We start from the raw sequence: 144,179 nt of genomic DNA, 5'->3' as shown, positions 1-144,179 counted from the left end.
TTCATTAAATGCTTTCTAATATTTGGACACTTAATAAAGAATATATATTTTTACCTAAGCAACACCTTTTTCTGCTTTTGCTAAAATCTTCCTTGGAGTAAGCTATTGAATAGGTGATGAGCCTATTTTCAGTCTTAATGGCTGAATTAATATTCTGATAAAATGCACCCATTGGATTTGTGTTGTCTAATTACTGTGTTTTGGAAGTCTCAGACACTCCCACTGCTGTGCTAGGTATGCTCCATATATGTGTAGGGGGAACATAGTAACATAGTAAGATAGTTATTTAGATTGTGAGCCCCATCGGGGACAGCGATGATAATGTGTGCAAACTGTAAAGCGCTGCGGAATATGTTAGTGCTATATAAAAATAAAGATTATTATTATTATTATTATTATTAAGGTTGAAGGAAGACTTTAAGTCCTTCTAGTTCAACCCATAGCCTAACCTAACATGCCCTAACATGTTGATCCAAAACCCATGTGGCAAAGGGTAAACTCCACACTGGGGAAAAAAAATTCCTTCTCGACTCCACATACGGCAATCAGACTAGTTCCCTGGATCAACGCCCTATCAAGGAATCTACTATATATTAGGCTACTTTCACACTAGCGTTTTTGGCTGCACGTCGCAATGCGTAGTTTAGGAGAAAAAACGCATCCTGCAAAGTTGTCTGCAGGATGCGTTTTTTCCCCATAGACTAACATTACCGACGCATTGCAACTAGTGTTGAGCATTCCGATATCGCAAGTATCGGGTATCGGCCGATACTTGCGGTATCGGAATTCCGATACCGAGTTCCGATATTTTTGTGGTTTCGGAAATTGGAATCGGAAGTTCCCAGTGTATGATTCCCAGGGTCTGAAGTAGAGGAAACTCTCCTTCAGGCCCTGGGATCCATATTCATGTAAAAAATAAAGAATTAAAATAAAAAATATGGATATACTCACCCGTCCGGCGGCCCCTGGACCTTACCGATTGTAACCGGCAGCCTCCGTTCCTAAGAATGAGGAGTTTAGGACCCTCGATGATGTCGCGGCTTGTGATTGGTCGCGTGCCGCTCATGTGACCGCTCACATGACCAATCACAAGCCGCGACATCATCGCAGGTCCTAAACTCCTCATTGAGGAGTTTAGGACCTGCGATGACGTCGCGGCTTGTGATAGGTCGCATGAGCGGTCACATGAGCGGCACGCGACCAATCACAAGCCTGCGTCGTCATCGAGGGTCCTTAACTCCTCATTCTTAGGAACGGAGGCTGCCGGTTACCATCGGTAAGGTCCAGGGGCCGCCGGAGGGGTGAGTATATCCATATTTTTTATTTTAATTCTTTATTTTTTACATGAATATGAATCCCATGGCCTGAAGGAGAGTTTCCTCTCCTTCAGACCCTGGGAACCATCCAGGATAGCTTCCAATACTTGTGTCCCATTGACTTGTATTGGTATCGGGTATCGGTATCGGCGATATCCGATATTTTTCGGGTATCGGCCGATAGTATCCGATACCGATACTTTCAAGTATCGGAAGGTATCGCTCAACACTAATTGCGACATATTGCCACACGTTGCAACCGTCGTGCGACGGTTGCATCGTGTTTTGGCGGACCGACACCACAAAAAAAGTTACATGTAACGTTTTTTTGTGCGTCGAGTCCGCTATTTTCGACCGCGCATGCATGGCCGAAACTCCACCCCCCTCCTCCCCGGACCTTGCAATGGGGCAGCGGAAGCGTCGTAAGACTGCTTCCGCTGCCCACGTCGGGCATTTTTTTCACAGTATGCATCGGTACGTCGGGCCGACGCAGCGCGACGGCCCCGTACCGACACTAGTGTGAAAGCAGCCTAACCTGTAACATTATACTTTTCAAGAAAGGCATCCAGTCCCCTCTTAAATTTAAGTAATGAATCACTCATTACAACATCATACGGCTGAGCGTTCCATAGTCTCACTGCTCTTACAGTAAAGAACCCGTGTCTGTTATTATGCTTAAACCTTCTTTCCTCCAGACGTAGAGGGTGCCCCCTTGTCCCTGTCTCAGGTCTATGATTAAAAAGATCATCAGAAAGGTCTTTGTACTGTCTCCTCATATTTATACATTAAAATAAGATCACCCCTTAGCCTTCGTTTTTCCAAACTAAATAGCCCCAAGTGTAATAACCTATCTTGGTATTGCAGACCCCCCAATCCTCTAATAACCTTGGTTGCTCTTCTCTGCACCCACCCTAGTTCAGCTATGTCTTTCTTATACACCGGAGACCAGAACTGTACACAGTATTCTAAGTGTGGTCGCACTAGTGACTTTTATAGAGGTACAATTATGTTCTCCTCATGAGCATCTATGCTTCTTTTAATTGCCTTTGTAGCAGCTGCCTGACACTGGCCACTAAATGTGAGTTTGTCATCCACCCATACACCCAGGTCTTTTTCATTGATGGTTTGCCCAGTCTTAGAATTAAGCACATAGTTATACATCTTATTTCTTCTACCCAAGTGCATGACCTTACATTTATCCCCATTAAAGCTTGTTTGCCATATATCAACCCAAGCTTCTAGTTTACATAAATCATCCTGTAATATAAAATTGTCCTCCTCTGTATTGATTACCCTGCAGAGTTTTAGTGTCATCTGCAAATATTGAAATTCTGCTCTGTATGCCCCCTACAAGGTCATTAATAAATATGTTAAAAAGAAGAGGGCCCAATACTGACCCTTGTGGTACCCAATGTGCACCATGACCGCTGGGTCCTCACCAGCCCCTCCCAGTAATCTGTCAACCCGATCAGCGATGTGTCGGACTCGAGCACCTGGTAGGCAGCACACCGTTCGACGATTCCTGTCTTTGTGACAGATTGCCCTATCTGTTCCCCTAATAATTGAATCCTCCACTACCAGCACTTGTCTGTCCTATTTCCCTCCTTACTGTAGCAGTCACTCCTCCGGCTTTCAGAGGACATGCCTGGCTGCAGCAGTGCTACCCCTGTACTGGCATCCCCCTCATCTGCCAACTTAGCAAACTTCTTGGGGTGTGCTACATCAGGACTAGCCTCCCTGGCACTCTTCCCTCTACCGGCCTTCTAACTGTCACCCAGCTTTCTGCTCCACTATCCTGCAGCTCCATCCTACCATCCCCCCTCATCTATCCCATTGAGCATCTGCTCAGTGAGCTGAAGAGTCCTTTCCATATTGTCAATGGATCTCAGTGTTGCCAGCTGCACATTTAGATCCAGAATCTAGACTTACAAATGCACAACGTGCTCACATCTCGCACAGCAGTATGCACCCTCGACTGGCTGATCAAGGATTGCATTCATGTGGCAAGATGTACACTGGATGGCATTAACAATAGTGCAGCACATTTCCCAATGGGGATTGCACCAGACAGATAAGTTAAATAAAAAAATGCAAATTATTAATAAAATCCAGACAGCAATTCAGTAATTCCTCCCTTGGAAACTCCCTGAATCCAAAGTCACTGAATAACAAGTGACACTTACCGCCGTTCACACTCGCTAAAGGTACATTGAACAACTTAACAACGATAACGATAGTGATCCGTGATGTTGCAGCGTCCTGGATAGCGATATCGTTGTGTTTGACACGCAGCAGCGATCAGGATTCTGCTGTGATATCGTTGGTCGGAGCTAGAAGGCCAGCACCTTATTTCGTCGCTGGATCACCCGCTGACATTCGCTGAGTTGGCGTGTGTGATGCTGATTCAGCGATGTCTTCACTGATAACCAGGGTAAACATCGGGTACTAAGCGCAGGGCCGCGCTTAGTAACCCGATATTTACCCTGGTTACCATTGTAAATGTAAAAAAACCCAAACACTACATACTCACATTCCGGTGTCTGTCGCGTCCCCCGGCGTCCGCTTCCCTGCACTGTGTCAGCCGGGGACTTCGGCATCGTTGGTCGCTGGAGAGCTGTCTGTGTGACAGCTCTCCAGCGACCACACAACGACGAAACAGCGACGCTGCAGCGATCGGCATCGTTGTCTATATCGCTGCAGCGTTGCTTAATGTGATGGTACCTTAAGCTGAAGATTTAAAGAGATTTTTTTTCCTTTTTCCCCTCGGCAATCCACCGAGGTTCAATGCACTTCCAAAAGTACTTGAGCCCCAACCAGCTGCCCCTTATAAACCCTTAATTATGAGCCTCCACCCTAAATTAACCCCTTGTGAATATAGCTATTCCCAATTCAGAAACTCACACCAATTCACACAGGTATTTGTTAAAGGTTTTCCAAATACCTCTTCACTGAATCACAAGTCACACACCGCCGTTTGCACCTTTGCTCAGATCACACTCGCTAAGCTGAAGATTTAGAGTTTTTTTCTTTTTCCCCTCAGCAGCTATTGACCGTGCTGTTCAATGCACTTCCAAAAGGACTGGAGCCCCAACCAGCTGCCCCTTATAAACCCTCAATTATGAGCCTCCACCCTATATTAACCCCGTGTGAATATAGCTATTTCCAGTTCAGCAACTCACACTAATTCACACAGGTATTTGTTAAAGGTTTTCCAAATACCTCTTCACTGAATCACAAGTCACACTTACCGACGTTCGCACTCAGGTCACACTCAGCTCGTTCACACTCGCTAAGCTGAAGATTTATAGAGATTTTTTTTTTCCCCTCAGCAGCTATCCACCTTGCTGTTCAATGCACTTCCAAAAACATCTCCAACTACTAAAGAGTGTTGTGCATAGGCTAGCCTCAGACACACTCCTCTGCTGTTTAGTAGACTGAGCATACCCCTTAAGGAACCGGAACAACTTCAACAGGGAGGAGAATTACAGGTCATAAACATATCGGATAGAGACATTTCCCCCGTAGAGATGTCGGTACTTAGCAAGGGTCTGCTATTTATACCAATGACAGACTTTGCTATGTTTGACATGATAAAGGATGTCAATCTGTTAGGAAGCTGAGGTGGCACAAGTTTTTTAAAAATAAGGACAGAAGGACTTGTGCCAATCTTGATATTCCTTCGGATATGTTGCAGGATATACAATTACTAGCATGCTTTGGGGAGACCCCGAGAAACAAGTGTGGGATGTGGCCCTTTTACTACACTAAAAAACACAAGCACAAAGATGCCACCAACAGAGGGAGATGTATCGGCCATAGATGTATTTTTAAATGTGGTAACAGAGTATATAAAACAATGTACACAGGAATGACATGGACACAATCTCACCAGGGAACAGATGGTGGCCCTATGCAACCTTAGAAAAGGATACCTCTGTAGTTTTGAAACCCTCTGATAAAGGGGGAAACATAGTGATGATGAGTAATGAACAATACGCAGGATGTGTCTCTCCCTATTGAATGATAAGAACACATATAGGAAGGTTGCACACAACCCTACAGCGGAGTGTATAAAGGGACTACAGAGGAAATTGGAAAAGGCAAAGATGGATCATCTGATCAGTGAAGATGAATACCTGTTCCTTCTCCCTCAATACCCAGTAACGGCCACTTTTCATGCACTTCCTAAAGTGCACAAGGGCCTGGACTCTCTTAAAAGGGAGGCCCATCGTGTCCGGGATTGGAAGTGTAGGCCAAAATGTGGGTATTTACATAGATAAGATCCTGAGGCCATTCGTTATGTCTCTTTCATCATACATAAGGGACACGATGGACCTCCTGAGAAGGTTAGAGGGGATCTCTATTGAACCAGGGGTTCTCCTAGCAAGCATCGATGTAGAGGCACTTTATTCATCCATTCTGTACCAGTTTGGAAGACAGGGGGTGGAACATTTTCTTGCAACAAGAGGCTGACAATTTATACCCCATAATGAGTTGGTGGTAACCCTCCTTGACTTTGTACTCAGGAATAATTACTTTACATTTGATGGCCAGAACTTCCACCTGTGCACCTAGCTACGCAAACCTGTTCCTGAGCTGGTGGAAGGATACCATCGTCTTTCGGAGGACCACCTTGAATATACATCAAAGACACTGCAAACTCATAAAATTAATTGGGGATCGAACAAACTGCATCTGAAAAAAATTAAATAAAAAGCAGGGCAACAGGTATTACAACTATCCATTATACTTTTCTTGTGAAAATTGCTTTTGTGAGTTGGAGGGTTTCTTTATCTGTTTGTGAGTCCCTTTTTAAATATTCAGTCTTATCTATAAATCCTGCTGTTTTGCATCCATGGGTCTTGTTCAGATATTTGTTTCCCCATGATAAATTGCTATAAGTAACACAGGACTGCAGAATCTGACTAAACACAGACTTTATTTGTAGTCTGTTCTAAAGATGTGCACAGGTCTGCCTAGAAGCTGTATACAATTAATGTTACACTTTCATTAGTCAAAGGAGTCTGGGTGCTTTGAGTTTTTTCTAGAGATAAAGAAAATGAATTTGCTGGAAATTGAATTTGAGTAAAATTTTATACAATTCACAGGTCATGGCAAATTTTAACAATTTGTGATTTGCGCAAATAAGAAAAAAAAGTCCACTGCCTACTTGCTTAGTGCAGAAGATTGCATCAGCCACAGAAGACTGACATGACCTTGGGCGCAAACACATAGATATCAAATCACATGATATAGCACAGACTATCAAGAGGAAAAAGCCTGTATAAAATTCTAGGCAGGGAATCTAGCAGTCATTTAGGATGATTTAGGATAGTGAGAAAATATCTAGCTCAAAGCTAAGTAATTAAAATAAGAATTAGGCTATGTGCACACGTTGCGGATTAGGCTTAGGAATCTCTGGTGCGGATTCTGCATCTCTTGGCAGAAAACGCAGGTGCGGATTTGTTGCGTTTTTTGTGCGGATTTGCTGTGGATTTTTTGCGGATTTACTGCTTTTTTTTTTATCCCTGTGGATTTCTATAATGGAATGGGTACAAAAACGCTGCAGATCCGCAAAAAAGAAGTGACATGCTACTTCTTTTAATCCGCAGCGTTTACGCACGGAATTTTCCGCACCATCAGCACAGCGTTTTTTTTTTCGCATTGATTTACATTGTACTGTAAATCACTTGCGGATCTGCAGCATTTCTGCACCACAAAAAATGCTGCGGATCCGCAGGAAATCTGCAACGTGTGCACGTACCCTTAAACTGCCTAAAACATTGGCAGAGTACTTCAGGCAGTAATTTGTTGTATAACTGTGAAGAAGACGAAAGCTTGCAACCCATGTCAAGGGTCCCCACACTTGCGAGTCCTATTACTAAACTAAAAGCAAAGAAAAAAGATAGCACCGCTTACCTGCCCAGGGCTTTGAACAAATGCACTACAGGATGCAGCCAGCCCATATAACAAGATGTTGGCAACACAGGTGCAAAATACTAAATCGACAGCCACTCACCACATGGGTATTCATGGAGGAGGTGACTGCTTAGTATACATTTGCACAAGAAAGGCCTGTATAGGACGCTGTTCACATAAAGGAAATGCATAGTGTCTGGTTCTCAGCCTGTTGGCTGCATCCTGTAGTGTATTTGTTCAAAGACCTGGGCAGGTAAGCAGTGCTGTCTTTTTTCTGCTGTTTTTTTTTTATTTTTGGAGGATTTTAGTCCTCTTTTGTGGCTTTGCTATTAGTTTTTTTTATTATGTATGCCACTGAGGCACCCCAGGAGTTCGGGTACCACAGTGATACTGCCTTCTTGTCAGTGAGGGTGATGCCATGCCTGGAAACGAGGAGGATCCCTTTGACAGGTAACCTGTACATGCAACATGTTCTGACTCCAGGCCAGAAGGGGGAGCTCTAGACCCGGTTTCAGGGGAGCTCCCCTAGATATATAGATTCTGGCTTGGAGGAGGCATTAGTCAGTTCAGTATGGAGATTGTGAGAGACAGTAAAGGAGGAAGGAGCACAGGAGAAATAAGGAGCTGGAGGGGAGCTGCGACTGGGCTCACTCCACACTGAAGCACAGGGACCGGACACCGGGAGTCCGAGGCTGTGTGGGACTGTATGCCCCACAGCAGGAACCGGAGGGCAGGAGATTGAAAGTAACTTGCCCACACCTACACCCTGAGGTACAGCAACATACAGAGCCTTGAGTCCCCGTGAATAGAGACCACTATAAAACGTCTCACATTGCCTATCATGCAGGTACTGTCTCAGGACAGAGAGTGAGAGAGGACCTTGAAAGAAGCCATAGGCAGCAAGGGACTATTATTGTTATGAACTGGTGGTTTAGGAGCAACATGGGACGTGCTCTGGAGGAGGTGGTACCTTTAGTGACCGCAGACCCTGAACTTAACACAACCCTAGAAGTAGCCGTGGGATGTTCCTGTCACTCCCTAGACACCTCGTCACAGCCGGAGGACTAAATACCCCTAAAGATAGAATCAGGAAAGCTATCTTGCCTCAGAGAAAATCCCCAAAGGATAGACAGCCCCCCACAAATATTGACTGTGAGTGGAGAGGGAAATGACATACACAGAATGAAACCAGGATATAGCAAAGGAGGCCAATCTAACTAGATAGATAGGACAGAATACTGTGCTGTCAGTATTAAAATACTAGAAAAATCCACCACAGAGTTTACAAAAATCTCCACCACCCGACTAAAGGTGTGGAGGATAAATCTGCTTCTCCAGAGCTTCCAGCTTAACTGAATAAATCCATACTGACAAGCTGGACTAGAAAAAACATAGAATGTACTGAACTATTAAGTCCACAACATATGGACTGCAAAGAACCAAGCCAGGACTTATCTTTGATGATCTGGTCAGAATAGCAGAGAAATCCAAGCAGAGATGTGAATCCAACCAGGAACATTGACAACTGGCACTAACTGAAGAATAGAGCCAGGCTAAATAGCCAAGCCCGAATAGACAATCAGTGGAAGCAGCTGCTGACTGCTAAATCCAAGGAGCAGCCGTACCACTTATAACCACCGGAGGGAGCCCAAGAACAGAACTCATAATAGTGCCACTTACAGCCACTGGAGGGAGCCCAAGAGCAGAATTCACAACAGTACCCCCCCTGAGGAGGGGTCACCGAACCCACACCAGAACCCCCAGGCCGATCAGGACGAGCCAAATGAAAGGCACGAACCAAATCGGCAGCATGAACATCGGAGGCAACAACCCAAGAATTATCCTCCTGGCCATAACCCTTCCACTTGACAAGATACTGAAGCCTCCGCCTTGAAAAACGAGAATCCAAAATTTTCTCAACCACATATTCCAACTCCCCCTCAATCAACACCGGGGCAGGAGGATCAACAGAGGGAACAACGGGCACCACATATCTCCGCAACAAAGATCTATGGAAAACATTATGGATGGCAAAAGAGGCTGGAAGGGCCAAACGAAAAGACACCGGATTGATAATCTCAGAAATCTTATAAGGACCAATAAATCGAGGCTTAAACTTAGGGGAAGAAACCTTCATAGGAACATGACGAGAAGATAACCAGACTAAATCCCCAACCCGAAGCTGGGGACCAACACACCGACGGCGGTTAGCAAAACGTTGAGCCTTTTCCTGAGACAACGTCAAATTGTCCACTACATGAGTCCAAATCTGCTGTAACCTGTCCACCACAGAATCCACACCAGGACAATCAGAAGGCTCAACCTGCCCTGAAGAAAAATGAGGATGAAAACCAAAATTACAAAAAAAGGCGAAACCAAAGTAGCCGAACTAACCCAATTATTAAGGGCAAACTCGGCCAAAGGCAAGAAAGCAACCCAATCATCCTGATCAGCAGACACAAAGCATCTCAAATAGGTTTCCAAGGTCTGATTAGTTCGCTCAGTTTGGCCATTTGTCTGAGGATGAAACGCCGAAGAAAAAGACAAATCAATGCCCATCCTAGCACAAAAGGACCGCCAAAACCTAGAAACAAACTGGGAACCTCTGTCAGACACAATATTCTCCGGAATGCCATGCAAACGAACCACATGCTGAAAAAACAACGGAACCAAATCAGAGGAAGAAGGCAATTTAGGCAAAGGTACCAAATGGACCATCTTAGAAAACCGATCACAAACCACCCAGATAACAGACATCTTCTGGGAAACAGGAAGATCCGAAATAAAATCCATGGAAATATGCGTCCAAGGCCACTCAGGGACCGGCAAAGGCAAAAGCAACCCACTGGCGTGGGAACAGCAAGGCTTGGCCCACGCACAAGTCCCACAGGACTGCACAAAAGAACGCACATCCCGCGACAGGGAAGGCCACCAAAAGGACCTAGCAACCAAATCTCTGGTACCAAAAATCCCAGGATGACCAGCCAACACCGAACAATGAACCTCAGAAATTACCTTACTAGTCCATCTATCAGGAACAAACAGTTTCCCCACTGGACAGCGGTCAGGTTTATCAGCCTGAAATTCCTGAAGCACCCGCCGTAAATCAGGGGAGATGGCAGAAAGAATCACCCCCTCCTTGAGAATGCCAACCGGCTCAAGGACTCCCGTAGAATCAGGCAAAAAACTCCTAGAGAGGGCATCAGCCTTAACATTCTTAGATCCCGGAAGATACGAGACCACAAAATCAAAACGGGAGAAAAACAGGGACCATCGAGCCTGTCTAGGATTCAACCGCTTGGCAGACTCGAGGTAAATCAGATTCTTATGATCGGTCAAGACCACAACGCGGTGCTTGGCTCCCTCAAGCCAATGTCGCCACTCCTCAAATGCCCACTCCATAGCCAACAACTCCCGATTGCCGACATCATAATTGCGCTCCGCAGGCGAAAACTTTCTGGAAAGGAAGGCACACGGTTTCATCAAAGGACCATCAGAATTCCTCTGAGACAAAACGGCCCCTGCCCCAATCTCAGAAATGTCAACCTCAACCTGAAAAGGAAGAGAAACATCTGGCTGACGCAACACAGGGGCAGAAGTAAATCGGCGTTTAAGCTCCTGAAAGGCGTCAACCGCCGCAGAGGACCAATTCGTCACATCAGCGCCTTTCTTCGTCAAATCGGTCAGGGGCTTAACCACACTAGAAAAGTTGGCAATGAAACGGCGATAAAAATTAGCAAAGCCCAAAAATTTCTGAAGGCTCTTCACAGATGTGGGTTGAATCCAATCATGAATGGCTTGGACCTTAACAGGATCCATTTCTATAGACGAGGGAGAAAAAATGAAACCCAAAAAAGAAACCTTCTGCACTCCAAATAGGCATTTAGACCCCTTCACAAATAAAGCATTATCACGAAGGATCTGAAATACCATCCTGACCTGCATCACATGAGACTCCCAATCATCGGAACAAATCAAAATATCATCCAAATATACAATCATGAATTTATCAAGATAATTGCGAAAAATATCATGCATGAAGGACTGAAATACAGATGGAGCATTAGAAAGCCCAAAAGGCATCACAAGGTATTCAAAATGGCCTTCGGGCGTATTAAATGCAGTTTTCCATTCGTCACCCTGTTTAATAAGAACAAGATTATACGCCCCTCGAAGGTCAATCTTAGTAAACCAACTAGCCCCCTTAATCCTAGCAAATAAATCAGAAAGCAAAGGTAAAGGGTATTGAAATTTGACCGTGATCTTATTAAGAAGGCGATAATCAATACAGGGTCTCAAGGAGCCATCCTTCTTGGCAACAAAAAAGAATCCCGCTCCCAATGGTGATGAAGATGGACGAATATGCCCTTTCTCCAAAGACTCCTTAACATAACTCCGCATGGGGGCATGTTCTGGCACAGACAGATTGAAAAGTCGGCCCTTAGGGAACTTACAGCCGGGAATCAAGTTAATAGCACAATCACAGTCCCTATGTGGAGGAAGGGAACTGGACTTGGGCTCATCAAATACATCCTGGAAATCCGACAAAAACTCAGGAACTTCTGAAGAGGGGGAAGAGGAAATAGACATCAAAGGAACGTCACTATGAACCCCTTGACAACCCCAACTAGTCACAGACATAGATTTCCAATCGAGCACAGGATTATGTACCTGTAACCATGGAAAACCCAGTACAACAACATCATGCAAATTATGCAACACCAGAAAACGGCAATCTTCTTGATGTGCTGGAGCCATGCACATGGTCAGCTGTGTCCAATACTGAGGTTTATCCTTGGTGTAGCATCAATGCCCCTCAAAGGAATAGGGCTCTGCAAAGGCTGCAAGGAGAAACCACAACGCTTGGCGAATTCTAAGTCCATTAAGTTCAGGGCAGCGCCTGAATCCACAAATGCCATGACAGAAAATGACGATAATGAGCAAATCAAGGTCACAGATAAGAGAAATTTAGGCTGTACAGTACTGATGGTAACAGACCTAGCGACCCTCTTAGTACGCTTAGGGCAATCAGAAATAACATGAGCAGAATCACCACAGTAAAAACACAGCCCATTCTGACGTCTGAATCCCTGCCGTTCTGCTCTGGTCAAAATCCTATCACATTGCATAGGCTCAGGACTCTGCTCAGAGGACAATGCCATTTTGTGCACAACTCTGCGCTCGCGCAGGTGCCGATCAATCTGAATGGCCAGAGACATAGAATCATTCAGACCAGCAGGCGTGGGGAACCCCAACATAACATCTTTAACGGCTTCAGAAAGACCCTTTCTGAAAATTGCTGCCAGAGCATCCTCATTCCATTTAGTGAGCACAGACCATTTTCTAAATTTCTGGCAGTATAATTCTGCCGCTTCCAGACCCTGACACAGGGTTAAGAAAGTGTTTTCTGCATGATCCACTGAATTAGGTTCGTCATACAATAATCCTAGCGCTAGAAAAAATGCGTCTACATTAAACAATGCCTGATTCCCTGATTCAAGGGAGAATGCCCAGTCCTGAGGATCGCCACGCAGCAGAGAGATGACAATTTTAACCTGCTGAATGGGATCACCAGAGGAACGGGGTTTCAAAGCAAAAAACAATTTGCAGTTATTTTTAAAGTTCAAAAACTTGGATCTGTCCCCAAAAAACAGGTCAGGAGTTGGAATTCTAGGCTCTAAAGCCGGAGTCTGGACGACATAATCTTGAATACTCTGTACTCTTGCAGCAAGTTGATCCACATGAGAAAACAAACCCTGAACATCCATGCCAGCGCCAAAATCCTGAACCACCCAGAGATCAAAAGGAAAAAAAGACACAACAAACTGCAGAAAAAAAAATGGCTCAGAACTTTTTTTCCTTCTTTGGAGATGCATTTAACTCATTGTAGGCCAGTTGTACTGTTATGAACTGGTGGTTTAGGAGCAACATGGGACGTGCTCTGGAGGAGGTGGTACCTTTACTGACCGCAGACCCTGAACTTAACACAACCCTAGAAGTAGCCGTGGGATGTTCCTGTCACTCCCTAGACACCTCGTCACAGCCGGAGGACTAAATACCCCTAAAGATAGAATCAGGAAAGCTATCTTGCCTCAGAGAAAATCCCCAAAGGATAGACAGCCCCCCACAAATATTGACTGTGAGTGGAGAGGGAAATGACATACACAGAATGAAACCAGGATATAGCAAAGGAGGCCAATCTAACTAGATAGATAGGACAGGACAGAATACTGTGCTGTCAGTATTAAAATACTAGAAAAATCCACCACAGAGTTTACAAAAATCTCCACCACCCGACTAAAGGTGTGGAGGATAAATCTGCTTCTCCAGAGCTTCCAGCTTAACTGAATAAATCCATACTGACAAGCTGGACTAGAAAAAACATAGAATGTACTGAACTATTAAGTCCACAACATATGGACTGCAATGAACCAAGCCAGGACTTATCTTTGATGATCTGGTCAGAATAGCAGAGAAATCCAAGCAGAGATGTGAATCCAACCAGGAACATTGACAAATGGCACTAACTGAAGAATAGAGCCAGGCTAAATAGCCGAGCCCGAATAGACAATCAGTGGAAGCAGCTGCTGACTGCTAAATCCAAGGAGCAGCCGTACCACTTATAACCACCGGAGGGAGCCCAAGAACAGAACTCATAATAGTGCTACTTACACCCACCGGAGGGAGCCCAAGAGCGGAATTCACAACATATTATACAGTGTGTAGTGGAAGGCTCCCAATCTGACCTGGCAAAGAGAGTTCAACTCGTTTACAGGCTGCCTGGACTCCATCGTCACCTGTTGCTGGTACCCTGGACTGTGGCAGTAAACCACCAGTAAAACAGGTAAAGAGACTACAACCTTGTGTCCTCTGATTATTTCTGGCACCACACTATCATTGCCAAATACACCGGGAGCCCTGGGGACCCAGCTTCACCTGTGGGAAGCCATACCATCCTTGCTGCAGTGCCATCACTCCCCAGAGGACCCCTTTAAGCAGCATCACCCCTGACCGAATACTAGAGGTGGCATCACGAACATTCTTATTGCCAATAAACCCTTTAAAGACCGGGTTGCTGCCACCATGACCACCCCTTTAATGATGACTGGACCCGATATTGAGTACCCCTAGGCCCTGGCGGGCACTCCATTACCATCACTTATTACATAGTGCCCTCTCTTGTTATGTACAGCACTTTCCCAAAAATATCGGACTCTTGTTATTTTTGTTATTTATAGTGCTTTCTCTCTCTTAGATATAAAATGAAATTACTGCTGCTAGAACATGGTAAAGCATTTTTTGTAATGTTGGAGGCTGATGGACTGGTATTCTGGTCAGATGACACTCCATCAGCAGTCATTTTATTTTATATATTACAAGAAAGGACTACGTAATAAAAAAGGACGCTGTGATTAACAATAACGAGAATACGTTGGCATGGCTGTGACTGGTCTGTGTACCACGTGACGTGGTCTGTTTAAAAACCGGATCACGTGTTGTGCCGCCATTCTTACTTAAGAGCCTGGTGCCCGAACAGCCTGGTGGAGTGCCCGAACAGCCTGGTGCACACTGCTCATACAGCCTGGTGCACACTGCATGTACAGCCTAGTGCACACTGCCAGTACAGAGCAGTGCACACTGTCTGTACAGCCTGGTGCAGAAAAAAAGATATATTCAGCTCACCCTTTAGATGAATTTACTTATGAGTCCAGGAAATCTTGAGCATGGATTCACATCTCTGCCAGACGCCTAGAGATGCACATGTAGATAAAAGGGAATCCAGCTCCAAGTGATAATATCACTTATCTTTAATGGTATTCATTTAAAATAGAAATAGGCTATAAGTAGTGTTGAGCATTCCGATACTGCAAGTATCGGGTATCGGCCGATATTTGCTGTATCGGAATTTCCGATACCGAGATCCGATACTTTTGTGGTATCGGGTATCGGGTATCGCAACAACATTAATGTAATAATGTGTAAAAGAGAGAATTAAAATAAAAAATATTGCTATACTCATCTCTCCGACGCAGCCTGGACCTCAGCGAGGGAACCGGCAGCGTTGTTTGTTTAAATTTCGCGCTTTTACTTGGTTACGTGAAGTCCCGGCTTGTGATTGGTCAGGGCGGCCATGTTGCCGGGACGCGGACCAATCACAGCAAGCCGTGACGAAATTACGTCATGGCTTGCTGTGATTGGTCCGCGTCCCGGCAACATGGCCGCCATTAACCAATCACAAGCCGTGACGTCACGGGAGGCTGGACATGCGCGTATTTTAAAAAGCGCGCGTGTCCAGCCTCCAGTGACGTCCCGGCTTATGATTGGTCACGGCGCCATGTTGCCGGGACGCGGACCAATCACAGCAAGCCGTGACGAAATTACGTCACGGCTTGCTGTGATTGGTCCGCGTCCCGGCAACATGGCCGCCATTAACCAATCACAAGCCGTGACGTCACGGGAGGCTGGACATGCGCGTATTTTAAAAAGCGCGTGTGTCCAGCCTCCAGTGACGTCCCGGCTTATGATTGGTCACGGCGCCATGTTGCCGGGACGCGGACCAATCACAGCAAGCCGTGACGAAATTACGTCACGGCTTGCTGTGATTGGTCCGCGTCCCGGCAACATGGCCGCCATTAACCAATCACAAGCCGTGACGTCACGGGAGGCTGGACATGCGCGTATTTTAAAAAGCGCGCGTGTCCAGCCTCCCGTGACGTCACGGCTTGTGATTGGTTAATGGCGGCCATGTTGCCGGGACGCGGACCAATCACAGCAAGCCGTGACGTAATTTCGTCACGGCTTGCTGTGATTGGTCCGCGTCCCGGCAACATGGCCGCCCTGACCAATCACAAGCCGGGACTTCACGTAACCAAGTAAAAGCGCGAATTTTAAACAAACAACGCTGCCGGTTCCCTCGCTGAGGTCCAGGCTGCGTCGGAGAGGTGAGTATAGCAATATTTTTTATTTTAATTCTTTATTTTACACATTTATATGGATCCCAGGGTCTGAAGGAGAGTTTCCTCTCCTTCAGACCCTGGGAACCATCAGGAATACCGTCCGATACTTGAGTCCCATTGACTTGTATTGGTATCGGGTATCGGTATCGGATTGGATCCGATACTTTGCCGGTATCGGCCGATACTTTCCGATACCGATACTTTCAAGTATCGGACGGTATCGCTCAACACTAGCTATAAGACATACAAAAACCGGGTATACCGGAAGGAGAGTGCCTGTCTAAACTGTACGCGTTTCGAACACACAAGTGTTCTTAGTCTCAGAGACTAGGAACACTTGTGTGTTCGAAACTTTCACAGTTTAGACAGGCACTCTCCTTCTGGGATAACCTGTACAGCCTGGTGCAGACTGCCCGCACAGCCGGGTGCATACTGTCTGTACAGCCTGGTGCACTCCATCCACCTAGTGTACACTGCCCTTACAGTCTGATGCATAGGGCCCTGAAATCCTGGTGCACAGTGCCCTAGCAGACTGGTGCACAGTGCCCAGCAGCCTGGTGTAGAGTTCCTTTACAACCTGGTGCAGAGTTCCTTACAACCTGGTTCAGAGTGCCCTTACAGCCTGATGCACAGGGCTCTTACAGCCTCATGCAGAGTGCCCATACAGTCTGGTGTGTAATGTCTATACAGCCTGGTGCAGACTACCCGCACAGCCTGGTGCATACTGTTTGTACAGCCTGCTGCACACTGGCTGTACAGTCTGAAGCATACTGCCCTAATAGCCTGGTGCACACTGCCCGTACACCCTAGTGCACACTGCCCTTACAATCTGATGTAGAGGGCCCTGAAAGCCTGGTGCACAGTACCTTAGCAGCCTGGTGCAGAGTTCCTTTACAGACTGGTGCACAGTGCCCTTAGAGCCTCGTGCAGAGTGACCATACAGTCTGGTGCGTAATATCTATACAGCCTGGTGCACACTGCCCATACAAAATGATGCATACTGCCTGTACAGCCTGCTGCAGAGTGCCCTAAACCAGTCTTTATTCTACTGGGAATGTTTTTAGGGGAAAAAACAAGAGAAGAGCATCAATTTGGGGACGTGGATGTGGTCGTGGTGCTTCTGGTGGTGAAGGTGTAGCTGCTGCAGGGAGAGGACATAGTGCCTGTTACATGCCAAAGTGAAACACCTTCCTCATGTAAACTCAGGCAACAGGTCATTCTATGTCAATTCGTAACATGAGTATTGCTGGCCAGATAGTGGGACCAGAACATGTTGAGGCGGTGTTAGATTGGATGGCTGAGAATGACTCCAGTTTCTTTGCATTATCTTCCACCTTGTCCCCTGCAGAAAGTGCAAAATTAGTACCTGAGGACCATGGGCATTTTTCTTCCACCTGACTCCCTTGCAACTCAGCCAAGTAGTCTGAGCCCCAAGTCATGCAGTAGTCTTTTCTGCTTTTTGATGACTCCGCTGGCTGGAGTTCCATGGCCTATCCACCTGACCCTGCCCTAGAAGTGAAAGAGACTGAGTGCACTGATGTCCAACCCCTCGTTATGTTGAAGGATGAGTACATGGGAGTGCTAGTGCACACAGTTAGTGGATCACCGCAGTACATCTCACAGGATGACGAAACACAGGTGCCAACTAGGGTTGAGCGACTTTCATTTTTTTAAGATCGAGTAGGGTTTTGGGAAACCCGATTTTGTCCAGAGTCGAGTCGAGTGCAGTCGGCCGATTATCGCTAAAAGTCGGGGATCGACCGAAACACGAAACCCAATGCAAGTCAATGGGGAAGCATAGTCGGCAGTGAGTGGAGGCCAGGAAAACACCTACAGTGCCCATTTTAATGCCAAAAACATCCATTCTTGTTTCTGAAGCTTGTCAATCTTAATTAACTTTATAATAATAGTTGGGCATAGGGAATTGGGGGTCATTTGGCAAAAGTTGTGGGGGGAGTAGGGCCGGCTCAAGTTTTTCGTGGGCCCAGGAAATGCGGACTACGTCACGGCGGTGTTGCAGGGAAAGGTAATTATTTAAAAGTTGCAAGTGCTGTGATCCTGAGCAAGCAGGGGGGGGGCCCACTCGTTCGCATTGCCACTGGCACAGGGCCCCTCAAAGTACGGCGGTGTGTTTGCATGGCGGGGGCGCCTCCCACCAGCAGCGACACTTTTGCGTACTCTGAGGGGCCCTGTGCCAGTGACGTCGCCAACGAGTATGCCCCCCCACCTGATGAAGGAACCTGCACTTTCATCTGCACCTTCCTCTTTGTCCCTGTGTAAGGTGGTATAACATGCGGGAAGGGGAACCTTACTTTCAGCAGGGACAGATTCTGGCTGTGTAGAGTACAAGGGGAATGTAGTGGTCTCGGTCAATGTACCAGCAGACTCATTTAGCAGTGGCTGGGCAATGGGCAGGATGAGGAGGAAACAGATATAGGGCCAAAGAATAAAGTAGGCTACATGCAGTTCAAAATTGGTAACAGGACTAAACAGGCGGCATTGCTTTGTTCAGTGGAGTAGCAAACCCAAGAGCAGCAGACACTGTTTCAAGGGCCTAACCACACTAGTAGGCCAAATGCAGTTTAATATCTGATAGTATAGGGCGAAAGCCAGAATGTGGAAGCTCAGCTTTGTTCAGTTGAGGACAACACCAGGGAGGGGCAGACACCTTTAGTAGGCCGGAAAAGCCTATTGCATTTTTTAAAATGGTAATTTGGAGCAGAAGGTTGAAGCTCAGCTTTATTTAGTTGAGGGCAACACCAGGGAGGGGCAGAAGCCGTTAGTAGGCCCTAACCACCATTTTTTTTTTAAAACCACTTAATGAGAGCCGGAAGGTTGAAGCTCAGCTTTATTTAGTTGAGGACAACACCAGGGAGGGGCAGAAGCCGTTAGTAGGCCCTAACCACCATTTTTTTTTTTTAAAACCACATAATGAGAGCCGGAAGGTTGAAGCTCAGCTTTATTTAGTTGAGGACAACACCAGGGAGGGGCAGAAGCCGTTAGTAGGCCCTAACCACCTTTTTTTTTTTAAAACCACATAATGAGAGCCGGAAGGTTGAAGCTCAGCTTTATTTAGTTGAGGACAACACCAGGGAGGGGCAGAAGCCGTTAGTAGGCCCTAACCACCTTTTTTTTTTTTAAAACCACATAATGAGAGCCGGAAGGTTGAAGCTCAGCTTTATTTAGTTGAGGACAACACCAGGGAGGGGCAGAAGCCGTTAGTAGGCCCTAACCACCATTTTTTTTTTTAAAACCACATAATGAGAGCCGGAAGGTTGAAGCTCAGCTTTATTTAGTTGAGGACAACACCAGGGAGGGGCAGAAGCCGTTAGTAGGCCCTAACCACCTTTTTTTTTTTTAAAACCACATAATGAGAGCCGGAAGGTTGAAGCTCAGCTTTATTTAGTTGAGGACAACACCAGGGAGGGGCAGAAGCCGTTAGTAGGCCCTAACCACCTTTTTTTTTTTTAAAACCACATAATGAGAGCCGGAAGGTTGAAGCTCAGCTTTATTTAGTTGAGGACAACACCAGGGAGGGGCAGAAGCCGTTAGTAGGCCCTAACCACCATTTTTTTTTTTAAAACCACATAATGAGAGCCGGAAGGTTGAAGCTCAGCTTTATTTAGTTGAGGACAACACCAGGGAGGGGCAGAAGCCGTTAGTAGGCCCTAACCACCATTTTTTTTTTTAAAACCACATAATGAGAGCCGGAAGGTTGAAGCTCAGCTTTATTTAGTTGAGGACAACACCAGGGAGGGGCAGAAGCCGTTAGTAGGCCCTAACCACCTTTTTTTTTTTTAAAACCACATAATGAGAGCCGGAAGGTTGAAGCTCAGCTTTATTTAGTTGAGGACAACACCAGGGAGGGGCAGAAGCCGTTAGTAGGCCCTAACCACCATTTTTTTTTTTAAAACCACATAATGAGAGCCGGAAGGTTGAAGCTCAGCTTTATTTAGTTGAGGACAACACCAGGGAGGGGCAGAAGCCGTTAGTAGGCCCTAACCACCTTTTTTTTTTTTAAAACCACATAATGAGAGCCGGAAGGTTGAAGCTCAGCTTTATTTAGTTGAGGACAACACCAGGGAGGGGCAGAAGCCGTTAGTAGGCCCTAACCACCTTTTTTTTTTTTAAAACCACATAATGAGAGCCGGAAGGTTGAAGCTCAGCTTTATTTAGTTGAGGACAACACCAGGGAGGGGCAGAAGCCGTTAGTAGGCCCTAACCACCTTTTTTTTTTTTAAAACCACATAATGAGAGCCGGAAGGTTGAAGCTCAGCTTTATTTAGTTGAGGACAACACCAGGGAGGGGCAGAAGCCGTTAGTAGGCCCTAACCACCTTTTTTTTTTTTAAAACCACATAATGAGAGCCGGAAGGTTGAAGCTCAGCTTTATTTAGTTGAGGACAACACCAGGGAGGGGCAGAAGCCGTTAGTAGGCCCTAACCACCTTTTTTTTTTTTAAAACCACATAATGAGAGCCGGAAGGTTGAAGCTCAGCTTTATTTAGTTGAGGACAACACCAGGGAGGGGCAGAAGCCGTTAGTAGGCCCTAACCACCTTTTTTTTTTTTAAAACCACATAATGAGAGCCGGAAGGTTGAAGCTCAGCTTTATTTAGTTGAGGACAACACCAGGGAGGGGCAGAAGCCGTTAGTAGGCCCTAACCACCTTTTTTTTTTTTAAAACCACATAATGAGAGCCGGAAGGTTGAAGCTCAGCTTTATTTAGTTGAGGACAACACCAGGGAGGGGCAGAAGCCGTTAGTAGGCCCTAACCACCTTTTTTTTTTTTAAAACCACATAATGAGAGCCGGAAGGTTGAAGCTCAGCTTTATTTAGTTGAGGACAACACCAGGGAGGGGCAGAAGCCGTTAGTAGGCCCTAACCACCATTTTTTTTTTTAAAACCACATAATGAGAGCCGGAAGGTTGAAGCTCAGCTTTATTTAGTTGAGGACAACACCAGGGAGGGGCAGAAGCCGTTAGTAGGCCCTAACCACCTTTTTTTTTTTTAAAACCACATAATGAGAGCCGGAAGGTTGAAGCTCAGCTTTATTTAGTTGAGGACAACACCAGGGAGGGGCACACAGACAGACTCCTTTAGTAGGCCTGAAAAGCCTATTGCATTTTTCAAAATGGTAATTTGGAGCAGAAGGTTGAAGCTCAGCTTTATTTAGTTGAGGGCAACACCAGGGAGGGGCAGAAGCCGTTAGTAGGCCCTAACCAAAGTTGAAGGCCAAATGCAGTTTAATTTCTGATACTATAGGCCGAAAGCCAGAAGGTGGAAGTTCCGATTTAGACAGTGGAGCACAATTTGAATTAGGGACTGCAGACAGACTTAGTAGGCTGTCCCCTGTGGACCATGCATCCACCACATTAACCCATTGCGCCGTAATGGACACGTAATCTTCCGTGGCCATGCCTACAGGTCCATGCGTCTGTTGTCAGGTGCACCTTTGTACTCACAGATTGCCAGAGTGCATGGACAATGCGGTCTTCTACATGCTGGTGGAGGGTTGGGATGGCTTTTCTCGCAAAAGAAGTGTCGACTGGTTAGCTTGTAGCGTGGTACAGCGTAGTCCATCATGGCCTTATTAATAGTAAATAAAATATATAACTAGGCTCTATGAACTTTTAAATAGGTTCCAGGGGTACACGGGCAGCATTGGTGTGGTCAGTGGAGGAGTATTGCAAGTAGGGGCTGCAGACAGGCTATCAAAGGCCTAAAATAACAAACAGTAGGCAGTCATGGCAGTTTTACATCGGTTACATGGATACACAGGCAGGCACTCCAGGCAGCATTGTGGTCAGTGGAGGAGTATTGCAAGTAGGGGCCGCAGACAGGCTATCAAAGGCCTAAAATAACAAACAATAGGCTCATTGCAGTTTTACAGCGGTTACATGGATAGACGGGCAGGCAGCTTGGTGGTGGTGAGTGGAGGAGTATTTAAAGTAGGGACCGCAGACAGGCTTCAAAGGCCTAACATAAGAAAATGGGCTGGCTGTAGGCACTTTATAATTGGTTCCAGGGGTACACGGGCAGCAGTGGTCTGGTCAGTGGAGGAGTATTTAAAGTAGGGACCGCAGACAGGCTTCAAAGGCCTAACATAAGAAAATGGGCTGGCTGTAGGCACTTTATAATTGGTTCCAGGGGTACACGGGCAGCAGTGGTCTGGTCAGTGGAGGAGTATTTAAAGTAGGGACCGCAGACAGGCTATCAAAGGCCTAACATAACAAACAATAGGCTCATGATGGCAGTTTCACAGCGGTTACATGGATACACGGGCAGGCAGCTTGGTGGTGAGTGGAGGAGTATTTAAAGTAGGGACCGCAGACAGGCTATCAAAGGCCTAAAATAACAAACAATAGGCTCATGGCAGTTTCACAGCGGTTACATGGATACACGGGCAGGCAGCTTGGTGGTGGTGAGTGGAGGAGTATTTAAAGTAGGGACCGCAGACAGGCTTCAAAGGCCTAACATAAGAAAATGGGCTGGCTGTAGGCACTTTATAATTGGTTCCAGGGGTACACGGGCAGCAGTGGTCTGGTCAGTGGAGGAGTATTTAAAGTAGGGACCGCAGACAGGCTATCAAAGGCCTAACATAACAAACAATAGGCTCATGATGGCAGTTTCACAGCGGTTACATGGATACACGGGCAGGCAGCTTGGTGGTGAGTGGAGGAGTATTTAAAGTAGGGACCGCAGACAGGCTATCAAAGGCCTAAAATAACAAACAATAGGCTCATGGCAGTTTCACAGCGGTTACATGGATACACGGGCAGGCAGCTTGGTGGTGGTGAGTGGAGGAGTATTTAAAGTAGGGACCGCAGACAGGCTTCAAAGGCCTAACATAAGAAAATGGGCTGGCTGTAGGCACTTTATAATTGGTTCCAGGGGTACACGGGCAGCAGTGGTCTGGTCAGTGGAGGAGTATTTAAAGTAGGGACCGCAGACAGGCTTCAAAGGCCTAACATAAGAAAATGGGCTGGCTGTAGGCACTTTATAATTGGTTCCAGGGGTACACGGGCAGCAGTGGTCTGGTCAGTGGAGGAGTATTTAAAGTAGGGACCGCAGACAGGCTATCAAAGGCCTAACATAACAAACAATAGGCTCATGGCAGTTTCACAGCGGTTACATGGATACACGGGCAGGCAGCTTGGTGGTGAGTGGAGGAGTATTTAAAGTAGGGACCGCACACAGGCTATCAAAGGCCTAAAATAACAAACAATAGGCTCATGGCAGTTTCACAGCGGTTACATGGATACACGGGCAGGCAGCTTGGTGGTGAGTGGAGGAGTATTTAAAGTAGGGACCGCACACAGGCTATCAAAGGCCTAAAATAACAAACAATAGGCTCATGGCAGTTTCACAGCGGTTACATGGATACACGGGCAGGCAGCTTGGTGGTGGTGAGTGGAGGAGTATTTAAAGTAGGGACCGCAGACAGGCTTCAAAGGCCTAACATAAGAAAATGGGCTGGCTGTAGGCACTTTATAATTGGTTCCAGGGGTACACGGGCAGCAGTGGTCTGGTCAGTGGAGGAGTATTTAAAGTAGGGACCGCAGACAGGCTATCAAAGGCCTAACATAACAAACAATAGGCTCATGGCAGTTTCACAGCGGTTACATGGATACACGGGCAGGCAGCTTGGTGGTCAGTGGAGGAGTATTTAAAGTAGGGACCGCAGACAGGCTATCAAAGGCCTAAAATAACAAACAATAGGCTCATGGCAGTTTTACAGCGGTTACATGGATACACAGGCAGCTTGGTGGTGAGTGGAGGAGTAGTGCAAGGAGTGTCTGTCCCAGTACTCCCAAAATATAAATAGATGTTAATGTCTCGCAAAACAACCAAAACAAAAAAAAAAGGTGGCATACTTAGGTACAGGGGTGGGCTCATCTACTGAGTTTCTGACATTGTAATTTGGCAGTAACTATTTAATGGTGCCAATATAGGACACAGACACAGACTACTTTAAGTTGCATCATAGATGTCTACAAATTTGTATTGTCAGTGCCAGACATTGAATGATGTCAGCGAATAGACTAAAGATTGGTGGAGCTGTGCGACATAATTTTGCACGTGGTAGAGCACATTTTGAGCTGGGGTAGGGGGGAACTCTCTTGAGGCCGGCGGGACCGCCCCAGGGCCCCTCATGTTACAACGGTGTGTCTGACGTTGGGTGCGCACCACCACCGCCAGAGACACTACATTGTACTATGAGGGACCCAGTAGCAATGCCGTCAACCAAAAGCGAGCACACCCACCTCTTCAGACAAACAGCAGTCTCACGGGTGCTTGCGCCAAGTCGCGATACCACGGCCCCGTGTGGGGAGTTTTGCCATTTAGGGAGGTGTAAACATGTCGTATGCTGTACAATCAGCTGCAGCAAATTAGACATTAGAAAAGTAATTCACAGGCAAGAGCTTTTCATAGGAAAGCTAGGTGTCGGCCGGGCAAGGTGGGGCAAAAGATTTCGAAATCCAGTTGTGGTTCATTTTAATGAATGTTAGATCGTCAACATTTTGGGTAGCCAGACGAGTCCTTTTTTCGGTTAATATTGAACCTGCAGCACTGAATACTCTTTCTGATAGGACACTTGCTGCCGGGCAAGCAAGCTCCTGCAATGCATATTCTGCCAATTCTGGCCAGGTGTCTAATTTGGAGGCCCAGTAATCAAATGGGAATGACGGTTGAGGGAGAACATCGATAAGGGATGAAAAATAGTTAGTAACCATACTGGACAAATGTTGTCTCCTGTCACTTTCAATTGATGCAGCAGTACCTGTCCTGTCTGCGGTCATAGCAAAATCACTCCACAACCTGGTCAGAAAACCCCTCTGTCCAACGCCACTTCTGATGTGTGCACCCCTAACACTCCTAGTCTGCTGCCCCCTGGAGCTTGTGTGAGAACGATCACGTGCGCTGTGTGCTGGGAATGCCTGAAGCAAACGGTCAACAAGAGTTGATTGTTTGGTTGCTAATATTAGTTCCAAGTTCTCATGTGGCATAATATTTTGCAATTTGCCTTTATAGCGTGGATCAAGGAGGCAGGCCAACCAGTAATCGTCATCGTTCATCATTTTCGTAATGCGTGTGTCCCTTTTTAGGATACGTAAGGCATAATCCGCCATGTGGGCCAAAGTTCCAGTTGTCAAATCTCCGGTTGTGATTGGTTGAGGGGCAGTTGCAGGCAAATCTACGTCACTTGTGTCCCTCAAAAAACCAGAACCCGGCCGTGACACGCAACCAATTTCCTGTGCCCCCGTGAAAGTTTCCGCATTAAAAATATACTCATCCCCATCATCCTCCTCGTCCTCCACCTCCTCTTCGCCCGCTACCTCGTCCTGTACACTGCCCTGACCAGACAATGGCTGACTGTCATCAAGGCTTCCCTCTTCCTCTGGTGCAGACGCCTGCTCCTTTATGTGCGTCAAACTTTGCATCAGCAGACGCATTAGGGGGATGCTCATGCTTATTACGGCGTTGTCTGCACTAACCAGCCGTGTGCATTCCTCAAAACACTGAAGGACTTGACACATGTCTTGTATCTTCGACCACTGCACACCTGACAACTCCATGTCTGCCATCCTACTGCCTGCCCGTGTATCCTCCCACAAATAAATAACAGCACGCCTCTGTTCGCACAGTCTCTGAAGCATGTGCAGTGTTGAGTTCCACCTTGTTGCAACGTCTATGATTAGGCGATGCTGGGGAAGGTTCAAAGACCGCTGATAGGTCTGCATACGGCTGGCGTGTACAGGCGAACGTCGGATATGTGAGCAAAGTGCACGCACTTTGAGGAGCAGGTCGGAGAACCCAGGATAAGTTTTCAATAAGCACTGCACCACCAGGTTTAAGGTGTGAGCCAGGCAAGGAATGTGTTTCAGTTGGGAAAGGGAGATGGCAGCCATGAAATTCCTTCCGTTATCACTCACTACCTTGCCTGCCTCAAGATCTACTGTGCCCAGCCACGACTGCGTTTCTTGTTGCAAGAACTCGGACAGAACTTCCGCGGTGTGTCTGTTGTCGCCCAAACACTTCATAGCCAATACAGCCTGCTGACGCTTGGCAGTAGCTGGCCCATAATGGGACAACTGGTGTGCAACAGTGTCATCTGCCGATGGAGTGGTTGGCCGACTGCGTTCTGTGGAAGAGCTGTAGCTTCTGCAGGAGGACGAGGAGGAGGAGGAGGGGGTGCGAACGCCTACAGCCAACTGTTTCCTAGACCGTGGGCTAGGCACAACTGTCCCTAAATTGATGTCGCCTGTGGACCCTGCATCCACCACATTCACCCAGTGTGCCGTGATGGACACATAACGTCCCTGGCCATGCCTACTGGTCCATGCATCTGTAGTCAGGTGCACCTTTGTACTCACAGATTGCCTAAGTGCATGGACGATGCGCTGTTTAACATGCTGGTGCAGGGCTGGGATGGCTTTTCTGGAAAAAAAGTGTCGACTAGGTAGCTCGTATCGTGGTTCAGCGTACTCCATCAGGGCTTTAAAAGCTTCGCTTTCAACTAAACGGTAGGGCATCATCTCTAACGAGATTAGTCTAGCTATGTGGGCGTTAAAACCCTGTGTACGCGGATGCGAGGATAAGTACTTCCTTTTTCTAACCAGAGTCTCATGTAGGGTGAGCTGGACTGGAGAGCAGGAGATCGTGGAACTTTCGGGTGTGCCGGTGTACATGGCAGACTGAGAGACGGTTGGAGACGGTATTGTTTCCGCCGGTGCCCTAGATGCAATATTTCCTCCTACTAAACTGGTGATTCCCTGACCCTGACTGCTTTTGGCTGGCAAAGAAACCTGCACAGATACTGCCGGTGGTGCGGAAAATGGTGGCCTTACAGTGACGGAAGGGATGTTGCGTTGCTGACTAGCTTCATTGGCCGAGGGTGCTACAACCTTAAGGGACGTTTGGTAGTTAGTCCAGGCTTGAAAATGCATGGTGGTTAAGTGTCTATGCATGCAACTAGTATTTAGACTTTTCAGATTCTGACCTCTGCTTAAGCTAGTTGAACATTTTTGACAGATGACTTTGCGCTGATCAGTTGGATGTTGTTTAAAAAAATGCCAGACTGCACTCTTCCTAGACTCGGATCCCTTTTCAGGGATTGCAGACTGAGCTTTAACCGGATGGCCACGCTGTCCTCCAACAGGTTTTGGCTTTGACACGCGTTTTGGGCCAGATACGGGCCCGGCAGATGGAACCTGTTGCGATGTTGATGCCTGCTGCGGCCCCTCCTCCACCTCCGCTTCTGAACTACTGCCGCCTGCACCCTGTTCCCCCAATGGCTGCCAATCGGGGTCAATAACTGGGTCATCTATTACCTCCTCTTCGAGCTCGTGTGCAACTTCGTCTGTGTCACTGTGTCGGTCGGTGGTATAGCGTTCGTGGCGGGGCAACATAGTCTCATCAGGGTCTGATTGTGGATCTGTACCCTGAGAGGGCAATGTGGTGGTCTGAGTCAAAGGAGCAGCATAGTACTCTGGCTGTGGCTGTGCATCAGTGCACTCCATGTCAGAATCTACTTGTAATGGGCATGGCCTGTTAAATGTTTCACTTTCTAAGCCAGGGACGGTATGTGTAAAGAGCTCCATGGAGTGACCCGTTGTGTCGCCTGCTGCATCCTTCTCTCTTGTTGTAGTTTTTGCTGAGGAGGACAAGGAAGCGACTTGTCCCTGACCGTGAACATCCACAAGCGACGCGCTGCTTTTACATTTACCAGTTTCGGAAGAGGAGGCAAAAGAGCTAGAGGCTGAGTCTGCAATGTAAGCCAAAACTTGCTGTTGCTGCTCAGCCTTTAAAAGCGGTTTTCCTACTCCCAGAAAAGAGAGCGTTCGAGGCCTTGTGTAGCCTGACGACGAAACTGGCTCCACAGCTCCAGACTTAGGTGGAATATTTTTATCCCCACGACCACCTGATGCTCCACTACCACTACCATCATTACCAGCTGACAATGAACGCCCACGACGACCTCTTGCACCAGACTTCCTCATTGTTTAAAAATCGTAACCAAACTAACTTTATTTGTTGCTGTCAAACAACTTACACGGTGAGCTATAACTTCAGTATGATTTCAATATCCCTTAACAGGTTGGTGAGACCACAAGGAAAATCAGGCACAATGTTACACACTCTGTTTTCTGTGACACCAAATCACAGAGATGACACACACGCAGGACTGTCACTCAAGCACTAATGTCAATATTAATCTCCCACCTAATTTATTTTTTTTTTTTTCTCTGTGAGACTTTAGAAACCAAATAATATTTAAAAAAAAAACAAAAAAACAAGGCTTTCTATGGCCCACTGAATGAGAGATGGCACGCACAGGAGTGGCACACAAGCCCTGACTGAGGCCAATATTTTTCTCCCACTGATTGATGTAGTGTTTTTGTGTTGAGGTTGATTTTAAAACACAAATGAAGGAAAAAAATAAAAAGGCTTTCTATGGCCCACAATTAGAGAGAGAGGTGGCACACCCAGGAGTCAAGACTGGCACACAAGCTGAAATGGCAATATTACTCTCCCACTGTTTTTTTATGTATTTTTTTTTTATTTTCAGGGAGACTTTAGAAACCAAATAATATTTAAAAAAAAAAAAAAAAACAAGGCTTTCTATGGCCCACTGAATGAGAGGGACAGAGGTGGCACACCCAGGAGTCAAGACTGGCACACAAGCTGAAATGGCAATATTACTCTCCCACTGTTTTTTTATGTTTTTTTTTTTTATTTTCAGGGAGACTTTAGAAACCAAATAATATTAAAAAAAAAACAAAAAAACAAGGCTTTCTATGGCCCACTGAATGAGAGGGAGAGAGGTGGCACACCCAGGAGTCAAGACTGGCACACAAGCTGAAATGGCAATATTACTCTCCCACTGTTTTTTTATGTATTTTTTTTTTTTATTTTCAGGGAGACTTTAGAAACCAAATAATATTAAAAAAACCAAAAAATAAATAGGCTTTCTATGGCCCACTGAATGAAAGGGAGAGAGGTGGCACACCCAGGAGTCAAGACTGGCACACAAGCTGAAAGGGCAATATTACTCTCCCACTGTTTTTTTATGTATTTTTTTTTTTTATTTTCAGGGAGACTTTAGAAACCAAATAATATTAAAAAAACCAAAAAATAAATAGGCTTTCTATGGCCCACAATTAGAGAGAGAGGTGGCACACCCAGGAGTCAAGACTGGCACACAAGCTGAAATGGCAATATTACTCTCCCACTGTTTTTTTATGTTTTTTTTTTTTATTTTCAGGGAGACTTTAGAAACCAAATAATATTAAAAAAAAACAAAAAAACAAGGCTTTCTATGGCCCACTGAATGAGAGGGAGAGAGGTGGCACACCCAGGAGTCAAGACTGGCACACAAGCTGAAATGGCAATATTACTCTCCCACTGTTTTTTTATGTATTTTTTTTTTTTATTTTCAGGGAGACTTTAGAAACCAAATAATATTAAAAAAACCAAAAAATAAATAGGCTTTCTATGGCCCACTGAATGAAAGGGAGAGAGGTGGCACACCCAGGAGTCAAGACTGGCACACAAGCTGAAAGGGCAATATTACTCTCCCACTGTTTTTTTATGTATTTTTTTTTTTTATTTTCAGGGAGACTTTAGAAACCAAATAATATTAAAAAAACCAAAAAATAAATAGGCTTTCTATGGCCCACAATTAGAGAGAGAGGTGGCACACCCAGGAGTCAAGACTGGCACACAAGCTGAAATGGCAATATTACTCTCCCACTGTTTTTTTATGTTTTTTTTTTTTATTTTCAGGGAGACTTTAGAAACCAAATAATATTAAAAAAAAAACAAAAAAACAAGGCTTTCTATGGCCCACTGAATGAGAGGGAGAGAGGTGGCACACCCAGGAGTCAAGACTGGCACACAAGCTGAAATGGCAATATTACTCTCCCACTGTTTTTTTATGTATTTTTTTTTTTTATTTTCAGGGAGACTTTAGAAACCAAATAATATTAAAAAAACCAAAAAATAAATAGGCTTTCTATGGCCCACTGAATGAAAGGGAGAGAGGTGGCACACCCAGGAGTCAAGACTGGCACACAAGCTGAAAGGGCAATATTACTCTCCCACTGTTTTTTTATGTTTTTTTTTTTTTTTCAGGGAGACTTTAGAAACCAAATAATATTAAAAAAAAAAAAAAAAAAAAAAATAGGCTTGCTATAGCCCACTGAATGAGAGATAGCACACACAGCAGTGGCACACAAGCCCTGACTGAGGCCAATATTTTTCTCCCACTGATTGATGTAGTGTTTTTGTGTTGAGGTAGATTTTAGAACACAAATCACGGAAAAAATAAATAGGCTTTCTATGGCCCACTGAATGAAAGGGAGAGAGGTGGCACACCCAGGAGTCAAGACTGGCACACAAGCTGAAAGGGCAATATTACTCTCCCACTGTTTTTTTATGTATTTTTTGTTTTTTCAGGGAGACTTTAGAAACCCAATAATATTTAAAAAAAAAAATAAATAGGCTTTCTATGGCCCACTGAATGAGAGGGAGAGAGGTGGCACACCCAGGAGTCAAGACTGGCACACAAGCTGAAAGGGCAATATTACTCTCCCACTGTTTTTTTATGTATTTTTTGTTTTTTCAGGGAGACTTTAGAAACCAAATAATATTAAAAAAAAAAAAAAAAAAAAAATAGGCTTGCTATAGCCCACTGAATGAGAGATAGCACACACAGCAGTGGCACACAAGCCCTGACTGAGGCCAATATTTTTCTCCCACTGATTGATGTAGTGTTTTTGTGTTGAGGTAGATTTTAGAACACAAATCACGGAAAAAATAAATAGGCTTTCTATGGCCCACTGAATGAAAGGGAGAGAGGTGGCACACCCAGGAGTCAAGACTGGCACACAAGCTGAAAGGGCAATATTACTCTCCCACTGTTTTTTTATGTATTTTTTGTTTTTTCAGGGAGACTTTAGAAACCCAATAATATTTAAAAAAAAAAATAAATAGGCTTTCTATGGCCCACTGAATGAGAGGGAGAGAGGTGGCACACCCAGGAGTCAAGACTGGCACACAAGCTGAAAGGGCAATATTATTCTCCCACTGTTTTTTTAGGTTTTTTTTTTTTTTTTCAGGGAGAATTAGAAACCAAATAATATTAAAAAAAAAAAAAAAAAATAGGCTTGCTATAGCCCACTGAATGAGAGATAGCACACACAGCAGTGGCACACAAGCCCTGACTGAGGCCAATATTTTTCTCCCACTGATTGATGTACTGTTTTTGTGTTGAGGTAGATTTTAGAACACAAATCACGGAAAAAATAAATAGGCTTTCTATGGCCCACTCAGTGAGAGATGGCACACACAGGGATGGCACTGTAGCAGAAATGCCAATCTTAATCTCCCACAAAAAAAAAAAACAAAAAAAAAAAAAAAACTGTCCTACAATTACTATCTCCCTGCAGTAATGTAAGCCAGGTATGGCAGGCAGCAATAGGAGTGGACTGATGCACAAATTAAATAAAAAGTGTGGAAAAACAGAAAAGATAGCTGTGCAGAAAGGAAGGAACAAGAGGATATGTGCTTTGAAAAAAGCAGTTGGTTTCCACAGTGGCGTACACACAGCAATACAGCTATCACGGAGCCTTCTAGGGCAGCCCAATGAGCTACAGCGCTGAGGGGAAAAAAAAAAAAAAATAGCTTCCACAGTCCCTGCACACCGAAGGTGGTGTTGGACAGTGGAAATCGCTGCAGCACAAGCGGTTTGGTGGTTAGTGGACCCTGCCTAACGCTCTCCCTGCTTCTGATGAAGCGGCAGCAACCTGTCCCTAAGCTCAGATCAGCAGCAGTAAGATGGCGGTCGGCGGGAACGCCCCTTTATAGCCCCTGTGACGCCGCAGACAGCAAGCCAATCACTGCAATGCCCTTCTCTAAGATGGTGGGGACCAGGATCTATGTCATCACGCTGCCCACACTCTGCGTTCACCTTCATTGGCTGAGAAATGGCGCTTTTCGCGTCATTGAAACGCGACTTTGGCGCGAAAGTCGCGTACCGCATGGCCGACAAGCACAGGGGTCGGATCGGGTTTCATGAGACGCCGACTTAGCCAAAAGTCGGCGACTTTTGAAAATGATCGACCCGTTTCGCTCAACCCTAGTGCCAACTGCTGCATCTATCTGCAGTGTGCAGACTGGCAAGGAGGGCAGGGGTGAGGAGTGGGTGAAAGATGTTGGTGGGGATGATGAGGTCCTAGACCCCACATGGAGCCTAGGCCATCGTAGCGATGTCCACAGTTTGGAAGAAGGGAAGATAGTCATACTGCCCCAAGAGGGAGCAGAGTGCAAAAGCACCGAGGCCGGCCCCTAACCAGTACGTCGGCTGCTACTGCCCAACATGCCAAGGAAAGGAACAAATCAAAGGCAGCTCAGAAAAGCTCCCTGGCGTGGCATTTCTTCAAGCACTGTACTGATGACAGGACACTGGCAGTTTACACGCTTTGCCGTCGGAGCCTGACTCGAGGCATAAATCTTCCAAACCTAAGCACCTCCTGCATCTGAATTCCAAGCACTAGTCAGTGGAGTGCACACCTTAAAAAGCATGACAGATCTGAGGTTCCTCCTGCTCCTTCTTCTGCTACGATCTCGGCCTCTTCCTTCAGCTCGCAAACAACAGGTCCACCTGCCTTACAACAAAGAAAGGATATGATAGCACCACCATGAAAGTATTTAGCTCTTCATCCCTCAAACCCTAGAGAGAAAGAGAAAATACCCCCATATCCACCCACGACCCATAGTCCTCAATGACAGTGCAGCGCCCCAGAGTCCTGGTCGTTGCAGTCCTGTGGCTCCGCCACTAAGGGGAGCTATGGTGCGTCTGATGGCACTGAAGGAGTTCATCTGATCAGGTATCACAGACACCAATACATTTCACAGCTGGGCCTCCGGGGGGAGCTAAGGGTTCTATTCACTAGGCCACTCCCCACCATAGTGGGTAAACTGGGGGTCAGGCAGGAAGTTAGACCAGAAAGCTGACTGGGTTGGAACCAGGCAACACCTTGTGGCAGAGGGTGTTGTGGGGGAAGATACAGTAGGGTCTCTGTCAGGGGTGGGATCCTGACAGAGGCTTGGCAACTTGAGCGAACGTAACGGGACCGTGCCTGCTCAGGATAGCGGCGGTGCCCAAGGAAGGACTAGAAGCGAGATAGATTGTGCTGAGTGAGAAACGAGATCACGCAAAAGGAGAAATACCAGTAGGGGTCGTGCTGTAAGACCGAGGCAACATCCTACTGAGGCGCACTACCGGTGGCCGGAACGCCGAGGGAGTATTATAACATTCAGCTTCAAGCAATACTTCAAACAGCGGCAGGACAGTCAGTTAAAGGCGGGCTGTCTCACCTAAATCACCTATGCAGTCTTGGGGGGCAACCTGTGGAGAGGGGCGACTCTAGGGTCCCGGAAGAGCTCCGAGCCTACCCGTCAAACGGGTGCCGTTCCAACCAGAACATCAGGGAGGGACGGAGAATTAGCAGAACATCATCTAATCGAGTTGTGAGGGAACTTAAGAAACAGACACAACAGTTGTGGGGGACTTTCCGTAAGCACAGCAGGGAAGGACCACAACACATAGCGCTAGAAGGAAGGCACAGATTTCGACCTGTGAAGAGAACTCTGGAGGTGCCATTGGACCGGCCGGACTTGCGCAGCCTGGTGAACCGTGTTCCGGACTGAGGACCCAGAGATCTTCAGTAAAGAGGTAAAGAGACTGCAACCTGGTGTCCTCGTTATTTACCGCGACCTGCACCCCACAACTGCACCATTATCACTACCCGTCACATCCTTCACTGTGCGCCCCTCGGCAGGGTCACGGACTGGGCCTAGCCGCCGTGACAACCCCAGAGCAGAGACTCACAGGCCCGGTACCGGGTACCCCTCGGCCCTGCGGCGGTGGGGGCGCTACAAACTTGGGGTCATGAACAGGATCTACTTAAGCCTGAAGAATCAGGTCATGTGTGCCTTGGAACTGTGATTTACTGTGCTTGGACTGTACTTTATTGAGAGACTGTGTGCCGCGACATTTACCGCCAAAAATCCGCCGCCATTATAGCGCTGAGGAGAGCGCAGGAGAAGAGGAGGGGCGTGGAGTAGGTGTGGGCAAGCTGGAAAGCGCAAACAGCAATGGCCGCCCAGTCTAAATATTTCTGTGTCCTGCGGACGTGTCCGTCAACAGCCGAGGTCCGCCTCCTGATCCTGTTTGGAGGGTGGAGACCATGGAGACGTGGCCGCCCACGAAAGAGACCGCGGGAAGAAGACATTGGAGAGGAGATAAAGATGGCGACGCCGGAATCACCGCATGGGAATGATCAGACTCAGAGAGAGGCTGGACAGCCCGATGTGGCCCAGGGTACGCCGTCACTGCGGGAGCTGACCCTTGCAGAGCCGACGATGGGCCGACCTCCCCGGCCGCCGTCGGAGGAGTGTATGGCCGCGGCCGAGGCCCGACAAATAGCACGCCGCTTAGAGGCTGATGCCCGCGTGCTCGCTCGGCTGGGCCAGCCCACGGAGATCCGTCTGTCTCCAGTGTCCCCGACTCCTCTCAACCCGGCCGCGGCTGAAGATACGCTGCAAACGCAGGGCATGAGGATCCTGCCAGAGGCCGAACACCTGCGGCACCTGATGATGGCGTGGCGGAGCCGGCCCCAGCCTGCGGCTCAGGTTGATCTGACCAGCATCGCGGAGATCCCCTCGTCCCATTGGGGTGTAGTGGTCTCCTTTAACCCCCGATATGGGAGAGGGGTTATCCAGGAGATCGGGGAGCCGCTACAAGTCCACGTGGACCGAGAGGAGGTGGAACCTTGCAGTGGAAGGTTTGATCGCGACCTGGAGCCGGGTGATGCCGTAACTTACACCAGGTGGAGGAGAGCAACCGGCGAAGCAGGCTGGATGGCGCGGGGCGTCCAGCGGTGCGTCGCGCTCCAGGCTGCCGCTGCAACTCCCGAAGATGAACCTCCCGCCGAAAGGACAACGGAACCTGATCCTGTGGAGCAGCGAGGGACCCGGACCCACCATATACCTTGGGGGCGCGCCGGAGCCTCGGTGAAAAGGACATCCCGGCGAGGGATCCTGTCATTGTTGGGGCGGGACCCGATCCTTGAACCAGCAGGACGACCCGTTGGTCTGGTGAGGCCCGGGAGGAAACCCCCTTCCTCCCCGAAGAACGAGTAAGCATGACTGCTTTTAATATGTAAATAGTTAACTGTTTCTCTGTTGATTTCTGATGCTGCTAAGACCCGTCCAGGGTTAACTCCTAAGGGGATCCTTCTGTTGACCCGGGATCCCTATTGTTTTGTTTTTGTTTGATTTTTCCAAGTTTTTGCACAAGTTTCTAGTTGAAAAGAACTGCTGAAATCATGAACAGTGCATGATCCGAACTTCTTGTACATAGTTTGCACCTTATTAAAGGCGCTCCCTACTGGTTTTACTTAAAGAAGGACTCTTTGTGAAGATACCACACTGGAACCTTTGCTGAGTATGGACTGGTAGCTTGAGAAGGCATGCTACCTCATAGAGACTTGGTCCCCTCTTAAAGGAGATGTTCATTTGTTGCGCTTAAACCGTGATATTGCTTTAAGACTGGAAGTAATAATGTCTTGACCAAAGAAAGTGATGATAATGTTTACATGAGTAAGTTATATGTATTTGACTAGTTAATTGTGAAGAAATACTGATGATGTTCTCTAAAAGGAAAAAGTGAAAGATAGAAGAAGGATGCAGTGGGCCCGTAGGGATAGACGTGATGTCCAGCATGCATGATAGAGAGAAAGATAACGAGAAGGCTTAATGTTCAATAGAAAATGTTTTAATAATGTTGATAAATAGTTAGGATAGAAGGTAAACCCTGAGTCCTCATAGGAGTCATGTAGAGATGGCTCAGTGCTCTTAAACTGAAAGTGTGTTATGTTCTATACTGTGTATAGTAGTTGAAAAGACAGAAGGCTCGGGCTGAAAGGAGCGGTCCTGTGAGAAAGGAGAGGCAGTAGGTCTGGCGCCGATAGGACAGGCGGTCCTGCAGATTTAAAGAAGGAGAATGAAAAAGTTAAATTACCTTATAATGTGATTATAGGAAGGTCTTTAGTGGATTTAGAGTGTATGTCCTTAAAGGCAATGTTAAATTATTGTTCAACAATTTTGCACTTAGTAGAATACCCGGTTGGGTAGAAGCCAGTTATTTGTAGCATGTTGCTATGATATTTAACCACGTTTGTAACGTTCAAGTGTCCTTACCTCCCATAAAGGGAAGCCTGTTTAAATATGCTTATTGTTATTACACTCAACAAAATTGTATGTCTTTTTGCTGACTTGTATTGTTGTTTTCTTCCCAGTCCCGGAGTACTGTGTTTAACCAGGGGGGAGTGCAGCGCCCCAGAGTCCTGGTCGTTGCAGTGCTGTGGCTCCGCCACTAAGGGGAGCTATGGTGCATCTGATGGCACTGAAGGAGTTCATCTGATCAGGTATCACAGACACCAATACATTTCACAGCTGGGCCTCCGGGGGTAGCTAAGGGTTCTATTCACTAGGCCACTCCCCACCATAGTGGGTAAACTGGGGGTCAGGCAGGAAGTTAGACCAGAAAGCTGACTGGGTTGGAACCAGGCAACACCTTGTGGCAGAGGGTGTTGTGGGGGAAGATACAGTAGGGTCTCTGTCAGGGGTGGGATCCTGACAGAGGCTTGGCAACTTGAGCGAACGTAACGGGACCGTGCCTGCTCAGGATAGCAGCGGTGCCCAAGGAAGGACTAGAAGCGAGATAGATTGTGCTGAGTGAGAAACGAGATCACGCAAAAGGAGAAATACCAGTAGGGGTCGTGCTGTAAGACCGAGGCAACATCCTACTGAGGCGCACTACCGGTGGCCGGAACGCCGAGGGAGTATTATAACATTCAGCTTCAAGCAATACTTCAAACAGCGGCAGGACAGTCAGTTAAAGGCGGGCTGTCTCACCTAAATCACCTATGCAGTCTTGGGGGGCAACCTGTGGAGAGGGGCGACTCTAGGGTCCCGGAAGAGCTCCGAGCCTACCCGTCAAACGGGTGCCGTTCCAACCAGAACATCAGGGAGGGACGGAGAATTAGCAGAACATCATCTAATCGAGTTGTGAGGGAACTTAAGAAACAGACACAACAGTTGTGGGGGACTTTCCGTAAGCACAGCAGGGAAGGACCACAACACATAGCGCTAGAAGGAAGGCACAGATTTCCACCTGTGAAGAGAACTCTGGAGGTGCCATTGGACCGGCCGGACTTGCGCAGCCTGGTGAACCGTGTTCCGGACTGAGGACCCAGAGATCTTCAGTAAAGAGGTAAAGAGACTGCAACCTGGTGTCCTCGTTATTTACCACGACCTGCACCCCACAACTGCACCATTATCACTACCCGTCACATCCTTCACTGTGCGCCCCTCGACAGGGTCACGGACTGGGCCTAGCCGCCGTGACAACCCCAGAGCAGAGACTCACAGGCCCGGTACCGGGTACCCCTCGGCCCTGCGGCGGTGGGGGCGCTACAAACTTGGGGTCACGAACAGGATCTACTTAAGCCTGAAGAATCAGGTCATGTGTGCCTTGGAACTGTGATTTACTGTGCTTGGACTGTACTTTATTGAGAGACTGTGTGCCGCGACATTTACCGCCAAAAATCCGCCGCCATTATAGCGCTGAGGAGAGCGCAGGAGAAGAGGAGGGGCGTGAAGTAGGTGTGGGCAAGCTGGAAAGCGCGAACAGCAATGGCCGCCCAGTCTAAATATTTCTGTGTCCTGCGGACGTGTCCGTCAACAGCCGAGGTCCGCCTCCTGATCCTGTTTGGAGGGTGGAGACCATGGAGACGGGGCCGCCCACGAAAGAGACCGCAGGAAGAAGACATTGGAGAGGAGATAAAGATGGCGACGCCGGAATCACCGCATGGGAATGATCAGACTCAGAGAGAGGCTGGACAGCCCGATGTGGCCCAGGGTACGCCGTCACTGCGGGAGCTGACACTTGCAGAGCCGACGATGGGCCGACCTCCCCGGCCGCCGTCGGAGGAGTGTATGGCCGCGGCCGAGGCCCGACAAATAGCACGCCGCTTAGAGGCTGATGCCCGCGTGCTCGCTCGGCTGGGCCAGCCCACGGAGATCCGTCTGTCTCCAGTGTCCCCGACTCCTCTCAACCCGGCCGTGGCTGAAGATACGCTGCAAACGCAGGGCATGAGGATCCTGCCAGAGGCCGAACACCTGCGGCACCTGATGACGGCGTGGCGGAGCCGGCCCCAGCCTGCGGCTCAGGTTGATCTGACCAGCATCGCGGAGATCCCCTCGTCCCACTGGGGTGTAGTGGTCTCCTTTAACCCCCGATATGGGAGACGGGTTATCCAGGAGATCGGGGAGCCGCTACAAGTCCACGTGGACCGAGAGGAGGTGGAACCTTGCAGTGGAAGGTTTGATCGCGACCTGGAGCCGGGTGATGCCGTAACTTACACCAGGTGGAGGAGAGCAACCGGCGAATCAGGCTGGATGGCGCGGGGCGTCCAGCGGTGCGTCACGCTCCAGGCCGCCGCTGCAACTCCCGAAGATGAACCTCCCGCCGAAAGGACAACGGAACCTGATCCTGTGGAGCAGCGAGGGACCCGGACCCACCATGTACCTTGGGGGCGCGCCGGAGCCTCGGTGAAAAGGACATCCCGGCGAGGGATCCTGTCGTTGTTGGGGCGGGACCCGATCCTTGAACCAGCAGGACGACCCGTTGGTCTGGTGAGGCCCGGGAGGAAACCCCCTTCCTCCCCGAAGAACGAGTAAGCATGACTGCTTTTAATAAGTAAATAGTTAACTGTTTCTCTGTTGATTTCTGATGCTGCTAAGACCCGTCCAGGGTTAACTCCTAAGGGGATCCTTCTGTTGACCCGGGATCCCTATTGTTTTGTTTTTGTTTGATTTTTCCAAGTTTTTGCACAAGTTTCTAGTTGAAAAGAACTGCTGAAATCATGAACAGTGCATGATCCGAACTTCTTGTACATAGTTTGCACCTTATTAAAGGCGCTCCCTACTGGTTTTACTTAAAGAAGGACTCTTTGTGAAGATACCACACTGGAACCTTTGCTGAGTATGGACTGGTAGCTTGAGAAGGCATGCTACCTCATAGAGACTTGGTCCCCTCTTAAAGGGGATGTTCATTTGTTGCGCTTAAACCGTGATATTGCTTTAAGACTGGAAGCAATAATGTCTTGACCAAAGAAAGTGATGATAATGTTTACATGAGTAAGTTATATGTATTTGACTAGTTAATTGTGAAGAAATACTGATGATGTTCTCTAAAAGGAAAAAGTGAAAGATAGAAGAAGGATGCAGTGGGCCCGTAGGGATAGACGTGATGTCCAGCATGCATGATAGAGAGAAAGATAATGAGAAGGCTTAATGTTCAATAGAAAATGTTTTAATAATGTTGATAAATAGTTAGGATAGAAGGTAAACCCTGAGTCCTCATAGGAGTCATGTAGAGATGGCTCAGTGCTCTTAAACTGAAAGTGTGTTATGTTCTATACTGTGTATAGTAGTTGAAAAGACAGAAGGCTCGGGCTGAAAGGAGCGGTCCTGTGAGAAAGGAGAGGCAGTAGGTCTGGCGCCGATAGGACAGGCGGTCCTGCAGATTTAAAGAAGGAGAATGAAAAAGTTAAATTACCTTATAATGTGATTATAGGAAGGTCTTTAGTGGATTTAGAGTGTATGTCCTTAAAGGCAATGTTAAATTATTGTTCAACAATTTTGCACTTAGTAGAATACCCGGTTGGGTAGAAGCCAGTTATTTGTAGCATGTTGCTATGATATTTAACCACGTTTGTAACGTTCAAGTGTCCTTACCTCCCATAAAGGGAAGCCTGTTTAAATATGCTTATTGTTATTACACTCAACAAAATTGTATGTCTTTTTGCTGACTTGTATTGTTGTTTTCTTCCCAGTCCCGGAGTACTGTGTTTAACCAGGGGGGAGTGCAGCGCCCCAGAGTCCTGGTCGTTGCAGTGCTGTGGCTCCGCCACTAAGGGGAGCTATGGTGCATCTGATGGCACTGAAGGAGTTCATCTGATCAGGTATCACAGACACCAATACATTTCACAGCTGGGCCTCCGGGGGGAGCTAAGGGTTCTATTCACTAGGCCACTCCCCACCATAGTGGGTAAACTGGGGGTCAGGCAGGAAGTTAGACCAGAAAGCTGACTGGGTTGGAACCAGGCAACACCTTGTGGCAGAGGGTGTTGTGGGGGAAGATACAGTAGGGTCTCTGTCAGGGGTGGGATCCTGACAGAGGCTTGGCAACTTGAGCGAACGTAACGGGACCGTGCCTGCTCAGGATAGCAGCGGTGCCCAAGGAAGGACTAGAAGCGAGATAGATTGTGCTGAGTGAGAAACGAGATCACGCAAAAGGAGAAATACCAGTAGGGGTCGTGCTGTAAGACCGAGGCAACATCCTACTGAGGCGCACTACCGGTGGCCGGAACGCCGAGGGAGTATTATAACATTCAGCTTCAAGCAATACTTCAAACAGCGGCAGGACAGTCAGTTAAAGGCGGGCTGTCTCACCTAAATCACCTATGCAGTCTTGGGGGGCAACCTGTGGAGAGGGGCGACTCTAGGGTCCCGGAAGAGCTCCGAGCCTACCCGTCAAACGGGTGCCGTTCCAACCAGAACATCAGGGAGGGACGGAGAATTAGCAGAACATCATCTAATCGAGTTGTGAGGGAACTTAAGAAACAGACACAACAGTTGTGGGGGACTTTCCGTAAGCACAGCAGGGAAGGACCACAACACATAGCGCTAGAAGGAAGGCACAGATTTCCACCTGTGAAGAGAACTCTGGAGGTACCATTGGACCGGCCGGACTTGCGCAGCCTGGTGAACCGTGTTCCGGACTGAGGACCCAGAGATCTTCAGTAAAGAGGTAAAGAGACTGCAACCTGGTGTCCTCGTTATTTACCGCGACCTGCACCCCACAACTGCACCATTATCACTACCCGTCACATCCTTCACTGTGCGCCCCTCGGCAGGGTCACGGACTGGGCCTAGCCGCCGTGACAACCCCAGAGCAGAGACTCACAGGCCCGGTACCGGGTACCCCTCGGCCCTGCGGTGGTGGGGGCGCTACAACAGCATTTCAAAATTCCTGGCCTAGAAATGCTTCATTTCCAGTTGGTGGAAATGGACAGTTTTGAAAAACTGATGGTGATGGCTGTCCCGAGGTATGTTGTTCCCAGCTGCAAATTCTTTTCCAGGTGGCAATCTCTGTCCTGGACACATATTAGTTCCGGACCAAATCAGGTGTGCACTGCACAACGCCATCAGTGGCCAAGTCCACAGAACCACTGATGTGTGGACCAATAAGCACAGACAGGGGCATTACATCTCTCTAACTACCCACTGGGTAAATGTAGTGGAGGTTGGGCCTGAGAAGGAAGCATTCTAGCACATCTCTTACCACCACCGAGTATTGCTGGATGTTTCTCTGTCCATTTTGCCTCCTCCTCCTACTCCGTTTCCTCCACAGCCTCCTCATCTGGTCGCAGTAAGACCTGCACTACCAACTTCTGCACAGCCAAGGATAAATAACAGCAGGCTGATCTGAAACTCATATATTTGGGGGACAAATCCCACACCATGCAGGAACTGTGGACAGGGATCAAAAAACAGACAGATGAGTGGTTGGTACTAGTGATGAGCGAACGTGCTCGCCACTACTCGTCACTCGCCCGAGTATCACGGTACTCGGCGAGCCCCGAGCATTTCCAGGATTTCCGGGATTATTCGGCGGGAGCTCGGGTCTCCACCCTGCAATTTGGCACTCTTTAGAGTGCCAATAAACATGCAGAGATTGTCTGCCATGCACTGTATTTCCGCAGCCATCTTTGTTGTGGTGTTACAGTGATTGACTAGCCGTACTGCGTCATCAGGTCTATAAGAAACTGGACGCTGCTCTGCTCATTGCATTCAGCTCCGGTCTCAGTTAGTGTAGAAATAGCTGCTGCTGAGATAGGGTCAGATTTGTTCTTTTTTATTAGTTAGTGTGGGTCTACCATCACAGAATCCACAAATCCAGATAAACCAACAGTCCATTTTAGGGCTAATTAGGGGTATATTGATTGCAAGTGCTTTGTAGGTAGGGGTGTCTATGTGCGCATATCCACACCAGTGCAAGGCATGCAGGCACTGTATGTGACTGTCTGCTGCTGCCTATTTTTATATACCTAGCTGCAGGTATCTGTGGCTAGGAGTAATTTTTTTTGGCACCTGAATCCTGCTAATTTGATTACAAAGCAATCCAGAGCCCCCTTTTTTTCTACATTTATTTGCTTGGTCACACTGCAGACTACAGCCAGATAATTTTAACCCCTTCAAGACACAGCCCTTTTTCGTTTTTCGCTCCTTCCTTCCCAGAGCCATAACTTTTTTATTTTTCCATCAATATGGCCATATGAGGGCTTATTTTTTGCGGGACAAGTTGTACTTTTGAACGATACCATTGGTTTTACCTTGTCTTGTACTAGAAAACGGGAAAAAAATTCCAAGTGTGGAGAAATTGCAAAAAAAGTGCAATCCCGCACTTGTTTTTTGTTTGGCTTTTTTGCTAGGTTCACTAAATGCTAAAACTGATCTGCCACTGTGATTCTCCACATCATTACGATTTGATAGACACCAAACAAATCTAAGTTATTTTTTATCTAAGTGGTGGAAAAAAAAATCCAAACTTTGCTAAAAAAAAAAAAAAATTGTGCCATTTTCCGATACCCGTAGCGCTTCCATTTTTCAGGATCTCGGGTCGGGTGAGGGCCGAGCTGACGCTTTTAATGATACCACTTTTGTGCAGATATGTTCTTTTGGTCGCCCATCATTGCATTTTAATGCAATGTCACAGAGCCCAAAAAAACGTAATTCTGGCGTTTTGAATTTTTTTCTCCCTACGTCGTTTAGCGATCAAGTTAATCCTTTTTTTTATTGATAGATCAGGCATTCTGAATGCTGCAATATCAAATATTTGATGTTGATTTTTTTTATTGTTTTATTCTGAATGGGGCGAAAGGAGGGCGATTTAAACTTTTATATTTTTTTATTGTTTTCATATTTTTTAAAACATTTTTTTTTTAACTTTTGCCATGCTTCAATAGCCTCCATGGGAGGCTAGAAGCTGGTATAGCCTGATTGGCTCTGCTACATAGAAGCTATGCTCAGATCGCTCCTATGTAGCTGAATTCCAGCATTGCCATGAGCGCCGACCACGGGGTGGCGCTTACAGCAATCCGGCATCGACAACCATAGAGGTCTCAAGGAGACCTCTGGTTGTTATTCCGTCACATGACGGGGGTCAGCGATGGGCTCATTTCTGGCCCAATGGCCGGAAGTGGTAGTTAAATGCTGCTGTCAGCGTTTGACAGCGGCATTCAACTAGTTAATAGCGGTGGGTGGATCGCGATTCCACCTGCCGCTATTGCGCGCACATGTCAGCTGTTCAAAACAGCTGACATGTTGTGGCTTTGATGTGGGCTCAGCGCCGGAGCCCACATCAAAGGGGGAGACACGACATGTGCAGTACTATTACGTCGCATTTCGTGAAGGGGTTTTAATACAACAGCGTGAAAATCTAGCAATATAAAACGGCTTTTTCTGTCCCAGGCATCAGATGTGAGTGTGCATAAAATTCTGGCCTTTTTTTTTGGTACTGTAGTATTTTTTGGAGTTTCTAACAAAATTTTTGGACACCATTTTGCTGACCAAAAAAAAAAATCTTTAGCTGGCCAAAAAATATTTAGCTACAGTTCTTATATTTATCACTGTGTTTTGTACGACACACGCATTGCATATCATTGTGCTAAATATTTTACAATTTCAGTACTCCAACATTTTTTCTTTTTTATTGTTATAGCCTACTTATTGACACAATTTTAGTGGGCCCCATAAAATCCAGGCCACATATTTAACAGTGTTCTATCTCCGTCAGATGCCAGATTTATCTGTGATCTATAAATTGTGGCATTTCCGGCGTATATTCCACTGTTTTTGCTGTCTGTTACCCTATACTTATATAATATTTTGAGGTAAAGAAAAAAAACAATCCAGGCCACATATTGAACAGTCTGTTATCTCCGTCAGACACCTGGTCTATCTGTGCTCTACAAATAGTCGCTTTTCAGGCCTGCATTCCACTTTTTCGGCTGTCCGCTACCCTAGGTCTATACAGTATTTCGGAGAAAAAAAAAATTAAAAAAACTCCAGGCCACATATTGAAAAGTGTGATTTCTTTGTCAGACTCCTGGTCTATCTGTGCTCTACAAATAGTTGCTTTTCAGACCTACATTCCACATTTTTAATTGTCCACTACCCTAGGTCTATACAGTATTTTGGGGTAAAAAAAATGAAAAAAACTCCAAGCCACATATTGAAGAGTGTGATATCTCCATCAGACTCCTGGTCTATGTGCTCTACAAATAGTTGCCTTTAAGGCCTACATTCCACTTTTTTTGCTATCTGCTACCCTAGGTCTATACACTATTTTGGGGTAAAAAACAAAAAATACAGGCCACGTATTGAACAGTCTGGTATCGCTGTCAGATACCTGATCTATTTGTGGCCTACAGATTGTGGCAATTCAGGCCTACATTCCACTGTCTTTGCTTTCGGTTACCCTATTTCTGTACACTATTTTTGGGTATAAAATAAAAAATACAGGCCCCATATTCAAGAATGTGGTATTTCCATCAGACTCCTGGTCTATCTGTGCTCTACAAATAGTTGCTTTTCAGGCCTACATTTCACTTTTTTTGCTGTCTGCTATCCTAGGTCTATAAACTATTTTGGGGTAAAAAACAAAAAATACAGGACACGTATTGAACAGTTTGGTATCGCTGTCAGATGCCTGATCTATTTGTGGCCTACAGATTGTGGCAATTCAGGCCTACATTCCACTGTCTTTGCTGTCTTTTACCTTAGTTCTGCACACTATTTTTATGCATAAAATAAAAAAATACAGGTCACATATTCAAGAGTGTGGTATCTCTATCAGACTCCTGGTCTATCTGTGCTCTACAAATAGTTTCTTTTCAGGCCTACATTCCGCTTTTTTGCTGTCTGTTTCCCTACGTCTAGTATACACTATTTTGGGTTAAAAAAAAAATACCGGCCAGAAATTGAACAGTCTGGTATCTCGGTGACACGCTTCAGCTATTTGTGGGCTACAAAGTGTGCTTTTGAGGCTTCCATTCACCTTTTTTTGCTGTGTGGTACCCTAGCTCAAAACACTATTTTGAGGTAAAAAATTTAAAAAAATACAGGCCACATATTGAACAGTCTGGTATCGCTTTCAGACGGCTGAGCTATTTGTGGCCTACAAATTGCGGCAATTCAGGCATACATTCCACTGTATTTGCTGTCTGTTCCCCTAGTACTGTACACTATTTTGGGGTACAAATTTTAAAAATAAAGGTCACATGTTGAACTGTCTGGTATCTCAGTCAAATGCCAGATGTATCTGTGCCCTACAAATTGTCATTTCAGGGTTACATTCCACTGTATTTGCTGTCTGTGACCCTATTTCTATACACTATTTTTGGGGACTAAATAAAAACACAGGCCACATATTTTACAGTGTGGTATCTCGGTAAAAAAACTTCTGTTTCAAGTTGTTATGGCTGCTTCAGGACTGTGTCTTAAATGCACCAACTACTACCACCATCATCATCTTCTGCCTAGAGGCAGTCACTGCGCAGATAGAATGTCTGAGGAGCAGAGAATGGCGGTGTTTTACTCTATCTCTGGATTAAGAAGACAAATTCTTCTATATTAAATTATGACTAGAAGAGCAAGAGCACGTGGAAGAGCACGGGGCCAGGACTCGCAACTACTGAAGCCTTGTGTTCCTGGGCCGGATTCTGAGAATCCATCACCTACTAATTCTGAAGTTGTAGGACAAGGACGTAAAAAGGAGCCCCTGCAGTTTCTAGGACAGAAGCTAGAGATTTTTACATTTCAAGAGGTGTCAATTGGAAAGCGTGGTGGTCGTAGATGTGACTTATACTATATGGGTGTTTCCACTAGACAATCCATCCAACATGTTATTGAATCAAATTCTTTTTTTCTCGCAACACTGTTTAGCTGTGCACAAACTATGTCAAATTGGTAGCTAGACCCCAGTGGGTCTTGTCACAGTGTCATGTTGACTACAGTCCACAGATGTTATGTAGATCCCTAATCTCACCTCTACTTTACCAGCATGATGAATTAATAGAAAGCAAATGGTTATAATGGAGAAGTTGTTTTCTTGCCAAAGAAACAAAATAAGATCAATGAGGTGGTTAGCCGCACATGCAATGGAGAAATAGTAAAGATGACAATTACTTTCACATTTGAGTTAACACACACTTCACCAACTTACTTTTACATTATATTCTGAAGCCTTGAAGAAGAAGATGACTATATTGTGAAGCAAATAGGTATGAATAATTATCACCCAAATGATGTTACAGAAGTCAGAACATATACAACCTATCTATGGGGAAATGATTTACCACCGAAATTTTGAAGTATGAGACTAGTGTCATCTTGTGGATTGATATGAGCCACAAAGTCCTTCAAAGTGAAACTGTTCTGGATGTAATGTACAATTTTCTCTTGAAAATTAGAACATGCCTTCTATGATGTTTGCATTAAAGAACTGATTGGCCAGATATGTACAGACTCAGGATGACCGGGCTGCAGGTAAAGTTGGAGGAAATCCAGCCCTTGTTCAATTTTAGAAGAGTCAGCCTGTCTGCATTTTCCATCGACAGCCTTGTGCGCCTCTCCATTATGATTGCACCAGCTGAACTAAAAACCCGCTCAGAAAAAACACTTGTGGTAGGGCATGGCAGCACCTCCAAGGTGTACAAGGAGACGTCAGGCCAACTGTGCAGCTTGGATAACCAATAGTTAAAGGGCACTGAAGAATCGGGAAGGATGCTGATATGATCACTTAAGTAGTCCTTCACCATCTTTGTCAACTTCTTCCTCCTCGTCATAGTTACACCCACAGATAGCCCATGCTGATGTGATGATTTCATAAAAATGGCCCAGTTGGTGAAGATTCCCACCTGTTGAGTTGCACATGGTGTGCGTGGCCCTCCCTTGTGATCCTTATGGGTGAAAAGAGACAGTACCTCTGCCAGCAGCGTTGTCTGAGGGTAAACTTTTTCACAAGTCTTTCACAATGGCCCTCTGGCATGCATGCAGTGAAAATGGCAGGTCTGCTTACGACATGAGAGAAGCAAATTTCTCATTGTACCATGGGTCAAGAAAGGTGCACAGCCAGTATTTCATGTTGCAAAAAATCTGCTTCATGCAAGTGGAGCGCCCCCACCATCGCAGGGCTGAGGGGTACCTGGTACCGGGCCTCTCTGTCTCGGTTCTGGGATTGTCACGGTGGCTAGACCCGGTCCGTGACCCTGCTAAGGGGCGTCCAGTAAAAGTTGAGAGTGATGGTGTGTGGTGCAGGGTGCGAGGAATAACGAGGACACAGGGTTGCAGTCTCTTTACCTCTTTACTGAAGGCTTCTGGATCCTCAATCCAGAGTACGGTTAACAGGGCTGTCTGAGACCGGCCGGTCGAATGGCACCTCCAGAGCTCCCTTTGCAGGTGGAAATCTGTGCCTTCCATCTAGCGCTTGTGTGATGTAGTCCTTCCCTGCTGAGCACCACGGGATAGTCCTCACAACTGTTGTGTCTGTTTCTGATGTTCCCTCACAACTGATTCTGATGTTCTTCTCCGTCCCCCAGATGATATGGCTAGGATGCACCCGTATGATGGGTAGGCCTGGAGATCTTCCGGGACCTTAGAGTCGCCCCTCTCCCACTGTTGCCCCCTATGTCTGCTTAGGTGATTTAGGTGAGACAGCCCGCCTATAACTGACTGTCCTGTCATTGGTTTGAAGTAAGGCTTGGAGCCAGTACTTCCTCAGCGTTTCTGGTCACCGGCTACGCGCCTCAGTAGGATGTTGCCTCGATCTTACAGCACGACTCCTACTGGTGTTATCTCCTTGTTGCGTTGATCTCGTTTCTCACTCAGCACAATAAACCTCGCTTCTTGTCCTTTCTTGGGGTACCGCCGCAACGGAGTGCAGGCGCGGTCCCGTAACATTCTTTCTGTTCACTAAGCCTCTGTCAGGATCCCACCCCTGACAGGGACCCCCCTGAATCTTCCCCTGCAACACCCTCTGCCACAGGATGTTGCCTGGTTCCAACCCAGTCAGCTTTCTGTCTAACTTCCTATCTAACCCTCAGTTTTACCAGATTGTGAGGAGTGGCCTAATACATAGCACCCTTAGCTCCCCCTGGAGGCCAGACTGTGAAGTGTATTGGTGTCTGTGATACCTGGTCAGGTAAACTCCTTCAGTGCCATCAGACGTACCAACACTCCCCTTAGCGGCGGAGCATCAGTACTGCAACGACCAGGACTCTGGGGCGCTGCACAAGAGTCTTGGGAAAGGCATCTGGACATGAACTCTGCCATGTGAGGCAAATAAAGAGTCAAATGTTCAGTGTCCTCACTAGGAAGAACACTGACCATCCTCTCCTCCTCATGACGCATAGCCTCCTCCTCTTCAGGCCATCCATGCTGGACAGGCATGAAGCCGGGATTAGGAGTCCCATCTATAACACAGAGCAAAAACTCCTGTTCCTCCTCCTCCTCCTTTTTCTCATCATCACCCAATGTGGCCTGGGAATATTGTGTGAAGCTGGGCTGTGTGGTGTAAGCCACTGTAAAATCTTACCCCATAGCCAACTGCTTGGCACTCAAAGCTTCCTCTTTGAGATTCTGCAGCAAACGTTTTAATAGACAGAGCAGCGGGACAGTTATGCTGAAAACAGCATCATCAGCGCTCACCATCTTGGTGCAGTACTCAAAGTTTTGAAGAACCTCACGTATGTCAGCGATCCACACCCACTTGGCAGTTATTATGTGTGGGGGCTGAGTGTTACTCTGATGGGCATTCAGAAGCTGGAATTCAGACACTACCCTCTGCGGCACACTAATTATTGCCAACATATGAAATGTCAAATTCCAATGTGTGGGTAGGTCACAAATCAGTCAATAATGAGGCAAATTAAAGCACTGCTGCAGCAATGCTATACTGGCAAAAGCCTGAGATGACTTTCGGAAAGGTGTGCTGACACAGAGTACCTTGGCAAGTAGGTCAGGCAAGTCACGGTATGTTTTTTAAAAACTGCTGTACAACCAAGTTCAGCACTTGGGCCATGTATGGAACGCATGCCAGCTTGCTGAGCTTTAAAGCTGCCACCAAGTTAAGCCCATTATCACACACAACCAGACCTGGATGGAGATTCAGAGTAGAAACTGCTACTCTTTGATCTGGTACTTTATTCCTTTCAACAACTTGGCTGTGTTGTGAGCTTTATCACCTAAATAGCTAAGCTTCAGCAGAGCGTGTTGCCATTTCACTAAGGCAGTGCTGCAGTCCTCCCAGCTGGGAAGTGATGGGGAGGCTAGTTCCGCTGTGGATGATGATGATGTTGATGAAGAGAGACAGGAACTGGAATACAAGGAGACTGAAACCCTGATGGAAGTTGGGCCTGCTATTCTTGGTGTGAGTTAGATGTGTGTGATGTTCCAGTGTCTGACTCGGTCCCAGACTTCACTAGGTTAACCCTGTGTGCCATCAGAGAATTGTAGCATCCCTGTCCACAAGTACTTGTACATGTGTCTGTGGTTAGGTGGACCTTCCCTGTGACTGTGCTGGCCAGAGCACGGCTGATATTGTGCAACACGTGCTTATGTAATACGAGGACGGCACAAGGGGGAAAAATAGCGGCATCTGGGAATCAAAAACCATGGGGCTGCCCATCTCTCAAAGCATGGGTTGAATTAGTGAATTCAATTATTCCATATGAGCGGACATTGTATCAAAACAGAGGATGTCCAGCTAAATTAGAAAAAAATTGGGGAAGATGGAACTCCTCCTGTCATACTTTATAAGCAGTAGTAACTCAGTATATGCGGAGTGGTGGGATGTATGACTTTGGAGGCATTACTCACTTGCAGGGCGGAATTTATACAGAATCCTTCTTTTGGCGGCACTGTATGTTAGTTTTAGAAGGTTTTTTTTTCTTTATTAGATGTTATTGTAATTAAGGTTATAAAATAGGATATTAATGATCAATATGCACTGTTTGCTATTTTTGTAACACTTTAGACATGGCAATGTATGATAATTGTCTGTAATTTAAGGATGATGATGGATACAAAGCAACTGTGTGTATGATTTATTCTGCAATTAATAAACAAATTAAAAAAAAAAAACATGGGGCTGCCATCGCCAAGAGGTCGCAGAAAGACTCAGTTCCCAGAAGTCGAAACAGCAACATTTCCAGGGCTAGCAGTCTGGCAATAAGGGTGGTTAGCATTTGGGCCTGTGGGTTTATGTGTGGATATTTCTGCTTTCTGTTAAACGTCTGGGGCAGGGACAACGGAACGCAGCACTGGAACTGGAACAATGAACTGGACGTGGTTGCTGACTCTTGTGTCTGTGCAACTGCAAGTTGTGGGCCGGAGGCATCAGCACCTGATTCAGTGACAGCAGATTTGGAAGGCCATAACACAGGGGATGGGCCAGTGGTTTCACCATCAGGCACAGATTGTGTACCCAGGCGTTCCGCCCACCTACTGGGGTGCTTGGCTGACACATGATTTTGCATGCTGGCGATGCTCAGGTTGGCAGTGTTTTTGCCATTTCTTAGATTGGTTTGTCAGATGCTGCAAATTACAGTTGTTTTGTCTGAAGGGTTCTCAGAAAAAAACTGCCATACCGAGGAACAATGCACCCTTGGCCTGTTATCTAGCCGAGTGGGGTGAGGCTCTGTGGAACAGTTAACCGAGTTCTCCATCTAGTCAAACCACTACCTCTTCTTGCCTGGTTTTATGCTATGGATCCATCCCTCTCTACACTGCTGTGCTCGCTAGGTGTGCCATCGTGCCAGGTTGGATCAATGGCCTCATCATCGCCCATGTTGTTGTCCAAATCATCAATCCAATCCTCCTTCTGAGTTGTGAATTTAGACTGACCTGATAGCATCTGTGCTTTTTGATTATCCTCCACCTCTTCAGACATGAATTTTCTTTCCCCAACGTGGCTTTCTCCGGCCCTAGGTGCTCAAATGTTTGAGCATCACTGCACTCCACCTCTTCATGAACCTCTTTAATGGTGCACATTGAGAGGCCTGACAAATTACAAGGGAATATAAACAGAGTGGCCACCATTTAGAAAAACAGGTACATGCATATAAGTGTAAGATCACCACACAAAACACAGATAATTTCAAAAATATAAACAAATTTTATTATACACACCAAAAAAGAAAACAGACAATACAAACTATTAAAAACAATTAAAACTTATTCCACATTGGAAAGTTTTTGTTAGATCTTTTGGATCTAACAAAAACTTTCCAATGTGGAATAAGTTTTAATTGTTTTTAATAGTGTGTATTGTCTGTTTTCTTTTTTGGTGTGTAAAATAAAATTTGTTTATATTTTTGAAATGATCTGTGTTTTGTGTGGTGATCCTACACTTATATGCATGTACCTGTTTTTCTAAATTGTTGCTATGAATTGTTTCACATGCATAGTGGTGATCCCAGACAAGTACTATTATAATATTTTATGATGGTGCCCACTTAACCCCTTCCCGACCCATGACGCCACGTAGGCATCATGAAAGTCGGTGCCAATCCGACCCACGACGCCTATGTGGCATCATGGAATGATCGCATCCCTGCAGATCGGATGAAAGGGTTAACTCCAATTTCACCCGATCTGCAGGGACAGGGGGAGTTGTACTTTAGCCCAGGGGGGGTGGCTTTGCCCCCACGTGGCTACGATCGCTCTGATTGGCTGTTGAATGTGCAACAGCCAATCAGAGCAATTTGCAATATTTCACCTATGAAAATGGTGAAATATTGCAATCCAGCCATGGCCGATGCTGCAATATCATCGGCCATGGCTGGAAATCCAGATCTGCCCCCCCACACCACCACCGATCTCCTCCCGTTCTGTCCCGTACTCCACCCCGTCCGCCTGTCCGCTCCCCCGTCCTCCTGTCTGCTCCCCCATGCTCCGATCCACCCCCTGTGCTCCGATCCAGCCCCCACCACCCCCTCATACTTAACGATCCTCCCGGAGTCCGTCCATCTTCTCCCTGGGCGCCGCCATCTTCCAAAATCCGGCCGGCAGATTCATTCCATGTACATTTTGATCACTGTGATAAAACCTATCACAGTGATCAAAATAAAAAAATAGTAAATTAACCCCCCCTTTATCACCCCCATAGGTAGGGACAATAATAAAATAAAGAAAATATTTTTTTTTCCCACTAGGGTTAGAACTAGGGTTAGAACTAGGGTTAGGGGTAGGGTTAGGGTTAGGGGTAGGGTTAGGGTTAGGGGTAGGGGTAGGGGTAGGGTTAGAACTAGGGTTAGCGTTAGAATTAGGCTATGTGCACATGGTGCGGATTTGGCTGCGGATCCGCAGCGGATTGGCCGCTGCGGATTCGTAGCAGTGTTCCATCAGGTTTACAGTACCATGTAAACCTATGGAAAACCAAATCCGCTGTGCCCATGGTGCAGAAAATACCACGCGAAAATGCTGTGTTGTATTTTCCGCAGCATGTCAATTCTTTCTGCGGATTCCGCAGCGTTTTACACCTGTTCCTCAATAGGAATCCGCAGGTGAAATCCGCATAAAAAACACTGGAAATCCGCTGTAAATCCGCAGGTAAAACGCAGTGCCTTTTCCTGCGGATTTTTCAAAAATGGTGCGGAAAAATCTCACACGAATCCGCAACGTGGGCACATAGCCTTAGGGTTGGAATTAGAGTTAGGGTTGGAATTAAGGCTAGGGTTGGAAATAGGGTTAAGAATAGGCTTGTGGTTAGGGTTATGGTTAGGGTTAGGGGTGTGTTGGGGTTAAAGTTGTGGTTAGGGTTGGGATTAGGGTTAGGGTTGGGATTAGGGTTAGGGTTGTGGTTAGGGGTGTGTTGGGGTTAGGGTTGTGATTAGGGTTATGGCTAGAGTTGGGATTAGGGTTAGGGGTGTGTTGGGGTTAGTGTTGGAGTTAGAATTGAGGGGTTTCCACTGTTTAGGCACATCAGGGGTCTCCAAACGCAACATGGCGCCACCATTGATTCCAGCCAATCTTGCGTTCAAAAAGTCAAATGGTGCTCCCTCCCTTCCGAGCCCCGACGTGCGCCCAAACATGGTTTACCCCCACATATGGGGTACCAGCATACTCAGGACAAACTGGGCAACAATTATTGGGGTCCAATTTCTCCTGTTACCCTTGCAAAAATAAAAAATTGTTTGCCAAAACATAATTTTAGAGGAATTAAAAATTATTTTTTATTTTCACGGCTCTGCGTTATAAACTTCTGTGAAGCACTTGGGGGTTCAAAGTGCTCACCACACATCTAGATAAGTTCCTTGGGGGGTCTAGTTTCCAAAATGGGGTCACTTGTGGGGGGTTTCTACTGTTTAGGCACATCAGGGGCTCTGCAAATGGAATGTGACACCCGCAGACCACTCCATCAAAGCCTGCATTTCAAAACATTACTACCTCCCTTCCGAGCCCCGACTTGTGCCCAAAGAGTGGTTTACCCCCACATATGGGGTATCAGTGTGCTCAGGACAAACTGGGCAACAACTGTTGTGGTCCAATTTCTCCTGTTACCCTTGTGAAAATAAAAAATTGCTTGCTAAAACATCATTTTTGAGTAAATAAAAATTATTTTTTATTTTAATGGCTCTGCGTTGTAAACTTCTATGAAGCACTTGGGGTTCTAAGTGCTCACTACACATCTAGATAAGTTCCTTGGGGGGTCTAGTTTCCAAAATGGGTTTCCTTGTGGGGGGTTTCTACTGTTTAGGCACATCAGGGGCTATGCAAACGTAACATGATGCCCGCAGACCATTCCATCAAAGCCTGCATTCCAAAACATCACTACTTCCCTTCCGAGCCCCGGCATGTGCCCAAACAGTGGTTTTCCCCCACATATGGGGTATCACCGTACTCAGGAGAAACTAGACAACAACTTTTGGGGTCCAATTTCTCCTGTTACCCTTGGGAAAATAAAAAATTGTGGGCTAACAAAATCATTTTTGAGAAAAGAAAAATTATTTTTTATTTTCATGGCTCTGCGTTATAAACTTCTGTGAAGCACTTGGGGGTTCAAAGTGCTCACCACACATCTAGATTAGTTCCATGGGAGGTCTAGTTTCCAAAATGGGGTCACTTGTGGGGGAGCTCCAATGTTTAGACACACAGGGGCTCTCCAAACGTGACATGGTGTCCACTAATGATTGGAGCTAATTTTCCATTCAAAAAGCCAAATGGCGTGCCTTCCCTTCCAAGCCCTGCCGTGCGCCCAAACAGTGGTTTATCCCCACATATGGGGTATCATCGTACTCAGGACAAACTGGACAACAACATTTGGGGTCCAGCTTCTCCTATTACCCTTGTGAAAATAAAAAATTCCGGGCTAAAAATCATTTTTGAGGAAAGAAAAATTATTTTTTATTTTCACGGTTCTGCGTTATAAACTTCTGTGAAGCACTTGGGGGTTCAAAGTGCTCACTATGCATCTAGATAAGTTCCTTGGGGGGTCTAGTTTCCAAAATGGGGTCACTTGTAGGGGAGCTCCAATGTTTAGGCACACAGGGGCTCTCCAATCGTGACATGGTGTCCGCTAACGATTGGAGCTAATTTTCCATTCAAAAAGTCAAATGGCGCGCCTTCTTTTCCGAGCCTTACCGTGCACCCAAACAGTGGTTTACCCCCACATATGAGGTATTGGCGTACTCAGGAGAAATTGCCCAACAAATTTTAGGATCCATTTTATCCTGTTGCCCATGTGAAAATGAAAACATTGAGGCTAAAAGAAATTTTGTGTGGAAAAAAAGTACTTTTTCATTTTTACGGATCAATTTGTGAAGCACCTGAGGGTTAAAAGTGCTCACTATGCTTCTAGATAAGTTCCTTGGGGGGTCTAGTTTCCAAAATGGGCTCACTTGTGGGGGAGCTCCAATGTTTAGGCACACAGGGGCTTTCCAAACGCGACATGGTGTCCGCTAAAGATTGGAGCCAATTTTTCATTCAAAAAGTCAAATGGCGCTCCTTCCCTTCCGAGCCCTGCCGTGCCCCAAACAGTGGTTTACCCCCACATATGTGGTATCAGCGTACTCAGGAGAAATTGGACAACAACGTTCATGGTCCAGTTTCTCCTTTTACCCTTGGGAAAATAAAAAAATTGTTGCTAAAAAATCATTTTTGTGACTAAAAAGTTAAATGTTCATTTTTTCTTCCATGTTGCTTCTGCTGCTGTGAAACACCTGAAGGGTTAATAAACTTCTTGAATATCGTTTTGAGCACCTTGAGGGGTGCAGTTTTTAGAATGGTGTCACTTTTGGGTATTTTCAGCCATATAGAACCCTCAAACTGACTTCAAATGTGAGGTGGTCCCTAAAAAAAATGGTTTTGTAAATTTTGTTGTAAAAATGAGAAATCATTTGAGAAATGTTTCCAAAATTGTGCTGATGTAAAGTAGACATGTGGGAAATGTTATTTATTAACTATTTTGTGTCACATAACTCTCTGGTTTAACAGAATAAAAATTCAAAATGTGAAAATTGCAAAATTTTCAACATTTTCGCCAAATTTCCATTTTTTTCACAAATAAACTCAGAAATTATCGACCTAAATTTACCTCTATCATGAAGCCCAATATGTCACGAAAAAACAATCTCAGAATCGCTAGGATCCGTTGAAGCGTTCCTGAGTTATTACCTCATAAAGGGACACTGGTCAGAATTGCAAAAAACGGCCAAGTCATTAAGGTCAAAATAGGCTGGGTCATGAAGGGGTTAAACAACTAATTTTCATAAACAGAGTGGCCAGCGTTGAAGTCATATGTCTCCTCAGACTCTTGATAGTGGGAGGAATGAGGACCAGGTTGAGGTTTCAGAGGCCCAGCCTCTTGGCTACTGAGACTGGACCGTGTAAAGACTTTGTGGTGCTGCTTGTGAACACACTGGAGCCTTTGTCTGCCATCCAACCCACAACATCCTTGCACTTGTCTGGGTTCACCAATGGTGTAGTGCGCTGACCAAATTTTGACAGGAAGCTGGAATGAGATCCAGTCACCTTCTGATCTGTAACACTGCATTGGCGGGCGCTACCATATCCATGTACCTTAATGTCACCGTTTCTCAAATTGAATGCATTATGCTTATGAAAAAAAAAATCCTGGCTTTATTTTTCACAAATACCCTAACAGAGGTGTTATGTACAAGTTCACTGTATCTAGCAATGTGTGTAAAAAATTTTTAAGATATCAGCTTTATTACACATGGCAACAACAGTCTCACGGAAATCAGAGGTAAACAGTCACCTTTGCGTATCTCAGCAGCCTTGCTGACACACTGCAACAGTGGACTAATTAAAATTATTGCCACTGTTAAATTGTGACCTTTGCTTTTCTCGGCATAGATTGCACCAGTCGCACAACTGCTAGATAAAAATATGCTATTTACTTTACCAATAGAATTTTTTAGGTTTTTTTTTAGATCGCCTTTATTAGACACGCCAACAGCAGACTCTGGGAAATTGCTGGTAAAAAGTGACGTTTCCATAGCTCAACAGGTTTTGCGACACTCGCACAACTGCTAGATAAATAATAGCTATTTAAGCAATAGAAATATTATTTAGCAATTAGCTTTTAAAAGGGATGTTAGTATATGCTGGTACTGAGGAATATTTTGTAGCTGTAAAAAAATAACTTTTTATAGGCTGCTACACAGGATTATTATGTATCTCCAAAAAATGGTTTTGTATATGCTGGTACTACCTATTATTATTTGCCACTAAAAAGAGCTGGTTTGTATATTATGGTAGTGGATGAAACCTTTCCTATTTCCGCCTAATCCCACGGTTTGTTCCTAATACTAAACCATACAACACAAAATAGCAGAGATCTGCAGCATGTACTTGCAATAATGATAACACCCAGGTGCTTGCCTTTTACTATCTCTCCTATTAAATCTCTCCCTATGCTATCTCCACCTAGCAAAGAACTAATGCTCACAATCTTCAGTCTTCAATCTTAAAATATACTTTTGGAATGATTACCTCTCCCTATATGCTCCTATTACTTTCCTTACACTCACACTATGCTCTTCCCATGCTGTTTCCGGCTGCAATGTGTGCAAGATGGCGCCTGCAGCCATTAAATATCCCCTATGACACTGTAAGGCCAGCCAATCACAGTAATGCCCCAAATGGCAAGACAGCCCAACATGTTCATTGCCTGCAAATAAAGCGCCAAACATGCTGGGCGGGTCATTCGAATATACCGAGGCGAATAGTAAATTTCTCGCCGAGTAACGAATAGCCAGAATAGCTTACTACCCATTCAAGCAATGAATAGTGCACAATGTATTTGCTCCTCTGTCATGCTTCTCAATGGCGAGAGAACATAGCCCAGCATATATGAGAACTAGCTCTTGGAAGATGGAAACTATACTGACCATGAACTAAACCTGCCGCACAACTAGAAGTGGCCGGGTAGCATGCCTACGTTTTTTTATCCCTAGATGCCCAGCGCCAGCCGGAGAACTACCTAATCCTAGCAGAGGAAAAGACAGTCCTGGCTCACCTCTAGATAAATTTTCCCAAAAGGCAGACAGAGGCCCCCACATATATTGGCGGTGATTTTAGATGAAATGACAAACGTAGTATGAAAATAGGTTTAGCAAAAATCGAGGTCCGCTTACTAGATAGCAAGAAGACAGAAAGGGCACTTTCATGGTCAGCAGAAAACCCTATCAAAACACCATCCAGAAATTACTTTAAGACTCTAGCATTAACTCATAACACCAGAGTGGCAATTTCCGCTCACAAGAGCTTTCCAGACACAGTAACGAAACAGCAGCTGTGAACAGGAACAAAATGCAAAAACACACAAGGACAAAAGTCCAACTTAGCTGGGAGTTGTCTAGTAGCAGGAACATGCACAGAAAGGCTTCTGATTACATTGTTGACCGGCATGAAACTGACAGAGGAGCAAGGTTATATAGCGACTCCCACATCCTGATAGGAGCAGGTGAACAGAGGGGATGATGCACACAAGTACAATTCCACAAGTGGCCACCGGGGGAGCCCAGAATCCAATTTCACAACAGTACCCCCCCCTCAAGGAGGGGGCACCGAACCCTCACCAGAACCACCAGGGCGATCAGGATGAGCCCTATGAAAGGCACGGACAAGATCGGAGGCATGAACATCAGAGGCAGTGACCCAAGAATTATCCTCCTGACCGTATCCCTTCCATTTGACCAGATACTGGAGTTTCCGTCTGGAAACACGAGAGTCCAAGATCTTTTCCACAACGTACTCCAACTCACCCTCAACCAACACCGGAGCAGGAGGCTCAACGGAAGGCACAGCCGGTACCTCATACCTGCGCAACAATGACCGATGAAAAACATTATGAATCGAAAAGGATGCAGGGAGGTCCAAACGGAAGGACACAGGGTTAAGAATCTCCAATATCTTGTACGGGCCGATGAACCGAGGCTTAAACTTAGGAGAAGAAACCCTCATAGGGACAAAACGAGAAGACAACCACACCAAGTCCCCAACACAAAGCCGAGGACCAACACGACGACGGCGGTTGGCAAAAAGCTGAGTCTTCTCCTGGGACAACTTCAAATTGTCCACCACCTGCCCCCAAATCTGATGCAACCTCTCCACCACAGCATCCACTCCAGGACAATCCGAAGATTCCACTTGACCGGAGGAAAATCGAGGATGAAACCCCGAATTACAGAAAAACGGGGACACCAAGGTGGCAGAGCTGGCCCGATTATTGAGGGCGAACTCCGCCAAAGGCAAAAAAGCAACCCAATCATCCTGATCCGCAGACACAAAACACCTCAAATATGTCTCCAAGGTCTGATTAGTCCGCTCGGTCTGGCCATTAGTCTGAGGATGGAAAGCAGACGAAAAAGACAAATCTATGCCCATCCTAGCACAGAATGCCCGCCAAAATCTAGACACGAATTGGGTCCCTCTGTCAGAAACGATATTCTCCGGAATACCATGCAAACGAACAACATTTTGAAAAAACAGAGGAACCAACTCGGAAGAAGAAGGCAACTTAGGCAAGGGAACCAGATGGACCATCTTAGAGAAACGGTCACACACCACCCAGATGACAGACATCTTATGAGAAACAGGCAGATCCGAAATAAAATCCATCGAGATGTGCGTCCAAGGCCTCTTCGGGATAGGCAAGGGTAACAACAATCCACTAGCCCGAGAACAACAAGGCTTGGCCCGAGCACAAACGTCACAAGACTGCACAAAGCCTCGCACATCTCGTGACAGGGAAGGCCACCAGAAGGACCTTGCCACCAAATCCCTGGTACCAAAGATTCCAGGATGACCTGCCAACGCAGAAGAATGAACCTCAGAGATGACTCTACTGGTCCAATCATCAGGAACAAACAGTCTACCAGGTGGGCAACGATCAGGTCTATCCGCCTGAAACTCCTGCAAGGCCCGCCGCAGGTCTGGAGAAACGGCAGACAATATCACTCCATCTTTAAGGATACCTGTGGGCTCAGAATTACCAGGGGAGTCAGGCTCAAAACTCCTAGAAAGGGCATCCGCCTTAACATTCTTAGAACCCGGTAGGTAAGACACCACAAAATTAAACCGAGAGAAAAACAACGACCAGCGCGCCTGTCTAGGATTCAGGCGCCTGGCAGACTCAAGGTAAATTAAATTTTTGTGGTCAGTCAATACCACCACCTGATGTCTGGCCCCCTCAAGCCAGTGACGCCACTCCTCAAAAGCCCACTTCATGGCCAAAAGCTCCCGATTCCCAATATCATAATTCCGCTCGGCGGGCGAAAATTTACGGGAAAAAAAAGCACAAGGTCTCATCACGGAGCAGTCGGAACTTCTCTGCGACAACACCGCCCCAGCTCCGATTTCAGAAGCGTCGACCTCAACCTGAAAAGGAAGAGCAACATCAGGCTGACGCAACACTGGGGCGGAAGAAAAGCGGCGCTTGAGCTCCCGAAAGGCCTCCACAGCATCAGGGGACCAATCAGCAACATCAGCACCCTTCTTAGTCAAATCAGTCAATGGTTTTACAACATCAGAAAAACCAGCAATAAATCGACGATAAAAGTTAGCAAAGCCCAAAAATTTCTGAAGACTCTTAAGAGAAGAGGGTTGCGTCCAATCACCAATAGCCTGAACCTTGACAGGATCCATCTCGATGGAAGAGGGGGAAAAAATGTATCCCAAGAAGGAAATCTTTTGAACCCCAAAAACACACTTAGAACCCTTCACACACAAGGAATTAGACCGCAAAACCTGAAAAACCCTCCTGACCTGCTGGACATGAGAGTCCCAGTCATCCGAAAAAATCAGAATATCATCCAGATACACAATCATAAATTTGTCCAAATAATCGCGGAAAATGTCATGCATAAAGGACTGGAAGACTGAAGGGGCATTTGAAAGACCAAAAGGCATCACCAAATACTCAAAATGGCCCTCGGGCGTATTAAATGCGGTTTTCCACTCATCCCCCTGCTTGATTCGCACCAAATTATACGCCCCACGGAGATCAATCTTAGAGAACCACTTGGCCCCCTTTATACGAGCAAACAAATCAGTAAGCAGTGGTAACGGATATTGATATTTAACCGTGATTTTATTCAAAAGTCGATAATCAATACACGGCCTCAAAGAGCCGTCTTTCTTAGACACAAAGAAAAAACCGGCTCCTAAGGGAGATGACGAAGGACGAATATGTCCCTTTTCCAAGGATTCCTTTATATATTCTCGCATAGCCGCGTGTTCAGGCACAGACAGATTAAATAAACGACCCTTAGGGTATTTACTACCCGGGATCAAGTCTATGGCACAATCGCACTCCCGGTGCGGAGGTAGTGAACCAACCTTGGGTTCTTCAAAAACGTCACGAAAGTCAGACAAGAATTCAGGAATCTCAGAGGGAATAGATGATGAAATGGAAACCAAAGGTACGTCCCCATGAGTTCCTTTACATCCCCAGCTTAACACAGACATAGCTCTCCAGTCGAGGACTGGGTTATGAGATTGCAGCCATGGCAATCCCAGCACCAAAACATCATGTAGATTATACAGCACCAGAAAGCGGATAACCTCCTGGTGATCCGGATTAACACGCATAGTCACTTGTGTCCAGTATTGTGGTTTATTACTAGCCAATGGGGTGGAGTCAATCCCTTTCAGAGGTATCGGAGCCTCCAATGGCTCCAAATCATACCCACAGCGTTTGGCAAAGGACCAATCCATAAGACTCAAAGCAGCGCCAGAGTCGACATAGGCGTCCGCGGTAATAGATGACAAAGAACAAATCAGGGTCACAGATAGAATAAACTTAGACTGTAAAGTGCTAATTGAAACAGACTTGTCAGGCTTCTTAGTACGCTTAAAGCATGCTGATATAACATGAGTTGAATCACCACAATAGAAGCACAACCCATTTTTTCGTCTAAAATTCTGCCGCTCGCTTCTGGACAGAATTCTATCACATTGCATATTTTCTGGCGTTTTCTCAGTAGACACCGCCAAATGGTGCACAGGTTTGCGCTCCCGCAGACGCCTATCGATCTGAATAGCCATCGTCATGGACTCATTCAGACTCGCAGGCACAGGGAACCCCACCATAACATCCTTAATGGCATCAGAGAGACCTTCTCTGAAAATCGCCGCCAGGGCGCACTCATTCCACTGAGTAAGCACAGACCATTTGCGGAATTTTTGGCAGTATGTTTCAGCTTCATCTTGCCCCTGAGACAAGGACATCAAGGCCTTTTCCGCCTGAAGCTCTAAATGAGGTTCCTCATAAAGCAACCCCAAGGCCAGAAAAAACGCATCCACATTGAGCAACGCAGGATCCCCTGGTGCCAATGCAAAAGCCCAGTCTTGAGGGTCGCCCCGGAGCAAGGAAATTACAATCCTGACCTGCTGTGCAGGGTCTCCGGCAGAGCGAGACTTCAGGGACAAAAACAATTTGCAATTATTTTTAAAATTTTGAAAGTGAGATCTATTCCCCGAGAAGAATTCAGGCAAAGGAATTCTAGGCTCAGACATAGGTGCATGAACAACAAAATCTTGCAAATTTTGTACCTTTGTGGCGAGATTATTCAAACCTGTAGCTACACTCTGAAGATCCATTTGAAACAGGTGAACACAGAGCCATTCAAGGATAAGAAGGAGAGAAAGAGAGGAAGGCTGCAGTATAGGCAGACTAGCAAGTGATTCAATTAAGAGCACACTCAGAACTAGAGGGAAAAAAAAAAAAAAAAAAAAAATTGTAGCAGACTTCTTTTTTCTCTCCTTTCTCAGCCAGTAATTTAACCCTTTTTTTTTTTGGGCCGGTCAAACTGTCATGCTTCTCAATGGCGAGAGAACATAGCCCAGCATATATGAGAACTAGCTCTTGGAAGATGGAAACTATACTGACCATGAACTAAACCTGCCGCACAACTAGAAGTGGCCGGGTAGCATGCCTACGTTTTTTTATCCCTAGATGCCCAGCGCCAGCCGGAGAACTACCTAATCCTAGCAGAGGAAAAGACAGTCCTGGCTCACCTCTAGAGAAATTTTCCCAAAAGGCAGACAGAGGCCCCCACATATATTGGCGGTGATTTTAGATGAAATGACAAACGTAGTATGAAAATAGGTTTAGCAAAAATCGAGGTCCGCTTACTAGATAGCAAGAAGACAGAAAGGGCACTTTCATGGTCAGCAGAAAACCCTATCAAAACACCATCCAGAAATTACTTTAAGACTCTAGCATTAACTCATAACACCAGAGTGGCAATTTCCGCTCACAAGAGCTTTCCAGACACAGTAACGAAACAGCAGCTGTGAACAGGAACAAAATGCAAAAACACACAAGGACAAAAGTCCAACTTAGCTGGGAGTTGTCTAGTAGCAGGAACATGCACAGAAAGGCTTCTGATTACATTGTTGACCGGCATGAAACTGACAGAGGAGCAAGGTTATATAGCGACTCCCACATCCTGATAGGAGCAGGTGAACAGAGGGGATGATGCACACAAGTACAATTCCACAAGTGGCCACCGGGGGAGCCCAGAATCCAATTTCACAACACTCCTCACTAGTAATGATGTATGAGGCACAGAACGAAGAGGAGCAAGATGAACAGGGACCATTTACAACATTAATAGGCTTGTCATCCATAGATGGCATGGAGGGTGGGTTCCTGTACCAACAGCAGCCAGGTACACAACTGTCCAGCCAGGGGAGGGGACAGATTTGAAGGATGAGGAGAAGGAACTATGTTCACAGCAAGGTGGCACTCAAAGCAGCTCATGGGCATCACTGGAGTGTGGCTTAGGGAATACAGAGGACCCAGACCATACATGCTCCATTGAGGACAGCTTTATGTTGTCTCTGGGCAGCCTGGCACACATGAGCCAATGTATGCTGCTGCGCCTGCACAATAACCATTAGGCACTACTGTCTGGCTTCCCACCTGACAGTGGGGGCTATGTGGAAGGATAAGGTAGAGGAGGAGGAAGTTGCCCTTGATGTTAGGGCACTGGAAGCACCTTGAAAGGCATTGTTAGCATGGCCAAATGTGAAAAACTTCCTTAGCACGTCACAACATCCAGCACCACAATCTTCCACTTGAACCTCCACGTCCTGGTTCAAGATAATATTTTTTTTTGTTATATGGTATTTTAGGTAATTTTTTCCTTTCCACATTTGTTTGCTGGGCAATTGTACTGCTCTTATTTCCATTGTGCTTTTTTTTTTTTCAGCCGAACAATTAATTTCAGCAGAACACTACCAACCCTAACTTCCACGGGTCCACTCATCCCTAGCTATGAGATTCACAGATCTCATTCTCAGAGCCATGATTTTCATGGATATCTGAAAGAATCTAACAAAAATCTGGCATCACACAGCCAAAACCACATTCTCACATTCGTGTGATAAGGTATTTTACAAATAACAGTATAACTCCAAATCTTACAGTATACAGTGGGTACAGAAAGTATTCATACCCCTTTAAATTTTTCACTTTTGTTTCATTGCAACCATTTGGTAAATTCAAAAAAGTTCATTTTTTTCTCATTAATGTACAGTCTGCACCCCATCTTGACTGAAAAAACAAAAATGTAGTAATTTTTGCACATTTATTAAAAAAGAAAAACTGAAATATCACATGGTCATAAGTATTCTTTGCTCAGTATAGGAAGACTTCTGGTGGTCTTAAACTTCTTCCATGTGCCTTGCCACAATTCTGTCTCCGAGCTCCTTGGCCAGTTCCTTTGACTTCATGATCCTCATTTGGTCTGACATGCACTGTGAGCTGTGAGGTCTTATATAGACAGGTGTGTACCTTTCCAAATCAAGTCGTATCAGTTTAATTAAACACAGCTGGACTACATTGAAGGAGTATAATCATCCCAAGGAGGATCACAAAGAAATGGACAGCATGTGACTTAAATATGAGTGTCTGAGCAAAGGTGATTTTTCAGTTTTCTTTTTTAATAAATTTGCAAAAATTACTACATTTCTGTTTTTTTTCAGTCAAGATAGGGTGCAGAGTGAACATTAATGAGAAAAAAATGAACTTTTTTGAATTTACCAAATGGCTGCAATGAAACAAAGAGTGAAAAATGTAAAGGAGTCTGAATACTTTCCGTACCCACTGTAGATATAGAATGAATATTTCCATCCAGGTGACTTTGTCTGTTCAGTCATTTTCTGTTCTTTCTTCTCCATCTTGTCAGACCTTCATGTCAGCATCTTCAAGTCACAACTCGTCTTGTCACACTGATCATCAGCTCTGAAAATAACAGTCACATATTGTATACATACTGTACATTTGTCTCCACTAGACTGCGCCCCTGAATACAAATATGACCACACCATTACTATACTATTAGCCACACACTATTTAAAATATAACTGGATAACCCCGCACTGTGATCCCAATTAACTATAATTTCCGCTGCCCAAAAAACATAAATCAATCAGTCTCTGTAACTCATCCCCAATTAACGTTAAAGCGTAACCATCATTTTTTTTTTTTTTTTATAAATCAATACTACAATTTAAAATAAGCAACTTTGTAATACGTCTTATCAGAGAGATTTGCTTCCTTCTCTTCCAAAATTGATCAGACATTGTCAAAATTTTCAATTCTTAGGTAGAATTTGTATTCAGTGAAGACAGACTTTCCCAACACTGAGAAAGGAGAAAGCAGCTGCTACTTATAAGACAGTAGGGGATAGAGGAGAGATGAGTTCTGCCTCCAGTTCCCTCCTTACATCTACGGTAAATAGAATTGTGTCCTTAGCAACAGTCATCTCTTACAGCATCTCAGTAATGGTAACTCATAAACCCCTTCACTCACATGCCTGTTTTCACCTTCGTGACCAGGCAATTTTTTCAATTCTGACCAGTGTCTCTTCATGAGGTAATAACTCTGGAACGCTTTCAAATATCCCAATGATTCTGAGACTGTTTGTCATGACATGTTGTACTTCATATTAGTGGTAAATTTAGGTCGATATGATTTGCGTTTATTTATAAAATTATTGAAAAATTGATACCAAATTTGAAACTATTGCATTTTTCAAACTTTGAAATTTTATGCCTGGACAGTTGTATCACACAAAATAGTTAATAAATAAAATTTACCACATATCTAATTTACATGAACATCATTTTTAAAATGTAATTTGTTTTGTTACAAAGGGTTAATAGTTAATCAGAAATTTCTGATTTTTCCATACAAATTTACGAAAAACAATTTGTTTGGTACCATATCACCTATAAAGTGACTTTGAGGAGCCTATGACGAAGAAAATACCTTAAAAATTACATCATTTTAAAAACTACACTCCTCAATGTTCTCAAAACAACATTCAAGAAGGTTATTAATCCTTAAGGTGCTTCACAAGAATTAAAGCAAGGTGGAAGGAAAAAAATGAAATTAAGATTTTTTGTGCAATTTTTCCTGAGTGCATCGATAGCCCATATGTCCTGTAAAACTATGGTTTGGGCATACGGCAAGCCTCAGAAGGGCAGGAGCACCATTTGACTTTTGTAGTGCAAAACTGGATGGAATAGATAGCGGATGCCATGTCACATTTGTAGAGCCCCCGATATACCTAAACAGTGGAAACCCCCACAAGTGACACCATTTTGGAAACTACACCCCTCAAGGAATATATATAGCGGTGTGGTGAGCACCTTTAACCCACGGTTGCTTCACAGAATTTGATAACGTTGAGCCATGAAAATGAAACTTTAGATTTTTCCACCAAAAATATTGCTTTATTCCCAGATTTTTAATTTTCTCAATGGTAACAGGAGAAAATGGACCACCTAATTTGTTGCTAATTTTCTCCTGAGTACACTGATAGCCCATACGTGGTGGTAAATTACTATTTGGGCACAATGCTGAGCTCCGAAAGGAAAGAGCGACGTTTTTGAGTGCAGACTTTGATGGAATGGTCTGTGGGTGCCTTATTGAACCCTTCAATTAACTTATATAGTGTAGTGCAACAGTAGCACACTTGTGCAGTGATGAGGCAGTGACCCACAAAAGTTCAAACACAAAACTCCTTTAATGTGTTTCTTCACAGCATTAAATGTTCCTATTCACACACAAGTGCATATAATCTCAGTATTAATGTTCATTTCACCGCACTACATACTACACGGTATACTTCCATTTACAGTCACTAAATACGCTGACCTTCCCTTTGACAAGTAGCCATGGGCGACTGCACCGCCGTATCAATGTCTTTTACTCACAGCCTTACACAGTCCTTGATATCCTCCGGATTACAGACAGGTACCATATCCACCTGTTTGCAGCCATTAAACACACCAGTCCTCTTTTGGGCAGAGGACAGTCTACCTTCGGTTCACCTCCGGGCACAAGACAGTACACCTCCGAGACCAGTTACCATGGACGGCAGCATCGCTGTGTAAGCTGTGGGTGCCAGGCCTATTGGCTTCGCTCTGTCCTGTTTCTTTTCACACAGACAAACCTCTGCTCTGCACTCACCTACACCAACTGAATCTGGCCATGACACACCCATACCCTTTACTGCATATCTTTTAACAAAGAAACCTGTAGCCTTCAGCCACATGGAAACCTGAGTCTGGAATGAAACCGGCTGCACGACTACCATCCTGCAGTCCGATTCACAACACAACATCCCAGAGCAGGTCTCCCCTACATTTGCCTTCGACACTAGCATGTCCAAGACTAACACTTTTATTATTTCTAGTCTGCATTGCAGCCACCGCTACGCCCGTGACTGCCATGCACTCCTATGGCCTTCATACGCTTCAATGCACAACCTGGGGAGAACAAACAGCGCATCCTACATGTGACACCAGGCACTGCCTCACAATAGTGATGTGTAGGGTTGAGCGAAACGGGTCGATCATTTTCAAAAGTCGCCGACTTTTGGCTAAGTCGGCGTCTCATGAAACCCGATCCGACCCCTGTGCTTGTCGGCCATGCGGTACGCGACTTTCGCGCCAAAGTCGCGTTTCAATGACGCGAAAAGCGCCATTTCTCAGCCAATGAAGGTGAACGCAGAGTGTGGGCAGCGTGATGACATAGATCCTGGTCCCCACCATCTTAGAGAAGGGCATTGCAGTGATTGGCTTGCTGTCTGCGGCGTCACAGGGGCTATAAAGGGGCGTTCCCGCCGACCGCCATCTTACTGCTGCTGATCTGAGCTTAGGGACAGGTTGCTGCCGCTTCGTCAGAAGCAGGGAGAGCGTTAGGCAGGGTCCACTAACCACCAAACCGCTTGTGCTGCAGCGATTTCCACTGTCCAACACCACCTTCGGTGTGCAGGGACTGTGGAAGCTATTTTTTTTTTTTTTTCCCCTCAGCGCTGTAGCTCATTGGGCTGCCCTAGAAGGCTCCGTGATAGCTGTATTGCTGTGTGTACGCCACTGTGGAAACCAACTGCTTTTTTCACAGCACATATCCTCTTGTTCCTTCCTTTCTGCACAGCTATCTTTTTTGTTTGTCCACACTTTTTATTTAATTTGTGCATCAGTCCACTCCTATTGCTGCCTGCCATACCTGGCTTACATTACTGCAGGGAGATAGTAATTGTAGGACAGTCCCTGTTTTTTTTTTGTTTTTTTTGTGGGAGATTAAGATTGGCATTTCTGCTACAGTGCCATCCCTGTGTGTGCCATCTCTCACTGAGTGGGCCATAGAAAGCCTATTTATTTTTTCCGTGATTTGTGTTCTAAATTCTACCTCAACACAAAAACACTACATCAATCAGTGGGAGAAAAATATTGGCCTCAGTCAGGGCTTGTGTGCCACTGCTGTGTGTGCTATCTCTCATTCAGTGGGCTATAGCAAGCCTATTTTTTTTTTTTTTTTTAATATTATTTGGTTTCTAAAGTCTCCCTGAAAAAAAAAAAAAAAACCTAAAAAAACAGTGGGAGAGTAATATTGCCCTTTCAGCTTGTGTGCCAGTCTTGACTCCTGGGTGTGCCACCTCTCTCCCTCTCATTCAGTGGGCCATAGAAAGCCTATTTATTTTTTTTTTTAAATATTATTGGGTTTCTAAAGTCTCCCTTAAAAAACAAAAAATACATACAAAAACAGTGGGAGAGTAATATTGCCCTTTCAGCTTGTGTGCCAGTCTTGACTCCTGGGTGTGCCACCTCTCTCCCTCTCATTCAGTGGGCCATAGAAAGCCTATTTATTTATTTTTTTTAAATATTATTGGGTTTCTAAAGTCTCCCTTAAAAAACAAAAAATACATAAAAAAACAGTGGGAGAGTAATATTGCCCTTTCAGCTTGTGTGCCAGGCTTGACTCCTGGGTGTGCCACCTCTCTCCCTCTCATTCAGTGGGCCATAGAAAGCCTATTTATTTTTTTTTTAAAATATTATTGGGTTTCTAAAGTCTCCCTTAAAAAACAAAAAATACATAAAAAAACAGTGGGAGAGTAATATTGCCCTTTCAGCTTGTGTGCCAGTCTTGACTCCTGGGTGTGCCACCTCTCTCCCTCTCATTCAGTGGGCCATAGAAAGCCTATTTATTTATTTTTTTAAATATTATTGGGTTTCTAAAGTCTCCCTTAAAAAAAAAAAAAAACATAAAAAAACAGTGGGAGAGTAATATTGCCCTTTCAGCTTGTGTGCCAGTCTTGACTCCTGGGTGTGCCACCTCTCTCTCATTCAGTGGGCCATAGAAAGCATTTTTTTTTTTTTCCTTGATTTGTGTTCTAAAATCTACCTCAACACAAAAACACTACTTCAATCAGTGGGAGAAAAATATTGGCCTCAGTCAGGGCTTGTGTGCCACTGCTGTGTGTGCTATCTCTCATTCAGTGGGCTATAGAAAGCCTATTTATTTATTTATTTTTTTTCTTATTATTTGGTTTCTAAAGTCTCCCTGAAAAAAAAAAAAAAAAACATAAAAAAACAGTGGGAGAGTAATATTGCCCTTTCAGCTTGTGTGCCAGTCTTGACTCCTGGGTGTGCCACCTCTCTCCCTCTCATTCAGTGGGCCATAGAAAGCCTATTTATTTTTTTTAAAAAATATTATTGGGTTTCTAAAGTCTCCCTTAAAAAACAAAAAATACATAAAAAAACAGTGGGAGAGTAATATTGCCCTTTCAGCTTGTGTGCCAGGCTTGACTCCTGGGTGTGCCACCTCTCTCCCTCTCATTCAGTGGGCCATAGAAAGCCTATTTATTTTTTTTTTTAAATATTATTGGGTTTCTAAAGTCTCCCTTAAAAAACAAAAAATACATAAAAAAACAGTGGGAGAGTAATATTGCCCTTTCAGCTTGTGTGCCAGGCTTGACTCCTGGGTGTGCCACCTCTCTCCCTCTCATTCAGTGGGCCATAGAAAGCCTATTTATTTTTTTTTTTAAATATTATTGGGTTTCTAAAGTCTCCCTTAAAAAACAAAAAATACATAAAAAAACAGTGGGAGAGTAATATTGCCCTTTCAGCTTGTGTGCCAGTCTTGACTCCTGGGTGTGCCACCTCTCTCTCATTCAGTGGGCCATAGAAAGCATTTTTTTTTTTTTCCTTGATTTGTGTTCTAAAATCTACCTCAACACAAAAACACTACATCAATCAGTGGGAGAAAAATATTGGCCTCAGTCAGGGCTTGTGTGTCACTGCTGTGTGTGCTATCTCTCATTCAGTGGGCTATAGAAAGCCTATTTATTTATTTATTTTTTTTCTTATTATTTGGTTTCTAAAGTCTCCCTGAAAAAAAAAAAAAAAACATAAAAAAACAGTGGGAGAGTAATATTGCCCTTTCAGCTTGTGTGCCAGTATTGACTCCTGGGTGTGCCACCTCTCTCCCTCTCATTCAGTGGGCCATAGAAAGCCTATTTATTTTTTTTTTTAAATATTATTGGGTTTCTAAAGTCTCCCTTAAAAAACAAAAAATACATAAAAAAACAGTGGGAGAGTAATATTGCCCTTTCAGCTTGTGTGCCAGTCTTGACTCCTGGGTGTGCCACCTCTCTCTCTCATTCAGTGGGCTATAGAAAGCCTATTTTTTTTTTATTTTTTTTTTTTTTTATATTATTTGGTTTCTAAAGTCTCCCTGAAATAAAAAAAAAACTTAAAAAAACAGTGGGAGAGTAATATTGCCCTTTCAGCTTGTGCGCCAGTCTTGACTCCTGGGTGTGCCACCTCTCTCTCTCTAATTGTGGGCCATAGAAAGCCTTTTTTTTTTTTTTTTTTTTAATATTATTTGGTTTCTAAAGTCTCCCTGAGAAAAAAAAATAAATAAATTAGGTGGGAGATTAATATTGACATTAGTGCTTGAGTGACAGTCCTGCGTGTGTGTCATCTCTGTGATTTTGTGCCACAGAAAACAGAGTGTGTAACATTGTGCCTGATTTTCCTTGTGGTCTCACCAACCTGTTAAGGGATATTGAAATCATACTGAAGTTATAGCTCACCGTGTAAGTTGTTTGACAGCAACAAATAAAGTTACTTTGGTTAAGATTTTAAAGCAATGAGGAAGTCTGGTGCAAGAGGTCGTCGTGGGCGTTCATTGTCAGCTGGTAATGATGGTAGTGGTAGTGGAGCATCAGGTGGTCGTGGGGATAAAAATATTCCACCTAAGTCTGGAGCTGTGGAGCCAGTTTCGTCGTCAGGCTACACAAGGCCTCAAACGCTCTCTTTTCTGGGAGTAGGAAAACCGCTTTTAAAGGCGGAGCAGCAACAGCAAGTTTTGGCTTACATTGCAGACTCAGCCTCTAGCTCTTTTGCCTCCTCTTCCGAAACTGGTAAATGTAAAAGCAGCGCGTCGCTTGTGGATGTTCACGGTCAGGGACAAGTCGCTTCCTTGTCCTCCTCAGCAAAAACTACAACAAGAGAGAAGGATGCAGCAGGCGACACAACGGGTCACTCCATGGAGCTCTTTACACATACCGTCCCTGGCTTAGAAAGTGAAACATTTAACAGGCCATGCCCATTACAAGTATATTCTGACATGGAGTGCACTGATGCACAGCCACAGCCAGAGTACTATGCTGCTCCTTTGACTCAGACCACCACATTGCCCTCTCAGGGTACAGATCCACAATCAGACCCTGATGAGACTATGTTGCCCCGCCACGAACGCTATACCACCGACCGACACAGTGACACAGATGAAGTTGCACACGAGCTCGAAGAGGAGGTAATAGATGACCCAGTTATTGACCCCGATTGGCAGCCATTGGGGGAACAGGGTGCAGGCGGCAGTAGTTCAGAAGCGGAGGTGGAGGAGGGGCCGCAGCAGGCATCAACATCGCAACAGGTTCCATCTGCCGGGCCCGTATCTGGCCCAAAACGCGTGTCAAAGCCAAAACCTGTTGGAGCACAGCGTTGCCATCCGGTTAAAGCTCAGTCTGCAATCCCTGAAAAGGGATCCGAGTCTAGGAAGAGTGCAGTCTGGCATTTTTTTAAACAACATCCAACTGATCAGCGCAAAGTCATCTGTCAAAAATGTTCAACTAGCTTAAGCAGAGGTCAGAATCTGAAAAGTCTAAATACTAGTTGCATGCATAGACACTTAACCACCATGCATTTTCAAGCCTGGACTAACTACCAAACGTCCCTCAAGGTTGTAGCACCCTCGGCCAATGAAGCTAGTCAGCAACGCAACATCCCTTCCGTCACTGTAAGGCCACCATTTTCCGCACCACCGGCAGTATCTGTGCAGGTTTCTTTGCCAGCCAAAAGCAGTCAGGGTCAGGGAATCACCAGTTTTGTAGGAGGAAATATTGCATCTAGGGCACCGGCGGAAACAATACCGTCTCCAACTGTCTCTCAGTCTGCCATGTACACCGGCACACCCGAAAGTTCCACGATCTCCAGCTCTCCAGTCCAGCTCACCCTACATGAGACTCTGGTTAGAAAAAGGAAGTACTTATCCTCGCATCCGCGTACACAGTGTTTTAACGCCCACATAGCTAGACTAATCTCGTTAGAGATGATGCCCTACCGGTTAGTTGAAAGCGAAGCTTTCAAAGCCCTGATGGAGTACGCTGAACCACGATACGAGCTACCCAGTCGACACTTTTTTTCCAGAAAAGCCATCCCAGCCCTGCACCAGCATGTTAAACAGCGCATCGTCCATGCACTCAGGCAATCTGTGAGTACAAAGGTGCACCTGACTACAGATGCATGGACCAGTAGGCATGGCCAGGGACGTTATGTGTCCATCACGGCACACTGGGTGAATGTGGTGGATGCAGGGTCCACAGGCGACATCAATTTAGGGACAGTTGTGCCTAGCCCACGGTCTAGGAAACAGTTGGCTGTAGGCGTTCGCACCCCCTCCTCCTCCTCCTCCTCGTCCTCCTGCAGAAGCTACAGCTCTTCCACAGAACGCAGTCTGCCAACCACTCCATCGGCAGATGACACTGTTGCACACCAGTTGTCCCATTATGGGCCAGCTACTGCCAAGCGTCAGCAGGCTGTATTGGCTATGAAGTGCTTGGGCGACAACAGACACACCGCGGAAGTTCTGTCCGAGTTCTTGCAACAAGAAACACAGTCGTGGCTGGGCACAGTAGATCTTGAGGCAGGCAAGGTAGTGAGTGATAACGGAAGGAATTTCATGGCTGCCATCTCCCTTTCCCAACTGAAACACATTCCTTGCCTGGCTCACACCTTAAACCTGGTGGTGCAGTGCTTATTGAAAACTTATCCTGGGTTCTCCGACCTGCTCCTCAAAGTGCGTGCACTTTGCTCACATATCCGACGTTCGCCTGTACACGCCAGCCGTATGCAGACCTATCAGCGGTCTTTGAACCTTCCCCAGCATCGCCTAATCATAGACGTTGCAACAAGGTGGAACTCAACACTGCACATGCTTCAGAGACTGTGCGAACAGAGGCGTGCTGTTATTTATTTGTGGGAGGATACACGGGCAGGCAGTAGGATGGCAGACATGGAGTTGTCAGGTGTGCAGTGGTCTAAGATACAAGACATGTGTCAAGTCCTTCAGTGTTTTGAGGAATGCACATGGCTGGTTAGTGCAGACAACGCCGTAATAAGCATGAGCATCCCCCTAATGCGTCTGCTGATGCAAAGTTTGACGCACATAAAGGAGCAGGCGTCTGCACCAGAGGAAGAGGAAAGCCTTGATGACAGTCAGCCATTGTCTGGTCAGGGCAGTGTACAGGACGAGGTAGCGGGCGAAGAGGAGGTGGAGGACGAGGAGGATGATGGGGATGAGTATATTTTTAATGCCGAACCTTTCCCGGGGGCACAGGAAATTGGTTGCGTGTCACGGCCGGGTTCTGGTTTTTTGAGGGACACAAGTGACGTAGATTTGCCTGCAACTGCCCCTCAACCAATCACAACCGGAGATTTTACAACTGGAACTTTGGCCCACATGGCGGATTATGCCTTACGTATCCTAAAAAGGGACACACGCATTACGAAAATGATGAACGATGACGATTACTGGTTGGCCTGCCTCCTTGATCCACGCTATAAAGGCAAATTGCAAAATATTATGCCACATGAGAACTTGGAACTAATATTAGCAACCAAACAATCAACTCTTGTTGACCGTTTGCTTCAGGCATTCCCAGCACACAGCGCACGTGATCGTTCTCACACGAGCTCCAGGGGGCAGCAGACTAGGAGTGTTAGGGGTGCACACATCAGAAGTGGCGTTGGACAGAGGGGTTTTCTGACCAGGTTGTGGAGTGATTTTGCTATGACCGCAGACAGGACAGGTACTGCTGCATCAATTGAAAGTGACAGGAGACAACATTTGTCCAGTATGGTTACTAACTATTTTTCATCCCTTATCGATGTTCTCCCTCAACCGTCATTCCCATTTGATTACTGGGCCTCCAAATTAGACACCTGGCCAGAATTGGCAGAATATGCATTGCAGGAGCTTGCTTGCCCGGCAGCAAGTGTCCTATCAGAAAGAGTATTCAGTGCTGCAGGTTCAATATTAACCGAAAAAAGGACTCGTCTGGCTACCCAAAATGTTGACGATCTAACATTCATTAAAATGAACCACAACTGGATTTCGAAATCTTTTGCCCCACCTTGCCCGGCCGACACCTAGCTTTCCTATGAAAGGCTCTTGCCTGTGAATTACTTTTCTAATGTCTAATTTGCTGCAGCTGATTGTACAGCATACGACATGTTTACACCTCCCTAAATGGCCAAACTCCCCACACGGGGCCGTGGTATCGCGACTTGGCGCAAGCACCCGTGAGACTGCTGTTTGTCTGAAGAGGTGGGTGTGCTCGCTTTTGGTTGACGGCATTGCTACTGGGTCCCTCATAGTACAATGTAGTGTCTCTGGCGGTGGTGGTGCACACCCAACGTCAGACACACCGTTGTAACATGAGGGGCCCTGGGGCGGTCCCGCCGGCCTCTAGAGAGTTCCCCCCTACCCCAGCTCAAAATGTGCTCTACCACATGCAAAATTATGTCGCACAGCTCCACCAATCTTTAGTCTATTCGCTGACATCATTCAATGTCTGGCACTGACAATACAAATTTGTAGACATCTACGATGCAACTTAAAGTAGTCTGTGTCTGTGTCCTATATTGGCACCATTAAATAGTTACTGCCAAATTACTATGTCAGAAACTCAGCAGATGAGCCCACCCCTGTACCTAAGTATGCCACCTTTTTTTTTGTTTTGGTTGTTTTGCGAGACATTAACATCTATTTATATTTTGGGAGTACTGGGACAGACACTCCTTGCACTACTCCTCCACTCACCACCAAGCTGCCCGTGTATCCATGTAACCGCTGTAAAACTGCCATGAGCCTATTGTTTGTTATTTTAGGCCTTTGAAGCCTGTCTGCGGTCCCTCCTTCCACTAGTCCTCCACTGACCAGACCACTGCTGCCCGTGTACCCCTGGAACCAATTATAAAGTGCCTACAGCCAGCCCATTTTTTTATGTTAGGCCTTTGAAGCCTGTCTGCGGTCCCTCCTTCCACTAGTCCTCCACTGGCCAGACCACTGCTGCCCGTGTACCCCTGGAACCAATTATAAAGTGCCTACAGCCAGCCCATTTTTTTATGTTAGGCCTTTGAAGCCTGTCTGCGGTCCCTCCTTCCACTAGTCCTCCACTGGCCAGACCACTGCTGCCCGTGTACCCCTGGAACCAATTATAAAGTGCCTACAGCCAGCCCATTTTCTTATGTTAGGCCTTTGAAGCCTGTCTGCGGTCCCTACTTTAAATACTCCTCCACTGACCACCAAGCTGCCTGCCCGTGTATCCATGTAACCGCTGTAAAACTGCCATGAGCCTATTGTTTGTTATTTTAGGCCTTTGAAGCCTGTCTGCGGTCCCTCCTTCCACTAGTCCTCCACTGACCAGACCACTGCTGCCCGTGTACCCCTGGAACCAATTATAAAGTGCCTACAGCCAGCCCATTTTCTTATGTTAGGCCTTTGAAGCCTGTCTGCGGTCCCTACTTTAAATACTCCTCCACTGACCACCAAGCTGCCTGCCCGTGTATCCATGTAACCGCTGTAAAACTGCCATGAGCCTATTGTTTGTTATTTTAGGCCTTTGAAGCCTGTCTGCGGTCCCTCCTTCCACTAGTCCTCCACTGACCAGACCACTGCTGCCCGTGTACCCCTGGAACCAATTATAAAGTGCCTACAGCCAGCCCATTTTCTTATGTTAGGCCTTTGAAGCCTGTCTGCGGTCCCTACTTTAAATACTCCTCCACTGACCACCAAGCTGCCTGCCCGTGTATCCATGTAACCGCTGTAAAACTGCCATGAGCCTATTGTTTGTTATGTTAGGCCTTTGATAGCCTGTCTGCGGTCCCTACTTTAAATACTCCTCCACTCACCACCAAGCTGCCTGCCCGTCTATCCATGTAACCGCTGTAAAACTGCAATGAGCCTATTGTTTGTTATTTTAGGCCTTTGATAGCCTGTCTGCGGCCCCTACTTGCAATACTCCTCCACTGACCACAATGCTGCCTGGAGTGCCTGCCTGTGTATCCATGTAACCGATGTAAAACTGCCATGACTGCCTACTGTTTGTTATTTTAGGCCTTTGATAGCCTGTCTGCAGCCCCTACTTGCAATACTCCTCCACTGACCACACCAATGCTGCCCGTGTACCCCTGGAACCTATTTAAAAGTTCATAGAGCCTAGTTATATATTTTATTTACTATTAATAAGGCCATGATGGACTACGCTGTACCACGCTACAAGCTAACCAGTCGACACTTCTTTTGCGAGAAAAGCCATCCCAACCCTCCACCAGCATGTAGAAGACCGCATTGTCCATGCACTCTGGCAATCTGTGAGTACAAAGGTGCACCTGACAACAGACGCATGGACCTGTAGGCATGGCCACGGAAGATTACGTGTCCATTACGGTGCAATGGGTTAATGTGGTGGATGCATGGTCCACAGGGGACAGCCTACTAAGTCTGTCTGCAGTCCCTAATTCAAATTGTCCTCCACTGTCTAAATCGGAGCTTCCACCTTCTGGCTTTCGGCCTATAGTATCAGAAATTAAACTGCATTTGGCCTTCAACTTTGGTTAGGGCCTACTAACGGCTTCTGCCCCTCCCTGGTGTTGCCCTCAACTAAATAAAGCTGAGCTTCAACCTTCCGGCTCTCATTAAGTGGTTTTAAAAAAAAAAAATGGTGGTTAGGGCCTACTAACGGCTTCTGCCCCTCCCTGGTGTTGCCCTAAACTAAATAAAGCTGAGCTTCAACCTTCTGCTCCAAATTACCATTTTAAAAAATGCAATAGGCTTTTTCGGCCTACTAAAGGTGTCTGTCTGTGTGCCCCTGCCTGGTGTTGCCCTCAACTAAATAAAGCTGAGCTTCAACCTTCTGCTCCAAATTACCATTTTAAAAAATGCAATAGGCTTTTCCGGCCTACTAAAGGTGTCTGTCTGTGTGCCCCTGCCTGGTGTTGCCCTCAACTAAATAAAGCTGAGCTTCAACCTTCTGCTCCAAATTACCATTTTAAAAAATGCAATAGGCTTTTCCGGCCTACTAAAGGTGTCTGTCTGTGTGCCCCTGCCTGGTGTTGTCCTCAACTAAATAAAGCTGAGCTTCAACCTTCCGGCTCTCATTAAGTGGTTTTAAAAAAAAAAAATGGTGGTTAGGGCCTACTAACGGCTTCTGCCCCTCCCTGGTGTTGCCCTCAACTAAATAAAGCTGAGCTTCAACCTTCTGCTCCAAATTACCATTTTAAAAAATGCAATAGGCTTTTCCGGCCTACTAAAGGTGTCTGTCTGTGTGCCCCTGCCTGGTGTTGCCCTCAACTAAATAAAGCTGAGCTTCAACCTTCTGCTCCAAATTACCATTTTAAAAAATGCAATAGGCTTTTCCGGCCTACTAAAGGTGTCTGTCTGTGTGCCCCTGCCTGGTGTTGCCCTCAACTAAATAAAGCTGAGCTTCAACCTTCTGCTCCAAATTACCATTTTAAAAAATGCAATAGGCTTTTCCGGCCTACTAAAGGTGTCTGTCTGTGTGCCCCTGCCTGGTGTTGTCCTCAACTAAATAAAGCTGAGCTTCAACCTTCCGGCTCTCATTAAGTGGTTTTAAAAAAAAAAAAGGGTGGTTAGGGCCTACTAACGGCTTCTGCCCCTCCCTGGTGTTGCCCTAAACTAAATAAAGCTGAGCTTCAACCTTCTGCTCCAAATTACCATTTTAAAAAATGCAATAGGCTTTTCCGGCCTACTAAAGGTGTCTGTCTGTGTGCCCCTGCCTGGTGTTGTCCTCAACTAAATAAAGCTGAGCTTCAACCTTCTGCTCCAAATTACCATTTTAAAAAATGCAATAGGCTTTTCCGGCCTACTAAAGGTGTCTGTCTGTGTGCCCCTGCCTGGTGTTGTCCTCAACTAAATAAAGCTGAGCTTCAACCTTCTGCTCCAAATTACCATTTTAAAAAATGCAATAGGCTTTTCCGGCCTACTAAAGGTGTCTGTCTGTGTGCCCCTGCCTGGTGTTGTCCTCAACTAAATAAAGCTGAGCTTCAACCTTCCGGCTCTCATTAAGTGGTTTTAAAAAAAAAAAAGGGTGGTTAGGGCCTACTAACGGCTTCTGCCCCTCCCTGGTGTTGCCCTCAACTAAATAAAGCTGAGCTTCAACCTTCTGCTCCAAATTACCATTTTAAAAAATGCAATAGGCTTTTCCGGCCTACTAAAGGTGTCTGTCTGTGTGCCCCTCCCTGGTGTTGTCCTCAACTGAACAAAGCTGAGCTTCCACATTCTGGCTTTCGCCCTATACTATCAGATATTAAACTGCATTTGGCCTACTAGTGTGGTTATGCCCTTGAAACAGTGTCTGCTGCTCTTGGGTTTGCTACTCCACTGAACAAAGCAATGCCGCCTGTTTAGTCCTGTTACCAATTTTGAACTGCATGTAGCCTACTTTATTCTTTGGCCCTATATCTGTTTCCTCCTCATCCTGCCCATTGCCCAGCCACTGCTAAATGAGTCTGCTGGTACATTGACCTAGACCACTACATTCCCCTTGTACTCTACACAGCCAGAATCTGACCCTGCTGAAAGTAAGGTTCCCCTTCCCGCATGTTATACCACCTTACACAGGGACAAAGAGGAAGGTGCAGATGAAAGTGCAGGTTCCTTCATCAGGTGGGGGGGCATACTCGTTGGCGACGTCACTGGCACAGGGCCCCTCAGAGTACGCAAAAGTGTCGCTGCTGGTGGGAGGCGCCCCCGCCATGCAAACACACCGCCGTACTTTGAGGGGCCCTGTGCCAGTGGCAATGCGAACGTGTGGGCCCCCCCCTGCTTGCTCAGGATCACAGCACTTGCAACTTTTAAATACTTACCTTTCCCTGCAACACCGCCGTGACGTAGTCCGCATTTCCTGGGCCCACGAAAAACTTGAGCCAGCCCTACTCCCCCCACAACTTTCCCCCAATTCCCTATGCCCAACTATTATTATACAGTTAATTAAGATTGGCAAGCTTCAGAAACAAGAATGGATGTTTTTGGCATTAAAATGGGCACTGTAGGTGTTTTCCTGGCCTCCACTCACTGCCGACTATGCTTCCCCATTGACTTGCATTGGGTTTCGTGTTTCGGTCGATCCCCGACTTTTAGCGATAATCGGCCGACTGCACTCGACTCGACTCTGGACAAAATCGGGTTTCCCAAAACCCTACTCGATCTTAAAAAAATGAAAGTCGCTCAACCCTAGTGATGTGATGAGCACCTTAAATCAACAGGTGCCCATATGATGTCTATACAGTACTGTTTAGCCACCCTGCGAGAATCAGGAGGAAAGGATTTTCCTAGAATATCTTGCGGACTCTGTGTACAGCGCTCCTAAGTTGCAGAACAGCAGAATCACCTCTCAAATTACTCTATTTGAAAAATTTTAACAATCTGGGAATTTATCTACAGGCGTAATTATGATTTTGACTCGATATGTGCTTTCCAGAAACAAACAGCAATAGATGTTGCTGAATGAAAATTGCATATCTCATATTGTAGCGCCCATACATTGTGTCCAGCATGTGCTTTTTGAGACATGAAACATGAACCCCCATAAATTAAGTGTGCTCTGATTGCTACAGTACTGACAAACATATGGATGCTAAATGTGGTTTAGGCACATCATGTTGCTTTGAAGGAGGAGGGCAATTTGGATTTGGGAGCTCAAAATTAGCTGGATTTCTTTTGAAGGCGAGGAGCCATAGCACTTTTCCAGAGCCTTTGTGCTACCAGTAATGTCGAAGCCCTCTATATTTCCATTGACAGATGGAAACTTGCTTTTTTTGTGGGTCGAGTTTATTTTGCAAACATTTTTCATAACATTTTGGATCACATTTATCCTTCATTCTACAGTGAGCACTTACATCGGTATTTCCATCTAAATCTCCGAATTAAATGGTTCAGCTGAAACTCATGATGGATCCAATAAGGTAGCAGCATTACTAGAGACTCCGTCTGGTCTTTGTTCAGTGGTGTCCTTCTTTTTAGAGGTATACAAAGCAGTGCATAACTGTGCGTTTAAAACTGGATCACAGGCAAGACAAATTCCAAAGTGTATCCATCTGCTTCATTATAAGGAATCTTCCATTGGGGGTTCTGTCTGAATCACATATTTCACAGATTTAAATGGTGTGATAAAGTCACTGGTAGAGTGCTGGAGGGGAGATATGTGTCCCTACTCTTAATGGCGACAGTGATGTATAACATAGAGTATTTTCCTCCAGCACACTACGTGCTTGAGGATTAAGCTAAGTTCCGTAATGCAGAGCCGCCACCGCCGTGTGCTGACAGGACCTGTGTGATGTCACATGGGGGAGGAGTCACTTGGTCTGGGGCTTAAATGGCCTAGCTCCAGAGGCAGTCTTTGGTCAGCAAGACTTGAGAGAAGATCCTCCAGTGGTTTGTGTCTTGTGGAGGAAAGACTAAACCTGTGTTGCTTCAGAGTGGGATGTTACCCGCAATGTATGGACTGTGTTACAGCATTTTATTTTCCTTGTTTTTTTCCTGTGTTTTCCGGTAGGGCTATGTTTACTTTCCCGTTCTTGTTGGTTTATCTTGCATTATAATAAACCAAATGAAGACTTAAAAAGTTCCTGGTGTTCCTGTTTTCTACCTCTGTGTACTGCCAAGTGAGTTAAACTACCACAAGTGGTACTTTGAATGCTGGCAATGTTCTTGGGAACACCAGTAGTAGCCGTGATCAAACCGCATGTCCGGGCCCTGGGCAAAAGAGGCCACAAGCCAGTGGACGACGTCAGGCAAAATGGAGGACTTGCTCAAGCATTTGGTGAATGCGCAGCAACAGCCGGCATGTCAGGAAAAGAATAAGTTGCTTATCCAGCAGATGCATCAGCAGCAGCTCCAACAAAAGCAGCAATATCAACAGGACCAGTTCAGACAACAGCAGTAGCAGATTGAGTTGAGTTCCACAAGGCCAGGTGACGACATGTATATCAGGAAGGCTGTAAGATGAGCAATGTAGAAAATTTCCCCAGGTGATGATGTTGAGGTATTTCTGTCTGTTTTCGAGTAAGTAGCAGAGCGGTAGAGACTGCTACCAGACCACTGAGTAGAGGTGCAGGCCCCCTATCTAACCAGTGAGCCCCAGGAAGCTTATTATGACCTGGCCTCACAAGATGCCCAGTAACATGCCCAATTACAAACTGATATACTGGCAAACTCAGGAGTGACTATGTCTATCCGAGCCCAAAGGGTTCATCACTTGGTGTATTGCAGTGATAAACTTCCTTACTCTCAAATGTTCAACTTGCTGCATCTGGTGCAGAAATGGATGCAGCTGGAGTTCTCCACCCCAGCCCAGATGGTGGATTATAATGGACAGATTTATCCACTCCCTTCCAAGGCCAGTACAGACATGGGTTGCCCAGGTGGTTCCTGGAATGCGGATGACCTAGTTGGCCTAGTAAAAAAGGTACCAGCTGGTCGAGAGGTCCCTAAGGAAGCCAGGGTGGTGTATCACCATAATGGGGTACCCAGCAGGAGCCCGAGTCCCAAAAGAGGGATAGCAGAGCCACCACTGGGGGAAGTCCGAGGTCCCAAGGAGCCATTGAGGGGTTGAAAAAGGCTACTGGTAAAGACCTGATCTGTTGACAGTGTCACGGTCCGGGACACATAGCATCCCATTGTCCTTTGTCTTCTGAGCAGATGGATTGCAGCCCAGGCAGGCGCTGCTCTTAATTATGCTTATCCCACTTGCAGTGTGAACTATCAGCCTGGAGATGGGCCTCAGTCTTGTCTCGTGTACATAAATGTGGAGCTGTTGTCAGATCTATTGGACTCAGGGTGTTTGGTGACACTGATTAACACTAGAAGTCCCAGAGACGGGTCATTTGACATTTCTACCTTTGAAACCCAGAGAAGGGTCAAATGACCTAAAGGATTTTATCTATAGCTTATCTTATCTCTATTCACTGTCTTTTGTTCTGTAATTAAGGCCATTACTGTTGCACCACAGGAGGTTGTTTGCTCTTTTCCATCGAGTTTACCCATGTAGTTTCAAGTTTCAAGTTAGGGTACCGTCACACCGTGCAATTTTCGTCGCTACGACGGCACGATCCGTGACGTCGCAGCGTCGTATGAGCATCGCTCCAGCGTCGTAGACTGCGGTCACACTTTGCAATCACGGCGCTGGAGCGATGCCGAGGTTCGCTGGTAACCAGGGTAAACATCGGGTTACTAAGCGCAGGGCCGCGCTTAGTAACCCGATGTTTACCGTGGTTACCAGCGTAAAAGTAAAAAAAAACAAACAGTACATACTGACCATCTGATGTCCGTCAGGTCCCTTGCCGTGTGCTTCCTGCTCTGACTGAGTGCAGCCGTACAGTGAGAGCAGAGCGCAGCAGTGACGTCACCGCTGTGATCTGCTCTCACTTTCCGGCCGGCAGACAGACAGAGCGGGAAGCAGACGGCAAGGGACCTGACGGACATCAGATGGTCAGTATGTACTGTTTGTTTTTTTTTACTTTTACGCTGGTAACCACGGTAAACATCGGGTTACTAAGCGCGGCCCTGCGCTTAGTAACCCGATGTTTACCCTGGTTACAAGCGATCGCATCGCTGGATCGCTGTCACACACAACGATCCAGCGATGACAGCGGGAGATCCAGCGACAAAAGAAAGTTTCAAACGATGTGCTACGACGTACGATTCTCAGCAGGGTGTCTGATCGCAGTAGCGTGTCAGACACTGCGAGATCGTAACGATATCGCTAGAACGTCACGAATCGTGCCGTTGTAGCGATAAAAATGCCACTGTGTGACGGTACCCTTAGTTCTGTTCAGTTTATTGTATTTGATAATATAAAGACTATACATATTGTATTTAGTTTAGTTTTATTTGAGCAAAAAAGCGCTGAAACAATGAATCATTTTTTATATATTTTAAATAGAGAATTAGAAATTTTAGAGCAAGGTACAGCTGTGAGTAATGACCAGAAGCATTTGTGTCTAAGGCTATGTGCACACTTTGCGGATTCCACTGCGGATTTTTCCGCAGCGAAATTCCAAAATCTGCAGTGAAAACCCGTTGCGGTTTTTACTGCGGATTTATCGCGTTTTTTACTGCAGTTTCTTCTGCGGATTTTCATCTGCAGTTTCCTATTGGAGCAGGTGAAAATCCGCAGAAAAGAAGTGACATGCTGCGGAATGTAATCCGCAGCATTTCCGCGCTGATTTTTCCGCAGCATGTGCACAGCGTTTTTTGTTTCCCATAAGTTTACATTGTACTGTAAACTCAGGGGAAACTGCTGCGGATCCGCAGCAGTCAAAGGTACCGTTACATGTTACAATCTCGTCGACGATATAGTTAGAAATGTCACGTGATCACATCGTTCGTGCAATCAGTTTCACATCGTCCAAGAGGCGTCACATGCAACTATCTTGTTAACGATGTAAATTTTGGCTCCGCGTTAGCCTCATTGCAAACGTTTGCAGAACGATTTTTCACAATGGCAGGAATAGGAGAATTTAGACCGACATCGTTCATCTCAGCGTTACACTGAACGATGCTGCGCATCTTCTGACACATAATTCGACGAGGATCGTCAGATTTGAGATCCTGACCTCAAATCTGCGATCAGCGATCCAACGATGTGTTCGTCCGATATCTTCACGTTACACGCAACGATGTGAAAACGACATCGCATGAACGACGTGATCACGTGACGTTTTCAAACGATATCGTCAATGAGATCGTAACGTGTAACTGTACCTTTAGGCCTCAATCACACTAGCAAAAAAAAATCGCAGCATGTTCATTCTTGTGCAAATTTGGCACGAAAAAAATTCGCACAAGAGGACTGAAATTTTAGTGTGAAAAATATACAAAAGAACAACTGTTATTTGTTTCGATGCTTTTTATTTTTTTTTTAAAACCAATAAGATTTTTTTTTCACTAAAGTGTTATTTCACACCAACATCAAACAAATAGTCACATTTTCAAGATGAGCAGTGTATAAGCGGCATGGCCAAACAAATGTGATAAAACAGTGAACAAGAAAACAATATAATCAAATTATACAACAGGGAGGGATGTTGGTGGAGGAGTGGGAAGAGGGGAGGGGGGAAAGGGTAAAGACAAATACATGGGGGTAGGGGAGTAAAGGAGCACGCATCAAAGGATGCTTTTTATTTTTGTTATAAAAATGTTAAAAAAATACAAGGAATAAAACAATTCCACACATATTTTCAATAGGCTGCAGTGGGGGGCTGTGTGTGTGTGTGAGTGGCATGTCCTTGTGTGACTAGCATTTCAGCACTCACTCAGCAGTCTGTCTGAACATGTCGGAACATACCTGGCACTGCCTGGGTATGTCCCTGGTACATTTGCCACACGTGTATTTGTAGCAGTCAACACATCTCTCAGTTGCACAATTGTTCGTGCATCGATGGTTGACCTGACACTTCACCCTTTTGCCAGGGCTGGGTGTGGAAGGAAGTTGCCAAAGGAGTTTCTCCTTGCGTGCCTTCTTTTCAGTCACATGACAGCCACCTACCTAACTCTTTTGCAAGCTCAACCAGGAAGTCCACCCGTCTCTCCTGCACCCCAGTGCATGCCTGATAAAGAACATGAGCATTGAGTGCTGCCATGTCAATCATGTTGTAGAACACGGCGACTGGCCATCTCCGTGTTCCTGCACGCACGCTGTACTCCCACACCATTTGGTCCATTACATCCACACCACACTTTGTGTGGTTGTATTGTGTGACCGTGTTTGGCTTCCTTTTGTTGGTATCCTCAGTCTCAACCACGCTGTGCATGCTGCTTAGAATGTAGACGGCCTTCTTTCGTTTGAGTGCATACACTGTCAGTGTGGCACCAGTGGTTGAAAACACCTGAGTGGTGAATTCAGTGCGGTCCATCTGTCTAGCGGATTGAGGAATTTCCCGGCGACTCTTGTTGACTGTGCCGAGGATAGTGGTTTCCCGGCTAAGCAGTCGTTGTGCAAGTGACAATGATGTAAAGAAATTGTCCGTGGTTACAGTTCTGCACTTGTCCATGAATGGTTCCATCAGCCTCATCACTACAGTTTCGGACAGTCTCTCCCCGCTGGGACGACTGGGGTCCTTGCCAAGATATGGAAGGACATTACAGATGTACTTTGATTCCAAGTCGCAAGCCACCCAAAACTTGATGCCAAACTTGTCTGGTTTTGTTGCAATGTATTGCAGAAAACAGCAGCGAGTCTTTGACGGGAAAAGCTGTTCATCAATAGTGATGTGTCGACCAGGGTTGTAGGATGCGATGCAGTTGGTGACAAACGATCTCCACACATCGGAGATTGCAGTAAACTTATTGGTCTCCACTCTCCACTCGCTCACTGCACGTGAACATGTCATCAAAGCGTAGGTGTTGCATGATGTCTTGAAAGTGGTTTCGGGTCATAGTGGCAATGATCCTTGGGTTTCCCAGGTTTGCTGATCAGCTGTCACGTAGTGATGGAACCTTGGTCACCCCCCGCAAGATAATGACTGAAATAAATGCCATTAGTTCCGGGAGACCCACGAACCAATCCACCTGCTCCGTGTGACGTGCATGTTGAGTAGTCCATTCTTCAATGCTACAAAGCATGTCAAGACTGATAAAACAGAGGAAGCTCTGAAGGCGACTCTGGACACTTTGTCTGGCCTTAGCACTTGGCTCTACATGTGTAGGGTATGGTTCTATTGGGGTCAAATGGAGATGTTTCCCCACTTGTACTTCATGCCACACTGTGCCATCTTTTGTGGTCTCTGTCGGCTCACTCGCCAACCGAGCTCTCTTTTTTGGTAGAGGCGGAGTCTCCTCATCTGCAAGATAAATAATTTCAAATAAGCATTTTGTTTTGGTTCAAAATAAAAAAGATAGTCAGGCACCACACCCACCCTGCACCGCAGCATACTGCCCACGCACCACACCTGCCCCGCATGACCCTTATCTGCACCAACCCCTGCAAAACATAGGATCCAAATGAACAGGCAAAAAAGGGAGTGTGAAGCCAGCCTAACCTGAAGACAGCTCAGAGTCCGAATCCGGTTGAAGGACTATGTCTTCTCCATCTGAGTCAGAAGGGTTTGTGTTGCTCAGAATCAGTTCCAATGCCTCTTCAATGGTGTGCCTTCTCTCCATTTTCTTTCCTGTGAACAAAATAGGTTTCTCCCCCACGGCACATAAAGCTGCATGCAAATTTGCTAATGCAATGCAGCTGGGGGGGGGTGGGCAGACACTCAGGAGCAGCTCACAATCTTTGGGTAGGGACACACTTCAGTTCCTGATCAGTTTTCTTTCAAGATTGACACTTGTTCTGGGTTTTGGAGTCACTCCTGGGCCCTAATGGGGCCGTCACACGGGGAGATGATTCCCGGCGATGTGCGGGCGATCACGTGCGCGTGCACATCGCTGGGGCATCACTGGTGACATGACACATGCGGACATGTCGCCGGCGAACGTCTGTGAAGGATTGCCTCGGAACCAGCCTGTAGTTCAGAGGCGATCCCCGGGCCATTCTCTGGATGATTGTACCTTCTCTGCACCAACCCCTGCAAAACAGGATGCAAACGATCAGGCAAAAAAAGGCACTGTGAAGCCAGCATCTCTTTCTTGTGAGCAGCAACCCCCACACTCAGGAATAGCTTGCATTCTTCTGTTTACACACTCTTATCTTAGATAATCCCCCCTGCAGATTCCTCAGGCAAGAGCACATTTACAAATGAAAGGATGCTAATTAAGGTGTCAATATGGACTGAGGGTCATTTGACCCTCTCTCAGGACTTCAGGGGGGATCTAGAAATTCCCGGGACTTCTAGTGTTAAGGCGACCCTCCCCCATCAGTTGATCTCAGGGAAACATGTGGGCATCCGCTGTGTCAACGGCGTTTCCAAGGACTACCCCATTGCCAAAGTGTCTGTAAAAACAAACTGTGGTACTGAGTCCCATGAGGTCAGGGTTGTGAGAGACTTACTACAGCCTGTGATAATCAGACGGAACTTCAGCCTGTTTTGGGACATATGGGGAAAGGCGGAGATGCTAATTGACTCAGACAGAAGCCAACTCAACCCTGTTAAATCCCTGTCGCAGCCAGAGGTGGAGGAATTCCCCTTGTGTGTCCTGGTGGGTGACAAGGACGAGACAGTGGCCAGTGAGGCCATGGTTCCTGATCTGGGGGTTTCTGGGGAAAATTTTGGCTCTGCTCAAATGTGGGATCTTACCCTAAAAGGGGCATTTGAAATGTGTCTTTGATGAGTTTGATCAACAGCCGAGGGCTGACACCATGTTCCCACACTTTGCAGTTAATGGTCAGTTACTGTATCGGGTGACCACACTGAGGGGAGGGGAGATAGTGGAGCAGCTATTGGTTCCAGGTCTCTACCAGCGGAAGGTTTTAGACATGGCCCATTCACGTGTTTTGGGGGGACATCTGGGGGTAGAGAAAATGCAGGAGAGAATGATGTAGAGGTTCTATTTGCTGGGGTGTTACTGTGAGAGCCTAAGTTATTGTAGGTCCTGCACCACCTGCCAGATAACCGCTCCATCTACTCACTTCCGAAGTCCCCTAGTTCCATTACCTGAAATAGAGCTCCCATTTGAGAGGATTTCCATGGATCTAGTGGGTTCTCTAGTTAAATCTGCATGAAGGCACCAATACATCTTAGTGGTCATGGACTATGCAACCTGGTAACCTGAAGCAGTACCACTAAGAAACTCCTAGGCCAAGAGTATCGCCTGGGAACTTGGTCATATTTTTGCATGGATGGATCTGCCGAAGGAGACTTTGACAGACCATGGAACCCCTTTCCTGAGCAAGGTAATGAGGGAGTTGTGTAAGGGCTGTATTTACTTTCCCATTCTTGTTGGTTTTATGGAAAAATTATGGGTTTTCATGTTAGGCCTGGTTCACGGTCCATATACAGTACATGAAGGGGGGTACAGGGCCGGTTGGTGTGGGCCAGAACTAAAAGTTCTTGCCTCCGATCTGTCCAACCTGCCCCCAACTCAATAGCACCTGTTGGTACTGGGGACTCACTGTCGGCAACCCGGCTTTTCTGAGGCTCGCCACTGTTTACCCTGGCTGTTCCATGACTGGCCCCATCTTCTTAGGAGAGAACGAGACATGCATTTCAATGCCTTTTCTGGGCCATAGGCTCCAGAATGTCCTGGCATATACACTAGACTCTTGACGCGCCCTCTTGCTGGATGTAAGTGTGGTACTAGTAGAAGAAGCAAAATAATTTTCCTCACTACTGAGTGCCAAGTTTTTTCTATTATTGTAAGTGTGGTACTGTTAAGGCCCATCCCAACTTGAACCTTCATATTGTCTGAGACTCTCACTGACTGAACCTGACTGAACTCCCTCACATTCCTCCTAAACTAGAAAATACTTCCCCTTTGTATCTTATCTAACCCCTTCCCATATGTGGGCTAATCCCAAACTGATAACTAAATACTACCCTGAATGCTGAATACTATTATCCCTAAGCCTTTTAATGGTTCCCCTAGTGGAACCATTAAAACCTACAGGAAAACCAAGACATAAACCGGCCATAAGGTTAAAATGCAAATACTTTAGAAAAACAGATAACCATAAAAACATTAATATTTATTGCTGTTCCCATTAACTTTTCATGACTCAACATCTTCTTTTACCCCCCTACATACAGACTGCAATGTCTGGACTGGCCAAATGTTTCTTGACTTAAAAGTGCAGTCGCATAGACACATGTGAGGCTGTAAGCTAAGGATTGGGGACCTGTAATTACTCTACGCATTGTCCGTATATAGAACTAGCTGTTTCCAGCCAGCTACCGCTCAACATGCTCATTGCTATCTAATTAATGCTGCTAGTGATTAAACTAAAGTAAATAATGACAACATTCAATAGCGCTTATGCAGGTGGTAAATTAACTTAAAATGAAGTTAATAACAATAATAATAATTAAAAATCAGAATAATACTAATACATTTTATTCTCAGTGTAAAATCAAAAGCTAACTGGATTTGTGTGGTAATGTGTGGGGACAGAGCCTCGTGTGGTAATGTGTGGGAACGCAGCCTCATGTGGTAATGTGTGAGGACGGAGCCTCATATGGTAATGTGTGGGGACGGAGCCTCATGTGGTAATGTGTGAGGACGGAGCCTCATGTGATAATGTGTGAGGATGAAGCCTCATGTGGTAATGTGTGGGGACGAAGCCTCGTGTGGTAATGTGTGAGGATGGAGCCTCGTGAGGTAATGTGTGAGGATGGAGCCTCGTGTGGTAATGTGTGGGGACAGAGCCTCGTGTGGAAATGTGTGGGGACAGAGCCTCATGTAGTAATGTGTGAGGACAGATCCTCGTGTGGTAATGTGTGAGGACGGAGCCTCATGTGGTAATGTGTGAGGACGGAGCCTCGTGTGGTAATGTGTGAGGACGGAGCCTCGTATGGTAATGTGTGAGGACGGAGCCTCGTGTGGTAATGTGTGCTGATGGAGCCTCTTGTGGTAATGTGGGGGGCGGGATTATGTGTGGTAATGTGGTGGGGGGCGGGCTTTAAGTGTGGTAATATGGTGGGGGGCGGGATTATGTGTGGTAATGTGGTGGGGGGTGGGATTATGTGTGGTAATGTGGTGGGGGCAGGATTATGTATGGTAATGTGGTGGGGGGTGGGATTGTGTGTGGTAATGTGGGGGGGCGGAATTGTGTGTGGTAATGGGGTGGGGGGGCGGGATTGTGTGTGGTAATTGGGTGGGGGGGATTGTATGTGGTGATGTGTGGAGGGCGGAGCAACTGTGCAGGGGGCGGGATTAGCGAGTGATCATGATGCCTCTTATATATATAGATGTGAAATATGCTCATCTGAAAACCTGGTAGCTCAAATGCTCAGAAAAAGTGACGTTTAAAATGCGAATCACACTCCTAGAATAAATTCTTCAGGGGTTTAATTTTCAAAAGGTGGTCACAAGTAGGTTGTTTCTGCTAAGAAGCTCTGCACACGTAATATGGCTCAAACAATCGATTCCAGACAAATTTGCATTTCATAAATAAAATATTGTTCATTCCTTTCCAAATACTGCCACTTCCCCAACATTATTTCAGCTACATATGGGATATCACTGCATTTGTGGGAAATTACATAACAAATTTGAGGTTCATTTTCTTCTAAGACCCCTTGAAAAAATTACAAATTTGGATGTAAAACAATATTTTACTGGAAAAAAATTTTTTTTTAATTTTCACATCCAAATGTAGTTAAGTGAAGCACCTTTTGTTTGAAAATGCTCAGAATACCCTTTGTTGAATTCCTGTAGAGGTCTATTTTCCAAAATGTGGTAAATTGTGTGGGGTATTTCTGTTGTTTTGGCACATCTGGGGCTCTGCAAATGCAACATGGGATCAACAATCTATTCCAGTCAAATTTGACCAAAAATCAAATAACTCTTCTTCCCTTTTAAGCAGTTCCCATGTGCCCAAACAGTAAGTTTTGACCACTTTGGGACACTGGTACATTCTGTAGAAATTGCGGAATAAATTGGGGCATCAGTTTCTCTAATTCTCCCTTGTAAAAATGAAAAAAATTTCGGCAAAAGCAACAATTTAGTGAAAAAATGTAAAGTTAATCAAAAAGTTGATTTATAATTTTACATTTATGGTGGTTCAGTGGTTAGCACTATTGCTTTGCTGCGCTGGGGTCCTGGGTTCAAATTCCACAGAGGACAACATCTGCAAGGATGTTTGTATCTTCTCCCCGTTTTTGCATGGGTTTCCTCCAGGTTCTCCAGTTTCCTCCCACATTCCAAAGACATACTGATAGGGAATTTAGTTTGTGAGCTCTGATGGGTTCAGAGATGATAATGGTTGTAAAGCGCTATGGAATATGATGGAACTATATAAAATGTTAACATTTGGATAAACTGTTTGCAATCCTTTTTCTCATAGCCACTTGCAAAGTGCTAAGATCCCTTTCACACACAACGGATAAAACGTGAGGCCATCTGTAGCAATCCGTCACTAATACAAGTTTATGAGGAAAAAACGGATCCGGCGGCATCAGTCGCCGGATTCATTTTTTTTCAAAATTCGACGGATTGTGACTGAAGGCATAAAACTGATGTGTGAAAGGGGCCTAAGGGGTTTTTAGTCCCAATGTTGGAATCAGTTATGTGAGATTTCAGATGGACAAGTTTATCGCATAGAGTGGGATTTGAAAAGATGGGGCTTGGTCATTAAGGCTAAAATTGATTCTGTCACAAAGGAGTTAAAAAGTTAACAGTATTTCTCAAAACAAGGAATTGCATGCATTTCACAACCAATATACAGCTACAAGAGCATGAGCCTTATCATTGAAAAGGGTGAGTTACATTTTCTTATTACCGAAAATTACATTGTGAAGATTTAAAGTTGCTCATTATACAAGATTGTAGAATGTTTGCAGTAAATACCAATTAGGAGATATTCGGCTTTCTATTCATTTCTATCTATAGTTTCTTCTTTTCTTTTAAATTAATTTTAAGTACGATTCTCCAACTTCAGAACTGCAAAGCCTGGTAAAAGATTAGGAAATAGAGAGGTGCCAGTATTATCTCTGTCAGGGACTCAGAGGTCATGCTATACTAACAAGGTCGACCCAATCAGCAATGATAGAATACAGCTGTTGTAATTCTCACATTCCCACTGATCTTACATCTTCTCTAAAGCAATGTGGCACGCATACTGAATTAACTAGTACAGTCCAGAAAGATTTTGTTTCTAGGGGGCAAAATTACTTCCTAGAGGAGGTTTTCCACATACATCCCATAAGAAGGCTTGATTTGCTGGGGAAGGAGCATCATAGGATTTTAAAATTGAGTTGTCTGATATAGGAAGGAAGTTGTATATCTATAATAACACACTGACGTCCATATGTTTAATATCCAAAGGAAAACTTCCAAAAATTGTATGAAAAAAGGCCATCGTAAAACCAGACTTGTCTCATTGACTAAATTATGGGTATATGGCAATAAGGGGCTGCTCAGAATTATGGTAATTATGGATAACCTATGGCTGCTTTCAATTAACAAACGAGCAGACAGAATATAGGAGAACCTTATCTTCAAACATAAACAATCCAAATCTTGAACATCATTGTCTCTGCTTGCTTAGTTATCATAATACCAAGATTTTGGGCACCTAAGCTGGCATCCGAGTCTGCATTTTTAGGACAGTTACTTAACTATTAGTCTTGGAACAACAAGTCAGACTTGTTGTTTGGTAGAGATCGCACAGATCTAATTTTGTACACCTGAATCTAAGCCGACAATGGTAGCTCCAAACCTGGTGCTTGACATTAAAAGAACAGTTTCTGCACATCATACCTGGGATCTCAAGAAAAAAAAAGGAAAATGTGGTTAAAGAATATGATGGCAGCATACAGATAAGTGATAATCCTCTATAGGGAAAAATGTTCATGAGAGACTGTTCCTGAGGGATCTGTTATACGCAACCTCCGATCCTCACAAGATCTCCTTCTCTACTCCCCTCTTATCTCCTCTTCCCACAATCGTATACAAGATTTCTCTCGCGTATCACCCCTACTCTGGAACCCTCTACCACAACACATCAGACTCTCGCCCACCATCGAAACCTTCAAAAAGAATCTGAAGACCCACCTCTTCCGACAAGCCTACAACCTGCAGTAACCACCGATCAACCAACCGCTGCACGATCAGCTCTATCCTCACCTACTGTATTCTCACCCATCCCTTGTAGATTGTGAGCCCTCGCGGGCAGGGTCCTCACTCCTCCTGTACCAGTTATGACTTGTATTGTTCAAGATTATTGTACTTGTTTTTATTATGTATACCCCTCCTCACTTGTAAAGCGCCATGGAATAAATGGCGCTATAACAATAAATAATAATAATAATAATAATAATAACTGTAACTACAGCATCTCAATATACACTGGTCAACGTTAACATGAAAACTACAGTATAATATATAGGTCCACATCATGCCACCAAAACAGATAGTCAAGAAATATGCTCTAAAAGATCATTGAAGATCTCCTATTGGGTACTGGATCTTTTCAGAATCTGCATGGAGTCAGCATTGGTGCTCTGAAGAGTGTGGCTAAGCAACCTCTGTATGCAGAAAAGTTCAATGCACTGTTTATTATGAGTCGACACCTGTGTATCATATCTAATCCTGCATATGCAACCCACTTCAGTAAGCCTTAATTTATGTGTGAGAACTGATGGTCTCTTACTCCTCCGTTAACATGTGTTAAATGCAAAGCACACATTTCCTAATTTTTATTTTCATATTTTTAAAATTCTTCTTTTTGGATTATTTATAAATATACAAACATTGTAGAGATGGAAGAATAGATTCACTTGACTCCAGTCCATGGGCTTGTTCAGTCATTTGTGTGCACTGGACAAAAGGGCTTGTGAATCTCCTCCTGGCACAATGTCATGTGTACCTTAACCTGCAATGAGAATGTATCACAAGCTAATCAAAATAAGAGCTGGGAATGCCGAGAGTTAAGGAAAATTACTGACCTGACTGATGGACTGGAGTCTTTTGAATCCATGCTCTCATTTCCAGCAGCAATTAAAAAGTCTTACACCATGGTCACCCAATGTGCAATTTGTTCTAAAACCCAGCCTTACTATAAGCCAAGCATGTAATAGCAGTTATTTCTGATGCTGCGAAGCTGCATGGAGGATTCAAACACCTTCACACATGTGTGACATTTCAGGGGACCTCACTTTTCTTCAAGTTAGCATATTGTAGCTATAGCCATTGCTAAGCTCCTAAAAGATCAGGGGCCCTCACCTTAAGGGATATCTTCTTATTTGGGAATGGATCAGACGGCCTTGCCTTCAATTCCAAAATGTTTCATTGATAATCCATGATCTTGTCGCAGGTTCACTGATTTTCCTTTCTTGAATGTGAGCACGTCATAAGGTCTGCTGTTTTGCAGATGCTTTGACCCAGTCATGTATTCATCACAACTAGGCCCTTGTCAAAGTCACTCAGTTTATTGTGCTTGCCTGTTTTTCCTGCTGCCTACACATCATCTTCAAGATCTGACTGTTAAATTGCTCTCTGACATACAGTACCTTATCCACTTTCAGGTGCTATTGTATTGAGATAATTATTAATATTCATTGCACAAGTCATTTGTTTTAATGTTATTGATATTGGTGCAAAGCATCAAAAGGTACCTCCATGTCTTGGAGATTACGAAGGCAGAAAAAACATTATTTATAAAGAAACATGCTAAGTTATAGATATGCATTTATTGAAAGAAACAGGAGTGTTTGAGGTAGTGAAAATACAGTGGCATGTAAAAGTTTGGGCACCCCTTGTCAAAATAACTTTTATTGTGAACAATTTAACAAGTTGAAGATAAAATGATCTCTAAAAGGGCTAAAGTTAAAGATGACACATTTCCTTTGTAGTTTAGGAAAATATATATATATATTGTAATTTTTTTACATTTTTAAAAATTACAAAAAGGAAAATGGGCCGATGCAGAAGTTTGGGCACCCTGCATGGTTAGTACCTAGTAGCTCTCGCTTTTCAAAGTATCACAGCTTGTTAATTCTTCTTGTAGCCAGCCAAGTGTCTTTCAGTTCTTGCTTGAGGGATTTTCATCCATTCTTCCTTGAAAAATTTTTCCAGTTCTGTGATATTCTTGGGTTATCTTACATGCACTGCTATTTTGAGGTCTAGCCACAAATTTTCAATGATGTTCAGGTCAGGGGACTGTGAGGGTTATTATTAAACCTTCATCTTGCACCATTTGAGGTAGTCTATTGTGGATTTTGACATTTGCAAAAGTCATCCTCTTTTCAACTTCAGCTTTTTTTACAGATTGTGTTATGTTTGCATCAAGAATTTGTTGAAATTTCATTGAAACCATTCTTCCCTTTTCCAGTGAAATGTTCTCCGTGCCATTGGCTACAGAACAACCCCAAAGCATGATTAAGCCACCCTCAAGCTTATTGGTTAGAGATAAATTTTTTCCTGAAATTCAGTGCTTTTTTTACTCCACACAATCCTTTAACCCCTTCCTGACATCTGACGTACTATCCCGTCGAGGTGGGGTGGGCCCGTATGACCGCCGACGGGATAGTACGTCATACGCGATCAGCGGCGCTCACGGGGGGAGCGCCGCCGATCGCGGCCGGGTGTCAGCTGATTATCACAGCTGACATCCGGCACTATGTGCCAGGAGCGGTCACGGACCGCCCCCGGCACATTAACCCCCGGCACACCGCGATCAAACATGATCGCGATGTGCCGGCGGTGCAGGGAAGCATCGCGCAGGGAGGGGGCTCCCTGCGGGCTTCCCTGAGCCCCCCGCAGCAACGCGATGTGATCGCGTTGCTGCGAGGGTCTTACCTCCCTCCCTGCAGCTCCCAGACCCGGATCCAAGATGGCCGCGGATCCGGGTCCTGCAGGGAGGGAGGTGGCTTCACAGACGCCTGCTCAGAGCAGGCACTGTGAAGCAGCCTGCACTTTCCTCAGATCGGTGATCTGTCAGAGTGCTATGCAAACTGGCAGATCACCGATCTGTATTGTCCCCCCCTGGGGCAAAGTAAAAAAGTTAAAAAAAAAATTTTCCAAATGTGTAAAAAAAAAAAAAAAAAATATTCCAAAATAATGAAAAAAAAAAAAAAATATTATTCCCATAAATACATTTCTTTATCTAAATAAAATAAAAAAAACAATAAAAGTACACATATTTAGTATCGCCGCGTCCGTAACGACCCAACCTATAAAACTGCCCCACTAGTTAACCCCTTCAGTAAACACCGTAAGAAAAAAAAAAAAAAAACGAGGCAAAAAACAACGCTTTATTACCATACCGCCGAACAAAAAGTGGAATAACACGCGATCAAAAAGACGGATATAAATAACCATGGTACCGCTGAAAACGTCATCTTGTCCCGCAAAAAACGAGCCACCATACAGCATCATCAGCAAAAAAATAAAAAAGTTATAGTCCTGAGAATAAAGCGATACCAAAATAATTATTTTTTCTATAAAATAGTTTTTATCGTATAAAAGCGCCAAAACATAAAAAAATTATATAAATGAGATATCGCTGTAATCGTACTGACCCGACGAATAAAACTGCTTTATCAATTTTACCAAACGCGGAACGGTATAAACGCCTCTCCCAAAAGAAATTCATGAATAGCTGGTTTTTGGTCCTTCTGCCTCACAAAAATCGGAATAAAAAGTGATCAAAAATGGTCACGTGTCCGAAAATGTTACCAATAAAAACGTCAACTCGTCCCACAAAAAACAAGACCTCACATGACTCTGTGGACCAAAATGTGGAAAAATTATAGGTCTCAAAATGTGGAGACGCAAAAACTTTTTTGCTATAAAAAGCGTCTTTTAGGCTGGTTTCACACTTGCGTTTTTATCTGCATGCGTTTTTTAAAAAAACGCATGTGTGAAAAAACGCATGTAAACGTGGTAAAACGCATGCGTTTTTAGACGCATGCGTTTTTATAGAAAAACACAAGAAAACAAACAAACAAAAAAAACCCTACCCCTAACCCTACCCCTAACCTGAAATACGTGGCACTAAAATATACGTTTATATACGTATATAAGTGCCACGATATTTCAGTGGCCACGTATATAAGTGCCACGTATATAAGTGCCACGTATATAAGTGCCACGTACTTAAGTGCCACGTACTTAAGTGCCACGTACTTAAGTGCCACGTACTTAAGTGCCACGTACTTAAGTGCCACGTACTTAAGTGCCACGTACTTAAGTGCCACGTACTTAAGTGCCACGTACTTAAGTGCCACGTATTTACGTGCCACGTATTTACGTGCCACGTATTTACGTGCCACGTATTTAAGTGCCACGTACTTAAGTGCCACGTACTTAAGTGCCACGTATTTACGTGCCACGATATTTCAGTGCCATGTATAACCACATAGTTATAGTATTTATAGTACGTGGCACTGAAATACGTGGCACTGAAATATCGTGGCACTGAAACACGTGGCACTGAAACACGTGGCACTGAAACACGTGGCACTTAAATATGTGGCACTTAAATATGTGGCACTTAAATACGTGGCACTTAAATACGTGGCACTTATGACTGTCAGAAAATGTTCATTAAACGGTTAGAGGTGAGGTTAGGGGTAGGGTTAGGGTTACCGTTGGGATTAGGGTTAGGGGTGTGTTTGGGTTAGGGTTTCAGGTAGAATTGGGGAGTTTCCACTGTTCAGGCACATCAGGGGCTCTCCAAACGCGACATGGCGTCCGATCTCAATTCCAGCCAATTCTGCGTTGAAAAAGTAAAACAGTGCTCCTTCCCTTCCGAGCTCTCCCGTGCGTCCAAAAAGGGGTTTATCCCAACATATGGGTTATCAGCGTACTCGGGACAAATTGAACAACAACTTCTGGGGTCCAAGTTCTCTTGTTATCCTTGGGAAAATAAAAATTTGGGGGGCTAAAAATCATTTTTGTGGGAAAAAAATATGTTTTATTTTCACGGCTCTGCGTTGTAAACTGTAGTGAAACACTTGGGGGTTCAAAGTTCTCACAACACATCTAGATAAGTTCCTTGGGAGGTCTAGTTTCCAATATGGGGTCACTTGTGGGGGGTTTGTACTGTTTGGGTACATCAGGGGCTCTGCAAATGCAACGTGACGCCTGCAGACCAATCCATTTAAGTCTGCATTCCAAATGGCGCTCCTTCCCTTCCGAGCTCTGTCATGTGCCCAAACAGTGGTTACCCCCCACATAGGGGGTATCAGCGTACTCAGGACAAATTGGAAAACAACTTTTAGGGTCCAATTTATTCTGTTACCCTTGTAAAAATACAAAGCTGGGGGCTAAAAAATCATTTTTGTGAAAAAAAAAAAGAATTTTTATTTTCACGGCTTTGCGTTACAAACTGTAGTGAAACACTTGGGGGTTCAAATTTCTCACAACACATCTAGATAAGTTCCTTGGGAGGTCTAGTTTCCAATATGGGGTCACTTGTGGGGGGTTTGTACTGTTTGGGTACATCAGGGGCTCTGCAAATGCAACGTGACGCCTGCAGACCAATCCATTTAAGTCTGCATTCCAAATGGCGCTCCTTCCCTTCCGAGCTCTGTCATGTGCCCAAACAGTGGTTACCCCCCACATAGGGGGTATCAGCGTACTCAGGACAAATTGGACAACAACTTGTAGGGTCCAATTTATTCTGTTACCCTTGTAAAAATACAAAGCTGGGGGCTAAAAAATCATTTTTGTGAAAAAAAAAAAGAATTTTTATTTTCACGGCTTTGCGTTACAAACTGTAGTGAAACACTTGGGGGTTCAAAGTTCTCACAACACATCTAGATAAGTTCCTTGGGAGGTCTAGTTTCCAATATGGGGTCACTTGTGGGGGGTTTGTACTGTTTGGGTACATCAGGGGCTCTGCAAATGCAACGTGACGCCTGCAGACCAATCCATTTAAGTCTGCATTCCAAATGGCGCTCCTTCCCTTCCGAGCTCTGTCATGTGCCCAAACAGTGGTTACCCCCCACATAGGGGGTATCAGCGTACTCAGGACAAATTGGAAAACAACTTTTAGGGTCCAATTTATTCTGTTACCCTTGTAAAAATACAAAGCTGGGGGCTAAAAAATCATTTTTGTGAAAAAAAAAAGAATTTTTATTTTCACGGCTCTGCGTTATAATCTGTAGTGAAACACTTGGGGGTGCAAAGCTCTCAAAACACATCTAGATAAGTTCCTTAGGGGGTCTAATTTCCAAAATGGTGTCATTTGTGGGGGGTTTCAATGTTTAGGCACATCAGGGGCTCTCCAAACGCAACATGGCGTCCCATCTCAATTCCAGTCAATTTTGCATTGAAAAGTCAAATGGCGCTCCTTCCCTTCCAAGCTCTGCCATGCGCCCAAACAGTGGTTTACCCCAACATATGGGGTATCTGCGTACTCAGGACAAATTGCACAACGTTTTTTGGGGACCAATTTCTTCTCTTACCCTTGGGAAAATAAAAAATTGGGGGCGAAAAGATCATTTTTGTGAAAAAATATGATTTTTTATTTTTACGGCTCTGCATTATAAACTTCTGTGAAGCACTTGGTGGGTCAAAGTGCTCACCACACATCTAGATAAGTTCCTTAGGGGGTCTACTTTCCAAAATGGTGTCACTTGTAGGAGGTTTCAATGTTTAGGCACATCAGGGGCTCTCCAAACGCAACATGGCGTCCCATCTCAATTCCAGTCAATTTTGCATTGAAAAGTCAAATGGCGCTCCTTCACTTCCGAGCTCTGCCATGCGCCCAAACAGTGGTTTACCCCAACATATGGGGTATCTGCGTACTCAGGACAAATTGCACAACATTTTTTGGGGACCAATTTCTTCTCTTACCCTTGGGAAAATAAAAAATTGGGGGCGAAAAGATCATTTTTGTGAAAAAATATGATTTTTTATTTTTACGGCTCTGCATTATAAACTTCTGTGAAGCACTTGGTGGGTCAAAGTGCTCACCACACATCTAGATAAGTTCCTTAGGGGGTCTACTTTCCAAAATGGTGTCACTTGTAGGGGGTTTCAATGTTTAGGCACATCAGGGGCTCTCCAAACGCAACATGGCGTCCCATCTCAATTCCAGTCAATTTTGCATTGAAAAGTCAAATGGCGCTCCTTCCCTTCCAAGCTCTGCCATGCGCCCAAACAGTGGTTTACCCCAACATATGGGGTATCTGCGTACTCAGGACAAATTGCACAACGTTTTTTGGGGACCAATTTCTTCTCTTACCCTTGGGAAAATAAAAAATTGGGGGCGAAAAGATCATTTTTGTGAAAAAATATGATTTTTTATTTTTACGGCTCTGCATTATAAACTTCTGTGAAGCACTTGGTGGGTCAAAGTGCTCACCACACATCTAGATAAGTTCCTTAGGGGGTCTACTTTCCAAAATGGTGTCACTTGTAGGAGGTTTCAATGTTTAGGCACATCAGGGGCTCTCCAAACGCAACATGGCGTCCCATCTCAATTCCAGTCAATTTTGCATTGAAAAGTCAAATGGCGCTCCTTCACTTCCGAGCTCTGCCATGCGCCCAAACAGTGGTTTACCCCAACATATGGGGTATCTGCGTACTCAGGACAAATTGCACAACATTTTTTGGGGACCAATTTCTTCTCTTACCCTTGGGAAAATAAAAAATTGGGGGCGAAAAGATCATTTTTGTGAAAAAATATGATTTTTTATTTTTACGGCTCTGCATTATAAACTTCTGTGAAGCACTTGGTGGGTCAAAGTGCTCACCACACATCTAGATAAGTTCCTTAGGGGGTCTACTTTCCAAAATGTTGTCACTTGTAGGGGGTTTCAATGTTTAGGCACATCAGGGGCTCTCCAAACGCAACATGGCGTCCCATCTCAATTCCAGTCAATTTTGCATTGAAAAGTCAAATGGCGCTCCTTCCCTTCCAAGCTCTGCCATGCGCCCAAACAATGGTTTACACCCACATATGGGGTATCAGCGTACTCAGGACAAATTGTACAACAACTTTTGCAGTCTATTTTCTCCTGTTACCCTTGGTAAAATAAAACAAATTGGAGCTGAAATAAATTTTGTGTGAAAAAAAATTAAATGTTCATTTTTATTTAAACATTCCAAAAATTCCTGTGAAACACCTGAAGGGTTAATAAACTTCTTGAGTGTGGTTTTGAGCACCTTGAGGGGTGCAGTTTTTAGAATGGTGTCACACTTGGGTATTTTCTATCATACAGACCCCTCAAAATGACTTCAAATGAGATGTGGTCCCTAAAAAAAAATGGTGTTGTAAAAATGAGAAATTTCTGGTCAACTTTTAACCCTTATAACTCCCTAACAAAAAAAAATTTTGGTTCCAAAATTGTGCTGATGTAAAGTAGACATGTGGGAAATGTTACTTATTAAGTATTTTGCGTGACATATGTCTGTGATTTAAGGGCATAAAAATTCAAAGTTGGAAAATTGCAAAATTTTCAAAATTTTCGCCAAATTTCCGTTTTTTTCACAAATAAACGCAAGTTATATCGAAGAAATTTTACCACTATCATGAAGTACAATATGTCACAAGAAAACAATGTCAGAATCGCCAAGATCCGTTGAAGCGTTCCAGAGTTATAACCTCCTAAAGGGACAGTGGTCAGAATTGTAAAAATTGGCCCGGTCATTAACGTGCAAACCACCCTTGGGGGTGAAGGGGTTAATCATTGTGACCAAAGAGTACTATTTTAACCTCATCGGTCCACAGGATTTGTTTTCAAAATGCATCAGGTTTGTTTAGATGTTCTTTTGCATACTTCTGATGCTGAATTTTATAGTGAGGATGCAGGAGAGGTTTTCTTCTGAAGGACATATTTGTACAGGTGTCTCTGAAAAGTAGAACAATGTACCACAACTCCAGAGTCTGGTAAATCTTTCTGAGGGTCTTTTGCAGTCAAGAAGGGGTTCTGGTTTGCCTCTCTAGCAATCCTACGAGCAGCTCTCACTGAAATTTTGCTTGCTTTTCCAGACCTTATCTGGACCTACACTGTTCCTGATAACTGCCATTTCTTAATTTAATTTCAAACTGAGAAAAGAGCAACTTGAAAAAGCTTTACTATCTTCTTATAGCCTTCTCCTGCTTTGTGGACCACCACCATTTTCATTTTCAGAGTGCAAGGCAGCTGCTTAGAATAACCCATGACTGTTGTATTTTGGCACAAGGTTAGAGGTGGCTAGGTTTTTATAAAGCTGGAAAATTTGCATCAACTGCCCTTTCCTAACGACGATAGTAAACAAGCCATAATTCTAACAGGCTAATTAAGGTCTGAAACCTTGGTCAAAGCTATTTTAGCACAGAAATATCCAAGGGTGCCCAAACCTTTGCATAGGCCCATTTTCCTTTTTGTACTTTTTAAAATGTAAAAAATGACAATATATTTTATTTTTTGGCCTAAAATACAAAGGAAATGTGTCATCTTTACCTTTAGGCCTTTTAGAGATCATTTAATCTTCAACTTGCTTAACTGTTCACAATAACAGTAATTTTGACCATGGGTGCCCAAGCCCAAACTTTTACATGCCACTATATATTAGAAAGATAATTGGATTTTACTACTGTTTATACAGTATATATGGTATTCTTTTCAAAAGCAACTAAAAAAATACCTAAAAACTTTGTTCACTTTCTAATGGTTGAGGGTCTCAGTTCTCTTCAAAATTATTGAAACCCTTATGTATCTTTACCATTCACTCATTGACTTTAGAGTCACATTCACATGTGTGCACACAATGTCATTTTTCCAAGAGGAATACGCCTCAGGACACGTTGGTATTTTTTGTCTTCATGTGTTTCTCTTTGCATCTTTTTGGCAGTTTCCTCAGTGGATACTTTATTGTTTTTGACTGAGTTTTTTCAAGCATTTTCCATCAAGTTAGGCTACTTTCACACTAGTGTCGTGCACTGCACATCGCTATGCGTCGTTTTGGAGAAATACGCATCCTGCAAAAGTGCTTGCAGGATGCGTTTTTCTCCATAGACTTTTATTAACGACGCAGTGCGACGCATTGCCACACGTTGCAACCATCGTGCGACGGTTGCGTGGTGTTGCGTCGGACCGTTGCCACCAAAAAACGTTACATGTAACGTTTTTTGGTGCGTCGTCTGCAGCATTTCTGACCGCGCAGTACTGCCATCCAGCATGAGTTCTGCCAGTGTGTGTGTGTGTGTGTGTGTGTGTGTGTGTGTGTGTGTGTGTGTGTGTGTGTGTGTGTGTGTGCCTGCCTTGCACGTTTTCATTTTTCATACTGTGCTGGTATTTTGAGTGGCTGTGCTGTGACATGTGTGTGGTGTGTGTATGTGTATAAATGCCATGTGATGTGTGTGTGCCCGCCCGCCCGCCTTGCATGTTTTTATTTTTCATACTGTGCTGGTATTTGAATGGCTGTGCTGTGACATGTGTGTGGTGTGTGTGTATAAATTCCATGTGATGTGTGTGTCCTGCATTTTTGTTATTTTTCATACATTAACATACTGTACTGGTATTTAAAATAAAGAGCAGTGTAGCTCCTACTTTCCAACAAAAAAAAAAGAAAAAAAAAAAAAAGTTTGTAATAAAAATTCCACAAAACTGTCCGTAGTATGATTTCAAGATAAATTAAAACTGGGTCAACATTCAATAAAGGTGTTTGAGGTTCTATATACAAATGCGGAATGCAAACCTTTGGTCTAGAAAATGTTATCTGGTTTTCGAAAATAGTAACTGTAGGGTAACCATAATTAACATTTTTAGGTATTGTATTTTAACTTTGAATGAGGGAAATTTTTTATAAGGTTGAAACTGTGTCTGGAGGAGGGGGTGGGGTAGGTTTACCCACATGCGCATGGCGCATATCAAGTTTGAAGTAGTTTTGGTGTTGCTTTCAAGGAATTTTGGGGGGAAACAGGAGGTGGAGGGTTTTGCAGCATCAAGCATATCAAGTTTGAAGGTAACAGTTAACACTATTTTTTTTTTTTTTTGGTGTAATAATTTTTTTGGGGGGAATCAAAAGGTATGTTGGCATACCAATACATAATCATTCTAATTAAAACTGTGTTTAAAATGGAATATTCTTAGAGGGACCAAGCAAGGAACCCAAGACAAATGCAGCAAGGACCCAAGACAGACGCAGCCAGGCCCCCTAAGTTTGGAAAACAGATGTAAGTATAAAGTCCCGAAAGCTGTATCTATCCTTTTGTATAGTAGCTTAGAACTCTCTTTATACTTGCAGATTCTTAGGGACCCAAGACAAACGCAGCAAGGACCCAAGACAGATGCTGGAAAACAGGACCATAACGTCTTCTTCTGGGAGCCCCCCCTCACATCGTCAGCCACCTGAGGTGATTTTTTTATTTCTTCATAAAAAATTTTTGGTACATCTCTGGTAACATATGTTTTTGAACCCTATATGTATTTATTCTGTTTTCACAGGAAGCTGAAGCAGAGGGGCTTCCAGAAGGAGACGGGCAGGGTGGAGAAATGCAAGGAGCGGGAGCGCATAGTGTAAGTTTTGCAGAGACAGATCCTCACATAAAACACACTACACCCAACACAAACATTCAGCATAGCACACACAGTACATATGCCTCCATCCAAGCACATAATTTATTTTTTTATTTATTTTTTTATTAGTCTTCACAATCCGGGGCTCGACCTAGAGTTCCTCAAAGCACCTCCCTGTCATGATTCCAAATGGCAGGGACATAGGCAAAAACAGGACTAGCTCTAGGAAGATGGAATCTAAGCTGACCGCGATGCTGAACCTAACGCACAACTACCAGTGGCCGGGGAACGTACCTGCATTTTATCCCTAGACGTCTCGCACCAGCCGGAGATCTAGCTACCCCTACCAGAGGAAACACAGACCTGGCTTGCCTCCAGAGAAAACCCCAAAGTAATAGTAGCCCCCAACATATAATGACGGTTAGTTAAGAAGAAAACACATACGCAGTATGAATACAGGTTCAGCAAAGAGAGGCCCACTAACTAGATAGCAGAAAATACAAAAGTGGACTTCGCGGTCAACTCAAAACTCTACAAAATACCATCCTGAAATGACTTTAAACTCCGGTATCAACTCATGACACCGGAGTGGTCATTTCAGTTCACTAGAGCTTCCAGCAGCAAGATTAATATAAATGCACGCTGGACAAAAGGTACAAATGATCAAACTTATCTGACTCAGCGGACTTGGAGCAGGTAGCAAGTAACAGAGGAGCTCTGGTAACATTGATAGCCGGCAAGTAAATGAGTGAGAAGCCAGACTATATAGGAAACTCCCATTTCCTGATGGGAACAGGTGCACTGGAGATAGAAGACAGAAGTCAACCAGCACCACCAGTAGCCACCAGAGGGAGCCCACAAACAGAATTCACAACAGTACCCCCCCCTTGAGGAGGGGGCACCGAACCCTCATGAGAACCCCCAGGGTGATCTGGACGAGCCCTATGAAAGGCGCAAACCAAATCAGAGGCATGAACATCAGAGGCAGTCACCCAAGAATTATCCTCCTGACCGTATCCCTTCCATTTAACCAAATATTGAAGTCTCCGTCTGGAAATGCGAGAGTCCAAAATCTTCTCCACAACATACTCCAATTCACCCTGCACCAGCACAGGAGCAGGAGGCTCAACAGAAGGAACAACCGGTATCTCGTACCTCCGCAACAAAGACCGATGGAAGACATTATGAATAGTGAAAGATGCCGGTAGGTCCAAACGAAACGATACAGGATTAAGAATCTCCAAGATCTTATAAGGACCTATGAACCGAGGTTTAAACTTAGGAGAAGAGACCTTCATAGGGACAAAACGAGAAGACAACCACACCAAGTCCCCAACGCGAAGACGATTACCAGCACGACGATGATGATTAGCAAACTGCTGAGTCTTCTCCTGGGACAACTTCAAGTTGTCCACCACATGACTCCAAATCTGGTGCAATCTATCCACCACAGTGTCCACTCCAGGACAATCCGAAGATTCCACCTGACCAGATGAAAAACGAGGGTGAAACCCCGAATTGCAGAAGAAAGGAGAAACCAGAGTGGCAGAACTAGCCCGATTATTAAGAGCAAACTCCGCCAACGGCAAAAAGGCGACCCAGTCATCCTGATCAGCAGACACAAAACACCTCAAATAAGTCTCCAAGGTCTGATTAGTACGCTCTGTCTGGCCATTCGTTTTAGGATGGAAAGCAGACGAAAAAGACAAATCAATGCCCATCCTGGCACAGAACGCCCGCCAAAATCTAGACACAAATTGGGATCCCCTGTCAGAAACGATGTTTTCCGGGATACCATGTAGACGAACCACATTTTTAAAAAATAGAGGAACCAACTCCGATGAAGAAGGCAACTTGGGCAAGGGTACCAAATGAACCATTTTAGAAAAACGGTCACACACCACCCAGATGACGGTCATTTTCTGAGAAACCGGGAGATCCGAAATAAAGTCCATAGAGATGTGTGTCCAAGGCCTCTTCGGAATAGGCAAGGGCAACAACAATCCACTAGCCCGAGAACAACAAGGCTTGGCCCGAGCACAAACATCACAAGACTGTACAAAAGTACGCACATCCCGAGACAGGGAAGGCCACCAGAAGGACCTGGCCACCAAATCTCTGGTACCAAAGATTCCAGGGTGGCCTGCCAACACAGAAGAATGAACTTCCAAGATGACTCTACTGGTCCACTCATCTGGAACAAACAGTCTCCCAGGCGGACAACGATCAGGCCTATCCACTTGAAACTCCTGTAAAGCACGTCGCAAGTCTGGAGAGACAGCAGACAATATCACCCCATCCTTAAGGATACCCGTAGGCTCAGAATCACCAGGGGAGTCAGGCTCAAAACTCCTAGAAAGGGCATCTGCCTTCACATTTTTTGAACCTGGTAGATATGAGACCACAAAATTAAACCGGGAGAAAAACAACGACCAGCGCGCCTGTCTAGGATTCAGACGCCTGGCTGACTCAAGGTAAATCAGATTCTTGTGATCAGTCAAGACCACCACCTGATGCCTAGCACCCTCAAGCCAATGACGCCACTCCTCAAAGGCCCACTTCATAGCCAAAAGTTCCCGATTACCAACATCATAATTTCGCTCGGCGGGCGAAAATTTTCGAGAAAAGAACGCACATGGTCTCATCACCGAGCAATCAGAACCTCTCTGCGACAAAACCGCCCCCGCTCCGATCTCTGAAGCATCAACTTCAACCTGAAAAGGAAGTGAAACATCAGGTTGGCGCAACACAGGAGCAGAAGAAAAGCGGTGCTTAAGCTCCCGAAAGGCCTCCACAGCCGCCGAGGACCAATTGGAAACATCAGCACCCTTCTTAGTCAAATCCGTTAGAGGCTTAACGACACTTGAAAAACCAGTTATAAATCGACGATAGAAATTAGCAAAGCCCAAGAATTTCTGAAGGCTCTTAAGGGAAGTTGGTTGCGTCCAATCACAAATAGCCCGAACCTTGACAGGATCCATCTCAATAGAAGAAGGGGAAAAAATATACCCCAAAAAAGAGATCTTCTGAACCCCAAAAATACACTTTGAACCCTTTACAAACAAAGAATTAGCCCGCAAAACCTGAAAAACCTTCCTGACCTGTTGAACATGCGACTCCCAGTCATCGGAAAAAATCAAAATATCATCCAGATACACAATCATAAATTTATCCAGATATTCACGGAAAATATTGTGCATAAAGGACTGAAAGACTGAAGGGGCATTAGAAAGACCAAAATGCATTACCAGATACTCAAAATGGCCCTCGGGCGTATTAAATGCAGTTTTCCACTCATCTCCCTGCTTAATCCGCACCAAATTATACGCACCCCGAAGGTCAATCTTAGAAAACCACCTTGCCCCCTTAATACGAGCAAACAAATCAGTCAACAGTGGCAAAGGATACTGATATTTGACTGTAATCTTATTCAACAGCCGATAATCAATACAAGGCCTCAGGGAACCATCTTTTTTACCCACGAAAAAAAACCCTGCTCCTAAAGGGGATGAGGATGGACGAATATGTCCCTTTTCCAAGGACTCCTTAATATACTCTCACATAGCAGCATGCTCTGGCACAGACAGATTGAACAAACGACCTTTAGGAAATTTGCTGCCAGGAATCAAATCTATAGCACAATCGCAATCCCTGTGAGGAGGGAGCGAACTAAGTTTAGGCTCCTCAAAAACATCACAATAGTCAGACAAAAATGCCGGAACCTCAGAGGAAGTAGATGAAGCAATGGAAACCAAGGGTACTCCCCCATGAACCCCCTGACATCCCCAGCTTAATACGGACATTGTCTTCCAGTCAAGAACTGGGTTGTGAGTTTGTAACCATGGCAATCCAAGCACTAAAACATCATGCAAATTATGCAACATAAGGAATCGAATCACCTCCTGATGGTCTGGAGTCATACACATAGTCACTTGTGTCCAGTATTGAGGTTTATTCCAAACCAATGGTGTGGAGTCGATACCCTTCAAAGGAATAGGGACTCCTAGAGACTCTAGACTAAACCCACAGCGCCTGGCAAAGGACCAATCCATAAGATTCAAGGCGGCGCCAGAGTCCATATAGGCATTCACATTAATAGATGATAACGAACAAATCAAAGTTACAGACAAAAGAAACTTAGACTGCAAGTTGCTAACTGCAAAAGACTTATCAACCCTTTTAGTGCGTTTAGAGCATGCTGATATAACATGAGCAGAATCGCCACAATAGAAACACAACCCATTTTTACGCCTATAATTCTGCCGTTCACTTCTGGACAGAATTCTATCACATTGCATATTCTCCGGTGCCTGCTCAGAAGACACCGCCAAATGGTGCACAGGTTTGCGCTCCCGCAAACGCCGGTCAATCTGAATAGCCATTGTCATGGACTCATTCAGACCTGTGGGCGTAGGAAACCCCACCATGACATCTTTAACGGCGTCAGAGAGACCCTCTCTGAAATTCGCCGCCAGGGCGCACTCATTCCACTGAGTAAGCACAGACCATTTACGAAACTTTTGACAATATATTTCAGCTTCATCATGCCCTTGAGAGAGGGCTATCAAGGCCTTTTCAGCTTGAATCTCCAAATTGGGTTCCTCATAGAGCAACCCCAGCGCCAGAAAAAACGCATCCACATTGAGCAGCGCAGGATCCCCTGGCGCCAATGCAAATGCCCAATTCTGGGGGTCACCCCGCAGCAAGGAAATAACAATCTTAACCTGCTGAGCAGGGTTTCCAGCGGAGTGAGGTCTCAGAGAAAGATACAATTTACAATTGTGCTTGAAATTCAAAAAACGAGATCTATCTCCAGAAAAAAACTCTGGTATAGGAATTTTAGGTTCAGACATAGGAGCATGTATGACGAAATCTTGTATATTTTGAACCTTAGAAGCAAGATTATTCAGATTTGAAGCTAAACTCTGGATATCCATTTTTCAGCAGCTGAGATCTGAGCCATTCAGGGATTAAGAGGAGGGAAAGAAGCAGACTGCAATTATGGCTAAACAGACTTCAGAGTAAAAAAAAAAAAGGTGTCAGAGACTTCTTTTCTCTCCTACTTCAGCCAATACTTAACACATTTGGGCCGGCTATACTGTCATGATTCCCAATGGCAGGGACATAGGCAAAAACAGGACTAGCTCTAGGAAGATGGAATCTAAGCTGACCGCGATGCTGAACCTAATGCACAACTACCAGTGGCCGGGGAACTTACCTGCGTTTTATCCCTAGACGTCTCGCACCAGCCGGAGATCTAGCTACCCCTACCAGAGGAAACACAGACCTGGCTTGCCTCCAGAGAAAACCCCAAAGTAATAGTAGCCCCCAACATATAATGACGGTTAGTTAAGAAGAAAACACATACGCAGTATGAATACAGGTTCAGCAAAGAGAGGCCCACTAACTAGATAGCAGAAAATACAAAAGTGGACTTCGCGGTCAACTCAAAACCCTACAAAATACCATCCTGAAATGACTTTAAACTCCGGTATCAACTCATGACACCGGAGTGGTCATTTCAGTTCACTAGAGCTTCCAGCAGCAAGATTAATATAAATGCACGCTGGTCAAAAGGTACAAATGATCAAACTTATCTGACTCAGCGGACTTGGAGCAGGTAGCAAGTAACAGAGGAGCTCTGGTAACATTGATAGCCGGCAAGTAAATGAGTGAGAAGCCAGACTATATAGGAAACTCCCATTTCCTGATGGGAACAGGTGCACTGGAGATAGAAGACAGAAGTCAACCAGCACCACCAGTAGCCACCAGAGGGAGCCCACAAACAGAATTCACAACACCTCCCATAGTCGTCGGAATGCTAATCGTGGCGGTCGCCGAACAGTAAGTTCCTTTTTGGTTTGGTGTTTAGTAAACTATAAAATTCATGTGGTATAATCTTTCCCTTTATAATTTTTTTTTTGTTAAGGCTTCACAGCATGCTCCCGAACAGGCTGAGGTAGAGGAGGGGATAGATGTTGACACCCTGATCCAAGAGGTTCAAAATCGGGAGCCGCTGTGGAACATGTTTGACCGCCGCCATGCTGACCAGTTCATCACCGATGGCTATGGGAGGAAGTGTGCAGTGCTGTTCTGGAGAACTGGGAGGAACTCGACGCTGGGGCCCAGGATCTAGCGCGTAAGTATTCACACTTCATTCACTTATGTTAGCATGATTTAATGTGTTGTATAGTAACCAATTTTTGCTTTATCTTTCCAGGTAACAGGGTTATCGTGCGGTGGCGGTCACTCAGGGATCGCTTCAAGAGGGAGTTTAACAAGGAGATGCAGGCCCCGAGTGGATCTAGAGGACGCAGGGGCAGGTATAAATATGCCAGAGCCCTGTCGTTCCTCCGGTCGACGCTGCTGAGCAGAAGGTAAATATTCAACACCACATGTTTTCAGTAGTGTTGAGCATTCCGATACCGCAAGTATCGGGTATCGGCCGATACTTGCGGGTATCGGAATTCCGATACCGAGATCCGATACTTTTGTGGTATCGGGTATCGGTATCGAAACAACATTAATGTAATAATGTGTAAAAGAGAGAATTAAAATAAAAAATATTGCTATACTCACCTCTCCGACGCAGCCTGGACCTCAGCGAGGGAACCGGCAGCGTTGTTTGCTTAAAATTTGCGCGTTTACTTCCTTACGTGAAGTCCCGGCTTGTGATTGGTCGCGTGCCGCCCATGTGGCCGCGACGCGACCAATCACAGCAAGCCGTGACGTAATTTTAGGTCCTTCAGGATTTTAAAATTACGTTCTGGCTTGTGATTGGTCGCGTCGCGGTCACATGGGCGACGCGACCAATCACAAGCCGTGACGTCACGGGAGGCTGGACACGAGCGCATTTTAAAATGCGCGCGTGTCCAGCCTCCCGTGACGTCACGGCTTGTGATTGGTCGCGTCGCCCATGTGACCGCGACGCGACCAATCACAAGCCAGAACGTAATTTTAAAATCCTGAAGGACCTAAAATTACGTCACGGCTTGCTGTGATTGGTCGCGTCGCGGCCACATGGGCGACGCGACCAATCACAAGCCGGGACGTCACGGGAGGCAGGACAAGCGCGCATTTTAAAATGCGCGCGTGTCCAGCCTCCCGTGACGTCACGGCTTGTGATTGGTCGCGTCGCCCATGTGACCGCGACGCGACCAATCACAAGCCAGAACGTAATTTTAAAATCCTGAAGGACCTAAAATTACGTCACGGCTTGCTGTGATTGGTCGCGTCGCGGCCACATGGGCGGCACGCGACCAATCACAAGCCGGGACTTCACGTAAGGAAGTAAACGCGCGAATTTTAAGCAAACAACGCTGCCGGTTCCCTCGCTGAGGTCCAGGCTGCGTCGGAGAGGTGAGTATAGCAATATTTTTTATTTTAATTCTTTCTTTTACACATTAATATGGATCCCAGGGCCTGAAGGAGAGTTTCCTCTCCTTCAGACCCTGGGAACCATCAGGGATACCGTCCGATACTTGAGTCCCATTGACTTGTATTGGTATCGGGTATCGGTATCGGATTGGATCCGATACTTTGCCGGTATCGGCCGATACTTTCCGATACCGATACTTTCAAGTATCGGATGGTATCGCTCAACACTAGTTTTCAGTCAAACTGTTAAAATGTGTAACCTTCAATTTTCTTTGGCAGCAAGGGCAATTGTAATATCAAGATACTAATTTTTTTTTTCTTCTTTAACAGCACTGTCTGCAGCACTCGGGAGCCTGCATCAGAGTTGCACCCCTCTGGAGTGATCTCTGAGGAGTCCGCCACCGGGGACCACGTCGACCCCTCTGTATCTGTACCTTCCCTTTTGTGTGATCCCTCGGCTCCATCCACCAGTGCTGGAGCAGCAGGGCGGACTTCATCACTTGAAGCTGCAGGTGATGAGTTAGAGTTCCCTTTACCCCACCCCTCTGACACTGCCGCAACATCTAGACCACCTTTGGGGTCAGGACGGCAGCGCCAGAGAGGTCAGGAAAGGAACTATGCGCCTGAGTTTTTGCATCTGAATGCAGCCTTCCAGAATGCCATCAAGCTTTTGGGTGAGCAAACATCTGCTGGGTACAATATGCTTAACAAAAGTAAATTTGAACTCAGCAGTCGTCTGGATAGGATACATTCAGATGCAAACCAGTCACCAAGACACTGTTTTTTTCAGTCGATCCTCAGGCACATGGAAAATGTAACTCCTGACCTGCAGATGCATGTGATGCAAGGCTGCCACACTGCTCTAGCACAGGCTATGTCCCAAGCCCCTCCACCTACCCTTCATGTTTCAACACCTTTCCCCCCTCAAGCTCCCGTCCATCCCCCTCCCGTCCATCCTCCTCCTGTCCATCCTCCTTCTACTCCTTTGCCATTCCTTCCTTCCCCCCTCAATATTTCCAAGTACCTACCTTCCCCTTTCCATTCTTCCCCTTTAACTTCACCATTCCCAATCCCATCAACACCTTCACCATACCTCCCACAGTCCACATCTGTACCTCAACTCCCTGCCCAACCTCATGTTTTCACCACCCATTCCACTTCTGTTCCTCCCCGTGATGTCCTGTCCCCCACTATCGATGTGGTCCGCCCTGTCAGCCCCTCCGCTACTATCTCCACCCCAAATTATGGGAACCTGTAAACTTGTAAATAAATAAAACTTTTTTTGGTTTAAAAACAATTTTATTGTCTTTCCTTTTTTTTTTAAACTGTATAAAAACCACCAAGGTTATGGTAAAAGTAACAGTAGAAAATGTGTAAAGGGGTACAGTTTCAAAACATACAATACTGCGAGGTTAAAGTCCAAAGGTTTTGTAACAAAACAAAAAACATGGCATATTTACAAGTGTGAAAAAATAATTTTTCTTACACCGTTTCGTACTGCCAGTCAACTGATCCTTGAGGAGACATGAAGTAGTCTCCAGAATGCGGGACAATTTTGCAGACTGCTACTGGACTGCGAAAACTTGTGTTTTGGTAATCCCGCAAGGTGGTTTCTGACACATTATCCTCCAGGGAAACATGTTCTTTGGATAATACAAGATTGTGAAGTACCACACAAGCCTTCACCACATCATCAACAGTGTCAGTCTGAAGTTTAATTGCAGTTAGTAGGATTCTCCATTTAGCAGTTAATATGCGAAAGGCACATTCCACAACTCTTCGTGCTCTGGTTAAGCGATAATTAAAAATTTTCTTCCTCTGGGTCAGTCCACTACTTCCATAGGGTTTTATCAAGTGTGGTGAAAGCTGGAAGGCATCATCTCCAACGCACACAAATGGTAATGGTGGACCGATGGTTCCAGGGAGAGGTCTAGGCAGTGGAAAGTCAAATGTCTCTCTATACAAACGACGCCCCATTGGTGAAGTTTTAAAAATCTGGCAGTCATTTGCGCGTCCATACGCACCGATATCTGTCATGATTCTCAATGGCGAGAGAACATAGCCCAGCATATATGAGAACTAGCTCTTGGAAGATGGAAACTATACTGACCATGAACTAAACCTGCCGCACAACTAGAAGTGGCCGGGTAGCATGCCTACGTTTTTTTATCCCTAGATGCCCAGCGCCAGCCGGAGAACTACCTAATCCTAGCAGAGGAAAAGACAGTCCTGGCTCACCTCTAGAGAAATTTTCCCAAAAGGCAGACAGAGGCCCCCACATATATTGGCGGTGATTTTAGATGAAATGACAAACGTAGTATGAAAATAGGTTTAGCAAAAATCGAGGTCCGCTTACTAGATAGCAAGAAGACAGAAAGGGCACTTTCATGGTCAGCAGAAAACCCTATCAAAACACCATCCAGAAATTACTTTAAGACTCTAGCATTAACTCATAACACCAGAGTGGCAATTTCCGCTCACAAGAGCTTTCCAGACACAGTAACGAAACAGCAGCTGTGAACAGGAACAAAATGCAAAAACACAAGGACAAAAGTCCAACTTAGCTGGGAGTTGTCTAGTAGCAGGAACATGCACAGAAAGGCTTCTGATTACATTGTTGACCGGCATGAAACTGACAGAGGAGCAAGGTTATATAGCGACTCCCACATCCTGATAGGAGCAGGTGAACAGAGGGGATGATGCACACAAGTACAATTCCACAAGTGGCCACCGGGGGAGCCCAGAATCCAATTTCACAACAGTACCCCCCCCCAAGGAGGGGGCACCGAACCCTCACCAGAACCACCAGGGCGATCAGGATGAGCCCTATGAAAGGCACGGACAAGATCGGAGGCATGAACATCAGAGGCAGTGACCCAAGAATTATCCTCCTGACCGTATCCCTTCCATTTGACCAGATACTGGAGTTTCTGTCTGGAAACACGAGAGTCCAAGATCTTTTCCACAACGTACTCCAACTCACCCTCAACCAACACCGGAGCAGGAGGCTCAACGGAAGGCACAGCCGGTACCTCATACCTGCGCAACAATGACCGATGAAAAACATTATGAATCGAAAAGGATGCAGGGAGGTCCAAACGGAAGGACACAGGGTTAAGAATCTCCAATATCTTGTACGGGCCGATGAACCGAGGCTTAAACTTAGGAGAAGAAACCCTCATAGGGACAAAACGAGAAGACAACCACACCAAGTCCCCAACACAAAGCCGAGGACCAACACGACGACGGCGGTTGGCAAAAAGCTGAGTCTTCTCCTGGGACAACTTCAAATTGTCCACCACCTGCCCCCAAATCTGATGCAACCTCTCCACCACAGCATCCACTCCAGGACAATCCGAAGATTCCACTTGACCGGAGGAAAATCGAGGATGAAACCCCGAATTACAGAAAAACGGGGACACCAAGGTGGCAGAGCTGGCCCGATTATTGAGGGCGAACTCCGCCAAAGGCAAAAAAGCAACCCAATCATCCTGATCCGCAGACACAAAACACCTCAAATATGTCTCCAAGGTCTGATTAGTCCGCTCGGTCTGGCCATTAGTCTGAGGATGGAAAGCAGACGAAAAAGACAAATCTATGCCCATCCTAGCACAGAATGCCCGCCAAAATCTAGACACGAATTGGGTCCCTCTGTCAGAAACGATATTCTCCGGAATACCATGCAAACGAACAACATTTTGAAAAAACAGAGGAACCAACTCGGAAGAAGAAGGCAACTTAGGCAAGGGAACCAGATGGACCATCTTAGAGAAACGGTCACACACCACCCAGATGACAGACATCTTATAAGAAACAGGCAGATCCGAAATAAAATCCATCGAGATGTGCGTCCAAGGCCTCTTCGGGATAGGCAAGGGTAACAACAATCCACTAGCCCGAGAAAAACAAGGCTTGGCCCGAGCACAAACGTCACAAGACTGCACAAAGCCTCGCACATCTCGTGACAGGGAAGGCCACCAGAAGGACCTTGCCACCAAATCCCTGGTACCAAAGATTCCAGGATGACCTGCCAACGCAGAAGAATGAACCTCAGAGATGACTCTACTGGTCCAATTATCAGGAACAAACAGTCTACCAGGTGGGCAACGATCAGGTCTATCCGCCTGAAACTCCTGCAAGGCCCGCCGCAGGTCTGGAGAAACGGCAGACAATATCACTCCATCTTTAAGGATACCTGTGGGCTCAGAATTACCAGGGGAGTCAGGCTCAAAACTCCTAGAAAGGGCATCCGCCTTAACATTCTTAGAACCCGGTAGGTAAGACACCACAAAATTAAACCGAGAGAAAAACAACGACCAGCGCGCCTGTCTAGGATTCAGGCGCCTGGCAGACTCAAGGTAAATTAAATTTTTGTGGTCAGTCAATACCACCACCTGATGTCTGGCCCCCTCAAGCCAGTGACGCCACTCCTCAAAAGCCCACTTCATGGCCAAAAGCTCCCGATTCCCAATATCATAATTCCGCTCGGCGGGCGAAAATTTACGGGAAAAAAAAGCACAAGGTCTCATCACGGAGCAGTCGGAACTTCTCTGCGACAACACCGCCCCAGCTCCGATTTCAGAAGCGTCGACCTCAACCTGAAAAGGAAGAGCAACATCAGGCTGACGCAACACTGGGGCGGAAGAAAAGCGGCGCTTGAGCTCCCGAAAGGCCTCCACAGCATCAGGGGACCAATCAGCAACATCAGCACCCTTCTTAGTCAAATCAGTCAATGGTTTTACAACATCAGAAAAACCAGCAATAAATCGACGATAAAAGTTAGCAAAGCCCAAAAATTTCTGAAGACTCTTAAGAGAAGAGGGTTGCGTCCAATCACCAATAGCCTGAACCTTGACAGGATCCATCTCGATGGAAGAGGGGGAAAAAATGTATCCCAAGAAGGAAATCTTTTGAACCCCAAAAACACACTTAGAACCCTTCACACACAAGGAATTAGACCGCAAAACCTGAAAAACCCTCCTGACCTGCTGGACATGAGAGTCCCAGTCATCCGAAAAAATCAGAATATCATCCAGATACACAATCATAAATTTGTCCAAATAATCGCGGAAAATGTCATGCATAAAGGACTGGAAGACTGAAGGGGCATTTGAAAGACCAAAAGGCATCACCAAATACTCAAAATGGCCCTCGGGCGTATTAAATGCGGTTTTCCACTCATCCCCCTGCTTGATTCGCACCAAATTATACGCCCCACGGAGATCAATCTTAGAGAACCACTTGGCCCCCTTTATACGAGCAAACAAATCAGTAAGCAGTGGTAACGGATATTGATATTTAACCGTGATTTTATTCAAAAGTCGATAATCAATACACGGCCTCAAAGAGCCGTCTTTCTTAGACACAAAGAAAAAACCGGCTCCTAAGGGAGATGACGAAGGACGAATATGTCCCTTTTCCAAGGACTCCTTTATATATTCTCGCATAGCCGCGTGTTCAGGCACAGACAGATTAAATAAACGACCCTTAGGGTATTTACTACCCGGGATCAAGTCTATGGCACAATCGCACTCCCGGTGCGGAGGTAGTGAACCAACCTTGGGTTCTTCAAAAACGTCACGAAAGTCAGACAAGAATTCAGGAATCTCAGAGGGAATAGATGATGAAATGGAAACCAAAGGTACGTCCCCATGAGTTCCTTTACATCCCCAGCTTAACACAGACATAGCTCTCCAGTCGAGGACTGGGTTATGAGATTGCAGCCATGGCAATCCCAGCACCAAAACATCATGTAGATTATACAGCACCAGAAAGCGAATAACCTCCTGGTGATCCGGATTAACACGCATAGTCACTTGTGTCCAGTATTGTGGTTTATTACTAGCCAATGGGGTGGAGTCAATCCCTTTCAGAGGTATCGGAGCCTTTAATGGCTCCAAATCATACCCACAGCGTTTGGCAAAGGACCAATCCATAAGACTCAAAGCAGCGCCAGAGTCGACATAGGCGTCCGCGGTAATAGATGACAAAGAACAAATCAGGGTCACAGATAGAATAAACTTAGACTGTAAAGTGCTAATTGAAACAGACTTGTCAGGCTTCTTAGTACGCTTAAAGCATGCTGATATAACATGAGTTGAATCACCACAATAGAAGCACAACCCATTTTTTCGTCTAAAATTCTGCCGCTCGCTTCTGGACAGAATTCTATCACATTGCATATTTTCTGGCGTTTTCTCAGTAGACACCGCCAAATGGTGCACAGGTTTGCGCTCCCGCAGACGCCTATCGATCTGAATAGCCATCGTCATGGACTCATTCAGACTCGCAGGCACAGGGAACCCCACCATAACATCCTTAATGGCATCAGAGAGACCTTCTCTGAAAATCGCCGCCAGGGCGCACTCATTCCACTGAGTAAGCACAGACCATTTGCGGAATTTTTGGCAGTATATTTCAGCTTCATCTTGCCCCTGAGACAAGGACATCAAGGCCTTTTCCGCCTGAAGCTCTAAATGAGGTTCCTCATAAAGCAACCCCAAGGCCAGAAAAAACGCATCCACATTGAGCAACGCAGGATCCCCTAGGGGGTGCCAATGCAAAAGCCCAGTCTTGAGGGTCGCCCCGGAGCAAGGAAATTACAATCCTGACCTGCTGTGCAGGGTCTCCGGCAGAGCGAGACTTCAGGGACAAAAACAATTTGCAATTATTTTTAAAATTTTGAAAGTGAGATCTATTCCCCGAGAAGAATTCAGGCAAAGGAATTCTAGGCTCAGACATAGGTGCATGAACAACAAAATCTTGCAAATTTTGTACCTTTGTGGCGAGATTATTCAAACCTGTAGCTACACTCTGAAGATCCATTTGAAACAGGTGAACACAGAGCCATTCAAGGATAAGAAGGAGAGAAAGAGAGGAAGGCTGCAGTATAGGCAGACTAGCAAGTGATTCAATTAAGAGCACACTCAGAACTAGAGGAAAAAAAAAAAAAAAAAAAATTGTAGCAGACTTCTTTTTTCTCTCCTTTCTCAGCCAGTAATTTAACCCTTTTTTTTGGGCCGGTCAAACTGTCATGATTCTCAATGGCGTGAGAACATAGCCCAGCATATATGAGAACTAGCTCTTGGAAGATGGAAACTATACTGACCATGAACTAAACCTGCCGCACAACTAGAAGTGGCCGGGTAGCATGCCTACGTTTTTTTATCCCTAGATGCCCAGCGCCAGCCGGAGAACTACCTAATCCTAGCAGAGGAAAAGACAGTCCTGGCTCACCTCTAGAGAAATTTTCCCAAAAGGCAGACAGAGGCCCCCACATATATTGGCGGTGATTTTAGATGAAATGACAAACGTAGTATGAAAATAGGTTTAGCAAAAATCGAGGTCCGCTTACTAGATAGCAAGAAGACAGAAAGGGCACTTTCATGGTCAGCAGAAAACCCTATCAAAACACCATCCAGAAATTACTTTAAGACTCTAGCATTAACTCATAACACCAGAGTGGCAATTTCCGCTCACAAGAGCTTTCCAGACACAGTAACGAAACAGCAGCTGTGAACAGGAACAAAATGCAAAAACACAAGGACAAAAGTCCAACTTAGCTGGGAGTTGTCTAGTAGCAGGAACATGCACAGAAAGGCTTCTGATTACATTGTTGACCGGCATGAAACTGACAGAGGAGCAAGGTTATATAGCGACTCCCACATCCTGATAGGAGCAGGTGAACAGAGGGGATGATGCACACAAGTACAATTCCACAAGTGGCCACCGGGGGAGCCCAGAATCCAATTTCACAACAGATATCCACAGCGATAAATTTGCAGTGTGCGTCGGCTATGGCCATCAATACAATTGAGAAGTACTTTTTGTAGTTGTAAAATTCAGATCCAGAGCCATAAGGTTTGACAATCCTTATATGCTTCCCATCGACTGCTCCCACACAATTTGGGAACTGGCATATTTGTTCAAAATTGTGGGCAATCTCCAGCCACCTCTCCTGTGATGGCTCTGGAATGTATTCCGCTTGTAAGCAATCCCACAATGCCCGGCAGGTCTCTCTGATGATCCCTGAGATTGTGGATATCCCAAGCCTGAACTGGAAATGTAGGGATGAAAACGATTCTCCAGTTGCAAGGAATCTGTTAACAAAAGGAAAAGACAATAATTAATAAAACCTTCAAAAAAACAACATTACAGTTATAAGTCTGATGAATGAGAATCATTAAAAAAAAGAATAACTTACTGAATAGTCACCATCAGACGCTCCGCTGGTGATATGGAGAAGTGCATCTGGGTGTCTCGTCTCCATATTGATTCTTCAACATGGCCCAACAAAATTTCAAAATTTTCCGCTTTCATTCGCACATAGCTGAAGAATTTTTCAGGATTTTCCCTCAATTCAATGTAAAGTGTGGAATAAACGCCATGGGTCATGCGTTGGGCTGTGATAGGATGGATTCACAGCCTTCTCTTCCACCGCTGCCGCAGGATGCACAGTCTTTCTTCCTCCTTGTCTCGAACGATGACTGCCAACCAATTAGCCTCAAAAGTGAAATCCGCACATATCTTCCCAATATTCGCCAGTACTCCTTCCATCTTTGCCACTTTCCGTACAACCTTTCAAAGATGTGGTGTAAATACACTGTATATATAGTTTCCCAGTAGTTTCCAGTAGCCAATCACATTGAGATCATCCTTTTTTAAACAACGGATGGAAAAACGGTTGCAACGGTTCTAACGGATCCATTTTTTTTGATGCATCTATGTAATGGATCCGTCTATAAAACGGATCCGTTAGAACCATTTTCTCAGCAATTTTGATGGATCCGTCACAATGTCGGAGCAAACTGACGCCAAACAACTGAAGTGTGAAAGAAGCCTTAGGCTATGGGTTGAACTAGATAGACTTAAAGTCTTCCTTCAACCTTAATAACTATGTTACAATGTTACTATGTTACTATTGAGTCTCATTGTATAATATAGAGCATCTTCAAAGCAAAAAACACCTGAAGCGTGATCAGGCCAATTTTTTCACCTGCTTTTAAACGTGCTCTGAAACGTGAAATGGTTAAAAGACACTCAAAAACCTGAACATATGCCCAGCAAGTTGTTTTTACATAGAAATTAATATTTTTATTCTTTTGAGCATTTGTTGAGCCCTTTATCAGGTGAGTTTCAGGCAGAAGCTACCAAAAAAAGACATTGTGTGCACATACCCTTACATCTGGTAACCACATCTAATATATTATACCAGTCAGCCAGACCAGAGTTTTTCCTAATTCATCACAACTCTTCAGGTTGTACATGCACAGTACCTGAATAATGGCAAACATGTACATGTGTAGGAAAAACACATGTAGTTGGTGACCTGGTGAATGACTCCATATCTAGCTGTGTTCACACTGTTACTAGTTACTGGGAAAGAGTAAATGTACATATTTTTCTGTTTGTGCAGGTATGTAAAAAGAACTAAAAAACAAACAGAAATTTAGTAAAATTTTCAAAACCATCACCAAGATCACGTAAAAAACATGTAACGAGAGTTAAAAAAGCAAATAGTGGACAGTGCAGCATTGAGCTCTTATTAACTTTTGTACAATTAAAAAAACAAAAATTATTTATATATATATATATATATATATATATATATATATATATATATATATATATATATATATCTCAGGTAAAAAACGAAGGCAGCACTCCAATTCTTAAAAGTGTAAAAAACTTGTGAAGTTTATTTCAGCCCCACATCTCATACGACGTTTCGGCTCACACTGAGCCTTTCTCAAGCAGTGGGTGGTAACAAATCATGTGCTTATATACAGACCACAATCATTTTACATTTCTCAATAGCCATATCTGTGTTTGAAGTGATTATTATATAGTTATCTCATATTTCCACAAATGCTCCATACGTATCCCATAAATATCTAAAGTGCATTGTGCCAAAGTGCTTTGTGCCAAAGTGCTTATTATATACTTCTTTTACTCCACTTTCCCTCTGTTGTAATCACTTCTATCTTCTACATTCATGTTCCTTGTTTCTTTGTCTACAATTATTCTTAATATTTCTCTTATCGATAAGTCATGCCGCTTACCCCACCAGGCAGATGGAAGCACATGGAGGACTGTATCATCGCTGAAAACGGCGTTCCCTATATCTCACTGCGCATGTCAAAGAATAACATGTCCACATGTTCGTCCGCCAGCCAGTGAGAATCTAAAGAGATCTAGCATTTCCTGTCCCTTGCTTGCGCCTGCGCACAAATACTCTGTCAAATCTAAATCGCCATTTTGGTTGTGGCAATCTCACTGCGCAGGTCATGGGTTCCTGAGTCCACATATTGTAACGCCACCTAGTGAGCGTCTGAAATTTCCTGCCTATTGTTTGCGGCTGCGCATTCTATCAAATCCATATCGCTATTTTGGTTATGGCAACCAAGTACTCAATAAATGGATATCATAATGTCTTTCTGGTATTTTTCATATATTACTAATTAGTAATGTCCTTTACCTAACTAGATACCCATCGGGCTATTTTAGATACACTCCCAGCTAGCCGGATGACACCTTATTCAGGTTATCTCCCACTGCTGATGGACCACTACCTTGACCCATAACCTTTTCAGATCACAAGATCTCCGCAGTAGGACCCATATAAGTGTATATATACAGCTATTGTGCCCGGTATCAAGAGATAATTTCTTATTTATTTATTTATATCTTACTGCAGGCAGTAATGAAGATACTCAATAACGGAATTGCTTGCTATTATCATGTTTATTTGGATAATTATAAACAGAGTCTCTACTGGCTAGCAAACCAACAGTGAGAGAAAATTTATTAAATAAAGACTTTTTATATGCTTTGAATTATACTGCCAATGAAGTCCTCCTTTATGTGTTCCAATCCATACCATGGCAGGACAAGCGTCAATTTTCTGGGGGTGGAGACATATCTAAAAAAATACAAACATTATTGACAATTACATTTAAAAAAAGGAGCAATAGAATAATACAGATTCTACATGTCCCATATTAGTACCTGGAGTGTATACACATCATACTCTGATGAACGCATCCCCTTAAGACTTGATCATATTTGGATGGATTTTAAATTCTACATTTAGGCCTTTTGGCTTTAAGGTGTCCAGCTCATAAATCCAGTATATATATACTGTACAGTATAGTTTTTTTGCATGTCTATGTAATTCTAAAAATTGTATTTTACAGACTTACTACATCAATCTAGGGTTCAAAGTGCCGTCTTATTACCAAGACTCACTCCATTTACAACATACCTGGTGCTCAGTGTCATCATCTTGAAGAGTAGCTTAAAGAGGTCATCAAGGTCAGAAACAGAAGAAAGGAATTTGGTTTTATGGAAGACCTTTCACACCAAGGGTATCAGACACTATTTAGTTAATAAATCCAATGTGTAACTGGTATGCAAGAGACTATTTTCAACTGGCTAACACGGTACCAAACCCCTTTTTTTCTTTTAATTGGTATGCAAGTTATCTTATAACTAGCAGCTCCTTCTTTCTTCGCATAGACCAGACTAACCGTAGAAATTATGATATGTCCAGTAGACAAATAAATTAAACTTGAATAATTAATTGATTCTTATAATAATAATAATTGTATTTCTATAGTGCCAACATATTCCGCAGCACTTTACATTTTAGGGGGGACTTGTACAGACAATAGACATTACAGCATAACAATAAAAACACAGATCAAAACAGATACCAAGAGGAATGAGGGCCCTGCTCACACGCTTACAATCTATGAGGAAAAGGGAGACACAAAAGGTGGATGGTAACAATTACTTTCGTTGTTCGGACCAGCCATAGTGTTCTTGTAATGCTGCATGAACCGGTTACCAGCCTAAGTATGTAACAGTACAGACACAGAGGGCTGTTAAATGCATAAAGCATATGAGAACATGATGCGAGGAACCTGATTATGGTGAAAATTTTGAATGAGAAACACAGGGATAGTTAGATTAATGTATTGAGAAGGTAGGCCAGTCTGAACAAATGCTTTTTTAGGGCTTAAAACTGTTCCTTGTAGGTAACTGAAATCTATATTTACTTCTTGTATAGCACTACAATTTTGGACCTGAGTGCCGAGGCCCCACCAGTAACATTGACTCTTGTGGTGCAGATTTTAGCTACATGCAAACAATACATTACCCTCATTCACAAATTAACTTAGGCTTCTATCTAATATATAATTGCCTAGAATACTACTTCCTGCAATTTGTGCCAACTTCCGTGGCTTTGTCCGGAGCTAATGTCCGGAGATAATGTCCGGAGCTAATGTCCGGAGATAATGTCCGGAGCTAATGTCCGGCGCTAATGTCCGGAGATAAGTGACGTCACCAGTGTCCTACACCCAGGCAGAGCACAGGGGCCCCAGGCAGCATATGGGGCCCCAGGCAGAGCACAGTGGCCCCAGGCAGAGCACAGGGGCCCCAGGCAGCATATGGGGCCCCAGGCAGAGCACAGTGGCCCCAGGCAGCATATGGGGCCCCAGGCAGAGCACAGTGGCCCCAGGCAGCTTATGGGGCCCCAGGCAGAGCACAGTGGCCCCAGGCAGCTTATGGGGCCCCAGGCAGAGCACAGTGGCCCCAGGCAGAGCACAGTGGCCCCAGGCAGAACATGGGGCCCCAGGCAGAGCACAGGGGCCCCAGGCAGAACATGGGGCCCCAGGCAGAGCACAGGGGCCCCAGGCAGAGCACAGGGGCCCCTGGCAGCATATGGGGCCCCAGGCAGAGCACAGGGGCCCCAGGCAGCATATGGGGCCCCAGGCAGAGCACAGGGGCCCCAGGCAGCATATGGGGCCCCAGGCAGAGCACAGTGGTCCCAGGCAGAGCACAGGGGCCCCAGGCAGCCTATGGGGCCCCAGGCAGAGCACAGTGGCCCCAGGCAGAACATGGGGCCCCAGGCAGAGCACAGGGGCCCCAGGCAGCATATGGGGCCCCAGGCAGAGCACAGTGGTCCCAGGTAGAGCACAGGGGCCCCAGGCAGCCTATGGGGCCCCAGGCAGAGCACAGGGGCCCCAGGCAGCATATGGGGCCTCAGGCAAAGCACAGGGGCCCCAGGCAGCATATGGGGCCCCAGGCAGAGCACAGTGGCCCCAGGCAGAGCACAGGGGCCCCAGGCAGAACATGGGGCCCCAGGCAGAGCACAGGGGCCCCAGGCAGAGCACAGGGGCCCCAGGCAGCATATGGGGCCCCAGGCAGAGCACAGGGGCCCCAGGCAGCATATGGGGCCCCAGGCAGAGCACAGCGATATTTTGGACCACTGTGCGGTGTTTCAGACCCCCTGTGTGATGTCTGGGGCCCTGTTCTTAAGTATATTAAAGATTAAAGTAACGTATATTAAAGTATATTATAGATCAAATTTGACACGTTTATGAGCACCATTGAGTGATATACTCAAGAATGACATTTTTCAACATTTTATGGTTTCAAACTGTAAACACTCAGAGTTTTTTTTACTTCAACCAGAAAACCTTAACGGTTCATAAAAAACTTGACTGTTCAGGATATGATAAAAGTCATAGTATTCTGAATCTTTAACTTATAAAGATACCTTTACTTGGGGTGATTATTGGTTCCAGAGAGGCTTTCGGCCGATAACCGTACACATGGCTGGTGACAGGACAATACAATATAAACGTTCAAAGGTAAACACTGATAACATTAAAATCTAATATATAATTGCCTAGAATACTACTTCCGGCAATTTGTGCCAACTTCCGTGGCTTTGTCCGGAGATAATGTCCGGAGATAAGTGACGTCACCAACGTCCTACACCCGCTCAGGGTGGACAAAGATATATGCCTTCGTGGTGCGCGGCACTTTTCTGATTGGTTGCCGCCTGCCGCGAGCGACCAATCAGAAATGTGCCGTACTGTCAAGAATTGTCAAGAGCTGGTGAGTGCAGCCATTTTTTGTTCTTTCTTACTATTATTTATTAATTGTATTATTCTTACATTTGAATAAATAAAGTATATATGGATTCTAGACTCCCGATTCTTTAGAATCGGGCTGCCATCTAGTATGATATATAAAATGGATACATGTTCTAGTTGAATGACAAAATGCTTCCCTTGTCTGTACATAAGAGGAAATCATCGTGTGCTAGGCTTTTTTTAGGTACTAAGTTTCTAATGTAAAGGTTTAAGCTTTTGAGGCAGGAGTATAATACAGCTGACATCTGCTTTGTATACATCAGGCACAGCTCCTGAGCCCACTCCTTACACTCATACCTGACAGTTCTATGATTTTATTTAGCAATTATTATTATTATTCCTGATCTGATTTAAAATTTTAGGCTCAAATTGTTCAACAATTAAAATAGTTAAACAGTTACAGAATTATAGATTTCAATTTAAGAAATTGGTTAAAGCACCACTCCAGCGTTTCTTTTATTGCACTGTTTGAGCGGTACTTTAAATTTAATTCCCCTGCCCCTGTCTCATACTCACCTGCCACCTGCGTTCATCGTTTTCCAGCGTCACTCCCGTCGGCCTCCGGCGAAAAGTAACCTGACAGCTTCCCCAGTCTTTGATGGAGCAGCGCGTGGATCACTTTTCAATACAAGTCTGTGGGAGCATCATTCTGGCTCTCATGGAATTGCATTAAGAACTTGTGATGTAACTTCTGACTTTCATCCAGTCAGAAGCTGCATTGAAAAGATGGCACTGTGGGACTGGAGCGGAGCTGAAAAACGGTGAAAATGCTGATGGTTGAGTATATGACAGGTGACCATCCAGCCCTGAAAAAAACAAAAAAGCTGGAACAGTGCTTTAAAGATCATATAATAGAAATTGGTTAATTACTGAAGGTACTGTAAAATATGAAAAAAAAACAAGACGTAATGTAGAATGTGTAAAACTGGATCGCAATATATTGTTTTTACTCATCAATGTATTAAGCTGCAATAAATAGCCCATTATGCACTCCAATTTTTGACTATTTCAGCACAAATTGTGACATTGTGTACTGACACCTTTGCACGCATATGTGCTCAGCTACTTCTGTGTGCTCACTTCTGGCTGGTAAAATTGCTGCACCTATTTCCAGTTTCTGTGGAACGCACAGAGCTCTTGTGCGCACACACATCTACCTTGACTGACCTGGCATAATTCTCAGTGGATGCCGCTCACAGGTGTTGATGATCATTGAGACATTAGTAAGTGCACTTACTTGTTGTTAGGGCTGGCGGAACTCACCAAATATATGAATATGGCGGTATGATGTGAACACACACGGGTTAGCTTCACCCAGTATGTAAGGAGGCAAACCCTGTTGCGTCACAGGGCCGCAATACAGTAGAGTGAACTCTAGTGTTTGGTCACAGGACTCTACCCCAAGGACACAGGGTTAGAGTCCCTCTAGACCCACTAGCGCTCGGCGCTGCAACTGTGGTGCCAGAAGATAACAAAATGCTAATAGATTTAGCACACTAGGTGTGCGCAGCGCTGCTCTGGTGGACACCACTAACCACCCTAAACTAGGGCCTGGAAAGCACACAGGTTGCGCACAGCACCGCACTGGCGAACGCTGCTGAATTTACGCAGTATTTTGTGCTCTAGTGCTGGATGGCACTATCTGGCGCTAGTTTGCTCCAAACACCCAACCACATACAACAACACTAGGGAAGGGGATCATTAGGTGCTTTCTCCAGATAACATACACGCATCCCCACACACACGATATTAGATTTATACTAGCGCATGGCGGAGCGGCCATGCAAACCTTTTATAGCTGTGTCCTTCCGGGACCTTCCCGATGGTCCAATCAGGGCCACTTCAGGAACTGAACATGTGACCCTCGACGTCCAATGAGATGTCATCCCACAGGCATGCTCAGTTGATCGAAAGAAGGACTTAGTCCATGGAGCGTCTGCTCGCTGCTGATTACTGCTGGAATAACTGAAGCTGGAAGGGCAGCAGTAACCAGACGCTCAGCATCAGCTTGAGTAAGATGCTGGGAGTGACGTCTCTGCTGAGCAGGTTCCTCTGCGGCTGGAGAAGAATGGGAGACTGCAGAGGGCATGGTTTGAGATTCCCCCTGTGCAGCAGTGGGAACTCGACACCTAACACTTGTACTTATATACAACATGACTGACACTACTTTGAGCATCCCTGATGAAGCTATATGTGATAGCGACATGCGTTGGATCCAGCAGGCATAACTGCTTCCACACTTTGGTAAATATATTTATTATGCATGTAGGTCTTTGGTAGTCTCCTCATTCTTACTAGATTCTATTTAAGCCTCCAATCCACCTTTTGTCATGACTCTGGACAGGATGGTGCTGCCTCTCTTTGGTTCTGGGGCGACTTTAATGTTGGCAGTTCCTGGATTGTGTGTCGGTGATACTTCCGCATGCTTGGCTTGTGGTTGCTGACCCAGGTTCTCATCCGTAAATGTTGTGCCGCTGTGCTAGTATGCCTTGCTGTGTATGACTCAGTTTTGTTCTCTGACTTCCATCTTTGCATTCTGCTTTGTACCACTTTGTCTCTCCTGGTTATCAGACCCCTTGGCTTGTCCCTGTTTACTCTTTGTCTTATCCCTAAGGTACTTCACTCCCTCCTGGCTTTGACCCTCGAATCTATTTGATTATGTTTTCTGTCTGTGCCCTGCACACTATGTGTTCAGTGTCATTTCCTACCTTCATGTGCTGTGGCTCCGCCCCATGGTCACATGACTGCTCTGTGCCAGGTCCTGTGCTCACTGCATTAGACCTGTCTCACACGTTCAGATAATTCCGGTATTGGAAAAATCGGTACCGGAGTTATCCGTGTCCGTGTGTCCGTGTGTTCACGTGGCACATCAGTGTGGCACATGTGCGGCAGCCGTGTGCCACCTGTGTGCCAACTGAGGACCACACGGACCATGCAGGAGACAGCCCTAGAGTTAAGCACTGTCCCCTGCTTTAGGTGCTGAAGCCGGCATTCATTCCTTCTCCCCAGCAGCGTTCGCTGGAGAGAAGGAATGTAAAATCCCTATGGGAGGTGGAGCCGCATATTCATCCCTGTAATGAGCGGTACCATGTGACCGCTCACACAGGACAAGCTGCCGACACTGAGAGGAGGCTTCGCGGGAGCTGGGTGAGTATTTTAATGCAAGCGGGCGGGCGCACAGAGGGTGGGAGGCGGGAGGTGACCACAAACTTTATTTTAAACACACAAAAAACCCAAAAACGTTAATTTTTCATTCCTTCTCTCCAGCGAACGCTGCTGGGGAGAAGGAATGAATGCCGGCTTCAGCACCACACGCAGGGGGGACAGCGCTTAACTCTAGCGCTGTCTCCTGCACGGTCCGTGTGGTCCTCAGTTGGCACACGGGCATCACACGGACAGCATCCATGTGCGGTCCGTGTTTACATGGACCCATTGACTTTAATGGGTCTGTGTGATCTGTGCGCTCCCACGAACACTGAGATGTCTCCGTGTTTTGCAAACGGACACATGGTCCATGAAAACACACTGACATGTGCAGAGACACATTTATTTTAATGTGTCTACGTGAGTCAGTGTCTCCGGTACGTGAGGAAACTGTCACCACACGTACCGGAGCCACTGATGTGTGAAACCGGCCTTAGAGTAAGGTCCTTGAGTTCGGCGTGACTTGATTCTGCACTCACTACATTTATTCGTGTCCCCCTGATAGCGCCCCCTAGGCAGCACCAGTGACACCTTAGGTGTCACGACGCCTTTATTCTATAACATTTTTTTATATAGTCCACTGCATTTGGATTTCTTTATTGATTTCCACATAAATATATTTTCACATCTGACATCCTTCTGCAGTGGATCTGATACTCTCAGGGTATGTGCACACGTCCGGATTTCTTGCAGAAATTTCCTGAAGAAAACCGGAAATTTTCTGCAAGAAATCTGCATTTTTTTTTTGCGTTTTTTTCGCGGTTTTTTTCGCGTTTTTTTAGCATTCTGCAAGCGTAATTAGCTTGCAGAATGCTAAAGTTTTCCAAGCGATCTGTAGCATCGCTTGGAAAACTGACTGACAAGTTGGTCACACTTGTCAAACATACTGTTTGACAAGTGTGACCAACTTGTTACTATAGATGCTGCTTATGCAGCATCTATAGTAAAAGATAGAATGTTTAAAAATAATAAAAAAAATTAAAAATGGTTATACTCACCCAGACGATCTCCTCAGCGGCGTCCGTTCCTATAGATGCCGGTGTGGTTCAGGACCTGTGATGACGTCGCGGCTTGTGATTGGTCACGTGAGTCACATGAGCGGTCACGCGACCAATCACAAGACAGTGACGTCATCACAGGTCCTGAACCACACCATCTATAGGAACCGAAGAGAGAGCATGCACCGGAGAGGCGGAAACACTTCGGGGTCCATCAAAGGGTGAGTATAGGACTATTTTTTATTTTAATTCTTTTTTTTTGACCATTTATATGGTGCCCAGTCCGTGGAGGAGAGTCTCCTCTCCTCCACCCCGGGTACCAACCGCACATAATCTGCTTACTTCCCGCATGGTGTGCACAGCCCCATGCGGGAAGTAAGCAGATCAATGCACTCCTAGGTGTGCGGAATCCCCGCAATTCCGCATTTTTAATGAACATGTTGCTTTTTTTCCGCGATGCGATTTTTTCGCGGAAAACATCGCAACATTTGCACAAAAAATGCGGAATACCCTGTAAATAATAGGAGGCATATGTAAGCGTTTTTTTTCGCGTTTTTATCATGTTTTTACAGCGAAAAAAACGCGAAAAATCCTGAACGTGTGCACATGGCCTAACACTATAGAGTGTCAGTATTGGCTATCACACCATTCTAAATTGTTCTGTTTATTTATTTGCATACTGCAATTCTTTTATATTCTAAGCATATTTTCATCTTCAGTTTCTATTTGATGGGAAGCCTTATTATTGCATTATAACCTCCTGCATAACCTCTTTATTATTATTCATTTGTTACATCCAATTTATGGTTTACCCATAGTTATTACTAACTACTACTTATAGGACATTATTCCTTCTTGGACACACACACACGGTTTTCTTTGCCCTTCCTATTTCTTTGTGAATTTTTCATGTGTATATGTTTTAAATGTTTTTAACTTGTTCTTTGGCACCTATGTTTCTAATAAAGCCATTTAATTTATACTCTCAGGTGCGCTCTCAATTTTCTTGTGCAATCTTTAATCTCCCTCTTTTTTTACCAAGTTGCAGTAAATAAACACACAAAGAAACTGTACTAGAAATAATAGGTGTAGATGTTACAGTATTTGAGGATCAGGTAAAGCACATAACTTCCCACTATAGTGACTATATTTGCCTATATTTGATAGTTATATCCTTAAAATCAAATTCATACAAATCCATCTGTTTTTGTTTAGCACAACCACAAAAACAAGGAACCTTTCATATTAAAAGTTTCATGTGCGTGGTGTGTGGTTGGCTATTTTAATTAATAGGTGTGCAAAGTACATTTCTCCAGACTCTGAATAGTAGAACAAATGCCACCTGCAAAGACTTTATTAAGTGTAATTAGTTCTTAATAGCAGTTAGGTGTCTGTATACTGGATGACAAGTTGGATTAGGCTAAATACTGGACTGTAATCATTCAACAAATTATCCTTAATATCTTTATTATCCAAAATTATAACATATTCCATGCTACCGTTCCATTGGCATCTTATTCTGTAAAGTCAATATATGATATAATGATACCTAAACAGGGTCGGACTGGCCCAGGGAAGTGCGGGGAGGTAAGAAGAATTATTTCTTCTTCTGTGGAAGAGGCAGGATAGTGGACATAGGGTTCCAGGACAGAGGAGAAAAGTACCCAGGATGGTGCAACATAGTATACATCAGACCATGAGTAAGACTAGTCGAAATACATCAATTTTGTGTCTTCTAGGTTTTGTCTCTGGTGTACCCAACACGTTAGTTTGAAAGGATAAACAATAAATGTGAAGTTTTACTTTTATAATAAACACTGGAGATAATATTTTCTACATTTTCTGCTCTCGAGAAGTGACCAGGACCGGGGAATGTCCGGATTGTGATTCCGTATTCTATAAGGTGCTTTGGAATGTGATGAGCTGATTTCCCTTCCCCCCCTTCCTACCTTTCCAATAGGGCACAGGATGGGGCAACAAAGGGGCCAATAATGGGGCAACATAGGGGCTCAGGATGAGGCAGGCAATATAGGCTCAACATGTCAAGATAGGAAAACATAGGGGCCCAGGATGGGGCAAAATAGGGGCCAAGATGGGTCAACATAGGGGCACAAGATGGGTTAACAGCCCAGTCAATCACAGCATTTCTCAGTGTTTCAGGCCATCAGATTGCCAGAAACATTGATTTCCAGCCTAGGATTGATGCTGTAAGAACACCAATCATAGACTAGTGCCTGGCAACACCATGATCACAAGGGCCAGCTCTGCATAGTGCAGTCGACGATGGCACCGATAGCACCAATCAAAGCACACAGATGCTCTGTGACCTGCAAGTGACTATCCTGTACTTCCTAATTCTAGCTTCGGATTTGTAGAGGGCAGTCATTCTATCCGTTTGTGCACTGTGCTGGGCCCTGTGATGCCACAGAAGCCTGTAACATCACAGATCCTGCTGCTGTTTGATCATTGCTGCTCCTGTTCAAGAAAGAAGTAAGAAGAGTTCTTGATCCCTGAAGCTTCCTTTTTCTCCCCTCATCCACCCCAATCCCCCTATTCGCCCCTTTTCCGCCCTTTTCCCATCTCCTCTGCTTACCCCCAATTTTTCCCCTCTCCCTATGCCCCCTCTGCTGCCGAGTGCTGATCGATAATTGATCACTGATCAGTACTTGATCACTCAATTTTTGGCAGTTTTTTCTTTTTTTGTGCATCCTGCAGCGGCCGAGCGCTGATCAGTGACGCAAATCATTGATCAACGTCCATGCTCAATGGTGTCAATTACTTTTTTTGTCCCTGTCCATATTTCCCCTCCCCTTTGCACCACCTCCATCCGTGCATCCAGCGCTGCCGAGCAACTGAAATCACTGATCCACACTTGTGCTTGCTGTTTTCCACAACTTTTTATTCACTGACTATTTTTTCTCCTCCTTCTTTGCACCATTTTGTGTTTGCATCTTGCAGCCGCCAAGCCGCTGATCAGACATACATCACTGATTGGCACCAGTGCTCTTTTTTGGCAAGGACTTTTTTCTTGTCTCTGTCTAGTTTTCTCCCCTTCTCCCCTTTACACCACCTCCATGCGTGTATCCCGCAGCCACTGAGCCTTGATCGGCAACTCAAATCACTTATCCGCACTCGTGCTTGCTGTTTTAGAGGTATGCAAACCGGTCTGTGTAGTGTGGTACAATAAGAACATGGGGAAGATGATCTCACTGATTACGTCCTCCAGTCATATAGTGCCATGAGAAAGGCCAAGGTGTGGTTTAAGGAGTTGGCTTTGCACATCGTACAGATGGCAATGTACAACTCTTTTGTGCTATGACAATGTGCAGAACAAACCGATACATCGTACCTTCAATTCCAGGAGGTAGTGACCAAGGTCCTAATCCTTGCAGGTCAGGAAGCAGCAGGACCCAGTACTATTATTATTATTATTAGTACGTCCAAAACTGAAGGTGCTCATATCATACTAGGCCAACATCTTCCCGAGGAGGTCCCTCAAAGCACAAAAAAGGAAGATAGCAAAAGAGGTGCCAAATGTGTTACAGAAGAGGAATATACAAGGAAATCACTAATCAATGTGACACCTGTGCTGACAAACCTGGTCTGTAAACATTAACCCCTTAATCCCATATGACGTACTATCCCATCGAGGTGACCTGGGACTTAATTCCCAGTGACAGGATAGTACATCATATGGGATCAGGAGTGCTCACGGGCTGACTATTGCAGCTGACATCCGGTACTATGTGCCAGGAGCGGACACGGAACGCCCCTGGCACAGTAACCCCCAGAACATGATTGCAGCGTTCCGGCGGTACAGGGAAGCATCGCGCAGGAGGGGGCTCCCTGTGTGCTTCCAAGACCCTCAGTAAAAGGTGCTCACCTTGTACCGGGCATCTCCTCCCTGCAGGCCCCAGATCCAAAATGGCTGTGGGGCTACATCCGGGTCCTGCAGGGAGGTGGCTTACCAGCGCCTGCTCAGAGCAAGCGCTGGTAAGCCTGCAGCCCTGCACGTCAGATTGCTGATCTGACACAGTGCTCTGCAAAGTGTCAGATCAGCGATCTGACCCTATAACATGATGCCCCCCCTGGGGCAATGGTATAAAGTAAAAAAAAATATTCACATGTGTAAAAAAAAATAAAATTCCTAAATAAAGAAAAAAAAAAATATTGTTCCCATAAATACGTCTTTATCTAAAAAAATAAAAAAACAATAAAAGTACAAATAATTAGTATCGCCACGTCCGCTAGTTAAGCCTTCAGTGAACGTGATAAAAAAAAAAACGAGCCAAAAAACAACACTTTATTATCATACCGCCGAACAAAAAGTGGAATAACACGCGATAAAAAAGACAGATATGAATAACCATGGTACCACTGAAAACATCATCTTGTCCCGCAAAAAATGAACTGCCATACAGCATCATCAGTGAAAAAATAAAAAAGTTATAGTCCTCAGAATAAAACGATGCAAAAATAATTATTTTTTCTATAAAATAGTTTTTATCGTATAAAAGCGTCAAAACATAAAAAAATGATCTAAATGAGGTATTGCTGTAATCTTACTGACCCGAAGAATAAAACTGCTTTATCAATTTTACAAAACGTGGAACGTTATAAACGCCCCCCCCAAAAGAAATTCATGAATAGCTGGTTTTTGATCATTCTGCCTCACAAAAATCAGAATAAAAAGCAATCAAAAAATGTCACGTGCCCGAAAATGTTACCAATAAAAACGTCAACTCGCTCCGCAAAAACAAGACCTCACATGACTCTGTGGACCAAAATATGGAAAAATTATAGCTCTCAAAATGTGGAGACGCAAAAACTTTTTTTTGCAATAAAAAGCATCTTTTAGTCTGTGAAAGCTGTCAATCATAAAAATCTGCTAAAAAACGCTATAAATAGTAAATCAAACCCCCTTCATCACCCCTTTAGTTAGGGAAAAATAATAAATTAAAAAAATGTATTTATTTCCATTTTCCCATTAGGGTTAGGACTAGAGTTAGGGCTAGGGTTAGGGCTAGGATTAGGGCTAGAGTTAGGGTTAGGATTAGGGCTAGGTTTAGGATTAGGGCTAGGGTTAGGGCTAGGGCTAGGGTTAGGGTTAGGGTTAAGGCTAGGGTTAGGTCTAGGGTTTGGGCTAGGGTTAGGGCTAGGGTTAGGGCTAGGGTTAGGGTTAAGGCTAGTTTTAGGGATAGAGTTAGGGCTAGGGCTAGGGTTAAGGCTAGGGTTGGGGCTAGGATTAGGATTGGGGCTAGGGTTAAGGTGTCAGCTGGAATTGGGGGTTTCCACTGTTTAGGCACATCAGGGGCTCTCTAAACGCGACATGGCATCCGATCTCAATTCCAGCCAATTCTGCGTTGAAAAAGTAAAACAGTGGTCCTTCATTTCCGGACTCTCCCTTGCGCCCAAACAGGGGTTTACCCCAACATATGGGGTATCAGCGTACTCAGGACAAATTGGACAACAACATTTGGGGTCCAATTTCCCTTGTTACCCTTGGGAAAATCAAAATTTGGGGGCTAAAAAAAATTTTTGTGGGAAAAATGATTTTTTATTTTCATGGCTCTACATTATAAACTGTAGTGAAACACTTGGGGGTTCAAAGTTCTCACAACACATCTAGATAAGTTCCTTTAGGGGTCTAGTTTCCAATACGGGGTCACTTGTGGGGGGTTTCTACTGTTTAGGTACATTAGGGGCTCTGAAAACGCAATGTGACGCCTGCCGTCCATTCAATCTAAGTCTGCATTCCAAATGACGCTCCTTCCCTTCCGAGCTCTGCCATGCACCCAAACGGTGGTTCCCCCCACACATGGGGTATTAGCGTACTCAGGACAAATTGGACAGCAACTTTTGGAGTCCAATTTCTCCTGTTACTCTGTTACTCTGTCTCCTGAAAATACAAAACTGGAAGCTAAAAAATAATTTTGTGGGAAAAAAATATTCAAAGCTCTCACAACACATCTAGATAAGTTCCTTGGGGGGTCTGCTTCCCAAATTTGTGTCACTTTTGGGGGGTTTCAATGTTTAGGCACATCAGTGGCTCTCCAAACACAACATGGCGTTCCATCTCAATTCCAGTCAATTTTGCATTGAAAAGTCAAACGGCGCTCCTTCCCTTCCGAGCTCTGCCATGCACCCAAACAGTGGTTTACCCCCACATATGGGGTATCAGTGTTCTCAGAACAAATTGCACAACAACTTTTGGGGTCCAACTATTTCTCTTACCATTGGGAAAATAAAAAATTGGGGGTGAAATGATCCTTTTTGTGAAAAATATGATTTTTTATTTTTACAGCTCTGCATTATAAACTTCTGTGAAGCACTTGGTGGGTGAAAGTGCTCACCACACATCTAGATAAGTTCCTTAGGGGGTAAACTTTCCAAATCGGTGTCACTTGTGGGGTGTTTCAATGTTTAGGCACATCATGGGCTCTCCAAATGCAACATGGCGTCCCATCTCAATTCCAGTCAATTTTGCATTGAAAACTCAAATAACGCTCCTTCCCTTCCGAGCTCTGCCATGTGCCCAAACAGTGGTTAAACCCCCACATATGTTGTATAGGCGTACTCAGGAGTCAGGACAAATTGTACAACAACTTTTGGGGTCCATTTTCTCCTGTTACCCTTGGTAAAATAAAACAAATTGGAGCTGAAATAAATTTTGTGTGAAAAAAAAGTTAAATGTTCTTTTTTATTTAAACATTCCAAAAATTCCTGTGAAACACCTGAAGGGTTAATAAACTTCTTGAATGTTGTTTTGAGCACCTTGAGGGGTGCAGTTTTTAGAATGGTGTCACACTTGGTTAATTTCTATCATATATACCCCTCAAAATGACTTCAAATGAGATGTGATCCCTAAAAAAATGGTGTTGTAAAAATGAGAAATTGCTGGTCAACTTTTAACCCTTATAACTCCCTAACAAAAAAATTTTGGTTCCAAAATTGTGCTGATGTAAAGTAGACACGTGGGAAATGTTACTTACTAAGTATTTTGTGTGACATATCTCTGTGATTTAAGGGCATACAAATTCAAAGTTGGAAAATTGCAAAATTTTCGCCAATTTTCCGCATTTTTTTAAAAAATAAATGCAAGTCTCATCGAAGAAATTTTACCACTATCATGAAGTACAGTATGTCATGAGAAAACAGTGTCAGAATCATCAGGATCTGTTGAAGCGTTCCAGAGTTATAACCTCATAAAGGGACAGTGGTCAGAATTGTAAAAATTGGCACGGTTATTAATGTGCAAACCACCCATGAGGCTTAAGGGGTTAAAAAATTCGGGCTAAAAGATCCTTTTTGTGAAAATAAAAGTGATTTTTTTATTTTCATGGCTTTATGTTATAAACTTTTGTGAAGCACTTGGGGGTTCAAAGTGCTCTCCGCACATCTAGATAAGTTCCTTGAGGGGTCTAATTTGCAAAATGGGGTCATTTTGGGTAGTTTTCACTGTTTAGGCACATCAAGGGCTCTCCAAACACGACATGGCGTATGCTCTCCATTCCAGCCAATTTTGCGTTAAAAAAGTAAAACGGTGCTCCTTCCTTTCTAAGCCCTGCTGTGCGCCCAAACAGCAGTTTCCCCCCATATATGGGATATCTGCATATTAAGGAGAAATTGCACTACTAATTTTGGGGTTCATTTTTGACTGTTACCCTTGTCAAAATAAAAAAATTGGGGTCTAATATAAAATGTTAATGAAAAAAGTTAAATGTTCATTTTTTCTTTCACATTCCATTAATTCCTGTGAATTCAAAGGGGAAATAAACTCCAAGTGAATGTGGCGCTAATCAATTTATGATTGTTTTAATACATAAACCTCCAGTGAAAAAATGTTAATAAAAGTTCATTTATTCTCTCAAAACAAAAACAAAAAAAAAAGGAAAAAAATATTTTTCAAACATTTTAAAAGTACAGCACAACGTGTTTCGGCTGCTATTTTTACAGTGCAAACATGTATTCCCTTTAAAAATCTTTTTATTAAATCCTTTTAAAAATACCAATTTCCCAGTGAAAAACAGAAAATAGAAGAAAAACAGGATCTAGACTGTGCACCTATCCTCACATAAGACCCTACACTTGTCTGCTAACCCTACCTGCCAGTGGAGGTTGGCACCCTGTTAGAGAGATGGTTTTGGCGCCCCCACTCAACGGCGGCTGTCCACTGCTCACCCTAATAACCAGCTAATCTGCTACAGGTGGGAAAACAATGAGCAATAAAAAGAAATGAAGTACAGTTTAGAGAGCCTAAACTAGGTGCACAGAAAATAACCCCATGTATTGTCCTATAGCAAATAATTGCACAAATATAGCAAAAAACACTATTAAAAATACGTTTGCTAATCGCATCTAATTAGCTAATGATAAACATACATATGTGTCTAAAGTCTTCAAATTGATGCAAATAGAACAATAATACCACGGGGAGATAAGATTATCTGAATATTAAAAATATGGTTCAGAGAAGAAAAAATACTGGACTGTAACACAGCCACCTAACAAGACCTAGGGCAAGATACCCCCTATATCCAGTTTACGGACTGTTGACAGTAACAATATCCAATATCAAAACTATATGGACAGCAAAGAGGGGATAATAGCCCCAAATGAAACACTTAGCTCCCCAACAGTCGCCTTGGATATTGTTACTGTCAACAGTCCATAAACGGGATATAGGGGGTATCTTGCCCTAGGTCTTGTTAGGTGGCTGTGTTACAGTCCAGTATTTTTTCTTCTCTGAACCAGATTTTTAATATTCAGATAATCTTATCTCCCCGTGGTATTATTGTTCTATTTGCATCAATTTGAAGACTTTAGACACATATGTATGTTTATCATTAGCTAATTAGATGCGATTAGCAAATGTATTTTTAATAGTGTTTTTTGCTATATTTGTGCAATTATTTGCTATAGGACAATACATGGGGTTATTTTCTGTGCACCTAGTTTAGGCTCTCTAAACTGTACTTCATTTCTTTTTATTGCTCATTGTTTTCCCACCTGTAGCAGATTAGCTGGTTATTAGGGTGAGCAGTGGACAGCCGCCGTTGAGTGGGGGCGCCAAAACCGTCTCTCTATCAGGGTGCCAACCTCCACTGGCAGGTAGGGTTAGCAGACAAGTGTAGGGTCTTATGTGAGGATAGGTGCACAGTCTAGATCCTGTTTTTCTTCTATTTTCTGTTTTTCACTGGGAAATTGGTATTTTTAAAAGGATTTAATAAAAAGATTTTTAAAGGGAATACATGTTTACACAGGTTATATATTTTTTTCCCTACTCTATATTATAATTGTTCAGACTTTTGAATATTTTTACAGTGCAGCCATCATCAGGTGTCTAAAAAACCAAACATACAAAAGCACAATAAAGTGATGTTACAACCTCCAAGTTTTCTTATTTATGAGGGTTCCTAGAAGGGATTAGCAGGGAGGGACCCGAAATCGGGTTCTCCTCCCTGACTCATATCTACATGGTAGTGTCTAAAGAGACTCATTTTTCTTATATATATATAAATAAAATAGCAGTATAGTGTTTGTATTATATCCAAAATAAGCTTTTAAATTCATGGTGTTACATTGTTGCAAACAAACATCATCTCTATATGAACCAATTCATCCCATTAAAAAGAAAAAAAAAAAAAAAAAGAAAAAAAACTTTTTCTAAAAAGAAACAAGCAAACAAACAAAAAAAAAAACAACTGACTTATTCGTGACAAACCCTTACACATTCTCTACAACATCATTAAGTCCATTTGGATATAGGCTTTGTATATCCAATAGGACTCCTTACGGTTTATTATTAGCCCCTTTTGGTGCAAGTCAGCCGTTTGCGCATGGGTTAATACATGTAATAACCAAAGTTTAATTTTCCTTTTTTTTTCAGAATTTTTTTTTGGGGGGGAATTTTTTATAAAAAGTTTTTTTTTTTGTGCTTTTTTAATGGGATGAATTGGTTCATGTGGAGATGACAGTAGTATTTTTGATAGAGCATTGGAGTGAATTATATTTATAATTATATTTATACCTATAATTATACTGTTATGTTTGTTCGCAACAATGTAACACCATGTATTTAAAAGCTTAAAGCTTATTTTGGATATAATACAAGTACTATACTGCTAATTTATTTATATATATATATATGTATATATATATATATATATATATGTATATATATATATATATATATATATATATATATATATATATATATATATAAGAAAAATGAGTCTCTTTAGACGCTACCATGTAGATATGTGTCAGGTTCCGCCTTGCTAATCCCTCCTAGGAACCCTCAGAAATAAGAAAACTTGGAGGTTGAAACATCACTTTATAGTACTTTTGTATGTTTGTTTGTTTTTTAGTTACCTCATGAAGGCTGCACTGTAAAAATAGCAGCCGAAAGGCGTTGTGCTGCATTTTAAAAATATTGTTTTCCTATTTTTTTATTTTGTTTTGAGAAAATAAATGAACTTTTATTAACATTTTTTCACTGGAAGTGTATGCATTGAAAAAATCCTAAGGTGATTAGCACCACATTCGCTTGGAGTTTATTTTCCCTTTGAATTCACCACCTATGTGGATCTGAAGCAGGATCAACACATACAAGTAGTTCTCCAAAGTGAGCTGCACACCTTATTGGATTATACAAGACACGGAGAAGAGTTGCCTAGAATTGATTCCTTGAGAGTCTCAAAGTGCATTTCTTACCGATTGAAGGTGAGTATAACCACAACTAAAAGATTTTTTACTTTTTGTAAAAACGTATTACGCTCAGAGGAAGCGCCGCACTTGTCTTTTTTTTTCCCTCTTTCCCTAAACCAGGGTATGTCTAAAAGATTAATTCCTGTGAAATACCTGAAGGGTTAATAAACTTCTTGAATGTGGTTTTGAGTACTTTGAGAGGTGCAGTTTTTAGAAAGGTGGCGTTTTGGATATTTTCTGTCATATAGGCCCCTCACAGTCACTTCAAATGTAATGTGGTCCCTAAAAAACGGTTTTTTAAATTTTGCTGGAAAAATGAGAAACAGCTTGTGAACTTTTAACCCTTTTAACTTTCTATAAAAGAAAAAAAGTTTCAAAAATTGTGCAGATGTAAAGTAGACATGTGGGAAATTATTTATTAACTGTGTTATGTTACATATTATTATTGTTATTATTATACATTTTTATAGCGCCATTTATTCCATGGCGCTTTACATGTGAAATACGGGCAAATATAGACAAATACATTAAACATGAGCAAAAAACAAGGCACACGGGTACATAAGGAGGGAGGACCCTGCCCGCGAGGGCTCACAGTCTGCAGGTTCTCTCTCATTTAAGGGTATAAGAACTCAAAGTTTGAAAATTGCAAAATTTTCTAAATTTTTGCCACATTTATATTTTTTATACAAATAAACGCAAGTCATATTTAAGAAATGTTACTACTATCATGAAGTACAATATGTCACAAAAAACAATCTCTGAATCGTCAGGATCCATTGATGCGTTCCAGAGTTATTACCTCATAAAGTGACAGTGGTCAGAATTGTAAAATTTGGCCTAGTCATTGACGTGCAAACCTCCTTGGGGGTAAAGGAGTTAAATAAAGGGGCAGGATGGGAGACATTATTAACCCTTTTCTGTCATTGGACGTACTATTCCGTCCATGTGGGGTGGGCCCTACTTCCCAAGGACGGAATAGTACGTCCAGCACGATCGGCCGCGCTCACGTGGGGAGCGCGGCCGATCGCGGCCGGGTGTCAGCTGACTATCGCAGCTGACATCCGGCACTATGTGCCAGGAACGGTCACGGACCGCCCCTGGCACATTAACCCCCGGCACCCCGCGATCAAACATGATCACGGTGTACCGGCGGTATAGGGAAGCATCGCGCAGGGAGGGGGCTCCCTGCGGGCTTCCCTGAGACCCCCGCAGCAACGCGATGTGATCGCGTTGCTCCGAGGGTCTCCTACCTCCTTCCTCGCTGCAGGTCCCGGATCCAAGATGGCCGCGGCATCCGTGTCCTGCAGGGAAGGAGGTGGCTTACCGAGTGCCTGCTCAGTGCAGACGCTGGTAAGCCTGCAGCCCTGTCAGTGAGATCGGTGATATGACAGAGTGCTGTGCACACTGTCAAATCACCGATCTGTGATGTCCCCCTCTTGGACAAAGTAAAAAAGTTTAAAAAAAATGTCCACATGTGTAAAAAAAAAAAAAAAAAAAATCCTAAATAAATAAATAAAAAAAAAAAAATTATTCCCATAAATACATTTCTTTATCTAAATAAAAAAAATCAAACAATAAAAGTACACATATTTAGTATCGCCGCGTCCGTAACGACCCCACCTATAAAACTACATAACTAGTTAACCCCTTCAGTGAACACCGTAGAAAAAAAAAAAAAAACGAGGCAAAAAACAACGCTTTATTCTCATACCACCAATCAAAAAGTGGAATAACACGCGATCAAAAAGACGGATATAAATAACCATGATACCGCTGAAAACGTCATCTTGTCCCGCAAAAAACGAGGCACCATACACCATCATCAGCGAAAAAATAAAAAAGTTATAGTCCTCAGAATAAAGCGATGCCAAAATAATTATTTTTTCTCTAAAATAGCTTTTATCGTATAAAAGTGCCAAAACATAAAAAAATGATGTAAATGAGATATCGCTGTAATCGTACTGACCCGAAGAATAAAACTGCTTTATCAATTTTACCAAACGCGGAACGGTATAAACGCCTCCCCCAAAAGAAATTAATGAATAGCTGGTTTTTGGTCATTCTGCCTCACAAAAATCGGAATAAAAAGCGATCAAAAAATCTCCCGTGCCCGAACATGTTACCAATAAAAACGTCAACTCGTCCCGCAAAAAGCAAGACCTCACATGACTCTGTGAACTCAAATATGGAAAAATTATAGCTCTCAAAATGTGGTAACGCAAAAAAATATTTTTTGCAATAAAAAGCGTCTTTCTGTGTGTGACGGCTGCCAATCATAAAAATCCGCTAAATAACCCGCTATAAAAGTAAATCAAACCCCCCTTCATCACCCACTTAGGCTACTTTCACATTTGTGTTGTGTGCCGCAGCGTCGGCGACGCAACACACAACGCAGGAACACCGCATGCACAACGCATGCACAACGCTGCGTTTTGCGACGCATGCGTCCTTTTTTTGCTTGATTTTGTACGCACAAAAAATGCAACTTGCTGCGTCCTCTGCGCCATGACGCGTGCGCCGCAGTGACGCATGCGTCACAAAACGCAAGTGCAACGCATGTCCATGCGCCCCCATGTTAAATATAGGGGCGCATGACGCATGCGGCAACGCTGCGGCGCCCGACGCTGCGGCGCAGAACGCTAATGTGAACGTAGCCTTAGTTAGGGAAAAATTAAAAAAATGTAAAATATGTATTTATTTCCATTTTCCCATTAGGGTTAGGGCTAGGGTTAGGGCTAGGGTTAGGGCTAGGGTTAGGGCTAGGGTTAGGGATAGGGCTACATTTAGGGTTGGGGCTAAAGTTAGGGTTAGGGTTGGGGCTAAAGTTAGGGTTAGGGTTTGGATTACATTTACGGTTGGGAATAGGGTTGGGATTAGGGTTAGGGGTGTGTCTGGGTTAGAGTTGTGGTTAGGGTTACCATTGGGATTAGGGTTAGGGGTGTGTGTGGATTAGGGTTTCAGTTATAATTGGGGGGTTTCCACTGTTTAGGCACATCAGGGGCTCTCCAAACGTGACATGGCGTCCCATTTCAATTCCAGCCAATTCTGCGTTGAAAAAGTAAAACAGTGCTCCTTCCCTTC

Source organism: Ranitomeya variabilis, chromosome 1 (genome assembly GCF_051348905.1).
Source record: "Ranitomeya variabilis isolate aRanVar5 chromosome 1, aRanVar5.hap1, whole genome shotgun sequence".
NCBI classification, from domain to species: Eukaryota; Metazoa; Chordata; class Amphibia; order Anura; family Dendrobatidae; genus Ranitomeya; species Ranitomeya variabilis.
Note: the sequence above shows the minus strand (reverse complement) of the source record.